At 38.2% G+C, this 144179-nt stretch overlaps 4 protein-coding genes and 1 long non-coding RNA gene across 6 annotated transcripts in view; 3 read left to right on the top strand and 2 right to left on the bottom strand.

Moving 5' to 3' along the window:
- The window catches only part of LOC149021935 (MIF4G domain-containing protein / MA3 domain-containing protein), a 15357-nt gene extending 14450 nt beyond the window's left edge, over nt 1–907 (bottom strand). Inside the window, exon 1 of the mRNA XM_089150138.1 lies at nt 1–907. This exon is cut by the window's left edge and continues 382 nt beyond it. Coding sequence (XP_089006264.1) covers nt 1–515 — 515 coding nt within the window. The 5' untranslated portion in view covers nt 516–907.
- Nucleotides 908–5372: 4465 nt separating this feature from the next.
- On the bottom strand, nt 5373–21534 carry LOC149021934 (TCP-1/cpn60 chaperonin family protein). Of its 2 annotated transcripts, none has more exons than XM_089150136.1 (15): nt 21394–21534; nt 21083–21141; nt 15311–15372; nt 11909–11981; nt 10828–10895; nt 10610–10679; nt 9899–9967; nt 9729–9800; nt 9431–9504; nt 9041–9318; nt 7182–7566; nt 6980–7105; nt 6405–6509; nt 6231–6305; nt 5373–6144 (listed from the first exon to the last, which is right to left on the bottom strand). In XM_089150136.1, exons 2-15 carry the CDS (start codon nt 21105–21107, stop codon nt 5953–5955), a joined length of 1674 nt encoding a protein of 557 aa, XP_089006262.1. In that variant the 5' UTR covers nt 21108–21141; nt 21394–21534; the 3' UTR covers nt 5373–5952. The 2 variants fall into 2 exon arrangements, with proteins under 2 accessions (XP_089006262.1, XP_089006263.1); XM_089150137.1 differs by having other exon boundaries at nt 21083–21134.
- Nucleotides 21535–32856: 11322 nt separating this feature from the next.
- LOC149021932 (ABC transporter G family member 28-like) lies at nt 32857–127305 on the top strand. The gene is made up of 14 exons (XM_089150135.1): nt 32857–33086; nt 33218–33294; nt 44835–45110; nt 64268–64331; nt 66929–67075; nt 67282–67316; nt 85983–86056; nt 93354–94279; nt 105496–105792; nt 106195–106689; nt 117896–118044; nt 118379–118668; nt 118769–118902; nt 126962–127305. The coding sequence occupies exons 1-14, from the start codon at nt 32857–32859 to the stop codon at nt 127116–127118; spliced, it is 3351 nt and encodes a 1116-aa protein (XP_089006261.1). The 3' UTR covers nt 127119–127305.
- LOC149021933 (uncharacterized) lies at nt 38469–44690 on the top strand. Its single transcript, XR_016172377.1, has 4 exons — nt 38469–38665; nt 42925–43119; nt 43291–43330; nt 44619–44690. It is a non-coding gene; the product is annotated as an uncharacterized LOC149021933 (long non-coding RNA).
- Nucleotides 127306–129675: 2370 nt separating the features above from the next.
- Nucleotides 129676–140455, top strand: LOC149021931 (Translin family protein). The gene is made up of 7 exons (XM_089150134.1): nt 129676–130227; nt 130518–130614; nt 130793–130908; nt 133170–133214; nt 135248–135273; nt 139635–139770; nt 139939–140455. The coding sequence occupies exons 1-7, from the start codon at nt 129843–129845 to the stop codon at nt 140043–140045; spliced, it is 912 nt and encodes a 303-aa protein (XP_089006260.1). The 5' UTR covers nt 129676–129842; the 3' UTR covers nt 140046–140455.
- The last annotated feature ends 3724 nt before the right edge of the window (nt 140456–144179 follow it).

Here is a 144179-nt window from a genome sequence, read left to right as displayed (position 1 = left end):
GTATCAACATTCGGATTCTTATCAGGCGGCATCGATTGCTCCTGAGATTTTGAATTCTCAGATCTCTTACCATCTCTTTCCTTCTCATCGATTACCTTTGAACCCTTCTCTCTTCTATGCATCTGATCATCTCCTCGTCCATTTTGGTCATTGTAATTACTTTCCCGCTCACTTCTAGACCTCCGGTCGTGGGTCCTATCATCCTTTCCACTTCTTCGTTCTATTTTCTTGCTGTCTCTACCATCATCATCGCCTGAATCCTCATGGTGCCGCCTGCCTCTGTTCCTGTCTCTGTTCCTGTCAGTTTCTCTATCTCTATCTCTGTCTCTGTTCCTGTCAGATTCTCTGCCTCTACCATCATCTTCCTCGCCTGAATCCTCATGGTAGCGCCTGCCCCTGTTCCTGTCTCTGTCTTTGTCCCTCCGACTCTCAGATTGACGGTGTCTACGGCCATCCTCATATCGCTCACCACCATTGGCATCTTCTTTGGACCTTCTGCTATCATCATGCCCCATCCTCTGATAGTATGTAAATTAGGGAAAGCAGAGGAGAGACACGATTCCTGTTGGAGCTTTCACTGTTAAAATTGTGAAGACTCCAACCAACTCTTTACTTACAAGAGAGTTTACAAGTAGAATCTAGCTAGAACTAGAAAAAAGGGAAAAAAAGAACGACAAACTGAATCAGATCCGAGAACTTCAACCTGATCTAACTCCGTTGAGAATTAATACCAGGCGCTAATCTTCGATGCCTTATATCTTGGACCATAATGCTCTTTAGTGATCGTCGACGCCCCAATCCGTTGAATCCTAATTTATCTTCGCTTCAAGCCCTAATGTTTACTCATTGATTCATAACAACAGGTCTGCGGAATGCCAAGGATATTCCGGCTAGTGTTTAATCGAGAGTCTTTACCAAAAAAAAATAAAATCGAGAGTCGGTTTACCAAAAAGGACAAATTAAAGTCGAAATTTGCAACCCTAATTAATATTGTTCGTGAGGACAGGAAATAATAATATGAAATTTTACGGGAGGGTTTTTTGGTCAAGTTTAAATTCTCGTCGAGTCTCAATTAAGAGTGTCAATTGCGTACCGAAACTGTTTAACCTTACCTAATCGCACCGTCTAAAACCACACCGTTTAAAATTCGAGATGATTTAGTTTCAGGTGCTCATACCGTCGGTATGTACTGAAATCGTACGGAATTGGTACAATACCAAATTAAGGATATAAATATAATTTTACTAAAACACTTTACCTTTACTCTATCTTTAATTTTTGTCCTTCACTCCTCTTCTTAGACTTAATTGTTTTGTCTTTTTTAATATCATATTCTATCGATTATTTGATCCCAATTTCATTAAGATCTTTATTAAGTAATAACAAAAGTGGCATAGATTCGTTCATAACAAAATTGTACCCCACTAGATATCGTTGTTAAATTATTTTTTCATACCGATTTAATACCGAAACGTACATTATCATATAAATTTGGTATGGTACTGTTCTAGTTTTCGATATTCAAAGTTGATACCGTACCAAATTATCGAAACTATACCGATTGACACCCTTAGTTTCAATAAGAAAAATTACTTTGACACCGTCGAGACGGTTAAGTGTAATTCAAATTTTAAATCATGAAAGACCAAAATACCCCCAAAGCATTTAATGGGATTAAAAAAAATAGCTTTCACCCATCTTCTTTCTTTGCCTAACGGAAATCACCCATCACCAGCCCCTACTGCTAGAAACCATTGATTCAACCCTATATCCCCTTTTTTCGTTTGTTTCATTTTGATTATTCATTAAAGTCCATCAAGGTGCTATTAACATAAAACCTATACCTTAGTTTTTCAACCATCTTAACTAGTATATTGACCCATAGTTTGAGGAGAAACGTGTTATGGTCGAACCAGTAAAACCAGGTTATATGGTCGAACATATGTTTTATTCAAATATATGGTCCGACCAAATAATTATGTTCGGAATCCTTGTCAATCTCAATCTCTTTCGAGTACTGTTCGAGTAGAGTTCAATCTATGAAAGAGAGACACACTTCAAATACAACTCTACAACAGAAACTCCTTTACAAGACCGACCAAATTATGTTCTATAAAGAGGTATGGTTGTCATCATAAGGTATGCACCCTTAAGTTATTGAATACACCGAAGATGAAACTTGACCACATTGGTCGAGCACGTTTTTGCAGGTTCGAACGTTCGGCCCGGGGAGACCGAATTATGCAACAACAAAACGCAACCCATAAATCTCATCAAACCCCTTCCTCCAAAACCAGCCGCTTGTTTTTTAGTGCTTGGAGTCTTAGGATTTTTTTTGTCTCTGATTTATTCCTTTCTTATTAACCAATCTCCTTTATAACTAGTGAATCAGAGAAGAAGACTCAAACAGAGGATTTTGCCATGCGTCAAAACCTTTACTTGCGTTTCTTTTCTTGTTTCCCCCAATCAAAATGGCCTATTTTCCTTTTGTTTATCCTTAATAGTTTCTAAGTTTTACAATGAAAATCCACCAACGGCTTTTAACAGCACTCCTTCATAATCCGAGGCTTAAAATTCCATGTAACTGAATGTGATTCATTAAATAGACTCAAACCAATCAGCATTAACCATGAACCTATCCAACTTTCCTTCAATTCTTCTTAGACTTCTATGTCTGTTATTACAGATCATCTTTGGTCCAAAAGAAGGCAATCAAACAAGTTTTGCATGGTTAATGGCTGACAAAGTCATTGAAATCTTTGGTTTGTTTCCATCTAAGGGCACACCCCCTACTTTGTCATCAAGGCAAAGATAGGAGTTCCAATCTCCTCCTATGGCCCATGGCTTATCCACAAAAGATGCAAGATGATTAAGAGTAGACCATAGTTGTTTTTGCATGAGAGGAAAGGCACTCAAACAAATAAAAGACATGTTCAATTGCATATGAGCTGAAGAAACCAAAACATAAATATAACATTCAAATTTCCATAGCAAATCTATCAAAACATAGCAATTCCTCCTGCTCTGCGAACTGCTGGAGATGGAATAACCCAACTTCCTAGAAAGAAAATATAGTTTTCCTTAGAGCTAGCAGTGTTTGGGTCAAAGAGTACAACCTGAGTTTGTTGGATTACCAGTGGAGGTATAGATGAGAAGCAAGAAGAAATCATCAAAGGAAAAAGAGGAGGAATTCACAAAACAAAGAAAAAGGAGGATTCATGGCTACAACAAGGTCTTCAACCACATAGTGTGAAAAAATGAAGAGAACAGCTTCAGCATGAAGAAGGGTTGAATTCCAAGAATTTTCTAGTGGATGATCCACCCACCCATGAACCCAGCAGAAAAATGACACAGAGCACAACCCCCAAAAGCTAAAACACTCTTTGAGCAACAACACCACCTCCAAAAAGAACCAAGGGCGGCTTTCAAAATCCTTAACAGTTACATGTCAATTCATGAGCATATTACTTGTTCATGGAAATTGTAATTGGACCTTTTGGCCAACCCAAAAAAAAATTTTGAATTGGACCAGACCAACCTGAGAGAAACCGATTACATATCAATAGAAAATATCCACGGGAAGCTTAGATTAAATCGATCAAATCTGAAAACTTCCATACACATTTGGTTGGAATTGAATACCCCTTAATTGAACTCTCTATTCTTTATGGAGAAAAAAAAATTACATCGTCTCCTTTACAGTATCCCTCACTTTCGACATTGTTAAACACTTGCAATTAGGGATAGAAGCTATTGCTCCGGGTGAACCCTAGATTAAACCTTTAGGATAGATACAAAACCTGTTCATTTTGACCCAAAAAAAAACCTGTTCATAGAAACAAATAGTGAGAGCAAGCCAATCGTGTTGGTCGGATATCTGCTTTCAATGATCATATCGGACAACGAATACATTAGTGCCCCCATAATGAGGTGCCAAAGGCCCAGAATTGAGGAGTTGTAAAGCTGAAAGAGAAGATAATGAGCATACACGAGTTGTCGTAACTTGATTTCAATTAAATTTTACTAGGGTGAGTGATAAAGAGTGACCTAACCATCATAAGCTATCAAATGGACCACTTGGCATGATTTTCCTCCTAGGTTTACACGTCAAGTTCTTCTTCCATATGTTTTAGTTCGGTCATAATGATAGGGAAGGAACAAACAACTCAACCACAATCTTGACGACAAGAGGGGTAACAAATCAATTATTTCTCTTTTTAAGTGAACCCAAGGAAACAAAAAAAAAAAAAAAAAAAAAAAAAAAAAAAAAAAAAAAAAAAAAAAAAAAAAAAAAAAAAAAAAAAAAAAAAAAAAAAAAAAAAAACAAAACCCCACTAAATATACATTCACCAAAATTGAGAACAAGATTTCTAGTTAAAACTAGAGGACATCAAAATATCAACACATCAGAACAATAGTTCTTGGCATATACCATTAAATATAGAAAAAAGAAATAAGAATAAAGATTAAAAAAAAAAAAAGAAATGATTTTTTGAGTTTAAATTCACAATCCTGCCGGTGTGTTTGAAGAACAAGGAATCACTAACCTCTAGTTCGAATTTCAGCCCGATCGAACGCTAGATGACCACCCGATAAAGGGTTTGATAGAAACTAAACAGGACACTCAAAAACAAGATTGGAGCTCTTTCTTCTGTATTTTGGGGATGGATTTCTTCTTCAACAAACATGCAATTAGTCCCTCTTTTACAAGGTATGAAATGCGAATTACTCAACAAGTGCAACATTTACAGCAGATATGGCGTCGGATATCTTGCTATGAGGGGATACGCCACTAGACTCTCAAGTCTCAGCTCCATTAGCGATCCTTGGTTTGGCTTTCAAATCTGATCAACACACATCTTTTTCTTTTCTTTTCTTTTTTTAGTACAAATATGCTTTATTAAGTCGAGGGATGGAGATATTAATATGCTCTCAACAAAAGTCAAACCCACGACCTCTTCACTGACAAGTGTTTGTTTCACCACTAGAAGAGCTCTGCATTGGCGGATTGTGCACATTCACATCCTTGGGAAAGACTTCCTGACCTCATACCACCTTGTCCATTATCATCTTTCCAAATTTATGAAGCTAATTATATTATTGGTGATACCTTTTTCCCCCAAAAAGAAATTATACTATTGGTACTAGAATATTAGAGCATCTGATTAATACTCCCTTCTCTTTTTAATAAATCTATTTTGATTCTCTCTTTTCCTTTTAGATCAGCTGATAAGTGAATCTTCCGTTGAGAGAAAAACTAAGCAACAAGAAACGCTCAGAACATTACAAAGGCCCTGAAGCAAATGGTGGGGAGATCGGCCAAATGTTACATTTAACCCTCCTTGTACGCCAAAATTGCCAATGCACTACAGAAAGTAACAATTCCTCGACCTTATCCCAACTAAATAAAATATACCTATTGTTCCAAATATATTTCATATGGCATCAACAACTGTTATCACCTTCCAAATCTGAAATTGAACTTGAGATTAAGGTAGAGGCATGGGAATTCCAGCCAACAATTCAGAATGATACCGCCCATACAAATCTGCTGAAGTTATGGAATTTGAAACCAGTAAACAATGCGGACTTTACTTACAACCATTATCCATGGGAAACCATAAATTTAACCCTAACACTTAATTTGCCAAAATTTAGTGCTACCACAATGAAATTGTGAAACTTCGTAACCCAGCACCACTAACACTCATCAATGTCCTAAACTGGTTGTTGCAGGCAATGAGAACCATAAGTTAAAAACACTCAACTAGGCAATGGAGAATTCAAAAATGCAAAAACCCTTCTAAATGTTTCACATTCCTCACCCCCAACCCCCAGCAGAAAGGGGGAACTGGCAATGTGATTAGTGAAGAAAATCCATGTCAAACCACGCTTCGATATTTCTCCATGTGATAGTAAGACTCTAACATACAAACCTTAGGCCGGAAGAATCTACTCTGGAATCATCTGTTCATTGTCTGCATCGCCTTCCCCTTCAATCGTAGGCTTAGATGGTCCTTGGCCAGCCCCAGGAGCTTGCTTCTTCTTGATACCACTGACAATGTCATCGATCCTCAACAGCATACAAGCAGCTTCGATGGCAGTCTTGAATGTCTGTGCCTTCACATTATATGAATCCCAAATCTGAATAGTCAAAAGAGAGAGTCAGATACAAGACCTTGGTTCAAAACAAAGTAATGGATTAAAAAATTCAGTAAAGCTACATATACCTTCTTCTCTTTCATATCCACAATAGCACCAGTGACCCCATCAATACCAATCCAGGGGTTTTCACCATTTGCATGCTGCAACAAAGAAAATCAACATAATAAATATAGAGATTACTGATTATCACAAGATATAAAATTTTAGGGTTCCTGAATATCTGCTAGCAGCTGCTTTACCTTTCCCTGCAGTGCAGTCATTGTCCGGATCACATTCACACCACAGTTCTGGGCCAAAGTTCTTGGAATTGCTTCAAAGGCTATGGCGGCAGCTTCGTAAGGCCACTGTTGACAATTGTATGCAGAGGATTAATCATCTCATCCAAAAGATTTCTATATAACCATATGCAAGCTACTTTTAATGCATACAACTAGAGTATCACAGCTCCTAGGAGCATAAAACATGTTGCCTTTAACGTAAAACAGTCATCAGTTGTTTATTCACTCAGTGAGTATCAAAGTCAGTATAGCCTTCCCAAAGAAATGGCACTCCCATAAGTAGACTTCACTCTTTTGTTTCCCCCCTTTTGTTGTCGTTTTTCTTTTCCCCAGGACTTGAACCCATGACAAGTGTTCAAGTGAACACTTGACCAATGTGCCATATGACTTTGAAATTTCTGAACATTATATCCACCATATAATACCTGCTAGGACGCTAGAATCAAAGTTCTATCTTTATTAAAAGCCTGGATAAGATAATTCCAATCCAAAAGTATCTACTTCCAAACTATACTGCTGTTAGATAATCAATTCACCTTTTCTATGCCTTCAACAGAAGAACTCTTCTGCTTCAATGTAGCAGATACCGTCAGCTCTGTAGCACCACCACCAGGAACAAGCTTTGGATTTTTAATTATATTCCGTGCCACGGACATGGCATCCTGTTCAAATACAAAGTCGCTTAGAACAGAAATCTCACAATACAAAGTCTCACAGAATAGAATTTCAGGAATATACCTGAAGGTTCCTTTCTACTTCATTTAAGAGGTCCTTACTAGCACCCCTTAGAAGAACTGTACAAGCCTTTGGGTCTTTGCATTCTTCGATGAATGCAAAGAACTCATCCCCAATTTTCCTGACCTCAAAAACCCCTGCTCCAGTACCAACATCAGATTCCTGGAGCTCATCTGGTCTGTTAACCACAACTGCTCCACATGCCTTAGCAATCCTGTTGTTATCGGTCTTCCTCAACCTTCTGATAGCACTGACCCCTGCCTTGCTCAAGAAATGGCAAGCTAGATCACTGAGACCCTTCTCTGTGATTACCAAGTCGGGCTTGAATTTCAGAATCTGCGCACACATGTTCTCGATATATTCTTCTTCCATTTTTAGAAGCACTCCCCTGCCAAAAAGTCAGCTGTCACTAAATCAAGCTACACTCAGCACGACATAACCAGCAGGTTTGCAATATATCATAATTAACAACGAACATTTTCACATATACACACTCTACCATAACATCTACTTTTCTATGCAAAGGGGTGTGGACAATCTAACCAATATTTAATTGGAAAGAACCAGATATTTCATTCTGGCCAACAAAAATGCACGTCTAAAATAAAAGACTCCAAACAACCACAACCATCAACCCCACCACCAGGTGGAGTGGATTGGCAGGAAGAAATGAAAAACCTAGAAACATTTTCACTATGAGGCTTTAAAAATGACTGGAGTTTACAAAGTTGGATCTTAATTGAACTCGCTGAAAGGATAGTAGATTTAGGTTAAAAGAAGATTTGTGCCATGCACACCTCATTTTATTGGATCATTAACGATCCTGCATGAGATGCAATAGAAGTGCATAAAAACTGCTCATCCTTGAACAACTGACAGTCTAACACACACTTGGTCTCAGGTCTTGAAGTTGAGTCAGCAGTTCCTTCCTTCAACTATATAGGTGACATTCCATGGGGTGCTGTAAGACACAGGTTACCTTGAACAACTGACAGTCTAACACACATTCGGTCTGAGGTCTTGAAGTTGAGTCTGAAGTTTCTTCAACTATGTAGGAGTCATTCTATGGGGTGCTGTAAGACGCAGGTGCTACCCCTAAACTAACTCACAACATACTCACTCTGTCAGAAGGCAATCCAAGTAAAAATTCCAGAATACATTTGGGAAGTCTTGCTCGCTATTTCCAGTACAGTCAATAGCCTAACCATGGTTCCTAAGCCAATGATTGTAACGGTGTTGCCTCGGCAACCTTATTTTATCACTTTCTCTGCTTCGTAGGCCGAAATGATCATCTTACTAGGTTTCTTCAAGTCATTAGTGAAGATTTATTCACCCCCATTTATAGGCCTAAAGATAATCTGCTTCCCTGCCATGACACATTTGCTCTTTGGTAGATAGTCAATCCATGCTTGGGATCACATCCATGTATTTAATTAATTATGAATAATATGGCAAGTAAATGTTCATTGCTTAGCAGGCATCAATAAGTTTATAGCCTAGTATCTAATGTAGACAAGGTTGTCCAAGATTCAAGCCAGGTTTCCTCAAGTTTCAATAGGCATAAGTACTGAAATTGGAGAAGTGGGATAAAGAGGATGACTAGTCAAAATGGGAGATTTCACCCAGAAGCACCTAGCTCAAGTGATCTATCTAGATTCTTTTTCTTTTTCTTTTTTGACACAGCCTTTAAAATGAGCACTAGGTGGAAAGGTGGAAATTGCAATACATTTGCACCCACCAATAGGGTCAAACAATCAACAACGATCTACGCAAACAGTAGACACAGTACCAAAACCTGATTACACTTAGATTGGCCATATGTTAAACAAAATGCAAAATATGCACCCTACACCAATTCTTACCAGTCCTCTTCCTTGAGCAGTTCAGCATTTGTCTGATTTTCTCCTTTCTTGTATTCAAGAGGACAATCAAGAAGCATGATGCGTGGGTTCAAAATCTTTCTTCTCATTTTTCCAGGGACAACAACATCTTTGTTAATCATAACCCCTTTCAGCACCCTAGAATCTTCTAATTGGCCACCAGGAACCTTCTCAACTTTAATATACTTTTTGATATCCACTTCACGTAATCCATGGCCAACATCCACACCCACAGTCATCGTAGCCTCAATAGCCAAGTCCTGAACAATACAATCATGTACATCAAATAGTCAGGTAACTAATTTTTCATTCACAAACCCACCCAAAAAATAATAATAATAATACAGAATGAGTAAGACAGAAATTACTTACAGAAATGAGATCTCCAAACTGACTGGTGAACTTTGTAGCAATGCAACTCCTAACAAGTCCCAGCATTGAAGAACCTGCCATATTCAACATAAGAGTTTTATGATCTGTCTAAGGAGAAACGTTTCAACACGAATGAAGACAACTGAAGTGAAGAACATATTCTACTGAGTACAAACATATGACAAAAAGTTGTCTACCAGAATGAAGGAAAGAAGCTAAGGCATTCCAGAAAATAACAGCTTAAATTTCTGAAACAACAGAGAACGCTATTAGCTACAGAAACCATCTGGGAACTTACGATCATTCACATCAACCGACACAGCAATTTTGTCAAGCACAGCAATGGCATCCTCAAGAGCTTGGTTGTATGCTGTGACAATGGATTAAAGATTATTGTTTTAAACAGGGGGAAAAATAAATTCCTCAACATAAATTAAAGGATCAGCATCTTCCAAGACATTCAATTACCTCGGCAAATTACTGTAGGGTGATAGTTCTTGTCAATAAAAGCTTCAGCCACATGAAGCATCTCCCCAGCTTAAACAATCAAAAATTGTTACATTCAAATAGATCAGTAATGTGCATATTACCTTCTAGAATGTTAAGAGAGAAATAAAAATAAAAACCCAAAATAATAATTAAAAACTACAACTAATAAGTGAAAGAAAAAAGATAAAATAAAATAAAATAAAAAAAGCCACCACTATAACAGGTCCTTTATTTGCAGACTAAGAAAATCACACCTAACACAATCAAACAGATAGAATCAAACATGAAAGTATCTATTACATCGGGGCCTATAGAGGAATATCCAGTAGTGAAGTTTATAGAGGTCAGTCAATTGTCTTGATGCTAAACAGGAAAAATCAAGACCTTCCAAAGGATGATGCTTTAACCCAGCAAGCCCACTTCAAATTGACCTGACTATTAAACAGGTGCGATGACACTATCTTGTTGATTCCTCATGTTAGGGAATGCCACACTTCACCTATGTGAGGAAAGATGCAAATCAATCTTCTCAACGATGGTACAACTTTGAGCAATGTTCTCTTCCTTAAAGTCTTATCTTCTGGTCTTGTGGTAAATGAACATTGCTATAATGTAATAACGTCAAGGGAGAGAAGTATAATTTCTGTTTCACAAAACACAACTAAGTAGCAGGCATGAATATTGGCTTACCAAGAATAATTACTGAAGTCGTTCCATCCCCCACTTCCTCATCTTGTGTGCGACTCAGTTCAATCATAGACTGTCATTTTAGGATAAACAAATTTGGAAGTGAGTTCTAATCATAGACCAGAGCATCGAATCCAGTGAATCGATCTGAATGACTTGAAAAAAGTTGAACATTTAAGAAAAAAGATATAATAACCAATCAGAAGATTGAATAGGTGTACCTTAGCAGCTGGATGGGCAACGTCCAACTCACGCAGTATAGCATTTCCATCATTGGTGACTACAATACCTGGGAAAATAAACTCATCCAATATTCAGAATAGCAGTAGCATTCAGAATGATGATTACAAATTAATTTGACAAAAACACAAAATATAAGAATATCCTTACGCATGGGGAAACTATCCCATCTAATTAAAAATTTAACAAAGGAAATCCAAATTATTACAAATTTATATGCATCAGTTTACTCAATTTCTGAAGGTAACAAATTATATGAGCTTGCTACCAAAGAGGGAAAAGCACAATCACTATAATAGGAAGCATCCACTGCATGTCCAACAGAATGAGGTATAGACCAGATGACAACATGAAGATGAAATGGTTAAAAGAAAGAGAACACAATGAAAAGTCATGGCCACTCAGACGGGACAGCATCAGAGAGATCACATCCAACCCCCCCCCCTAAAAAAAAAAGAAGAAATGGTCAAGCAAACAATGTGAGTTTCATGTCAAATCTCTATCCACCACCAGTGGATTGATTCTTGAACATTTTACTTCTTGTTCAGAAAATGAAAATGCATGGTCAGGGTTCAACATCTAGTTATACATGTAAACAAGAGTCACAGCCCACGTTACTCAAGCTTCGAGCAAGGATAAACAGGATTAATCTTTGCCACCTGGTCATATTAATGGTATTAACTGGTTATAAGCAGAACAGTTCTGCATTAAATCCAAGTCTGACATATGGGCACAAGAACCTACTCCCCATGGAAGGCATCCTTCCATGAATCTCTCCAAGTAGTCTCATATAAGTGTCAAAGTAGAAAGAGAAGACCACCACAAAATGTCAGCCCCTCAAAGTTATTAATTTCCATATCTACATGTCACCATGGGCATTGAGTATGATATGTGAAAATTAAACAAGGTCTAGCAACTAAGGCTCATAACTAAGACAACAAAAGATCACAGTCAGACTTAAAACAAAGAAAAAAGGAACTCAACATATAGAGTGGTAGGCTGTGGAGAGATTGACCAGCCAGAAGGTATCCAGTAAAATAAGTAAATCAAAATATAAAGTACCTCCTCCAGCATCTAGGAGCATCTTCAGCATCGAACGGGGGCCCAAAGTAGTACGGATGATGTCAGCAACGGCCTGCAAAACAAATTCAAGCAGCAAAAACTTAAAAACTATATAGAAGAGTGACTGTTTACTAACATTTGAAAAGAAAGAAAGATGCACCATCTCCAGGTCAAGTGACGTGTCTCTTAGAACTCCAGAATCTCCAATAGAAATTGGCAACTAACACTACTTCCCCATTGAATGCGGCTTTTGCAATTTTGTGGTCAGGCTGCTGTATTCGTTTAACTATTACATACCTAAGAAGTTGCTCTTGCTGAATGACTAGAGCCTGGCTCGTAAGTACAAATATATATCTGGTTGAGTACAAAAATAAGTCTCATACTCTCATTATCTTCCACACTGGCTATCTTAGTTGGGTCTCCTGGTGTCAAGCCTTTCCTCTGTCTTTTTTTTTCAGCAGGAGGTCATTGATATTGTTTACTCAAAAACCAAAACAGATTATAGGGAAGGAGCAAAGGTGGAGGAGAGGATGGCAGCTTCAGCAAAGACCATTAAGAACTCGTTGGTGTTTTTTTATTTTTATATTTCAGCATATCAGAAGATAACAACTTCAGCAAATTTACAACAAGAGCAAAGGTGGAGAAGAACATGCCAGCTTCGTCAAAAGGACCTTCAAGAGGCCACCAATTTTTAGTTTAGTAAATCCAACAATGACGCCTTTATTAAATTAACACAGTGAGCAAAGATCGAGAGAGGATCCTATCCCTGCTATCCCAACGCACCAACTTCCACAGTTCCACTCCACTCAATGAAAATAATAAGGGGGTAGAACACTACAGTGGTTTCCTTTGATTTACCATCTTTCCCTTTTCTCTTATTTAACCCCACTATACGTCAGACCCACGCTCTTAACTTTCTCAGCCAATTTTCTAGGTAAACAATCCGAACATAGGAGTGATTTCCAGGGTCAGTTGTGCAAAAGAATAGAGAAATATCGAGTAAGGACTAAGGAGGCAAATGCACTAGTAAGTGTTCGATCTCGAAGTTGTAAAAACTTGTTGATCTTCTGTCAAATCCTTGAACTACTAAAAACTGAATGAACAGACAACACTCTATTGGGAAGCTACATTTCGGGGTTTTTTTTTTATAAATAATCAACACACTTTTAATTAGCACCCTGATGAGGACATCAGTGGACAATTTCAAGTTTACCAGCAACGCCAGCGTAGAGATCATTCCACGACAGCATCTATGTGGATGGACAATGATTTCGGAGGCTATCATAATCAGATTGCTAGGGTCCTATGGTTCGATGAAGAGCACTGTTCATAGGCAGTTTGTCATATTATTTTCTTTAGTCTTGGTGGGTTGGGTATTAACTTGCTATTGTTTTTATTTTTATTTTAATGTTCTTTGTGGGCTGGGCCTGGAGTATATTTTGGCTCAATTTTGAATTTGTCTAGGTTTGGGTCATATTTGTTACTTAAGTTGGGGTTATTTTTGGGAATTTAAGCATGTAGGGTTAGGAGGGATTAATTTTATCATTTAAATCTTGTATGGGACTCATTTTGGCAGCAATGAATGAATGAAAACAGAAGACTTATCTCTCTCTCATGCGCAAATCTCTTTAGCATGGTTTTCTCTCTCTCTCAGGTAAGTCCTCTCCTTTCCTCCTTTCTCTCTTGCGTGATCAGACTTCTCTCTTCTTTTCTTCCTTGTCTAGGATAGCTGCTTTCTTCTTTCTTCTTTCTCTATTGATTCTCTCTATTCTTCTCAGTTTTGTTTTCTTTCTTTTTTTTCTTTCTTCCTCTTTCCCTGACATTCTGTCGGTGAGAATTTTCTTCTTTCTCTGCGTACCTTTTTTTTGTTTCTTCTTTTCTTTTCTCCTTCTCTTTTCTCACTTCTTGTACAGCAGCCTTGATGTATTTCTCCATCCTAACCCTGTCCCTTCTTGGATTTCATCATTGTTCAGAAATATTTTCTTTCTATCATTTCTGTTCCTAGATGTTTCAACCCCTGCTTTGGCAGCTTAAAACCAGCAGGTAACTTTATCTCTTCTTAAATATTTCTAGTTTTACATTTATTCTTTGGCAGCAGTTTTCTTTAAAACAAAACTTCCTAATATTCCCTTTACATTGTTAATTGCTGATTTCTTTGTTAGAAATCTGATATTGATTAGGACAGCTCTATCTTCTTTAAGTTTCTTAATACTCTTGCATTCCATTTAGTCGTATGGTGCGAAGATCCCCATCCCCTTGTTTCCCTATTGATTATTGTTTAGTTGTGCTTATCAGTTAGGACTTATTGTGTTTCTTTCTCTGTTTTAACTGCCTTATATACATGATTAATCAGAATTCAGGTGCTGCAATTCCTTTTTCTTTTACTACTTGTCAGGAATAGGTGTTTCACTCTAAGAGCCTAGTAGCCCACTTTGTAGGTCCCCTAGTTTCTACGGGTTTCCCTACATCACACCCTCTCCTTTCTGAGTAATCCACACCCAGATGCACTGCATATTCTCATAATCTGTTTCCTTAGAAGTCCCAAAGATCCCCCCAAGAAAACGCTGGTGCTGCTAATGCTAACCACATCCTCAAAACTCCTTGAGTTTTACTTAGGGTCCCAGCTGCCATGACCCATGATCAGCAACCCCCCTAAAGGCCATGAAACAATCCGGTTGTCTCCATGTTATAATGTTATTCGGCCAGGACCCAAGACCAATACAAAACCCAATGGTGGACCTTAAAAAAGTCTCACCATTAACAAAAGAAAATGAAGCAATGGACCCCGAGAAAAAGTTGCAAGACCAACAAATGTTTACTCCTTAAGAAAGAGGAAATACCAAAACTGTAATAACAACATAAAGGAAGTGCTTCAAAGCAAGAATTTTTTTTCCTTTTATGTTAGCAAATTCCCCGTATTAACCCATCTACTTTTTTCCCTTGCCTTTCTTGTGCATTCTAAATTTTGGGTTTCAGTTGACAAAGATACTAGTTTTTCTTTTTTGGGTGGGCAGGTAGGGGTGGTCTTTGGGGTAAGAAGGTAGGGAGAGGGTGTGCAAACTAGCAACTTTCATGTATAATTTTATCCAGCAACTTTGACAATACGAAAAAAAATAATAAGGATGGTGCCAAACAGTTAACGAGAACATGTTTACAAAACCAAATCCGAAAATATGGTCAAACTCATAAAGTACATATTATGCAACTACGACAACAGGACTTAATTATAATCACTGTGGCATCTTATTTCTTTACTTTGTACAGTAGTACCCACCTAGTTTTCATCTCATTACTCAACACTATCAGAAAACTATTGAAGAAAATAACCAGTAGATGTAAAGCCTTCAGAATTCAGGTGCAACATATTGAACCATAACCATTAACATGAAAACATAAATCCACCTTGGAAGCTTGAATATTTGCATGCTGCACTTTACTTCCAGATTCACGCTTCAGAGAATCCTCTGCTCAATCAAGTTCATAGAAAGTGAAAGATTAGCAGTGAAAGATTAGCAACAGGGTAGAAAGTCACTTGTAAAGATCCAGATTCTACATTCAGATGAATAGGAAGACAAATAATTTCTACAAAAAGAATGCAACACAACAATAAGAAACAAAGATGTACTGATAAGCATTGAAACTCATCAACATTTCAAGATGTTGGCTGCTGAATCTATAGGCACAGGCAAGTCTAAAATGCATTTTTCAGACAACATTGTTGTAAAATTAACAACGGCGGTCTTAAACAAAAACTAACATGCATACTCGCCAAGTATTGAACATGAGAAATGCATTCATGTGCACAAGCACGTGTAGAGGAGAAACAATGCAAGGCTGAAGACATATGCGAGGAAAAAAGAAGTGTAATGGGTCAGAAGGGTATGAACCAAATCAGCCCATGGCTTTCATGAGCTAGAACAGTTTTAGTGGGTTAAAACCTACTCATATGTTATGATCCTCATGGGCTAGACCTAAGCCCAAGTCTAGTCCTTGAGAAATTCATCAAAGTCAACAAAAGGGGTTGTACTTTGAAAATAAGGAAATCATTGTCAAAGAGTTTTCCTTTGTCAAAAGTTAGGTAGTAGTTGAGTCATTATCAGGTGGGCGTTAACTACTGGTTGGAAGGCGTATTTAATGTTTATGTCTTTCGATTGATTATATAAAGGGACTTATGTACGAAGGTGGATCCCTTACTCATCAATTGAAATTAAAGTTGCTTTGCAAGCCCATCTTCTCTCTAGAGAAACCTTGTGTTTGATCAAGTTAGGTTCGTATTCAAAACCAATCAATCCAGCTTGCAGTGTGAAGCTGGGCTCTTACTTTCTTGTTATTATTGCTTTGTAAACTCCTTCATATAGCTTCCTCACTTTCTTTGTCTATTAAAAACCTACTTATAGTGATCATTTCTGTTTCAGTTACCATTCAGATCTGCCATCTACCTGATATTAGATCTCAGGATATCCTTTTGATGTCATAAATGGTACTCAACACTTCAGCCTACCCCAATTTGGTTCATACTTTTGCCCCTACTTTGTAGAGCTATGTTGTCCTGGTTGCTATGTTATCTTCATTGTGATATCCAGGTTTCAGCTTTGCTTCACATCTGAATTTTGTCTCATGCTTAAGTCTGTCAAGTCTGTATGAAAAGATCTTGCTTGGCTACTATTTTGATTATTCAAATACAGTACTGTATTAAGAAATATGATGTAACCCAACTCTATGGTTAGGGTTTCTTGGAATAATTCCCTAAAGTTTAGGGGTTAGCCTAGCATCTTCCAGCAACTAATCACCAAAATTCTATGGGTTGATATAAGGTAGAAGGTAAACTTGTGGCAAGGATATGGGTTGCTAGGGAAAAATTGGGATTTTACTAATTCCCATGGGATGATTTTGAAGGACTAAAAATTATCCTAGGGTTGAATGAAAGGAAATTGAGATAATTTAGATAGGTAAGGAAACTCAGTTAACAAAACCTGAATGGGGTGGGATTCATTGGAAAAAAGGGAAAATTAGGGTTTTGCGAATGGATCTTGGGGGATTCTTTCTTGGATCTTTTCTCTTTCTTTTATTCTTTCTTTCCTTTCCTTTCTCTTCTAATCTTTTCTTCTCTTTTTTCTTTCTTTTCTGTTTTCAGTTTTTGCTGCAAAGTCAGAAAAGGGGGAGAGAGGGAGAGCCGAGAGAGAAAGAGAAGGGTTGGGGGGTTGCCACACAGTTTAGGGAAGGTGGGGGATGGTCTGGGTGTGTTGCAGGGGGTAGGAGAGGGGTTCTGGCGGGCTGGGGGGAGGGAATTAAGGGGTTGCGGTGGAAGGGGGTAGGGTTTCCTAGTGAGTGCAAGAGAGAGAAGGGGAGGGGAGGGCTGCAATGGGGGCAGGTGGTGTAAAACTTACTTGGTGTCTTGGTGAGCTGCTGTTGAAGGTGAAGGCTACTGGTTCTTGAAGTTGATTGCCACAATTGAAGGCAAGAAACTTTAAAGATCTGGCCATGACACTCCCAAGAAGGCCACGACCCAATTTCCCACAAGAGTTCTTCAACTCTTTACTCAATGCAAACTAGACTGTCTTTACAATGAAAATAATGGCTTATCTATAGCATTACATCAAGAAAGAAAGAATCTAACTCTAACTAGGAGACTTGACTTGGACTCGACTAGGACTTAGAAACTAACTTAACTATGGTTTCCTTCATAAGTTAGGGTACCATTTACAATTAAATGACAGCGACATGAAATAAAAGAAATTGACTTAAATAAAAGACCTAATTATCCATAAAGAGTCCTACTTAAAAGAGACTCCCTATGACACTAGAACTCAAACTAGGAATTCAAGACATGAGTGGAGGAAAAACCAAAATTCTGAAAATAGAATCAGCAGCTAATTAGGGCTAAACGTGACCAAATTGCCCCGTGCCCCTTTTTAGGGTTTGGCCAGCCCTAGATATGCCACCTGGGTTTGGGACTTGGGGCCCACACGGGCCACACCAGGGTTTGGGCCAAGGGGAGGAGGGCCCTTGTTCACATCAAAATGTTAATAAAATTTATGCTCCCCTCCAAAAATGTAGTACTATAAATGTGTCTCTGTGTGTGTAAATCCATGTTGGACATCTAAAAGCCATGTCCAATGTGTTAGGAGTATTCTTGCATATACCATGTTTGTATTTACCCGAGAACCATGTTTGTACGCATGTACTACCTTCCATCTGCATATATACGCACAGTACCTTTCTTGAGACATGCCCTATAACATGTTTTGAACATAAACACAAGGAACACAATATAAGCTCTTATAACAACACTACAAACCTATCATTCATATGGCTGATGGCTCTCATATTTCTATTAGCCCCATAGGTAATTTTCCACTGCTAAATGTCCCTTAACTTGCCTATTTTGCACTTAGACTTAACTTAAATCCTATCCCTATGTGGTAGTAGTGTGATCTTGGTTCAAATATTCTTTTTCCAACCATTGGCTGTTATGTGCAGGACCCTCAAGTGGGACAGACTCTTGGACTGATCATAGTAGAATGCATGTTTGAATACACATCCCTTTGCCTTCCCTCCATAGGACAGTCCATCACCTCCATGGCATTCAGTACACCTATGAGCATGGCAACAGATCTCTCAGTAGGTTAAGGCCTTTAATTTCCGGTGTTAGGATATGTCAGTTAAGGATAAAACCAATTGATTTCATGCCCGTCGAATTGCAAAATAAACTGCTCCGACAGTGACTCACTTTCATCTTCACCTCGACTTACTTCATTCTGATGCCTGAGGCCTGGTTCCAAACAGCAACATCTTTAGGAGGGATGACACTCCTCTCTACAGTTTGCAACTCTCTTATCACCAATTAACAGAGAATCTGATCAGACTCATATTTATTCTTATACTGCTTAGGCAATAAACTGCATCTCTCAATATATGTCTAGCACTAACTCAGCCCACTATCCCATCATGCTTCGCATCTTGCAGAATGTCAAAAGGACAGTCTTCTTTGGTTCACATTTTCTTGCACACTCATCTCTGCCGGTTTTTATGTTGACTGCACTGGAGAACCCACTAATCAATAATCATCACTAGCTTCTGAAACTTCTTTAGCAATACCCTCATCTATTGGGTGCACCAAGAAGCAAAGTGTTGCATCTCACAGCAGCATCGTGGCAGAAAATCGTGCCATTGCAGATGCAACCTCTGAACTTCTATGGTTATGTAGGTAAAGCATGGGGAGTAATAAATTCCAATGGTACTACTCTTCACATTGATATATGGTTATCGAAGTGTCTTTCACCCCAAAAAGAAAAGAAAAAAGTGCCCGCCAAGGCATCTGCAATGCTGAACTTCTATAGTTATGTTAGCTACTCAAAAGCATAGGAGTGACCTTCCAATTGTACTACTCTTCACTTTGACATATAGTTATCAAAGCGTCCGCCAAGGTGAAAAGGCGTTTTATGGGCACAACGGCAATGGTCTGCCTTTTGTACATGCAAAAAAAAAAATCCATACTTTTTTCTCTAGGCGACACCTTGTATACAATATTGACGCCTTATGGGCTGAGTTGTCGCCTTTTTGACATTTTGTACCTAGATTTCATTTTTATGGATTTTTATTATATGATTAAAACTTATTTCATAATGTCAGGTAGTATCGGTTGTATACCTTGTTACCATGTAACAAGAAGCATGAGATCATTGGTTGAAGGCTAAAAGAATAAAAATAAGAACCTAATCATAAAATAGATCAAATCGATTGGAATTTATTAGAAATCAGATTAGACTAAGAAAAAGAAACTCCATTCCATACACCATAAAATTCATTAATAGTTTGACATTACAGACGTATGTATAATTCTCACATTTATATAGCTCATAAGAATATGTTATTAAGCTAAGTCGCTCTTGCATTATGACAAAAATTTTTTACATTTTTTTATAATAATTTACTTTATTATAACTCTTTAGTATATGCTTAGCTTATAAGTAAATTATATAAGTTTTAGTATGCTATTTGTATCACATGGAATAGGTGCATGCTTTGTTCACCAAGACGATGCCTTGTGACTTCCTAATCACCATGGTGCTTAAGAAGGCTCCCAAATGCCTTGGTCTCCTTGACTCCTTGATAACTATGCTTTAATGACAACAGTGCTACTTCCAATGCACAAACAAACATCCAAAGCACATCACTTTGCACCTCAACATCTTGTTCATTGCTGTCTTTTTTATTTTCCAACGATCTAGTCTGATCAGGATACCGAGATCACCAAGAAAGCTCATCCCCGCAGACAGTTCAATACTCTTAGCTTCCAAACTCAAGTTGGCAACTATTCTCATACATTGATTTTGAGGGGTATGTTAAAGAATATTCATATATACTACATTTAGTTTCACCACATGTACTACCTTTTATCCTTGTATATAGTTATATATTGTAAATGTATAAGTTCCCTCTAGCATACAAGCAAAGAATACAATATGCAATCTTATTCTCATACTGCTATCTATCTCAGTGAAATCCTATTTCAGTCTGTTCAAACATTTAAGTTGATCATAAGATATGCAGTCATCTGTTTACCCAAAAAAGAAAAAAGAGATACGCATTCATCTCTAGGCAGCAGGCAAGGCCAAAGTGCACATTAAACCTAGGAATCATGTCATATTACGATCCAACAAAATTACATGTTTCAGTTAAATGTTAGCCTCCAGATAATGAAACCAGTCTGGCCTGATGAATATCCATGCTCAAGCACTATAAAGGGCCACTGTGAAATTCTTTCTTGCGGTTTCAAGTAGCGGACAGGCGTTAATAACTAAGACCACAGAAGGCGGTGAGAACTGAGAACCCATGATGGGACGGTGACAATCACTGAAAACAAATCAAACCTAGGTGATCAAGCAATGTTGCTGCTTCTCCTAATTATCTTTTGACGAGTGTAAAAACTAGGGAACCCTAAAATCAGAACAGAAACTTCTAGGTTAGGAAAATTAATGTAGCTAAACCCACCATCTTTGTATTACATCCATAAACAATCGGAGGCTATGCACCGCGGATAACTAGCAACTACTGGTTTTTCTTCGATTTAAAACTGAAATTTTCTACTTTTTCATTTACTTATTTATACGTAATGCGTAGTTAATGCATACGTAACAAGTAAAAGGCACATTAAATAAGATAGTAACTTACTTAGAACAAGGACAGGAGCGTGCATGGTTGCTTCTCTTCCTTCTTAAGTTCCCTTGTCACTGAGAGCGTATGCGGAGAAATCCAAACAGACACCAGAAATAGAACACCGGAATCAGTGATGTAAACTTAAAGGAAAAATAGAAGAACAACGGAAAGGAATGGTTGATGAGCTAGGAGAAGAGAGGAAATCTCACCACGGTTCACATCAAAAAGAAGAAAAAAAAGCAAAATGAGGGATCAGAGGAAGTAAAGATAGTCATACAAATTTGAGAACGAAAATCAAATCGTCGTTTGATAAAGGAGATATTTACCTGCAATAGTCGATGAAGCCTGCTCTTTGAAGTCTGTAGAGAATCTACAGATCCCGCCTTTGTTGTTCCTAGAGATAAGCACACTTTGCTGCTGGGGGAGACGGTTCGAGAAGAAACACGAAGAGGGCGTCTTTATGAGTTTTGTGCGCCAAAAGTGAGGGTTCCACCCTAATAGCTGGAAATAAAATATATGTAATTTTTCTAATATTTTTCGGTAAAATGTCAATATCAGGGTTTTGAACCAAAATATATACTGTAAATTACAGATTACACGCTTTAATGAGGCTTAAATTCTAGATTGCACACTTTAGTGCTCTAAATTATAGATTGTATACTCTCAAAATTACAAGTTGTACGCTCGTGATTTTCCATCCAAAATCCAGTTAAGTCAAGGGTGAAATATCCATATTACCCTCAATATAGTATAATGATCATTTTACCCTCAATTCATATATGAACGTATAATTATTGAAATACCCTCTTAACATTAAATTTTGAAAATACCTCCAACACCTCATTTAAATTTACAGCATCAACCTCAAATACTCAAATACCCCTTTGAGGTAAATTATTGGAATACCCCCACAGCTATTCACTACTCGTCTTCTTCATTCATTTACATACACACACACACTCTCCCCCCACTCTCTCCACCCACTGCAACTATCAAGTCCGACACTGCAACTCACCACCGTGAGCTAGGGTTTTAGCTCCTCACCTCCTCGTCTACTCCCACTACGACCATTGCAACTCCGTCAACACTTGCATCCCTTTGCAACTCCAGTGGCTTACATCTTCCCGCAAGTCACCACTGCAACTTCAAGGGCTTGCACATCCCTCTACAACTCGTCATCTTCCATCCCTTTGCAACTCGCGAGCATCGTTTCTGCAACTCATCAATAGTCGCCAACACCATATCAAACTATAAGGTATGATTAGGTTTATGATGCACACCAAATCAAACACACACACGCACATACATCTTCACATGCCTTCGGTGACATTACAGTTGCCCACACTAAGCCATTAGTAGGCCTCCTACGGCACCACACGTTGATGGAAGGCCAAAACGATACCATCTATCATAAGCCTCTATAATGATGGAGTTTCCAAGGCCTTCCACTTTTCGAATAAAAATCAAATTTTGTAGCTCAACAATGAGCTAGGATTGGCCCAGTACTCCTATAGAGTCATGATTCAATTCAGATCCACTAACTTGTGATTGATTTATCATTTGCATATTTGATTGGAACAATGGAGAAGTAGGAAGACTTTGGTGATTCATAATGTGATATCTAGAATATCTATGTCCCAAGACGATAAATATGAATAATGAAACATGAGGAGGCATTGTTAAGTGTAGTGACATAGCAGTCCTGCTAATCGGCTTAATCGGCTTAATCGGCTACAACTCATAATAATTGTGCACACAAGTTGTTTGACCACTTACCTCTGTGAGCACCACGGTGTGATCAAGCATGCCCAATGTCCCACATTGCGCACCCATGCTGGCCCATCGGCCCCACGTCCAATGCCCATGCTAGCTTGTCGCCCCCACGCTGGCCCATCGCCCCCTCATGTAGCAGCCACATTGGCCCATCGCCCCCACCAACACCCACCCAATGCACTCCTAGTACCCACGAGGCCCCTTAGCCCCCAAGACCCTGCCCCCGCCCCTCCCCCACCCTCTGCTCCACCCCCATGCCTAGCCAAACCCACCTTAGTGAACTATAATGTTGTATTCATGGTTGTATTATTTCATGTATGCATATTTTTCAAGCAATACATTTGTCAGCTGTTTTGTTAGCAGCACAAAAATCTTATCTAAAAAAGAGAGCATACGTGATTCATTCATTTTACAGAAGAACAATATATAGCAATTAAAAAACTCTAGAAACGAACTAAATGAAGAAGTGAATAAGGAATTAAGATTGATAAATTATCAAACAAAAGCTTAAAACCACAACAAAATAAAAAAAGAAAAGCAATGACAAGTATACATCCATTTAAAGCTCCATAAGATTAAAATCACCGAATCCAGAGGCCCTAATACCTTTTTACTAAGGGAAGTAACGGTGATTGATCAGGAAAATTCAAACAAAGCCGAAACCTCCGAACAAGTACTTAAAGATTCAAAACGTGTGAGCAAATCATGACAATAGATAAGAAGAGCAAACTTGAACGACTTATGTTGTTCCAAAATCTAACTGAGTGAAGTCTAGTTCACTGCTGGTTCAAGCTTGATTCCTGAGAATCAAAGAGAGTGAGAGTGGGCCACCTTTGACGATGGGAAGCCAACTCTAATGATTAAGTCATATTCAATAAAACACAATATTCATATGGAATAGTAAATGCTCCAAGAATGAATGTCTTATTTGAAATTTGCAGGAGAATAAATGCCATAGTTATTGTAACTAGGATTACCCTGATTTGTGCTAAGTATTGGGCTTATATACGAGATTCATACCTCTGAGGTGGCAAAGACGCATCACAACCATTTGATCTTTCAGCTCAAGGTGAAGGGTTGTGATTACCCATGATGGATAACTTAATAACCAAGTTAAGACCTTAATCTTCTTGGAGAAGCTTCAAGACAAGTGTACCTTATCCCAACTTAATTAGATGTTCATAGTGGGTGCCGATATGACATCAATCCCTTACTTTGGCAAACAAAACGTAAGGGCACGACACTCAAAAAGGCTTAAGCAAATGAGAAGCCTCATGATAAATGTTGGACATTTAAATGAGCCCCAAAGCATTAAATGCGGAATCATTTGGATAAACATACACCAAATCCCCTTATAGTGTTATTTTTGTCGAGATATAGTTTATTGGGCGCTAACAAGGGTTATCTAGAAAGCCTTTCCAGCCAAGTGGCATTTATAGAGAAGTATCCTCCAAAGCCAGCAATCATCCGAGAAACACTACTCCGAGAAGTGCTATCCCGAGAAGTGACAAATGAACTCCACAAACCGGATTTGAACCATGTGCTCTAACTTATGATTTGAACCGTAATGTATATAACAACTTCCAACAATGATTTATGAAATTGTAAAATTTTCTCGGTGGATTAATTGCAAAACTTGAGAAACCTCTAAAAGAAAGAGCCACCGAGTCGTGAGAATGAGGGAAAACAACTTGTTTTATGTAGATAGATGTTAGGGTTTGAGAGCGATAAATGGGAGAAAAAGAAGAGTTTTTAAAAAAAAAAAAAAAAAATTGTATTGACAACACCTTCACTTTACAATTGGAAATTTAAGTGGACCTGTGCACAATTCAAGAGAATAAATTTCTTTACCCATAACCCATAATAGACAAAAAGTTAATTACGGATTCCTAGATTTTTGTCTATTATTGTAATTTTTGTCTATTATTGTGAATTACAAAAAGATTTAAAATAGATGCCAAACTGCGAAACACACCCAAATAATGAAAATACTAGAATTTGAGAATGAAGAATTAATATAAAAAAATGTCCTGAATGCTTTTTTCGTTTATTATTATTATGTTTAGTCTAACTAACTAATTATTCTCTCCCCTCCTCTGTTACAGGAGATAGGATAAGTTACTCGGGTAGTACAATGGTAGACAAAAAGTAAATATCTAATTTTTTAAACCAAAATTAGATATCAAAAGCTCATTTTATCATCTTAACCTCAGAGGCTCACAACACAACAATTCCAATAAATCCACAATTATAAAATTATAACTATATTCAACTAATTCTAATAAAATAATACTTCAAACTTGTAGTTCATGATAGAAGAACATGTCAAAAACCACTTTATATGCATATCAAAATATATGAAATATTGTAATCGAATAATTTACATAATCATTCAACTCTTTAAAAGTAAATAATTTAATTAATTTCATATTGTTATGGAATTGTAAATAAAATTTTACGTGAATTTTCTCATAGGTCAATAGTATTTCAATTGCCTTCAGTACATCAAATTTATTACTTCAGGAAAAAAAAATTTGAAAATCAACTATAATTAAATACATAGAATAACTAGAGACAATAGTCACAAACATTCGGAGTTTTTGTTTTTCAAATACAAACATAATGATTATCCATATATATTTTCTATGCTTATTTGTTATCCTCAATCATGCATAATGTATTAACAAAGTAGTTATTACTCATTAGAAAAGAAAACAAAAATGAAGTATTCGATAAAATGCTCACGTGGTTAGCATTTTAAAAATATCATAATTTTAAATATTTCCTCGTGTTTGCTTTCTTTTATTTGTATTCACTATTTCACATTATAATTGAAAATATAATTTGCCTTTATTATACATCCAACAATCTTATAACTAACGGTCATCTACAAGTATGACTTGGAATGAGTTTATCTGGTTGAGAGCTAGCCCAACATAATTTTGACTACTTTTTTTTAAATGTTCAAACTCTATAGACAGAGTATTATGAGATATATTAGTAATTATGTAATCTGTAAATTAATTACCCCTTTTTTTTTTGTAGAATTAATTACTATGCCATATTTATGAGATGTTAATCCCCTCCTTTCTCTGCTATTTTTTCTACACCTTTGTATATGGCTTTATGTATATATGCATGTGAAAGTTTACTATTATAGATGAAATAAGATTTTTTTAATAAGTGTTTCTTTTTTCCTTTTAAGTTTTTTTAAAGAAGGTTGAAAAGGTTGTTGGAGCAAAACTGGTATTGGAAAGGTGTTTGTTTCAATTACTATTAGTTGTGATTGCTAATGTAGTAGCAAAGTTGTAAAAGTATACCTGATGTGTCTCAGTTAAACTTTTGGATCCGACTAAACCTCATCTCGTATCCGGGACGATGAGTCCTGCAAGAAAGGTTAGATGCGGGTCGGTTCGTGTGCCAGGTAGCCGCCTCCGATGGCAAAGTCAGATAATGAACAAAGTTAAGTCTGGTGCAAAAGCTACACAAGATTATACTCAGAGTGTGTTGGATGCTTACCGAAGAGGTATGTCCCCTATCTTATACTGTTAACCTTACCTTATATGCATTTGGTAAGTCTATCCGACGGGGGCTGTCATATCTCCTGAGATCACGCCTTCCGTTTTTAACCCCCGATCCCCGGATTTCTACCCCTTAACCCGTGGTTAAGCCGAGAACCGGCCGGGGGAAAGGGGGCCCATCCAACGGGCCCAGGGGGGGAAAAAAAAAAATGGGGAGCCCCCAAAAAAAACCACACCCCGAAAAGGGAAGAGGGGAGGATTGGGTGCAATCATCGATTGAGTTGACTTTCTTAATAGAGGAAGGTTGCTATATTAGTCGAGCATTCATCGTGCCTCGACCAAATCAGTGGGTTATGGTCCCGATTGCTAGGAAACCCGTACCATGAGAAGACCGACCGGATGTGGAGACCCGTCCGGGTCTAACCCGATTGGGTATGAAACTTCAGGATCATAAGCCCCCTATCCTGATCATTGTTCACAATGCGCGGGACAATAAGGAAGTTGAGCCGTCGGGTGTATTTAACTTCCCGGCTCTTGATCTTAAAAAATCCATCTTACGCCATATTCCTTCAAGAACTGTCAAGTTTATGAGAGAGTACTGGCTATACAGGATTGAAGTAACCATCGGGTATTGTCCCGAGTAACTAGTGTAATGTAGAGACAATGTGGTTAAGGGTAGGAGACATTTGTTCGTGCTTGTATGAGCTGAGGACAATTGTCAGGTCACGATCATTATTTTATCTCATTCGGGATAATGAGGGAGTCTTCCAAACTGACAAACTTGTCATTTGTCCCGACCAATGAGAGAGTGAGAATCCTCTTGTCCCGAGTGTTGCTCCACATTATTCGGGAGAATGAGGAGGTGTCGCCCTCGGGTGCATTAAATGCTTGCAATGAAGTGACTAGCCATTTTCGTAAAGGTTTTCCTCGAAGTCCTCTTCTAGTATGGACTTGCCACGTCAAATAGTTATGCGTAGAGTCATAATGACTGCCTCTGGGAGTTAAACCGTCTCCCTTCTTGAACCGTTGATCATTAATCGTCGTAACCGTTCGATCAAGAAGAGTAACGCTTCTTCCGGCAGTATAAATAGAACCCTCTCATCTTTGTTTTGATTTACGGTTTCCTTTGCTCTCCACTAAGAAAACTCCCGACTAAGCTCTCGAGATCTTTCCAGTATTCAAGTAGTAAGTTCTTTCTCCCTTTCCATGGCCTCGAGAAGATATAAAGTTAAGAGGCCAAAAGTGAGTTTGAAGGGTTTTAGGTTTAAGCCTAAAGTTCCCGTTCCCATTCATCGGGAAAAACGTCATCGGGTTGAGGGATATGCAAGTGAAGGCGATAGTGATCAGACGAAAAGGTATAACCTAACCGGGGACCGTCTGAAAGACCTTCACGAGCAATCTTCAGATGACGAGAGATCCCGTTCTCCTAATGACAGTTCCACTGAAGATGATGATCCTTGGGTCCTTGAGGAGATTAGGGAGATGAACCGCAAGGATAGGGAACTCCAAGCTTCCCGGGCCATGGCCGCTCAAGCTGCTCAGGATCAAGTAGAGGATATTCCTAGTGTTGAGTCTCGGGAAGGTCCTGAGCAGGCCTCGGTTCCGACCGCCTCGCCGCCTTCGATTCTCGCCATCCCGTTCTCGCCCAAAGTGTCCCGAGGCCCCCACCCGCCCTCTCCCCACCCTCTAGGGACCCTTCAGCTTCATCTCCCCAAGCTTTCCTGAGGACAGACGTTCCATCAACGTCCTGAGTCTCCAATAGAAAAGCCCCACCTCGTCCGCCTTTCCAGCGTCCTAGTGGTTTTCGGGGAGCTATCCCCGCAAGACGGATCGAAAAACTTTAGATCCTGCTACCTTGGCGTTGGCCCAGTCCCAGCCTTTAAGCCCTTGGCATATTGACTTTGTTCATAATTATTTGGGATCAGAGTTTTACCTTTGTTCCCTTTTTGCTGAGGACTTAGATAGGTTCAAATCCAGCTTTGGTATACCCGAGGGATACCAAGTTATACTCCCGACTGACGAACAAAGGGTAAACAGTCCCCCGAGAGGATTTTATCCCCTATATTATGATGCCTTCATTGGGGGATTGCGTCTCCCTTTACATGATCTCTTTGTTGATTTCTTAGGACATTACAAGCTTAGCCCGTCTAACTTGAGCCCGAACAGCTGGCGCATCATGATCGGGTTCGTTGGTTTCTGTTATGGCTTAGGAGTTTTCCCACTGATGGCGCCAAACTGATGCGTCTCAGTTAAACTTCTCGATCTGACTAAGCCTCCTCTCGTATCCGGGATGATGAGTCCTGCAAGAAAGGTTAGATGCGGGCCAGCTCGTGTGCCGGGTAGCCGCCTCCGATGGCAAAGTCAAATAATGAACAGAGTTAAGTCTTGTGCAAAAGCTACACAAGATTATACTCAGAGTGTATTGGATGCTTATCGGAGAGGTATGTCCCCTATCTTATACTATTAACGTTACTTTATATGCATTTGGTAAGTCTATCTGACGAGGGCTGTCATATCTCTTGAGATCACGCCTTCCTGTTATTAACCCTATGCAATCGTCGATTGAGATGACTTTCTTAATAGAGGAAGGTTGCTATATTAGTCGAGCATTCATCGTGCCTCGACCAATTCAGTCGGTTATGGTCCCGATTGAATGTGAAGCCCCAAGCGGGTATAACTCGATGGGCTAGGAAACCCGTACCATGAGAAGACCGACCGGATGTGGAGACCCGTCCGGGTCTGACCCAGTTGGGTATGAAACTTCCGTATCAATACCCTTTTTTCTTTGTCTTCTTCTTCTTCTTAAATTAAGTAAGGAATCAAAAGCAATTAGGAGCTTTTCTGACAATAAGGTGTGATGTTAGGATTTGAAACTACCTAATACAAGAAAGTCAGCTAAAATATTACAATTTGGCTTGATGAATCTAAACGAAATGCAAGAGAAAGAGAAAGATAACATCTAGATTTCCTAGACATTGTAGCAGTCTGAGAAGAAAACATAGTTCTTGAGAGCAACAACATGTACAAGCCGCAGACCATCTCTCAAAGCACAATTGTGGTCATATGATAGATCAATCCAACAAAACTTAATATAAACCCCTTGAGTTTTATCAAAAGATAGATTTGGCATCAAATTTTTACAAAATATCACACATGTACCCTTCCTTACTTTTAGTAGAAAAGCCCACAATGTCAACTTGGAAGTTGTTGAAAGCCCCTAATTGCCGAATCTTACTACGGTAGTGTTGTTGACATGGTGGTGCCTAGTGTTGGATGGTCGCCACACATTTGGCACTTTACATTGCATCGGTTAGAGTGAGAATGATCTATACTGTTTGTTTTAATTAACGGCCGATTAAAGCTATGCAAGTAGATCCATTGGAGTCCAAGAAGATCCAATGATTAGTTTTGCATTAATAATTTTGCTGTTATAAAGAGAGATTATTTTCTACACACAAGATCGATCTGAACCATGGGATCGTGTAGCCGAATGATCCAATGGTTAAGATCTGTTCGTGAATGGATGTACTTATATAATTAAATACCTATATGTATATTCATGATTATACTCAATAGGTACCTTTCTAACCAATGGTATCCCTTGATTTACAAAACGAGTTGATGTATCTTCGTAAGTGCTTTGTGTCCATATATGGTAGTGCAAAACAAAATATGATAACAACTTCCCGTTGGGCTTGCTTTTATATGGGGAGACTAGTGTTAGGGATAATGGATGCACAACCATGGACATAGAAGAACACAAGCAAAACATATAAGAGAAATTTAACATGGTTCGGCAAAACCCTGCCGATGTCCACTAAAAAGAAAAGAAGTTTCACTATTTCAGAAAACCTCACACCACTCTTACACCCACAAAGTGCTACCCTTTGCTTCCGCCTAATCCTTATCCAATCATGATTATACTCAATAGGTACCTTTCTAACCAATGGTATCCCTTGATTCACAAAACGAGTGGATGTATCTTTGTAAGTGCTTTGTGTCTAGATATGGTAGTGCAAAACAAAATATGTAACAACTTCCTGTTGGGCTTGCTTTTATCTGGGGAGACTAGTTGATGTAACCATTGCACACAGTGGTGGGAGCAAATATAGTATTAAGAAAAGTGATGTTGTAACTCTCCTGAAAGTGCTAACATTTGTTTCCATTTTGTTTTTTCGAGCATTCATTTTGAACATTTATAACCTTGTAAATCACATTTGTAGATCTTCATCAAGTGTTGCATATGCATTACATTTACAATCTCGTTTGCCTACTTAATCCTCAATGTTTTGCAGCCTGTCAACTCCATTATCTTTTGCTCATCAAGGATGTATACCCTCTCTTCAATGTGTTGAAGTGCTAGTACAAGCATTGTATCAGGGTGTTCAAATGGCTGCACCTCTTTATTTTGTTGTTACATGTGTAGTTTTTGATTATATAGAGTGGGAATACCAATTGTCTACCCCAACTAGACTATGGCCATATCATGTGGTTCACATTTTGTTGTGCAAAGTACCATCATCAACACAACATGTAACCTTGTATGATCCTAGAATAACTAGTTTATTGACCTCTACAAACGTCTTGATTGGACAACATGAATTGGGGTTGGGTTCTTGTTGCCCTACAAGTTCACTTTGTATGTTTATGTAATCCTTCCACTCCTAGTATATATGTATATATATTTTCCTTATATAAAAAAAAAAAAGATATAGTTGCTAGTATCATCACCTAACAAAGATTTATTAACAAATGGACTACTATGAAATTTGAATAGAAAATTTGAAGGGCTAGCTCATGTGCACCTTAACTATGTCCTTAGGGGTAACTATGTCCTTAGGGGTAACTTTCACATATAGTATGTCTCTATGTTAATGGAAGTATAAAAGTTGATCATTTTTTTTGTTGGTGGAACTTACCTTTTGATAATTATAGTTTACAATAAGTTAAATTAAAAGTATAAGTGTATAGCTGTTGATAGGGCCGGTTTATGTGCACCTTCACTATACTCTCAGGAGTAACTTTTACATATAATTTAAATATTAGACAGGAAGTTGCCCTGACTCCTAAAAGATTTGATATTTTCACTTTATACTATGAAGTGTTGATCTTTTACCAACTAAGCAACCCCTTAAAATTTAATTTATTATTAACATGATGAATCCATACTAAAATTTCCATATAAAAATTGGATACATAATTAAATGAAAACATTTGATAATTGGACTAAAGTTATTTATTTATTTATTATATATTTTTGGAAAGGTAACTTGTTACTATGGGGTGAGAATTAAATTACTAATATACGTCACCGAGTGGGTGCGAACCAAGTAATTTCTCCGTGGGAGGCGAGTCTTTAACCGCTTGACTAGCCCATCATTGGCATGGACTGAAGTTAATAAAACGTGTCATTGACATTGCATCCATAACATAATAACTATGGTCACATTGGAGTTGAGATCAGAGGATTATACTCCTCTCACATCCTTCCACCACATATTTAAGAAGGGAGCCCACCTTTTATATATTGATAAATTAAAATATAATTTGTAAAGGTGAATTCCCTTTAAATGTGTGATGGATGAATGTAAAGCAAACATACTTGCCGACGTGTGAGACTTTGACTAGAAACCCATAGCTGGTCTCTCCTTGGAGGCTAGGACTTCTAACTTGAAAAACGGAAAAAGGGTCTAGCTAACGGACGATAGGAGGCATAAGTCTCATAACTAATGAAATTGTTGCTATCATGCACATTAAATGCGCATGATGGTCAAATAAAATTTCGGACAGTTGGATCCAAAATTTTGGTCGAGATTATAAATTTCGATCTCGACCGTTGAATCTCAATGGTCAAGATTGGAATTTTGACAAGATCTTGATCCAACAGACCAAGATGTACATCTTAACCGTCCTGCGCTTAGTGAAGCATGGTCGCATAACTAATCGAACGAGACGCTACCGAAGCCAACAACGAATGGCTTACGTCACATACCCAATTTAGACAAGTAGCCGTTACTCCGACAGGAACTACCAAAATTCACACTATTTCGATTCGCTTACTAAATATCTCTGGCTCCCGCCCTCTATCTCTCTATCCTCCGTTCGTCCCGCCATATCTCACTCTCCGCCGTTTCTTACCCCGAAAACCAGCTGATCAAAGAATTGCAGATAGTTTTGAAGAAAGATTATCAGAGTTGTAAGCTCGAAAAGTGCTCGAATGGCCGTCATCATCAATTCAAACTAATTACTCGCAGAATATTTGACAAATTCGATAGCTTTTCGCTTAGCGCTCTTGATCGTTATCGTACTCATCATCTACCTAGATATTCAATGCATTCACTATTTTGGGAACTATACGAGCGATGAGATGGTTGATCTCAGTCGGAGTTATTTCATTTCCGTGTTCTTTCCCTTGGTTACTCTGGTCGCTTATTTCCCCCCTGCTTTCGAGCGTTCACCATAAAACGTGCATATCCCGGAGCTATCGGCGACGAAATGAGCAGAGAGAGGGTTAATACCTATTGGGTTTCCTCTATTTTCATCCTCGTTGTCATTTTTTCGGGGTTTTCACCCTGCGTGCGTTGCCAAGGCACAGATTTCAGCAAAGCTGACAATCCCGCGGTTCTTCCACTCCTCACAAACCTAATCTTCAAATCTTTCTCAAATCTCACAGCTATATTTAGCGGGGAGATCCGCAAACAATTGGGATTCTGTATAGAAGATCCGTGCGTTTTTCCATTCTCTCACTTATTTTTGAAAAAAAGAAAAAAACCTCAGTTCCTCATTCGTTGTTTGTTTCTATTCATTGTTAGCTCATTTTTGTTTCGGAATTTGAGTTTGTTTAGCTGTTGAACAGGGATGTGGATTGGAATGCGTCGTTCAACTTCTCATCAAATACAGAATTCTTGGCCGACTGCCTTAAAAAGACAAAAGGTAGGACCTCCCCTGTCATCAAGAGTTTTATTTGTTTTATATTTTTATCCTGCTTCAGTTTTTGCTGCTGTCGCATATGCGGAGTTTTTTGTTGATTAAGGCATTGCAAGACGCGTTATGGCATATTTTTTTCTTCTTCCAGTTTTGGTAGCAAGCAGGAAAGATGAATGTATTAGATCTACATTCTGGTTGTACAGTTGAAACCAATATTAGTGACTAAGTACATTTTGAATTACTCTTCAAGAATTACTTTCAAAACATAATCTTCTTATGAATTCCTGTGCTAATCAACTAGATAGCCTCATTTTCAAGTCTAAACCACTGTCTATCAGGTTCAGACCAATATATATCGCCAAAATCAAGCCCACTGCCAATTCCATTTAGTCACTAATTGAAATACCCTGTAAGTCTGGTGCAATATACTTCTTGTATACTCTTTTTAAAAGGTCAACAACAACGTTTCATTCAAATGGCCACCTTTCATGGGTTTGGAACTGGGCATCACTGAGGCCCGCATTCATGGTTAAAATTTGACATCTGTCTCTGTTTTCACGTGCAAGAATGATACTGGCATTTGAATGCTTCTCTTCCCCCTCTATTTCTGCTCCTTGCAGCCATTTAGAGTTTTCATTTTTACTTGTGTGCATGATGTATTTACATCCATTTTTTCTTTTTCAGAAAGGAATTTATAGCCACTTGTTTACTAACCGCATCTTTCTGATTCTGCTTCTACACTGTTTCCCTCGGACAAATCATCCGAACCTGTAGCGATCTTTCCCCCTTGATATTTGTCATTTAGCCGGAGAGGCTTCATTGACTACAATCTCATCTCTTCCCATCTGACTTTGTTGCTTTCCACTTTGTTTTCAAGTGCTTGTGATAAGCCCCTTGTGTCACGAGTCTACACTCGTAAGCGTGGCAAGGGGATCCACGCAATCAAGAAAAGATCTCCAGATTCAGATTGCATTCAGATTGGGAAGGAAATGGTTGTGAGATCTTGCGATTCAGATTGAGATCAGATTGCATTCAGATTGCCTTATAGGTTGCGATTTGGGATGATTCTATTAGATTTGGGGAGATTCTATGGAGGGATATTGTAGGCAAGTAATTACTATTAACAGGGGGAAGGTAGAGTAAGTTGGTATGCTTTTGAGTTATTAGGGAAATAAGGGAGAGGGCGATTGCTCTTGGGTAGCCGTAGGTATTCCTACTGCTGGTCGTAGGCTATGTTCTGTTTCAACATTTAATCCAAGTTCGTTATTATTATTACTTCTTTGTGTTGTTCTTCCATTGTTGAGTCACTCTATTTGGGTACTTAACAGCTTGCTCCTTGCTGTTTGTGTCGTTAGTTTTCTCTACAATCATTGATCCCAGTGTCTTACTGATCCAGTTATGCTGCATCTCTTATCTCCTCTTCTTGCATGTATTTCTGGAGCCAATTTAGCCTCATTTTTCTTTTTATGTACCTTTTCCTTACTTTGGTTAGAATCTGCAAGTTGTCTTTTGCTCCCAAATCCCACCCTACTTCTATCAGGACCCGAACCTGGATGAAGGTAGGGGTTCAACCCTCACAGGCGTGATCAAATGACCACTTAACCCAACAATGAATTAATACGAGAAAGAATCACAATGCTCAAATCACAAGCAAAATAATCAAAACATGACTTCATTTTCTCCAATCTAAAAACTTAAACATAACTCTAATCCCAAATAACATTAACTGCTTGCAAATTGAAATCTTGTCTCAGCTAAATAAGTATTCCAAAATGCAAATGATTATAAACCTTACATGTCACTGATGTTCTACTAACACCAAACCGACGAAATAAAACAATGAAACTTAATTGGGTCTTCAAATTGCCCTTGAATCCCTCCATCAGAATTTGAACTTCATCTCAATTTCCTCGATGTAAGAAAAATGGGTGGAGCTACACAGCCTACAGAATTACCTCAAAAATGGGAATTCAGAAATCACTTCTGATTACAGTACAATCTTGTTACTGTAGCCTGTATGAAGGAAAATAAACTGCCACTGTCCATAGCACAAATGAACATGGCTACATTGTTGTCGGCTTGTCGCCCACCATGTCTATGACTATGCATACATGATGTCATCCACTATGGGACTAATGTATATATCCCATTGGCACCCACTCCAACAGATGTTTCCGCAGCCCCACGGAAAACTACCTCTTTGGTGGCTATATCTCTCCTTTGGCACAGTGCAGTCTATGTACCCCCAGATTCTTTGGCTCACTCACATGTTGTTTGATGTGTTCATATTATTAAATTTTTTTTTTTGGTATGAATAAATAAATTCACTACCAAAGAGGAGAAGAGGGGAAGAGAAAATTACAAAGCTAGAGACAGGCTCAATAAAGCAAGTTCATGGCACAAAGCCATAAAATCAAACCAGAAAATACATTAGCAAAACCAAAATGGTCCAAAGGATAGTAGACCCAGTAGACCGACACAGTCTCCCAATCGGTCGATGACACGAGAAGCCTTCATTACAGCAATTTGTGGGGCATGCTGCAGGGACCGATGTAGCATCAAAGATGCTAGGCTCGACAATGCGCTAGACATGCAGCAGGGACGGATGCAGCACCACAGACACTAGGGTTGGTAGCATCACAAGATTGAGACAAAGAAAAGGTAGAAAGAGGAGAGGGATAGAGAAGGAGAAATGGAGGGAGGAGTAGAAACCAGATCAGAGTTTGAACTTGAATTAGAGAGATCAACAATGATGGCTCTCATGGCTTTCCCCTAATGCCAGAGAGGCGAGCAAGGGTTGGAACCCTCAATAATCTAAAGCTGAACCTTGAAACAAAAAGGGGGAGAGGAAGAGGGAAAGAGAGAGGAAAGAGAAGAACAAAAGAAAGGGGAAAGGGCGAGAGAAGGAGAAAGAGAGGAAGGAAATGAATCTAGAACTGAGATCGAACTGATCTGGAGACATGAGCAATGATGGCCCTCACGCCATTCCCCTGGTGCTTGAGAGGCCATCAAGCACAAGAACCCTCGACGATGAAACTAAACCCATAAACAGAAAGGAGAGAGGGAGGAGATGAGTCCAAATCTGGGAACCCTCAACAACCAGAACAAGAATCCTCAAATGGCCTCAAATTTTTTTTTTTTTTTGATAGACAGAGAGGAGATGAAGGGGCGAAGAGGAAGAGAGAAGATGAGAAAAAGAGGCGGAGAAGCAGAGAGAGAGAGAGAGAGAGAGAGAGAGAGAGAGAGAGAGAGAGAGAGAGAGAGAGAGAGAGGAGAAGAGGAGGAAGAGGCGGAGAGACACCACCTCCAAAATCACCGATCATTCTGGCAAACAACGCAAGGTTCGTGCTAGAGACCCAAGAGACGGGAGCCTAGATGCTCATCTCCTGTTATCCTAAACTCCAATCATCGCCAAAGCTTCAGAAGATAAGATCTGCAAAGCTTCAGAGGGTCGCTCTAGAAACAGAGAGAAGCTAGGAACAAGAGACGGAGGAGCAGAGAGAAAGGGAGAGGAGAGAAAGAAGAGGAGAATCAGAGAGAGAGACAGAGGCGGAGGGCTGCCAACGTCTCTTCCGCCTCCAAATCGCTGACTGCTTCTGGATTTAGGGTTCCAGAGTTTGACGAGATATGCTCCTCTGTTCTTTCAGAGCGGCGGGTAAGACCAAACTCTTTGGAGAAGTGTTAGTTAACCAAAAGTTAACTTAACTCAACAATAATCATACAAAACATTGATTATTGTACAAACAGCAGTGGCAACTCTATTGAACAGTGGTGATAATGATGTTAAACAACAAAATAATATTGCAAAACATTCATCCCCTCAAAAAAAAAAAAAAAAAAAAAAAAAAAGAATAGGGAAAAAACTGCAAAAATGGCAGTGACATTTACACAAACCAGTGGTGATTATTATAGAAAAGCATAATACAGTAATGTGTACTTATTATATCCCACTTACCTTGGTTTATAAGATTATACATCCTCTTCTCAAGTTTCAAACACTAATTTTATTCCCAACCTGCACAATATATTCTTTATTAAGTTACCTACTCACCACAGTTCAGTGTTCTTGTTTTCCCAACACGTGACCTTTTTAAAAGGAAAACCTAATGGTAAGATTTAGTCTCCTAAGACCATTACTAATAACCTATATCTGAGATAGGAATCCTCAAATGTGAGAATCAAGGGGTTTCCAACAAGTCCAGAATAATGATTGATCTAACTGAATGTTGAAAGTGATGTTAAGATAGGAAGCATAGCCAAAATATTGGAAACAGAAATTGAAAACGGAAATAACAAAAGTTGGTGATGCAGAGGTCCCATGGTCAGGCACCGTATGGGTGTTTTTTTTTTTGGATGAATAAATAATTAAATTACCAAAAGCCAAAAGAGCACATAGAAAGGGAACAAGGGGGGGGGGGGAGCCCCAATCAAGAAGGAGACATGAAAGAAGTTGAGAGACTCCAAGAACTAACAATCAACCTATTTCTTGGAGAGTCTACAACAGGGGGGGTGGGGGGAGAGATCGAAGTCTCGAAGAAACATCAAAGTAGATGGCATTCCAAATCATATCTCTTGAACGGGATTTGGAGGTCCATCTTCGCATGTTACGCTCCCACCAAAGATGGTGAATAGTGGCGGCAAAGACAAGCTTACCCACAAGGTCACAAATAGAGGTACCGACAAATTTTTTCAGGATCCAATTCCAATCTCGTGCAAAGCCAAAAGAACGTCGTGATTTGGGCCAAATGGATGCAAGGGCAAGGGACCAAACAGAGCGGGAAATAGGGCAACAGAAAAAAAGGTGGTCAATATCCTCTGAACTATTCCAACAGTTGGTACAGTCTGGGTGTTGGGCCTTTCTTCAGTGGGTTTATGTGGTCATGGCCTTTTTATGGGCCCACAAGTCTAGCATTTTGGCCAAGTACGAGAATAGGTATTTATTTTAGTTTAATTGGTCTAATTATGGAAAATTTGCCCAACTTATAAGGGCAGAATAGACTTTTTCTTATGTTTTATTCTAGTTTTGAGAGTTTAAGTCAGTCTAGGATATGATAAGGAGTCCTTTTAGCTTTACTTATAAGAGTCCTATTTGATTCGGATTAGTATGTTGAGTTCAAGGAGAGTCAGATTTAAGGCTACAAATAAAAGGCACAGCTTGTAACAAACTCAGATTACAAAATTCAGAATACAATTAATAAAGAGACTGTTGCTACCTGAGAGCAAGGTGTTAGTGGAGCTTCTCATCAGTGGTACGGGAGCTCCATGTGATCGAATAAGCAACCTAGGATTTTACTTGAAGAATTCTCCATCGGCAATGCTTACTGCTTGCCTCCATTATTCCATCACCATCTTAGCCGTCACTAGACTTGAGTTACAGGTAAGTAAGAGTCAACACTTATTTCATTCCCCTTCCACTCTTTTAATTTTGTGTTTTGTAAACCTTATCCCTTTCAGCTCTTCTTCTTTTCTCCATAAACCTTAGACTACCAAAATTCCCAATCCCTATCCTAAATCCTAATTCCTTGCTGCTCTAAATTCCCAAACCCTATCCTAAACCCTAGTTCCTTGCTGCCCTAGATTTCTAAACCCTAATTTTAAAATCCTTATCCTAAAACTGTGGAACCCTAACCCTAGATCCTTAGAACCATAACTCTAAAAATATAAAACCCTTGTCCTAGATCCCAACCCCTGATCCTAAAACCCTAATTCTGAACTATAAACCCTAACCCCTATATAGTTAGAAACCTAACTCCACAATTGCCAAGCTTCCCTTCCTGAACCTTGCAACTCTTTAAACCAGTTCCTCATATCCCCCTATCTGGGACTTCTAAAACCCCAAAACAGAGGACATAATTAGAGAATCTGTTCAGTTTTATAAAACAGAAACGAAGGCTTAATTTGAAAGTTCAATTTCGGAAGAATTCTGTTCCAGCCCTAACACTAGACAGCCCTTACCAGAGATTTCTAAGACCACAATCCTAGACCTATTCAAACCCTAATCTGAGACCCTTGATACCTAACCCTAATTCCAGCTTTCATAGGGGAACAAAACCAGCTTTTCAGGTACCTGAAATGTTTAGAAACGGGGTCCTTGTCTCATAAATCAGACCTGATTAATACTTCAGTTTGACCCTAAACTAAGACCTGAATTTGTTCTGGCAGAAAACCCTTGAAACCCTAATTTGAACCCAAGCTAATGTTGGTTTTGATATGATCCTGGAAGAACTGGCCCTCCTTCACTAGTCTACATTAGTTGGACTTGTACTAGGAAAGCAGGAGATCTGTTCAAGGTTTAAATTTAGAATTATCTATGTTTGATCATGGACAATGACAGCTATGTATGAAGATAAATTTGAAATCTAATGGTAGGATTTTGAAGTTTCAGAAAATTTCTTACTGAAGTAGGAGATCTGAAAAATGGAGAAAGGATGCAGCCTTTATGATCAATAGAAACTGAACTAAAAGAAGAGTTCAAGAAACAAATCAGCAAGTTCAGAATAGTTAAAAAAATAATTGAGTCAAGTAGTTGATCATGCACAAGAAAGAAAACAGACTCCAAAACAGATTTGGGATTTATTAGATCCATTTCTGTCAGTCTGAGCGCCAAGCACTAATACAATAAAAACTCGTAGAACTGATCAAGAACGGTAAACCTAGACTAAATTTGAACCAGAAGCTGAAACACAGAGTTGGTTCAAACTTTAAAGTAGGAAAACTACTTCCACATGGAAGAATTTAAGAAATCCATGGCAAGGGAAATTGTGTTTATTGGGTAAGATAGTGAAAAAAAAAAAAAAAAAGAATTTGATTAAAGGTAGTGAACTTTAACCTGAGAACAAAATTAATTGCCACTCTCTCTTCTCTTTTCTCCTTTCTTTCTATCTCACTTTGGTCTCCTGCTTTCTTTTTTCTCTTTTTGTGTGGATCTCTCTTTCCTTCTTTGTTAGAATCCTCACCTCCCCTACTTTCTCTTCCATTTCTTACTTTTATTTAGGGCTCTCTCTCAGCTCTACCTCCTTATTTGTTTCTAGTTATTTCTTTTTATCATTTCACTTTAGTCATGTCTATTCACAACTACTAAATTGCTACTTACTCTCCCCGACTTTACCTTCTTTTCATCATCTCTCTTTATACTCATGTTTATTCACAACTATTTAATTTCTATTTGTTTTCCCCTACTTTACCTCCTATTAACTTGGGATCCATGTCCGTTCCCTCTCTTTTCACTTTTCATATTTGATCAAATGTTAAAACAATTAAAAATATTAATCTCCATTTGATGCTCTTAGACTTGTACGTTGGACCTCTTAATAGATTAGTACAAGTCCCTCACTAAGCAAGATATTCACATGTTTATTAAGGAATAATATTCAAACAAAAGGAGTGAACTACAGTTTAAATTCATAAGATGTCTATTTATCAAAATAAAATAGCTTTTGGTACACCTAATAATTGATAGGAAACACTTATTTGTGAATTTAGATATCTGTCCCTAAGGTGTAAAATAATGAAAATGCCCTGAGAGGAAATTATTGATTTAAAAACTCATTAAAATTTTAAAATTTTGAGGTAGCACAACTTCCCTCGTTGGGCTCATGCCCTGCATCCTTCTTTAAACTCTGGTTATCCCTTCCAAACCCATGCTATCATTTCTTCTGAAGCTAATTAGTGTGAGATACTCTGAGAATCAAATCAATCAATCAAATCTCTGAAAGTCCGCACTCCTTGATTCTTATCAGAACATCCTACTTGTGTGTGATTGAAATAATATATCCAAACTTGTGTGTTGTTGTGTGTTGGGACTGATTGTCAGGTGACATCTGCTATTATGGCTACACACAACTGAATAAAAGCACTATTTTCTATGGCAGCTAATAAAGATTGGCATTGTATCATCTGGATGTGATAATTGTTCTCCTCCATGGTAAGACAACTAGGCTTAAAACCTACTTGACTTAATAGTTTGAGCTTAATTATTTGGGTCTCTTATAGTAATCACCAGCAATTGAACTGTCACGGTCTAAGAAGAGAATAAATACGTGTCAAAGATAGTTTATGCTAGACATGTTGAAAGAGACAGATGTTAGGTTGCAAACCAACAAACTCTCTTTGATCAGAATAATAAGCTAGGAGAAGACTATGAACTTTTTTTTGGGGCGGGGGTTGCAGATATCATCTATAAAGTTAGGGTGATGAGTAGGTTTATGCATGCCCCGAAGAGTGGGCACTCAGATGCTCCTCAGGTACTTGAAGTTCTCCCTAGGAAATGGTCTTTGTTAGGACCCTTGAATTTTGCCCTGGAATTGATGTGTAGAAAAACTCTGGTTATCAGCTCTTGGCAGCTCTGAACTTACCTGAATACCACGGCACACACACACTCACACTCCCAGCCTCACACATGCACACTGCAATAGAGAGTAAAGAAGGCTTGAAGAAGACTGCAAATGGCTTAATGATTTCAACACTGATATTGATAAACAACCAAGTAACCAACTCAATTACAAGACTTCTCCCAACTTGAATACTGAACTGATTGTCCTAACCAAGGGTCTTCCCCTCCTCACAAGCAAGCTTGCCCTACACAAAACACTAATTAAATCCCCCCTTCTATTCCTTGCCCCCTTCCCCTAATATAACCTAAAACCAGTGCCCCAAAACAAATCCTAACTAACTCCTCTCAACCTCAGCCATACCCTCTGAATATTCCCTACAGAAAGTAGATTGTCCCCAATGAGGCCTTGTCCTTTAATCTGTCCCTCACATGGTTGGGTGGAAGTAGAAATGATCCCCCTACAACTCGCCTGTCTTGGCTGTGCCCCTCCACATTACTGTCATAAAAGTCTTCAATAGGCCAAAACAAGAATTTGAGACATGAAGGAGAGTTTGCAACAGGAAGTCTGCATCTGGCTGTTTTGCATTTGTGTGTGGTAATATGGTAAAGTGGAGAAGCAAAAAGCAATCAGTTGCACCTTTGTAGTGTGCAGAGACAGAATTTAGAGCTATGTCTCATGGGGTGTGTGAACTCCTATGGTTGCGATGGCTGGTCAATGTTAGGATTTGATAGTAATGCACTAGCAAGATTCTGTTGTGATAATAAGGTTGCCATTAGTTTACCAAACAACTCTGTGCAACATGATAAGATGGAACACATTGAAGTGGATAAACATTTCTTTAAGGAAAATATTGGTTCTAGTTGTATTTGTATTCCTTTTGTTAAGACAGGCAATAATAAATTGGCTGACATCTTTTTTGATGGGTTAATCCCTCATCAGTTTAGTACCTTTTTATGCAAACTGGGAACCTATGAAATTTATTCTCTAGCTTGAGGAAGAGTATTAGAGTTATACGTAATAAGGTTAGTTGGTAACTAGGTTATATCTTGTTGTCCTATGTTGTATTTTTTTGTTTACCTTTTACCTCCCTAGGGAAGTAGCTTTAGTTCTCACTTCATATTAGTAATCAAAAAGGGGAGAGGAATCAACTCTCTCCAATCGGTTGCCATTTTCCGTCTTTCTCTTCTTTTCTCATCTCCTATCTTCTACTTTCCTCTCCTTTGTCAATCCTTACATGACCAACTAATTTCCAAGCCCCAGGCAATATTGGCTAGATGAAATGATATTTGATGAATAACTTCAGGAAACCATGTGGGATTATACCTCCTCCAGAAAATCCCCAGGCAAGTTCTGGTTGTCCACCTTAACAAATTGATTTATTGGCAACTTGGCATGCTAGATTATCCAAACACTTCAGAGCTCCAGACCTGCAGACTCAAACTAAAAGGTTCATCTGGAATCTGCGGTTCTCTACCCTCCACATCCAATGAAGTAAAAGGTATTCATCTCTCAAGCTTAATTTTGTGCCCTTGAATTGCATAGAAGTACTAGTTTAATAGTTTAGTCAGTGAATCATGACTGCTAAAGCCCCTGTTCTCAACTGGCTGACTTGCAGTTGGGCATTTCCCTCTCTCTTACTTAGCCATTGTTCTACCTGAGCATTTTGTAGGACTCACTATCTTTGAGCAATCTAAAAACCAAGCACTCAGGTATGCAAATCCTTCGTTCTTGCTAAACATTTATAGTCTGTAATTGTAGTATGGTACTTCAGTATCTTGTTCACTGGAATGTGTTGTAATGACATCCCCCCCCCTTTATCCTTTTACCTCCCTAGGGAACAATATATTCATCAAGTGTTTAATGAAACATTCCTGGGAACTGGGAAGAGGAATTGATTTCTCTTTTCCTACTGTTCTCTCATTCTCTTTTCTTCGGTCTCTTTTTCTCTTCTCTTACTCCTCCTTCAGCTCTTTTCTCTTCATTCTTGTTTAAATCGAACCTCACTTCTAACTTCTAACTATTCCTGGTGTCTATCATGAACTTGGACTAATTTGTATCTTTTACGATTCAAATTTTGTTTTGTAGGGCCTCTTCTCCATTAGTTATTAGTAATATTGGGGGATCAAGCTCCGTTCTACTCTTGGCTATAATGGTTATTTCTGTCTCCTTGTCTATCAATTGTCTCCGCCCCCTGCAATAGGCCCTGGCTCTCAGGTCATTTGTCATTCCCCCCCTCCCCCGCCGCCCCTGTGATTCTTATGAGTCCCTTGATTGCTGACACACCCTAGAATATGAAAGAGGAAGGAGAGAATGTGATGATCTCCTTTTCTGTTTCCTGTTAGCATGAGTATGATAGGACCCTCTTAAATGTAGTTCTTAGAGCCTCTGAATGACAAACAAGAAATAAATTCTGCTAACATCTACCATTACAGAATAGTGAAAACAGCAACATGGAAACATTCATTTCATTGGATAAATTCTGGTAAGGATCACCAATTGGTACAGCCCTGTTCCTACTTGATGATACTCAATTCTTGGAATGAGAAAAACAAACTAAAGTTCTGTAATGAATAACAATACAGACCCAAGACCATACTCGAGAGGTTGCCCTCTCCCAGCAAGCTCTGTTGCTCCCCTTTTTTCTTCCCCCCCCCTCTCATTTCCCCTTCCCTCCCCTTACATACCCCCAACCTTTGTAACAAACTCTTACTCTCCTATCCAGTCTTCTTCTGCCACCTGGACTGGCTTTTCTGCACCTCTGCCCACAGCAGAATAGTGGTTGCTGTCCAATAGGGAGTTGCCATCTGTCCTCTCCCCTGCCCCTGCTGCGAGTGATGTTGTGTTCTCCCCTGCACCTGCTGCGAGTGATGCTGTCTTCCTCTGCCTATCCTTGCATATGTACACCCGAGTAATAAGGGGCTTATCAGAGTATCTCATAATATTAGCTGGCTGTAATTACCACCTTTTTTGTTCTTTCTCTGGCACTGACTGCTACAGGAAAAGAAATCAGGAGCAGCAGTGTCCCCTGTTCCTTCCAAAAAAAGAGGAAAGAAGAAGAAAAAGTGATGGTAAAGGAATCGAGTACTTTCAGATGAATCAAGTGAATGAAAATCCTTTCTGAATTTTATTTTTTATACTAAATTTAGTCAATATCTAATTAAAGTTGTTCTAGCTTTGGTATCATTTTAACTATAGACTAAACTGGATCTTCAGGAGATCTCTCTCGTCGCTTGTGTACAGCAGCAGAAATCAAGTTTTATTTCAGCACTTTCTTTGAAAGAGGGTCGAAGAGTACTAATTACTTGAAACCAAACAAGAACTGTAATTTGACTTCATGGATTTCTGGATGTGAGCCTGGATGGGCTTGTAGTGTTGGCACTAGTCAGAAGGTCGATCTAAAGAATTCACGTGACATTCCTCGTAGGACTGGTAACTGCAAGCCCTGTTGTGCGGGGTTTTTCTGCCCTCATGGTATTACTTGCATGATACGTAAGTATTCATGCTGACTAGCATATTTTTTATTAGAGAAAAACTTCTAATGAATGAGTTACATATGGTTGTTTTGCATTTCTTTTATGTCATGGGTTTCTTTTAACTTCTTTTTAATTATAAAATTTCTTGTCTATGGAAAAATAATTGAAAACTTCTGAGATTTGGTTAATTTTTCATTTTTCTAGCTTTTGTGGTGCAATGTTAGTAGTCCAATATCATTGTCTTAGTTTGAGTTTCAAACAGTAGTTCCTGTATTTGATGTGCTGTTTATTGCATACAAAAGTTATGTCTACTTGAAACTGTCTTGCTTTGTTGTTTTTTTTCTTCTTCTTTTTTTTCTTTTTCCCTTCAAAAAGTGGTAATGTGAGTTCCTGAAGTATGTAGTATTGCAATTTATTGGTATCATGAATTTATTGACGCTGCTGCCTAAGTAAGAAGTATGAACTAAAGTAAATGCATAAGTTGTTCTGATCAATAAATGATATCGTATCTTTTTTCTATTTCTTTTTCATTAATTTTGTATCATATTTGTCATATGTCTTGGGATAAGGCTAAGTAATAGTAGCTGTTGTATTTGTTAAAAATGTTGTAAAAGATGCATAATATAATTACTATGGAAAAAAGCAGAAAATAGAGCCCATACCTAAAAGACACACCACTTGAAATGTAAATGGTTGACTTATCCTATGGGTACTTAACTTTCACTGTGTTGCTTGAGCAAACTAATTTTTAGTAAACAAGCTTTAATCAACCAAAACAATAGCTGAACTAGAGAGAGAATGAAGAAGAAAACAGAAGAGAAGAAGAAGATGAAGAATCTGCAACATTGAGCTGCGATTCTATCAAGAGCAGACTAGAATTGCTCCTTTTTTATTTATAATGCTGCTAGGATGAATTACAATTTGAGAAGCAAGCTAACCTGTCCTCCATAAAAGGAAACTAATAGTACATCTCACAAAAACAGAAAATAGAAAGTACTGAAAAATAGAAAGTTCCAAAAAAGGAAAGAACATGAAATTAGAAACGATATGAAAATAACAACTTCTATGCTGTCTAACTCTTCATGACTAAGGAACCTTGTCTCAAAAAGGAAAGTAGAGAACTTGAGCACCAAGAAAGACTGTCCAAGGCATGCGCACCAAGGCAGCAGCCTTGGATCATGCGTATTCTCAACACTTCCCCTCAAGCTGGAGCAGACAAATCTCCCTTGCCCAGCTTGCAACAGATATAATGAAAACTTGGCTTGAACAAAGCCTTAGTAAACAATCCGCCAGCTGATGAGCAGAACTCACAAAGGGGGTTTCAATGATTTTCTTCTTGATTGCATCGCGAACGAAGTGACAGTCATCTGCTATATGCTTCATTCTCTTATGAAAAACTGGATTACTGGCAATGTAACTAGCAGCTTGATTATCACAAAACATTTTCATAGGGCTGGAAATGGGAATCCTATTTCCTCCAATAAGGAACGAAGCCATATCAACTCGGCAGCTGTGTGGGCCATGGTTCTATTTCTGCCTTAGCACTAGAACGGGCAACAATAGCTTGTTTCTTACTCCTCCAAGTTACAAGATTTCCACCAAGAAAGGTACAATAACCCGTAATAGACCGGCAATCAGGTGTAGACCCTGCCCAATTTGCATCAGAGGAAACAACCAGATCCATACTCTTGTTTGGTCGATCAACCAGCCCCCTTATTAGGCGCACTCTTGAGATATCGAAGCACTCTTATAGCTCCATCCAAATGGGCCTTTCTAGGGCCCTACATACACTAGCTTAACACATCAACTGAATAGGAAATATTTGGATGAGTGACGGTGAGAGAAATTGGTTTTCCAATAAGACTTTTGTAACGATGGACATCATCTAACAAGTCACCATCATCCACTCCTAACTTCAACTGAGGATCTATGGGAATACCAGCAGGTTTAGAGGCAAGCATACCAGTTTCTTCCAAAAGATCCAACACATACTTTCTCTGGGACAAACTAACACCTTGTTTACTCTGAACTACCTCACTTCCCAAGAAATAATGTAGATCACCCAAGTCTTTGGTTTGAAAAGATTTCTGCAAGAATGCCTTGGCTATATTGATAGCCCCAATATATTGCTTGAAAGAATAATGTCATCGACATAGACAACCATAATGACAACACTACCACCTTGTCATCTAACAAAAATAGAGTGATCAGAATAACACTGGGTAAATTCAAAACATTCCACAGTTTTACTAAATTTATCAAATTAAGCCCATGGTTTAAGTCCATAGATAGCCTTATGTAAGCTAAAAACATGAGTACTATCTTCACCTTGAGCAACATACCTTGGAGGTTGCTCCGTATACACCTCTTCATTAAGATCACTATACAAGAAGGCATTTTTAATGTCAAGCTGAAAGAGAGGCCAATCATAATTAACAGCTAAAGAAATCAACACACGGATATAATTAAGTCTACCCACAGGAGGGAAAGTCTCAAAATAATCCACACTATACGTTTGTGTATAACCTTTAGCTACCAATCGAGCCTTGAGCTATTCAACAATACCATCAGAATGATACTTAGTAGTATGCACCCACCGACAACACGCCACATCTTTTCCACGAGGCAAGTCTACCAAAGACCATGTATGATGAGATTGTAAAGCATCCATTTCCAAGTCCATGGTAGCTTTCCAGCTGGGGTTTTTAAGAGCCTCACTATGATTGGTAGGAATACGAATGGCAAATAGAGAAAGATCAAGATAACGAAATTTGGGAGGTAGATGAGAAATAGATACATAATTAGAAACATGATAAATAATGTGAGAACATAAAGTGCAAGTACAAGTACCTTTTCTCAAGGCAATTGGTAAGTCATTTGAAGTAGGAGTGGGATCCATAGTGGTTAAAGCTTCCGCCTAGGTGCCTAGGCCCATCTTTGGATCAAGGCGACTTGGTGTCGCTTACTTGGTATCACCTTGGTTTTCGTTGCCTTCTATCGCCTTGCCTTACCTTATCGCCTTGACAACCATGGTGGGATCTCCATTAGAAGAAGCTGCTGGTGGAGAAGATGAAGAGGGAACTTTTGTTGACTTGCTTCAGCCTCCTCTAAAGGAGAGCTGCCAGTATCAACAAGATGATCTATATGATCCATAATATGCTCTGCCAACTTACGTCTCTGCTGATAAACCTGTAGAGGGACATTGTCGTTTGAAGGAACTAAAGAGGGAATGGGAGGAACATCTTTTAAAACATCAAGTAAAGATGGATTACTATAATATGGGGTATCCCCAAAACATGTCACATTCACGTTAACAAACTATTTCTGATGTACTAGGTCATAACATCGAAAACCTTTCTGAGTACGTGAGTACTCAAGAAAAATACATTTGACTGACCGAGGGGAAAGTTTATCCACAGTATGAGGTATGTGAACAAAACACACAGCCAAAACTTTTGGGTTGAACTAAATAATGTTCTCTATTTGGAAAAACAACAGAAAACGGAGATTTGTTCAAAAGTAAAGTCATATCAATTAATCAAATGACCAGCGGTTAAAATCACATCACACCAGTAATTTTTAGGGACATTCATCTGAATTAAAAGAGCATGTGCAACCTCCAAAAGTTGGTGATTCTTGCGTTCAGCCACTTCATTTTGTTTAGGGAGTGAATGAACAACTAGTTTGATGAATCATTTCGAGGGAGTCACACAAATTAGAGATATCAGTTTGTACATTTACGCATTATCTAATCTAAAAATTTCAATAGAAAGAGAAAACTGAGTTGTTACTTCATCAATAAAATTTTAAATATAGGCATAAACTTTGTTCGATCTTTCAGAAGATACAACCATGTAAGATGTGAAAATTCATCCACAAAAGTAACAAAATACTAAAACCCATGCCTATTATTAACTCTGCAAGGACCCCAAATATTTGAATGAACAAGAGAAAACAAAGACTCACTATAAGGAACACAGCATTGAGGATAGGTGGCACAGTGGTGCTTCCCCAACTCACACACTTCACAATTTAACTTAAACACTGACTTTGAAGAAGGGAACAAAATCTTTAATCTAGCTAAGGAAAGGTGGCCTAAACAACAATGCCATTGGAAGGCATCTACGCCATCATCAAAGAGAGCCGTAGTAGGGGTAGCATAGTCCATATAGTAGAGTTTGTGCCTTTCACACCCTCCAATTGTCTTCCTCATGTGAAGGTCCTAGAAAACACAAGAATGAGGAGTAAAGGTTACAAAGCAATTTAATGTTTTAGTTACCTAGCTTATAGATAATAAATTAAAGGGAAAATTAGCAACATGAAGAATGGAAGACAAAGTTAGAGAAGGTGTAGGAGAAACACTTCGGAGCCCCAGAATAAGTGTGGAAGTTCTATTGGCTATGATAACTGAATTACTAGTTGCAAAACTTAGAGAAAGAGCTAAATGGTGATGACTTACTGGTTATGTGGGAAGAAGCCCCTGATTCAATGATCCAAGGGGTGGATGTAGAAGTGAGAAGAGTTGCATTAGCTGCATGAGAAAGAGTGGCAGCAGAAGTACTAGTGGATGTGGAAGCGAGAGGTCCCAATATTTTGTAGACGGTGAAGGATTTGGCTTACATCATCTCGAAGAGTTTTAGACAAGTCACCCGAAGAAGATCCAGAACCACTGTCATTGCTTGTTACCGTGTCAGCAGCAGAAGTACCAGCGGATGTGGAAGCGGAGGTCTCAATATTTTGTAGACGGTGAAGGATTTGGCTTACATCATCTCGAAGAGTCTTAGACAAGTCCCCCGAAGAAGATCCAAAACCACTATCATTGTTTGTTACCTTGTCAGTACCACCATAAGATGCGGTATAATTGGCAAGTTGTTTACCCACTTTGACTTTCCATGTTTGGCCCAACAAGCTTCCACCAAATGTCCAGTTTTACCACAATGAGTTCAAAACCTAGATGCCTTATTAGACTGTTGAACACCACAACCTCTGGGAGGTCTACTAACTCCCCCCGAAGCATGACCACATCCTCTTCCACGAGATGTAGTAAAAGCTGAAATATCTCCCTTAGTGTTATTTCCAGAGGAACCCCCTTCAGGTAAGGTAATCCACTAAAGTCTAGAATAGGCATCATTAAGGTTATGAACATGTTCACCAGCTAGAAGGTGGCCTTTGACGGCCTTTAGTTCAATATTTAAACTAGCAAGAAATTTGGATGCAAAAATTCGTTCCTTTGAGTTTTAAGTTTCTCAATGTGTTGAAAGAAACGATTGTGGTGAATGGCTTATTGATCCATGATCTCAAGCCCTTTATTTATAATAAAGTGGAAAGTAGACTATTACAAGGAATAGAAGTTTACATGAATGCAAACTCTAATTTAACTCCTATACAAACTCTTATTAGATTCCTAATAGAATCCAACACTCCCCCTCAAGTTGAGGCATGGATATCACACATGTCCAACTTGACCAAATAAGTATAAAACATCCGTCGGTAAACATCTGCAATTTGATCTTCAAACTTATAGATTACGTGCCTTATAGACTTCCATTTGATTTGTCCTCATCTTTACCGCAACTTTATGTCTCCAGGAAGAACGCCCAAGTAAAAAAGTAGAATCTTCAAATGTTGAGAAGACTAAATTTCGCACAACCGAGGGAAAATATATTTTTGGGGTAACAATAGCTAGGGTAAAACAGCCAAAGTGAAAGTTCTGATTTGTAGCAATGTTAGATCTTTAAAGGGAAAGTTTGCCAAGGGACAATCTCCAAAGATAGGGGAAAATTTGTCAAGATAAATGACAATCTCCAAAGGTAATAGAGATCAAGTTCTGCAAAGGTCAAATGACAAGTCTTTTGCAAGGTTAGATCTCGAAGGGAAGATGTCAAGTTAAGGGGCAAATCTCCGGGGTTAACAGAGATCAAGTTCCGCAGATCAAAAAGATAGCTCTATAGCAATGTTAGATCTCCAAAGTGGAAGATTGCGAAGGTAAGGGACAAACTTTCAAAGGAGTAGAAGATTGCGAAGGTAAGGGACAAACTTTCAAAGGTAACAAAGATCAAATTCTACATGAGGAAGTCTACATGAAAGGCATTGAATTGTAATAGAGATTCAATCTCCCCCTCACGTGTAGCTTTACACGTGGGAAAACAAGAATAAAGGAAATCCCTAAATGATATGGTCCATGGTCCACCAAGGTAAGATAATGGCTTAAGACAAAATTCAAGCCAATGGGGAAACTTGGAAAGGAAGAAATTGTAATGTTAAGATGAAAGAATCATAAAAAACAAATCTAGAGAAAATGACAAAATTTGAAAGGGGGTTGACCGAGCCTATGGTGCCACTAATGAAGGTCTGATATTACCGAATGGACCGGATTAGAAGATGTAGTCAAAGCAAAAGTAGATCCTCCAATCGGCTCGAGCAAATAAAGTCCATTTACCACGACCAATCTCCTTCCCCAGATCCTGAAGTAGCTAGGTAGGAGTTGGTAGGGGTAGTAGAGGAAGCAGTGGTCGAGGCTGTTCCGGCAGTAGAAGACTGCAGAATACGTCATGAGTAGCGAACCTCCTCCGTGAAAAACCAACGTCCGCAGAGGGTGTGGTGGAAACTGTCTCGTAAAGATTAGTCTTTGATTTTCCTTGTCTTTGTGCTCGTTTTGCTCAAAATCAGCAGGCTTCCCATGCAGTTTCCAACAATTTTCCTTGGTATGATATGGTTTGTGACGGTGCTCACACTTGACAATCTCCTTAGCCGAATGAAGAGAAGAAGTGATCAAAAGAGAGGTGACATGAAACCCCAAAGAGCAAGCGAGGTAGGAAAGGAGAAGAAAGAGCACGAGAGACAGAAAGAGAAGCAACGAACAAAGTACCTAAGCACCACACACTGGAAGGGGGGAAACAAGAAACGAAAGAGAGAGAAAAGGAGAGTTAGTCCGGTAGCCAGAGCCGAGAAAAGGCACATATGCATAGGAGAGCCGATGGGGAGAAGGAAGGAATATGGATGCTGGAATTCAAAAGGAAGACATAAAAGAGAGGGAATCCAGTAAAAAGGAGGGGGAAGAGGGATGCCGTAATGACCAACAGCCAAAAAGGAGGAGAGAAGAAGGAAACAAAAGAGAAGAAAAGGGAAAAACGGAGGGGAGGGACACAAAGTGCGTGACAAAAAGCACCAGGGAGACGAAAACCCGCAAGAATAGAGAAAAAAAGGGGCGGCAAAGAAGAGAGACAAAAAGGAAAAAAGGGCAGGAAAGAGCAAGAAGAACCTAACAGCTAAAAACAAGGAGGTGAACCAAAAAACAACCAAAAAAAAACAAGATACTCCCACACACCACAGAAAAAAGAAGAACGTCGAGGAAGGTGGAGGGATGGAGAGACGAGAGAAACTAAGAAGAAGATAGAAGAAGAGGGTGGGAGTCGCCGCGGCCAAGAGGGGAGGGAAGAAGAAGAAAAAGGGAGGGTTGAAAAAAGGAGCAGGGGGGGATCAACAAAAGAGAAGAAGCAGAAAAGAGGAAGGGACGGCGTCCTTTTTTTTTCTTCGGCCTCCCAACGAACCAGAGGGCGGAACAAAGAACAAAGAGAGAAAAAGGAGGAACCAAAAGAAGAAAGAAAAGAAGGCGATGGGTTAGAAATATTTTCTGGGTCTCGCAACAGAAAAGATAGGTGGAAGAACGAGAAGAAAAAAAACAACGAAGCAGATCGAAGAACGAAAAAAATAGGCAGAGAAAAAAGGAAAGAGAAGAAAAAGACAACGAAAGGCCGAGCATGTGAAAGAAACGATGTGGTGAATGGCTATTGATCCAGATCTCAAGCCCTTTATTTATAATAAAGTGGAAAGTAGACTATTACAAGGAATAGAAGTTTACAGAATGCAAACTCTAATTTAACCCATACAAACCATAGACTCAAAGAACCAACACAATGTTAGTAGTAAGAGGCTGAAACTATTTAATCTCCATCATACCCAACAGAATGAACAACCGAAGTGATTAGCACCTGCAAAACTGAAGTATCTTGTCATAAAGGCGAAATAGAGTCAATTTTTGCTGGGAAATGCCTCTTGTAGATCATCCCATATTCCCGCAATTAATGAAACAACAAACAGGAGCAATAGGCCCAACGTTCCAAACTGAATTAATAATGCGTCATCTTGAGTCCAACCAGGGTAGGATTTGGCATACTCAGTAGGAGGTTCACTCTGAATAAACTTAAGCACCTGAAGAAGAAACAGAGCGAGACACAAAAATAATTAGAGCTACCTTTAATTTGATGGAGGTAACGACGTTCACGTACGCAAGAGCCCGGATTCAGCAGTGCTTTTCATTGAATCACCAATAATTGAATATATAATACATGAGTAGATAAAACTGCCCAGAAATTGAAGAAGGATAGCAGAAAAATGTAACACAGAATCAAATAGGTGTTTGCAGGAAGGAAAAAAGAGGATCTGCAGACTGGATGAAGAACTGCAGAAAATAAGGTAAAGACTGAGAAGCAGAAAAAAAAGACAAACAAGAAAGTGCGGGATAAGTAGGAGGTAAGAAAAAAATAGACATTATACACCACGACAACAAAACGACAGAAAGGGGCGGAAAGTAAGGAAAGAAAAAGAATTCAGAGAGAACACTGAGAACAACCCATGACAGAAAGCCTGATACCAGTTAGTAAACAACTAACAACCAAAACAGTAGCTGAACTTGAAAGAGAATGAAGAAGAAAACACAAGAGAAGAAGAAGAAGAAGATGAAGAACTGCAACAGAAGAGTTTTAGACAGAAGAACCTCTATATAAGCCAGGCTGAATTACAAATTAAGAATCAACTTAACTTGCCCTCCATAAAAGGAAACTAATAGTACAATTCATAGAAACTGAAAATAGAAAGTACTAAGAAATTATAAAGTTCCAAAAAGAAAAGAACAGAAAAAGAAACGCAGCGTCAACGTAGACCAGGAACCGCGAAAAAGGAAAGTAGACAAGAGCAAAGAAAGAGAAGGAGTTAATGGGAAGAATAGAGAAGAAAGAACAATAAAGAAGAAAGAGGAAGAAGGAGAAACTGAGAAGAACAAGCGAAGAAGAGAAGAAGAGAAGAACACTATAAGAAGAAGAAGAAAAGAGGAGAGAGAGAGATGAGAGAGGGGGGCGCTCAAAGGCACAAAGCTAAAGCCAATCAATACCAGCTCAAAAGCTGATACAAGTGTTAAATAACAAAACAAACATACAGACACAAAAAAACAAATAGGACTCTGGTAATTTAAATTAACAAAAAGCGATCTTACTAGGACTCTTAGGAATTTAAAACTAACTAAAACTTATCCAGATATCCTACCCAAATAAAAACTTGATACATGATTATCCCAAAAAAATAACAAATAAAAAGAACCAGAAAACGACCAATCTCCTTGAAGCTGGATTTTGGGTCCAAAATTTGAACATCCAGAGGCGGGCCCACCAAAATGAAAAATACACAGGTACTGTTCAGCTATGTAGGGAACAAAACTGGTGTGCTGTATCAATTTCTCCTCTCTAAAAAAAACTGTTCAAGTTTCATAGAAAAAATAGCCAGATGGCACCACAAAAAAAGGATGATAGGTGTTGTAGATGTCAGATTACAAGAAAAGAAATTAGGGCAATAAAGAAAGGATGAAGAGTAGAAAGATCTCAAGAGAGAAGAAAAAAGAAGAGAGAAAAGAAGGTTGAACAAACGATGAGGTAAAGAAGAGATCTATCCAGGTTTGGGCTCGAACCAAATAATGGGGGACAAAATAGAGAAGAAAGAGGAAGAAGGAGAAATGAGAAAATAAGCGAAGAAGGAGAAGGAGGAGAAGAACACTTATAAGAAGAAGAAGAAAAGAGGAGAGAGAGATAGAGAGGGGGGGGCTGCTGCAGACGCACAAAGCTAAAGCTTCAATTCATATTTTTCTATTCCATGCTCAATAAGCTGATTACAAGTGTTTAAATAACAAAACAAACATACTTGATACGAAAACAACTATAATAGGACTCTTGGTAATTTAAAACTAACAAAAGACTGATCTTACTAGGACTCTTAGGAATTTAAAACTAACTAAAACTTATCCTAGATATCCTACCCAAATAAAAACTTTGATTACATGATTATCCCAATAATAAATAACAAAATTCTAAATTATCTCTAGAACTCCCATGAAAACAGATCCTGTTTTATCTCCTTGTAAGCTGGAGTTTGGGTCCACCAAATTTGAATCTATTTCCATGCAAGCTGGACTTGGGGCCCACCAAATATGAAAAATATCATCTAGGTTACTGTTCATGCTACTGTAGCGTGAACAGTAACTTCTGGTTGTGCTGCATCACATGTGCACCAAGGCAGCAGCATTGGACCGTGCATATTCTCAACAGTAATCATTTGAAGTAGGAGTGTAGCACATTGGGTAGGATACATAGAATTATAGGTATGATTTGTACACTAAAACTGTAGGAGAAAGACTGCAGCTGGTAAGATGGAACCATTTCCCTTAGTGGAGGAAGAGGAAGAGAGGAGGAAGAGGAAGAGAGAAAAGAAGAAGATATGGCGGATGAGACTTTTGGTTAGTGATCAACACAGTATCAACATTCTTTTTTTCTGAAAACTATTACCAAACCTGGAGGAAGAAAAACAGGGGTGGGGGAAGAGAGCACTTAGGGAGTCAACAAGGCCAAACCAAAAGTAATAACAACATGCCTATTTTTTCACATGTCCTGACTGTGGGGTTGGGGTAACAACTGAATGCAAAAACTGGCATCAAAACATATGGCTTCCCAAATCAAGTCGAAAATTTTATAGTTGAAAGTTCGTCTCCTAAGATTCCGCTCCATCTAGATTTGGCAGAGTAAAGCCCAAAAACTAGTTTCTCAATTGTCACATACAAAGTTACTAGTGAAGGATCTAGAAATCCAAAACCATACCCAAATAAAGTACAAAATGTCTAGAATGAGACCAAATGGAACTATTGGAATGCATCTAAATGGAGCAAGCAATGAAGCAAGGGAATAGGTAAAGAAGAGGGGTTGACATCTTCAGTTCCATTACAACAAAGGATACAATTTGGGGGGGGGGACAGGGATGTGACGGTGGATGAGGAAGGTTTTATTGCAAGGGCAAAGTTTTGGGGCTCTCCACACGGTGAGGCATGATGAGGAATATGACCTCTACGCTAGAAAAGTTGCTATGGGATAGGGTTAGCAGGGTGGGTGCTTGGATTGTTCCAAGCGTAGGCAAGGTTGAAGGGGCCAGTAGGGGGAGCAAGCCAAACAGTCAAGTCAGAGGAGGGGAGAGGGAGGCTTGGTAAGAAGAGAGGGAATGGAGGCTTAGATCTAAGTAAGACCAGTTGGGGGGGGGGGATGGATTTGGAAGGGAGACTAATTGATGTAAACCAAAATTCTAGGGTTTATCTTGTAGTGATGTTGCCTTAGATTTAGGTTCACTCTAGGATCCTCTCTCAGGGAACCAGCAGTCTTATAGGAGATATCTTGGAGGAATTAGGATATAAAGAAACAAAACAGTACCCAAGAAGGGTTCATCCAGGCTTAGAACCGAAGGGAATGGGGTTTGAAGCTTGTATTCTTTCTGCAACTTAAGTTTCAGGCCTGACAGTAAGTATAGGTTCAAGTCTTAGGGGTTTAGGGCTTGGGAGGGGTGATACCAACTACCAAGGTTCAGCTGCTGCTGTGTTGAAGTTCTAGACTGGACAGCAAGTTTGTGGGTTTGAATCTGAAGTTCTAGGGTTTGAGTGGGGTTGGGGAGAGGGCTGTTGTTGAAGATTTATAATTTCAGGTTTATTCCAGTGTGTCTAGGTCAGTTCTAGTTGGTTTAGGATAGGTTTGAATATTCCTGCAGGGGTTGGGATTCTTGGAATGGGCTGGGGTTGGGATCGATTGTGGTTGAGGGGCTAGGGAAGCTAATCCTAAGAGAGTAAGAGGGTTAGGTGATTGGAGTTAGGGTTAGGAAGATATAGGAGTTGTAAATAATTGAAACTAGAGTTAAGTTTTCGGAGGTTGAAGATGAATCACAGAGAATTGGAAAGGATGAAGGCCGTTTGATGAAGTAGAAATTAGGGACGCGGAATGGTCTGATCCTATAGGGGAAGGGAGGGGGTGATAGGGTTAGGAAATCGAGGGTTATAGGGAAGGGAATTTGATGCTGCTGCAGGAAGAAGAAGGGTGGGAGGGGCCTGCAGGTAGTTTGGGAGAAGGGGGGGAAGGGCTGGGGTAGTGTTTACTTACTTGGAGAACAAGGAAAGCCTGCTGTTATGGTTGACTTGCTACTGGAATTGAAGAAGATGCACTCTTAATTCTGCCGGGGCCCTCCAAAGAATGCCACAACTTTGATTCTCCAAACTCAGGAATTTTATTCAATTCAACTTGTTAATTACTGAGTAAGGAGGCTTTATTATCCATCCCAAAAAAAGGATGCTTTATTTATAGCCTCAAGTAAAAATAAAATAGGACCCTGATTAGGAAGCCTAACAACTTCCAACATAAACGAAAACTCTATCATAACTCACTCTAAAGAGATTAAAATAGGATTCTAAATAAAAGTGGATTCAAATTAGGGGATCCCAACACAATTGGGAATGGCACCTAGACAAGGACTCTTCAATAACTTGTAAAATATGGACTCAAATAAGAAAACAAAAGTAGATCTGGGGTCCAGACAACAATCTGGACTCCATGAAATTTGGCAAAATCACCAAAATACCCCTGGTTCAAGAAAAGGGGTCCTAGGGTTTGGCGAAGCAACTGTAGGCTCTGTGGAACAATTTACATCACTAAGATCCATGGGAGATAAGGGAGGATAGGAAGGGTAGTTTTTGGGATCCTCGACTTGTATACCACATTACCATGTGAGCATAAAAGTGTATTATAGAGGATATTCATAGGGTGCCAATGTTCCAGCCAAGGAGATGGAGGACCCATCAGAGATGATTGAGGAGGTAAAGGAAAGGATGAGAGGGAGAAGTATTTTCCTCCCAACTGAGTATATATGTTAGTGTCACTATTTAAATATGGGAAAAAATTACAAGTATGCCAATACAGTGCTGCTGCTACAATTGAGGACTAAAAACACAGAGTTTAATGTAGGGATATAAGTTTGGCCCTATTAAAGTTACAGATCAGAAAGGAATCTGTTGAGAAACACTATGTTGGTAGAATGGCTTATTGATCAATGGTCTCAAGCCCTCTATTTATAATTAAGAGGAAAGTAGACTATTACAAGGAATAGAATTTTACATGAATACAAACTCTAATTTAACTCCTAATAGAATCCAACACTCCCCCTCAAGTTGAGGCATAGATATTAGTCATGCCCAACTTGCCTACAATAGGGAGGAAATCTCTTTCTTTCAAACCCTTAGTGAAAACATCTGCTACTTGGTCTCCAGATCTTACAAAAGGCATGCAGATAAGCCCTTGTTCCAACTTTCCTTTTACAAAAAACCTGTCAATTTCAATGTGCTTAGTTTGATCATGTTGCACCGGAGTATTAGTAATACTAATAGCAGCCTTGTTGTCACAATATAACATCATAGGGTTTGGAACTTGGACTCCAATGTCTTGCAAGAAGCCTTTCAACCATAGTAGCTCACATACTCCACGAACCATAGCTCTATATTCAGCTTCGGTACTAGATAAAACTACCACGTTCTGTTTCTTACTTCTCCAAGTAACTAGATTACCTCCAACAAAGGTACAGTAACCTGAAATTGACTTCCTGTCTGAAAATCTAGCCCAATCTGCATCAGTGTATGCTTCTACTTTTAGGTTATCAGCAGGTGACAAAAGTATTCCTTTTCCAGGAGTTCCCTTCAAATACTGTAGTATTCTGTTAACAGCCTTCATATGAGCTAATTATGGATCATGCATGAATTGGCTCACTATACCTACAACATAAGCGATGTTTGGCTTGGTGTGGGATAAGTAAATAAGCTTCCCTACCAGCCTCTGGTATCTTCCTTTTTCCATTGGTTCTCCCTCTTTTTCTTTAAATTTAGCTCCAGCTTCAATAGGGGTATCAACTGCTTTACACCCCAACATTCCCACTTCTGATAATAGATCTAGGACATACTTTCTTTGGGATAGGAATATACCTTTATTTGATCAAGCCACCTCAATCCCTACAAAATACTGTAACTTCCCTAGATCTTTAATTTCAAACTCTCTGCTCCTTCAACTTTTGAATTTCTTCACCATCATTCCCTGTGATGACAATATCGTCTACATAGACAATGAGAAGTGTGATGTTAGTACCTGACTTCTTGACAAATAGTGTATGATTAGCATTGCTTTGCTTGTACCCAATAGAAGTCATTGCCTTCAGGAGGCATCCAAACCAGCATCTAGGAGACTGTTTTAACCAATAAATTGACCTCTTCAACCGACAAACTTTCCCTGCAGTATTGTCATCGGAGAAACCATGTGGGATTTCCATAAGACCTCTTCTGCTAACTCCCCATGTAAGAAGGCATTTTTTACGTCTAGTTGGTGCAAGTTCCAGTCTTTGTTCACAGCTATAAACAACAGAACTCTCACAGTGTTTAGTTTCGCAACAGGGGCAAAGGTCTTCTGATAATCAATCTCATAGGTTTGGGTAAACCCCTTTGCAACTAGTCTAGCTTTCAATTTTTTGATTGATCCATCCATATTTTGTTTAACCACAAATACCCATTTGCAGCCCACTGGTTTTTTTCTTGGAGGAAGTGTAACCAGCTCCCAAGTGTCATTTTTTTTCATTGCCTGCATTTCCTCTACCATAGCTGCCTTCCATCTCTTATCAGCATAGGTTTCCTGCCAACTTTTAGGAATAGATACAGATGACAGAGAGGAAATAAAAGCACGGTAAGAGTCAGACAAAGAGTTATAAGAAACATATTTAGCTATAGGATGTTGAGTACAAGATCTGACCCCTTTTCTAACAGGAATAGGAAGATCAGAAGAAGATACCTTAAGGGGAACAGTAGAATCTGATTCTTGAGCAGGAGACTAAAGTGGTAACGTATCACCTTTCTCCACCTGCTTTAGCCGATTGTATTTCTTCCTCTGATAAGTCTGTACCTCCTTATTCTGGTCAATCTGGTTTTGAAAGACCTCAACAGTGTGTTTCACAGATGTGGTCTCCCCCTGGCTAGGTTCTTCACATGGTTCAGAAATCGAAGGTGGAGGATTAGAGTCCTCAGTTATACTGGTCGAAGTTTCCCCCGCTTAGGAAACTCTTCTGGGACTCTTAAGTTGTGTTGGTGTGTGATAGAAAGATTTAGAGTCGGATAGAACACCTCTCCTCTAGGACTCTCCCCCTGGAGAGGTGTATAGTAAGGGCAAAACTCATGAAAAATTACATCCATGGATACAATGGTTTTCATGGAAGGAGGATGATAACATCTGTACCCTTTCTGAGTAGCAGAATACCCCAAAAATATGCAGCGTAGGCCGCGGGGAACCAGCTTACTCTGGTGGGCTATGGTTCTGGCATAACACACGCATCCAAAAACCTTTGGGGGAATAACAAAAGAAGAGGCTCCTTGAAGAATCTCATTAGGACATTTAAAACCAAGTATTCTACTGGGCATCCTATTGATAAGGTAAGAAGTAGTGAGTATAGCATCACTCCTGTATTGGTCAGGTACATTCATAGCAATCATAATGGAACGGGCTATCTCTAAGAGATGCCGATTCTTCCTTTCGGCAACCCCATTTTGGGCAGTCGTATCAACGCAACTGGTTTGATGTATTATGCCAGAGTCAGAGAGATATCTTTGAAATTCACCATCAATATACTCTGTGCCATTGTCACTGCAAAGGATCTTCACAGTAGCATTGAACTGAGTTTTAATCATATTATGAAAATCACGAAATCATCGGAAAACCTCATTTTTTTTTGTTTTAAAAGATAAATCCATGTAGAAAGAGAGTGACAATCAATAAAAGTAACAAAGTACCTATGGCCAGTAATAGACACACGTCGGCAGGGACCCCACACATCAGTATGAATTAGCATAAAAAGAATAGGTTTTCTATTATGAAGAGAAGGTAAATAAGTAGAACGAGTCTGCTTCGCAAAAATGCAGGCTTCACAAAAAAATTATCCTCATTACAAGAAGAAACCAAATAAGGACATATTTTCTTAAGAGTTTCTAGAGGGGGGTGACCTAGCCTACAGTGCCACTGGTGAAGATTTGATGTTACCGAATGGACCGATTAGAAGATGTAGTCAAAGCAGACGTAGATTCTCCAATCGGCTCGAGCAAATAAAGTCCATTGTCTAGTTTACCACGTCCAATCTCCTTCCCTGTGACCAGATCCTGGAAGACACAGTAAGATGGGGAAAAAATCACTTTACAATTCAAGTCATGTTTGAGACTACTGATAGAGAGCAAGTTAGTAGAGAAAGAGGGAACATGTAAAACTTTAGACAAAGAAAGTGATGGAGAATGTTGAATGGTCCCTTTTCCAGCAATGGAAGAATAAGAGCCATTAGCAATTTGAACTTTATCCTTTCCAGAAGTTGGAGAATATTGTAAGAAAGAGGTGGATAAACCTGTCATATGATCTGTGGCTCCTGTATCAATGATCCAAGGAGTAGAAACTGAAGAAGCTTGAAAGCCTGTAAAAGTTTTACCTGAAGTAGCAAGGTCGGAGTTGGTATGGGTAGTAGAAGAAGCAATGGTCGAGGCTGTACCGGCAGTAGAAGACTGCAGAATACGTCGCTGAGTAGCAAACTCCTCCTGTGAAAAACCAATGTTTGCAGAGGGTGTGGTGGAAACTGTCTCAGAAAGATTAGCCTTTGGTTTTCCCTTTCTTTGTGCTCGTTTTTGCTCAAAATCAGCAGGCTTCCCATGTAGTTTCCAACAATTTTCCTTGGTATGATATGGTTTGTGACAGTGCTCACACTTGACAATCTCCTTAGCCGGATCAGATTTAGTGCGAACAGACTGTAAAGCTGATTTCTCTATAATAGGAGTACAAAGCATGGCTAATTGACGACTTTCCTCACACTGAAGAAGAGCATAAGATTGTTCTAGTGTAGGAAAGGGAGAACGACTTAAGACTTGCACTCCGATCTGATCGTACTCCACGTTCAAACTTGCCAAGAAGTCATATACTCGAATCTTATCAATGTACTTATTATAAGTTGCCACATCATCTGGATTAGTGGGGTGATAATCCCCATAATGATCCAACTCTTGCCAAAGAGATCGCAACTCAGTATAATAGTGGGCCACAGTCAGTTCCTTTTGGGTAGTCTTATGAAGCTTCTTTCGTAGCTCATAAACCCGTGCATCATTCCCTAACTGTCCATATGTTTCAGTAGTAGCCTTCCAGATTTGGGCAGCAGTATCAAGTAATAGATATCCATGGGCAATATTTGGAATCATGGAATTCAAGAGAAATGACATAATAAGAGAGTCATTCGAGATCCATTTATCCTGTGAAACGCCTGTGGTAGTAGGTTTGATAGTGGTGCCCCTAATGTATCCAACAAGTCCTCTTCCAGCAATAGTCAAGTAAGCAGATGGGGACCAAATCAAATAATTTGTCCCATCAAATTTAGCGAAAGAGGATGAAGAGTGGGGTAATGTTCAGGGCCGGTGGGAGCAGTAGTACCATCGATAGTTGCCATGTTGAAAGAATTGTCTGCAGTTCTTCATTTTTCACCTTTTGAAAAATAACTGTAGCGATGGCGATGGGTTGAAAGAGTTTGTTGCAGATTTCTGGAAAGCAAAGCAGTAGCGTTTGACTCTCTTCGAATCTCTTCTACTCCTCTTGAGCTCTCCGATTCTCGAAATCTCTGTCGGCCACGAACTCTCGAATCTGTTTGTGGTTGCTTTGATGGCGATGGTGAAGTACAGAAAAAATCAGAAGAAGATGGGTTTCGATGGAGCAGTTGCAGTGGCTGAGGTAGGTCTTCTTTCTGCGATGGTTTAAGAAGAAGAAGAAAGACAGAAAAAAATCAGAAGACGATGGGTTTTGATGGAGCAGTTGCTGCGGCTGAGGTAGGTCTTCTTTTTTTTCTTCTTTCTTTCTCTTCCCTAATCGAACTTAGGCTTTGATGCCATGTTGAGAAACACTATGTTGGTAGAATGGCTTATTGATCAATGATCTCAAGCCCTCTATTTATAATTAAGAGGAAAGTAGACTATTACAAGGAATAGAATTTTACATGAATACAAACTCTAATTTAACTCCTAACAGAATCCAACAGAATCGGTTCAAGCAATGGAATGAAGGTTGGCAGCTATGTGAAGAATAAGAAGAAGAGAAGAAGAGAGAAATAGAAAGAGGGATGGAGAGGATCTATTGTGAGAGAGTGGACACCTCTCACCTATTCCATTCATCAACAATATTCTTGATATTATGTAGGCTTCCCTAGGTAGGCAAGAGAAAAAAAACAGAAAATTACAACTTTGTGTTACCATAACTAGTCAGCAACAAAAGTAACCTTTAAATAAATTCTGAAACTCCACCTGACTTATTACTTACTAGTCCGTGGCAAAAGTAGCCTTTAAAGAAAACTCTAAGGCCTCCCCATGATGCTAGAGAATGAGTGTCATGCATTCCCAGCCTGCATAACAGGGTTACTAAATTGGTTTAGGAATAAGAACTTTGATGAAGATATCTGTCACTTGATCACTTGTATTTACAAAGGGAATACAAATGCAACCTGACTGCAATTTTTCTTTGATGAATTGCCTTATCAACCTCAATATGTTCAGTTTGGTAATGTTCCATGGCTAAGAAATGCTTAGTAGTAGGGAGGAAATTCTCTTATTCCAAACACTGGAGTAGCTCAAACATATTCAGGTGGCAGTTCTGAATTCATTTATTTATTTATCTAAGAACTTAACATAATTTCAGATTTGAAAGTGGTTACGAACATCAACTATGCACGTTTCTTTTCTTGTTCAAAAATCATTTTCCTCCTTTTCCAACTGAAATGGTAAGATTGCCTATTATTTTATGATTGATTTGATTCTGAGCTAAAAACTTTCTCCATTGCCTTGCAGAAATTTCAAGAAATATACTACTCACTGTATACTTGTATCCTTATCTCATTCGCAGTGGATAGTTATAATATCTCAAATTAGTTATCCTTAATTCTATACATGACATGGGATGTCCAGCTAATCATATACTTATTATTGCCTTTGTATGCCTGGTGATGAAGCTTGCCCGCTAGGTTCTTACTGCCCCCTCGCAAAACTCAATAAAACTACTGGAGTATGTGATCCGTAAGTTGAGATTCTAATCTTGAGACTTCATCATTTCTTTCTAATATTTGTTTTTCGTTGATGCAATTATTGCCCTGTCAATATGATGGAGATATTCTTTATTTGTCGTAAGTAAAACCCTAATAGGGGGGGTTACAAGAGACTAAATGTACAGAAATCCTGACAAGTATTCTAGTGACTAAATACCCTAGCCAAAATTACTACATCCTTCTTGAGGTAAAAAAGAAAAAGTAAAAAGGATAAAACAATTCAGATTTGAAGTTTAATTACCACTTGGAAGTAAATTAGTAGAGAAATTAGGAAAATGCAAAGTAGAGGAATGAGATTAGGTAAGAGAAAAGTGAATGGAATCCTCACCAAAGAGAGAAAAGGGAACCATCAGCCACCCTTAATTTTTTTTTTGGGGAATATTCCAAAGAGGAAGCAATCATATTGTCAGTAGCATTAAAGTCAATGATCCAAGGACAGGATATGGCTGATGCACAGTGCAAGTGTGCAACCAAATGAAATATGTGAGTGAGCAAAGGTTCAAGTCCAAAGCAACCATGGCAGAGGTAGAAGCAGTTGCAGGTGAAGTGGGCTCTGATTTAGACATCAACTGTGGTAACATTAGAAGCTCACCCTGAGAGAGAGTGGCACCCAGAGTGACTGGAACTTTTCAGTGTAATGAGCATGAGATGGGCCATGACCACGACCCACAAAGGTGGAATTGGTTGGTCAGCGTTGTAGTTTCCTGCAGATACCCTTAGTATGACGCTTCTTGCCACGATAGTCACACACTTCACTGGTTCCTTCTCAGATGGGGAACGATCACTGGCAATCATGTTATTCCCCCTGGGCTGCAACATGCCCAGACTAAGCTGGCCTCTCTTGCTATCGAGGATCAAGATCTCGGTTTCGACCAGCCAGAAACCGAGATGGCCGAGATGGGTTAAACCATGTTGAGAGCAGGGATTTTTGGGGGTAAAACTCAACATCTAATGGGCTGGTCGAAACCGTCAAAATGGGTTGTAACACCCGAAACTGTTGAAATTGGGTTGATTGAAATTGGTCATAACCTAGCATTTATTGGTTGAAACTATCAAGATTTTCGAATTATTGGTCGAAACTATCAAAATTTCTGAAATAGTGTTGAAACTTATTGAAACTTGGGACTCTTCATACTAATCCATGGCCCGTCTCGGTTTAACTAATATTTTGGCCTGTCTCGGTCAAAATTTGAACCATGCTTTTGGTATGGACTTTAACATAGCAGTACGACAGGTATTTTCCAACTAAATCAGGGAAGATGCTCACTCAAAGGTTTGAAAAGGCTCATGACTGAGAACATGGGCATTACTGATTATATTCCACATTCTGACCTACAAGGAATCATATTCCTGAAGTTTGTCTGCTCTTTCTTGCAGTTGGTAGCATCAGCTGGCACCCTGCAAGTCATGATAGAAGTCCAATTCCTACCACAGGCTATGTAGTTCGGACTTCAGAGTAACACTGGGAGAAAGTCAGCTCCTTCTGCATCATATCTATTGATCTTCTTGTGCAGTTGATGCACCTGAGAATCACTCCCAGCCTGCAAATACTAGTTTTGAGCAGGTTTTTAAATATTTGCAGCAGAATCCGGTAGTATATATCGATGTAAATATTAGGATGCACAGAGATTGATAATAAAAGACGTTACCGAAGAATTGTCTGAATCCTTTTTTTCTCTGATGTACCTACAGTGGTCGGTTTCCTTGTTTTGTAAGGAACTTTGCCTACCTGTGGGAATCAAGACAAGTACCAAGAAGGAGAGCACATCAAATAATTGCTCTTCCAATTTGATGGCGCTAATAGGGAAGGGACAAAAATTGCCATGAACTCCATGATTTTTGATTTTGGTTGCAATAGATGCGATCATATGATCTGACATGGTGGTAATGCAGGATTAAACATAAGAGAAAACACGAACATATAATTGGAGGTATTAGGGTACCAAAATCCCTCTGTGCCATTAGTAACTAGCGCCAAGTGGGAAAGGAGGAACCAATCCTCAATGGAGTTTTAAAAAGAGAGGTGGGTAGCACTAGTATGGGATTGTTAGCTTGTCAATATGATAGAGGGGCAACCTTTATTAATGATGAGTAAAACCTTAACACGGAGGATGCCAGCGAGTAGAAGTACAAAAATATATCCATAAACGTTCCTATTAGACAAAATTACCCTCATATTCAATTTTTTTGGGGTAAAAGTCATACTCAAATTACAACATTAACATTGTGATGCTAGTGACTGTTGTAACCATCTCTGATATCTCGGTGGCTCAAAATATGATCAAGTTACAAAATTTCAATAAAAAAGATTCTTTAAAAAAAAATAATAATGATAATTTTAGCCCTTGTTTTATGCAATTTTCTGTGACAGCTCCAGTTTTGGGTTGAGAATTGACTGTTGAGATTGATATGGAAATCCTTTATCACATGAACCAACTAATGTTTTCTGAGTGGCAGTTGCCGTGACAAATTCACGATCTTTTCTTTAACATAACAGTTTCTCTATATATCTAGAAGTGTAGATTATGTATCAGTGACTTTCTTACTATGGCTAAAAAAATTTCACAGGTACCGTTACCAACTGCCTCCTGGACAGCCAAATCATACCTGTGGTGCAGCTGATGTTTGGGCTGATGTTGGTAGTAGTGCTGAGATATTCTGTTCAGCAGGATCATACTGCCCATCAACCATCCAAAAGATTTCTTGCAGTAGTGGGTATTGTTTTATTTCCTACAACTCAAGCACTTCTCCGTTAGATGCCAATTGAACCTCTGGTTTCATTCTTGCATCATGCTTCAGTAATTCTTTGTTAATTTATAATTTATCTCGTATTCCAACTAAGTGCATGACTTTAATTTCATTTTAGTAGTTTCTAACTGTCATCATCTTTATTACTGATTTTTCTTTTAAATTAATTTCAGACATTACTGCAGGATGGGTTCTACATCTGAAGCAAGTAAGTTTCTTGTTTGACATGCTAGCTCACTTAAAAGTCTTTTATGATATTTATTTCTTTGTTGAGCTGGTTATTTTAACCTTAAAGGCTTTATATTTTGACAGAGCAGCACATATCCTGCATTGTAAGGTTCGAAAAAATATTTTTTTTGCAAAATGAGGAATGGGATGAATTATGGAAAAATGTGAGAAACCCATCATAATTATGCAATGGAACTTCTGGAAATGCTTATGATAGTAAACATTAGAAACCAGAGGAAAATAATCTAGAGTGATATTAGGGTTTTAAACTTTGTTGTGTCTTTTTACTAGTGCCATTTATCATATGCAAATGCAAGATATTTGCAATAATTAGTGTACATTTGAGAGGGATTTTCTTACTAGTAGCCCTCATGGTGTCAAATAATTTGTAGCCTTACTTTTTTGCGATTCTAGTATGCTACACAATGGAAACTTTTGATAACGACAAATGGTTACCTTCAAGTTATTTTTGGAAACCTTTTTATACCCCTAGCTTAAAGAGCTTTTAGGAATAAGACGAGGGACAATTAGAAGTTGCCAAATTCTAAGTGCACCTATCATTTTTCTGTTCAGACACTTCCTTTGGAATAATAGAATTGTCTTGTAAGATGATGTACTAACTTTTTATCATTTAAAGAGCAACCCAATGCATGAGGCTGTTACTACTGAGTGGGGAAAACGTGTGTAGCTTCACTCCCTACTTTGCAGGAGAGGTTGTTTCCAAATTTTGAACTTGCAAGTAAGATGTTGCAAACATATTCCCCCTGATCATTTAAGCATGTTTATTATCTATTCTTTGATAATCATGGGAATTTTCTAGTCGACAGTTGATACCTCTGACGTGTATGCAGTTTTATTTACCCCACCTATAAAAGAGTCTAGGGGTTTCTTACGTACATGGATGTACTTGAATGCATGTGAGGGATCTAGATGGAATCACTAGAGGTGGTCCCACGTGTCTGTCTAAATGTTTCATATCCATTAATGTACTTCTCATGTACCTGAAGATTCACTGGACTCCCAGATGGCATAGCTGTACCAAAGCCTACTGTGAGGCAGAACTGTAAATGACCAAGCCCAAGATGTCACATATTCCAAACTTGCACCAAACAAAGTGAAAAACTTTACTGGTAAGCCCTTTGGTGAAAGCATCATCCAACTGATCCCCAAACTGAACAAATAGAATATGGACAAGTAGACAAGTCCTTGGTCAAGTTTTTCCTTGATGAAATGATGATCTATTTTCACATGTGTTGTCCCGTACTCCCGTCAAGCTGAACTGGGTTGTGGGGAATGCTAATAGCATATTTATAATTGTTAGAAAACAAGCTTTAAATAATCAAAACAGCAGTTGAACTTGAACAGAGAAAAGAGAGATGAAGAACCAGTAGAAGAAGCCTGTGATTCTTGCTTTAAGAGTCTAGAATCAAACAGAGCCTTTTTATTTATAGCTTCTAATGAATCTAATACAACTTAAGAGACAAGTAATTGTCCTCTAGAAAAAAGAAACAAAAAATTACAACTTTAGTAACTTCCTAGCTCCTAAAATAGAAAATTCTGAAAATAGAAACTACCACCAAAATAGAAACTATGCTTTCTAAAAACTCCCAAAACCTATGTAGCAAGACTCCAACATTAGAAATAGAAAGTAGAGTAGCATCACTAGCATATACTGTTCACGTGAACAGTAACACAGATTTTACTATTCATGTGAACAGTACCATGAACAGTAAAAACATATTTTTTACTGTTCACGTGAATAGTGTCGTGAACAGTAAATAGCCCAAGTGTATATACTTAAACAATAATCATAGTACAACATCGTGAGAATTGGAGTCCAAACCAAGATCTTGTGGAAGATACTTGAGCCATGGCACAGAACTTTGCCTCGCTATTGGAATGAGCACTTAGAACTTGTTTCTGGCTATGCCAAGGCACAGGGTTTCCTCCATCATAGGAATCATAGGCAGATTTAGACTTCTAGTCATATGAAGAGCCTACTCAATCAGTGTCTGTTTGAATGCTTACCCAGAGGAAATAACCTATTTTTCTGGGACTAGCTTCAGGTATCTCTAAACACAACATCATCTAGATGAGTGGATTCTGGATCGTGGATATACTGACTCATCAGATTAACAACTTGAGCAATGTCTGGTCGAGCATGGGGAAGATACAAACATTTATTGATACATTATGAATCCCTCACCCCTTGGTTAACTTTATTGTTATTACTCCCAATGTTATTAGCACCTTAGACAACTGTATTCATTCTCTGAAATTTCTTGTAGTTCAATATTCAGGCAACTTAAACATGTGTCTCCCACATTCAATTATTAAACATTCTTTCAATGTATAGAAATATGAAATTAAATTTCTTATCAATTGGATACTTCACTAATCCATATTTTATCTACCTTAGAACTTGGTTCAATTCCAGACTCCGGACCTTTATTCTCATATTTTTCGCTGAGTCATGGACTGGTTACTCCTTACTTCAGGTTCAACAAAACTAAAAAGAATCTGTTTATGCCATTTTAGAATTGAGATCACAATCTATTCTTCTTTCTTCAATTCTTCTCATAAATTCTGTTTTATCTACCTTAGAACTTGGTTCAATTCCAGACTCCGGACCTTTATCCTCAAATTTTTTCTCTGAGTCATGGATTGGTTACTCCTTACTTCAGGTTCAACAAAACTAAAAAGAATCTGTATGCCATTTTAGAATTGAGATCACAATCTATTCTTCTTTCTTCAATTCTTTCTTGTTTTCTGTCAAATTATAACTTCAGATCCTCATTGCTCATCTCCAGATCTCATTCAATTCAGATAACCCCTTTAAACAGTAGAAAAGTCCTCTTCAGTCAGCGTCCTAAATTAATTTTTTGACAAAATAGCGACTAACAGAGTGGAGATAACACAAAGAAGAAGAGGAAGGGAGACGCTGCAGGAGGGGTAGTCGTATTAGCAGCTCTCCTCTTGTGACTCATATTTTTATAAAGTGAGGTCAAAAGGGGACTTACATATCAGCAATAAGACCTTCCTAAAGGGTAGGAACAAAAGATAGAAACTAAATAAATGATCTAAAATCTAATCTAAAGCTAGTCTGTTTACTAATTCTAAAACTGAAAGTAACTACTAGTAAATATGTGTACATGACATGTATGGTACCCCCTGTGGTACATATGGGTCAAATACTCCCTAGCAACATATAATGGTAGATATTTAACACTCCTCCTCAAGCTGGAGTATACATATTAAAGGACCTAGTTTGGAATAACAAGAACAAATATCGAAAAAACGTGTGAGTCTTGATCATAAGTAGGACTAAATGCTAGTAAACACTAAGAACTTCATCCAGGTGATAATCATCAGTAACAAGGAGTAGAGTGCAGTGAATAAGAACCGCATCTATCAAAGGCACTACCCAAATAGTTTCAGTAGTAGGAAGTAGTCATCTTCTCAAAGTGCAACATCTCCACCAGGTATATTGTAATTCATAACATGCAAGTAGTAGGCATTCTTTTGCTCAATAGAAGGCAAGAATGGAGTCTCAACTCTCAATAGAGGTCCAAGGTTTAAAAAAATAAAATTTAAATGATAGATAGGAAGTATAGGTTATTATGGAACCAATGGACAATGCGGTTACTGCAGACCAAATGGGTAAGTATGGGTTACTGCAGGCGAACAAGTACAAATTATTGCTTTAGACTAAATAGGCAGTATTGGTAACTTGGTCATCAAGAAACTAGAAAAAAATGCCACAAACAGCAACCATTGGCATAACTGCAGAAATCCAGACTTTTACAAACTTGAGACATTGATTAGCAGCGTAAGCTTTGAGTGAATGATAAGAGAGACTTCCAGAGCATTTTTGAGAGACTAATAACAGAAAGTATAGCAGCAGAAGACTGCTGCAGGTAGTTTTTTTATTTTTATTTTTTATTTTTTATGAGTAGACTCAAAACAACATAAAGAGGTTGGATTGTTCTCTGGTTTTTAGTGCTTTGATGCAATATGAAAGAATGACAACTAATAAACCAGAGATAGCATAGAGAAGAAAAGGGGAAGAAGAGAAGAAAGGGAGAGGCAGTCATGTTAGCAGCTCTCCCTCTGATTTATGATGTGAGGACCAAAGGGCGGTTACATATTCGGTGTAGCAAGGTTTAAGTACTGATGTTGGGTATTATTACGGTTAGGCAATCTGTTGGTTGAGTTCTACTAGGAGTTCAACTCTATTAGAGTTTTTGTTCATGTAAATTTCTATTTCTGGTTACCCAAGTAAGGGTTTTTATGTAATAGTGTTCTTTCCACTTTATTATAAATAGCGGGCTTGAGATCACACTGATCAATTAAGCCATTCTTCCACAATCGGCTTTCTTAACATGGTATTAGAGCCTTGAGACGATTAGGGAAGAACAAGAATAGACGGAAAAGAGAGAATAGCTTACCGAGAATAGCTCTCCCCTCTGTCACCGAACCATCTATTAAGTTTTTCTCATGTATAAAGAGTGATACTGATGATATTACTTCAAATCACAGTGAGTTATTTTTGAACCATCGATCGTAGTATCTTGTTCCTTCCTCTGTTTTTTTCTCTCCTTGTCTGAAATGAGAAGCTCCTTAAAAACTATTCGACCCTTGAATTAACAACCCAACTTTAATCAAACCATATTTAGGTTTTTTCCCACCTTACCTGCAGTTCTATTAGCCCAAAAATAGAAAGACAAAAATATTGATGTTTTAGGGGTTTCGTTGCATATTTTAGGGATTTAATTGTAAATTTGCATAGTTTCAGGGGCTTATGTGTAAATTTACATAGTTTTAGGGACCTCTTTGCAAATCCAGATTTTTCAGAGGCTTATTTGTAATTTCTCATAGTTAAAATGGTGTTCCTTATATGCACCTTTTGAATCTTTGTTTGGCTATTGCATTCTGCAACATTTCAGTTATTTTTTAAAGGGTGAAAACTGAAGAACTGCAGACAATTTTTTCAGCATGGCAACTACCTATGGTACTACTGCTCCCACTGGCTCCGAACATTACCCCACTCTTCATCCTCTTTCGGTAATATTTGATGAAACAAATTATTTGATTTGGTCTCGATCTGCTTACTTGACTATTGCCTGAAGAGGACTTGTTGGACACATTACGGGCACCACTATCAAACCAACTACCACAGGTGTTTCATAGGATAAATGGATCTCGAATGACTCTCTTATTATGTCATTCTTTTTGAATTCCATGAATCCAAATATTGCCCGTGGATACATATTACTTGATACTGCAGCCCAAATCTGGAAGGCTACTACTGAAACATATGGACAGTTGAGGAATGATTCACAGGTTTATGAGCTACAAAAGAACCTTCATGCGACTACCCAAAAGGAACTGATTGTGTCCCAATATTATGCTGAGTTGTGATCTCGTTGGAAGGAGTTGGATATTCTAAGGATTATCACCCCACTAATCCAAATGATGTGACTACTTATATGAAGCATGTTGATAAGATTTGGGTATATGACTTCTTGGCAAGTTTGAATGTGGAGTATGATTATATCAGAGTGCAAGTATTAAGTCGTTCTCGCTTTCCTACAATTGAACAGTCTTATGCCCTTGTTCAGTGTGAGGAAAGTCGTCGATTAGCCATGCTTTATGCTTTTATTGTGGAGTAATTAGCCTTACAGTCTATTAGCACTAAATTTGATTCGGTTAAGGAGATTGTCAAGTTTGAGCACTGTCACAAACCATATCATACCAAGGCCAATTGTTGGAAGTTCTATGGGAAGCCTGCTGATTTTAAATAAAAAATAGCACAAAGGGGAAAATTGAAAGCTAATGTTTTTGAGACAGTTTCCATAACACCCTCTGCAGACATTGGTTTTTCATAGGAGAAGTTAGCTACTCGCAACGTATTCTTGTAGTCTTCTATTGTCGGTACAACCTCTACTACTGCTTCCTTCATTACCCATACCAACTCCTACCTTGCTACTTTAGGTAAAAATTTTATTGGCTACCATGTTTCTTCAGTTTTTGCTCCCTAGATCATTGATACAGGAGCCACAGATCATATGATAGGTTCATCCTCTTTTTTCTTACATTATGCTCCAACTTCCGGAAAAGATAAAGTTTGAATTGCTGATGGATCCTATTCTTCCATTGCTGGAAAACGGACCATTCAACATTCTCCATCACTTTCTTTGTCTAAAGTTTTACACGTTCCCTCTTTCTTCTACTGACTTGTTCTCTATCAGTAGTCTTATACATGACTTGAATTGTAAAGTGATTTTTTCCCATCTTACTGTGTCTTCTAGGATCTGATAGCAGGGAAGGTGATTGGACGTGGTAAACTAGACAATGAACTTTATCTTTTGGAGTCAATTGGAGGATCTACTTCTGCTCTGACTGCATCTCCTATATATTTTTGCAAAGCAGACTCGTTCTACTTATTTACCTTCTCTTCATAATAGAAAATCTATTCGTTTTGGACTAATTCATACTGATGTGTGGGGCCTTTACCAACATGTGTTTATTACTAGCCATAGGTACTTTGTTACTTTTATTGATTATCACTCTCGTTCTACATGGATTTATCTTTTACAACAAAAAAATGAGGTTTTTCGATGTTTTCGTGATTTTTCATAATATGATTAAAACTCAATTCAATACCATTGTGAAGATCCTTTGTAGTGACAATGGCACAGAGTATATTGATTGTGAATTTCAGAGATATCTCTCTGACTCTCCCATAATACACCAGACCAATTGTGTTGATACAATTGCCCAAAATGGGGTTGCTGAAAGGAAGAATCAACATCTTTTAGAGATAGTATAATTGCTATGAATGTCTCTGAAAATTACTGGAGTGATGCTATACTCACTGCCTCTTACCTTATGAATAGGATGCCCAGTAGGATCCTTGGTTTTAAATGTCCTAATGAGCCTCTCCAGGGAACCTCTTCTTTTATTATTCCCCTAAAGGTTTTTGGATGGGTATGTTATGCTAGAATCACAACCCATCAAAGTAAGTTGGCTCCCCGTGGCCTATGCTGCATTTTTCTAGGGTATTTTGCTACTCAGAAAGGGTACAAATTTTATCGTCCTCGTTCTAGGAAAACCATTGTCTCCATGGATGTCATTTTTAATGAGTCTTGCCCTTACTATGCACCTCCTCTAGGGGGAGAGTCCTAGAGGAGAGGTGCTCTTTCCAACTCTAGACCTTTCTATCACACCACCACAAAACAACTTTGGAGTTCAAGAAGTGTTTGCTGACCTGGGGAGACTTCAGCCAGTATACCTGAGGACTCTAATTCTCCCCCTCAGTTTTCTGAACCATGTGAAGAACCTGGTCAGGGGGAGACCACTCATGTGAGGCACACTATTGAGGTCTTCAAGATTGACCAGAAAAGGAGGTGCAGACTTATTAAAGGAAGAATTACAACCGGCTAAAGCAGGTGGAGAAAGGTGACACGTTACCACTTCAGTCTCCTGCTCCAGAAGCAGTCTGCGCTGTTCCCCTTGAGGTATCTTCTTTTGATCTTCCTATTGCTGTTAGAAAAGGAGTCAGATCTTGTAATCAGAATCCAATAGCTAAATATGTCTTTTATGACTTTGTCTAACTCTTACCATGCTTTTATATCCTCTCTATCATCTATATCTGTTCATAAAAGTTGGTAGGAAGCTTATGCTAATAAGAGATGGAATGCAGCTATAGTAAAGGAAATGTAGGTTTTCAATGAAGAAAAATGACATTTGGGAGTTGGTTACACTTCCTCCAGGAAAAAAATCAGTGGGATGCAAATGGGTGTTTATGGCTTAATAAAATATGGATGGATTTGTCAACAAGTTGAAGGCTAGACTAGTTGCAAAGGGGTTTACCTAGACCGATGGGATTGATTATCAGGAGACTTTTGCCCCTGTTGCAAAACTGAACACTGTTAGAGTTCTATTGTCTGTAGCTGTGAACAAAGACTGGAACTTGCACCAACTAGAGGTAAAGAATGCCTTCTTATATGGGAAGTTAGAGGAAGAAGTCTATATGGAAATCCCACATGGTTTCTCCGATGACAATACTGCAGGGAAAGTTTATCGATTAAAGAGGTCAATTTATGGGTTAAAATAGTCTCCTAAATGCTGGTTTGGACACCTCCTGAAGGCAATGACTTCTATTGGGTACAAGCAAAGCAATGCTGATCATACATTATTTGTCAAGAAGTCAGGTACTAACATCACATTTTTCATTGTTTATGTGAATCATCACAGGGAATGATGGTGAAGAAATTCAAAGGTTGAAGGACTTTCTGGTAGAGAGTTTGAGATTAAAGATCTAGGGAAGTTACGGTACTTCTTAGGGATTGAGGTGGCTTGATCAAAGAATGGTATATTCCTATCCCAAAGAAAGTATGTCCTAAATTTATTATCAGAAGTGGGAATGTTGGGGTGTAAAGCAGTTGATACCCCTATTGAAGTTGGAGCTAAATTTAAAGAAAAAGAGGGAGAACTAGTGGACAAAGGAAGATACCAAAGGATGGTTGGGAAGCTTATTTACTTGTCCCACACCAAGCCAGGCATCGCTTATGCCGTGGGGATAGTGAGCCAATTCATGCATGATCCATATTTAGCTCATATGAAGGTTGTTACCAAAATGCTACAGTATTTGAAGGGAACTCCTGGAAAAGGAATACTTTTGTCACCCACTGATAATCTAAGAGTAGAAGCATACATTGATGCAGACTGGGCTGGATCTCCAGGTAGGAAGTCAATTTCAGGTTACTGTACCTTTGTTGTAGGTAATCTAGTTACTTGGAGAAGTAAGAAACATAATGTGGTAGCTTTATCCAATACCAAAGCTTAATATAGAGTTATGGTTCATGGAGTTTGTGAGCTACTATTGTTAAAAGGCATGCTATAAGATATTGGAGTCCAAGTTCCAAACCCTATGATGCTATATTGTGACAATAAGGTTGCTTTTAGTATTGCTAATAATCCTGTGCAACATGATCGAACTAAGCACATTGAAATTGACAGGTTTTTTTTCAAAGGAAAGCTAAAACAAAGGCTTATCTGCATGCCTTTTGTGAGGTCTGGAGACCAAGTGGCTGATGTTTTCACTAAGGGTTTGAAAATAGATTTCCTTCCTATTGTAGGTAAGGTGGGCATGACTAATATCTATGCCTCAACTTTAGGGGGAGTGTTGGTTGAGTTCTATTAGGAGTTCAACTCTATTAGAGTTTTTGTTCATGTAAATTTCTATTTCTTGTTACCCAAGTAAGGGTATTTATGTAATAGTGTTCTTTCCACTTTATTATAAATAAGGCTTGAGATCACATTGATCAATTAAGCCATTCTTCCAGAATCGGCTTGCTCAACACAATCTGAAGAGACATATTTAGTTGGGGATACACATCAATTGGTGTAGAATTGAATGGAAATGATCAAACTATAACAAAAACCAATACATAGTAACTTTATCATGCATAGATACTTGAATGAATAATAATATACATTAGAATTTCAGCACCTGTAATCAGCCTAGGATTTATAAAGAAGAAGAAGAATAGAAGAAGATTGAAGAAGAAGAGGGAAAGAACTTGTATGTGTATGTTGGATCAGCTTGTATGTGTATGTTGGCTCTCCCCTAGTACTTTATTTAAAGTTTCCTAAACTGAGTTGCAGCAAAATGAAAATTACATGTTGCATAGAATCTCCCAAATCTGGTAAAAGAAAAACTAGCCTAGAGAGCTTACTTGTCAACCAAGCAATAAGAAAAATAAAAAGTAAGAATAGAAAGCAACTAAAATAGAAAGTAACTAAAATAGAAACAAAAGGAAAATACAAAAGTATCCAAGAAGGAAACTCAGGGCTGCAGCTCCAAAACTTGTGCACCAAGGTAGCATCTCCATAATAGAAACTTCTTCAGAATAGAACTTGTGCAACTTGTGCACCAAGGCTGCTGCAATTCTTAACAATATATAACCAAGACAAGTGCGTTAAATATGAAATTTTATAAGTAATAAAAGATAAGGTTTCTTAATAGCTGTAACTCTTAAAATAAGTGGTTGTAACTTGTAATATGGTGATAGAACCAGCAGGTTGGTTTTCCAATCCTTGGTAAGTGAAGGACTTATGTTATGTGTTTTTGTGCCCCCTTGGTGCCGCATGATGGTGTCATGTGTAGAACGTTGTGTTTGTGGTCTTGCACTTGTTGGGAAAAATGAATATTGCATTTTGATATATAGCTTGAGATTTTATGGTAAGTAATTGTAACACGGTTTGTTTGAAATTTTATGCTTGAAGTGCCACAAACATTCCATCATGAAGTATGAGATTCTGGGTCCATACTTGCAAGAGATATTTTCCCCCGGCTTTATCTGTATGGAAATTTTGGCTAAAGAAAATTTTGAAACTCAATTTACTTGAGTTTTGTTGTAAGATTTGAGAAAATCCTAACTTGTGTTAGAGAGACACAACATGTCCTTTATTCGTATTAGAAACTTACTAAAAATAAAACAAACCTTCCCATTGTGGGAATGTTACAAAGAGAATAACAAAAGAACCTAACAAGACAATTCCACCTTGAGCACCTTTTCTTTTCTTGCCGCTTCTCCAGATCTATCTGGGGAAAAACCATAGCCTCCATTTGGCCCCGTTCAAGGTGATCCTATTAGACCTGTAAACGGACCGGATTTGTCTTGGATACACTAGTATCCCGAATCCGAATAGCAAATTCGTTATCCGAATCCGAATCCGGAAAAATTTAGAGAAGGCATCCGAATTCGAATCCGAAACTTTATTGGATATCCGATAATAATCCGGTCCGATATAATATCCGATTATTGATTGATAATTGTCACTTTTTTACATTTTTATAAATTTCTAATTTCCGATTACCGAATACCGCTATCCGAATCCGATTACCGGTATCCAAATCCGATTATCATCTATTTTTAAAGAAAAAATGTTAAATACTTTACTCTATCAAGATAAAAATTTATCGGATCGGATATTATCCGATCCGATAAGCAATTATCCGAATCTGAATCCGGTTGCTTAGCGGACGGATATGGATATTTTCCGGTAAAAAAAATTTTGGATACGAATACGAATGCGAATTCGGAGGCGGATTTCGGCTATCCATTTAAAGGTCTAGATCCTATGGATTCTTCCGAGATTGGTCTTGGATTTTGAGAAACTTTTCAGGCTCTTCCATCTGCGATCGGATTGGTAAGCTAGTGTTCTGTGCCTTGATCTATCACCTTTGGTGGGAGCGCAATCTTCGGAGATGGACCTCCAAATCCCGCTCTATAGATAGGATTTGGAATGCCATCTATTGTGATGTATCTTTTAGGTTGTTAGCTTTGCCCCACCCCCTTATTGATGATACCCCAAGGAACAGGCTTATTGTTGTCTCCTGGAGCCTAAGCTCTTCTTTTCGGTCTCCTAATTATAGACCTTGTTTTCCTTTTCCAGTTTTAATATATTTACTTATTCATCCAAAAAAAATAAGTATACTACTGCTGCCATTAATATTAGGGTAATTTTCATCTGGACCCCCTGAGGTTTGGTCCATGTCATTTTTAGTCCAAATAATTTGACACTTTGCATCTGCCTCCCCTGAAGTATACAATAAGATCAATTAAGGACAAATTATAATTTTTATAACTAAAATACCCTATACATATAATTTACATCATATCTTCACAATTAAAAAAAAAAAAAAATCAGATTTTGATAACTCCGTCTTCATCATTAATTCATACTGTGCAAATTCTTCCTCTTCAATGGTCACAATCTTCGGTTCTTCTCATCCTACGAAATAAGGCTGTCTTCTTTATTTTGTTTTGGCAAAAAAAAAAAAAATCGCTCTCTTCTTCTTCCTCCTCCTCGCTCTTAGCAAAAAAAAAAAAAAAAAACTGTTGCTCATCCTCTTCCTCCTCCTCCTCTTCTCCTCTGTCTCTTATTATTTTTCTTCCAAATCTTAAATGAATTCGAGTAGCAAAGTTTAGAAAGAGGAGGCAAAGAGTACCGTGAGTTCTTATTCGGAGTTGCGAGTGAAGTAAGAAATAACGCTGTTCTTTATTTTGTTTTGGCAAAAAAAAAAAAAAATAATAATAATAATAATATCGTCTCTTTTCTTCTTCCTCTTCTCCTCGTCTCTTAGCCAAAAAAAAAAAAAAAAAAACTACGCTCACTCCCCCCCCCTCGTCTCTTAGCCAAACAAAAAAAAAACTATCGCTCATCTCTTCTTCCTCCTCCTCTCTCCCGCTCATTATTTTCTTGTTATAATCCAACGATCCAGGGGATCGACGAGTGAAGTCCATAACTACGGAATTTTGCGAATCGGAAGAGCAAGAGTCGGCGGAGAGAAGAGGCGGCAGCGAGTGTGCGAAACAGAGGCGGAGATCGGAGCAACCGAGAAGCGAGGTTGGGTTTAATTTGTCTACGCAAGAAATGGTGTGGGAGAGGTAAAAGGGTGATGGAGATCTTTATGGATATCAAAGTTTAGTTGCAAAAGAAAGGTATTTTGGGAGGAAAGCCGAAAGAGCCATTACGAGTATTTTAATCTTCCCATCGAGTATTTGAAGCTTTGAATCGCGGAATGATGGAAGAATAGATCAACGAGCGTGGAGACTTGTATATAAAAATAAGAGATAGAGGAGAAGAGGAGGAAGAAAGAAGAAGAGACGACTTGAAGATCGATGATGAAAATGGACTTCTGGAAATCTAGCTTTATCATAACAGAAATTGAGTTCAATGCAAATACCACAATTCTTTTGATTTCCACCATTAGATTTAATTGTGAAGACATGATGTAAATCCTACAGTAGATAAAATATAAGGGTATTTTAGTCATAAAAATTACAACTTGTCCTTAATTGATGTTATTGGATACCTCAGGGGAGGCAGATGCAAAGTGTCAATTTATTTGGACTAAAAATGACATGGACCAAAATTCAGGGGGTCCAGATGAAAATTACCCTTAATATTATTGCAGCCTTACAATACTCCCCCTTAGGTTGGAACATAAATATCATGCCCAACTTGCCAATGATATTATTGAAACTTTTGGTGTTCAAGCTCTTTGTAAGAATACCAGCCCGTTGATTATTAGAGGCAAGAAAAATTATCTGAATTATTCCAGCCTCCATCTTTTCTTTGATGAATGCCTGTCGATCTTCACATGCTTAGTCTTATCATGCTGTGTTGGATTATGAGCTACGCTGATTGTTGATTTGCTATACAGTTGTATAGGTGTCTATAATTTTGTCCTATGCTTTGAAGCAGCCCCTTCAACCATAGTACTTCAGAGATACCTTGAGCCAATGCTCTTAACTCAGCTTCAGCAGTGGACCTTGTAACTACTGCTTTCTTTTTTCTCCTTTAAGCCACCACGTTGCCTCCTACATATGCACAGTAGCAAGAGGTAGACTTTCTATCATCTGGATACCATGCACAATCCGCATCTATGTATGCCTTAACTCTTTGGTGTCCATGAGTTGAAATCAAAGTACCTTCTCCTATAGTAGCCTTCAAGTATCACAAAATCTGGTACACTAAATCCAGATGTGAGGAGTAGGGATCATGTATATACTGGCTAACAAGACTAATTGCAAATATGATATCTGGTCTAGTGTGTGACAAATAGATCAACTTCATCTCCAACTTCTGATAGTTTGTCTTATCAACCGGTTCTCCTTCTTTTGCCTTTAAGTATAGATTGGGTTCAAAAGGAGTCTCTGCTGGCTTATACCCAAGCATCCCATTTTCCTTCAGTAGATCTAGATTATACTTCCTTTGAGAGAGAGAAACACCATTGTCCGAATACACTAACTCTAGTCCTAGAAAGTATCTAAGTTTTCCCATATCTTTAATGTCAAATTCAGTTCCCAAAAAGGTCTTCAAGGTTGAAATTTCCTCCTCATTGCTGCTTGTGGTCACAATATCATCAACATACACTAGAAGTACCGTCGTATGGGGACCGTCTCTTTTTATGAAAAAGGTATGGCTGCATTGCTTTGTTTGGGGCCATTAGAAACCATGGCTTTATGGAATCTTCCAAACCAAGCTCTTGGAGATTGCTTCAGCCCATATAATGCCCTCTTCAACTTGCACAGTTTTCCACGAGTCTCAATAGTAGCATAACCAGGTAGTATCTATGTACACCTCCTCTTGAATCTCTCCATAAAGGAAAGCATTTTTCATATCTAGCTGTTGTAGGCTCCACCCTTTATTCACTACACATGAAGGAACAACCCAAACTGTATTCATCTAGGCAATTGGGGCAAATGTCTCCTGATATCCAATAAGTCTGAGTGAAGCCCTTGGCTACTAATCATGGCTTGTATCGCTCCATTTGACCTATGTTTGATGACAAATACCCTTTGCACCTAACATTTCACTTTCCTATAGGCAGGGACACAAGTTCCCACTTCCTTTCTTTTTTTTTTTTCCTTCCCCAAAGCTCTCATTTCCTCATCCATTGCTTCCTTCCGGTTTGAGTGGGATAATGCTTCTTGCATGTGTTAGGAACAAAAGTAAAGGACAAAGAGGAAACAAAGCTTTGAAATTATGGGGATATGGATTGGAATGTACAAAATTGGAGATAAGATGTTTGGTGCAATTCTGTGGCTGCTTTTTCAATGTAATTGGCAAGTCAAAAGTGGGATCAAGAGATGGTTCGAAATTAAACTCACCTAGTGGAATTGGTACTTTAGGACTAGCAAAAGGGGTGTCTCACATGGACCACCTTTGATAAGTCATCGAGGTCTTTGCTCTCCCCTGCATATCGTCCACAAGCTTTTCCTATTCAGTCACTCCATCTTCTAAAGGAGGATCATTAGCAAAAATCTCAGGAAAATATCTAAAGGAACCAAGACGAACCTCTTCATTAAGATTCTTTCCCTACAGAGGTGTAGGGGAAAAGAAAAGAACTTGTTCCTGGGAGACAACATCCTTAGAGACAAATAAACAACAAGAAGCATGGTGATAACACTTATATCCCTTTTGGATCGTAGGATAACCTAAGAAAATACACCGTAACCCACATGGATTCAGCTTACCATGAAGACGATGGTTTCGGGCAAAGGCAACTCAACCAAATACCTTGGGTGGTACAAAAAAAGTTGTTGTCCCTAAAAGAACCTCAAGGAGACAACGCTATTGTAGAACACGGGACGACGTTTGGTTAATCGATAGGTTGCAGTAAGGACTGCATCTCCCCAAAATTGAGGAGGCACATTTATAGTGACCATCAGAGAATGTGCCACCTCACGAAGTTGTCCATTAATGTGTTTGACAACCCCATTTTGAGGAGAGGCATCAACATAACTGGTTTTGTGTATAATACCGTGGTCAGCAAAGTAAGAGGGAAATGCCCCACCCGAATACTTGGTTCCATTGTTTGTACGTAGAATTTTTACTATACCCTAAACTGTGTACTAACCACCTATGCCAGAAATAGACACAGTCCGAGAAGGATCCCACACACCAGAATGAATAAAACAAAAGAAACACTACTGCAATTATTAGAGATTGGTAAACATGTCTATATTGTTTGGCTAAAATGCAAGCATCACAATAAAAATCATTTAAATTACAACATTTAACTAAACCAAGAAATAACTTAGATAAAGTAGGTAAAGGAATGTGGCCTAAACGATGATGCCACTATAACGAGGTCAAAAGAGCAAGAGAAGTGGAACTAAAGGCCATAGGAAAGACTAATGGAAGAATAATGCCCTCTGTTGTCTACCATTGTCAATCATACGCCTAATTTCCAGGTGAGAAATATACAATGAGAAGGAAAAAAAGTTATTTTGTTTTTCATATCATGAGTAAGGCTACTAATGGATAAAAGATTAGCAGAAAACTTAGGAACATGCAAAACAGAAGATAAAGTAAGGGAAGGTGAATAGATAATAGATCCTTTTTTGAGACCCATTAATAGTTTGAACAACCTGAGTCAAGGGAACAAAAGAATAAGTATGAAACAAAGAGGATGAACTAGTCATATGGTCAATTGCCGCAGAGTCGGTTATCCAGAAGTGATAAGTCGAATTGACACTGTGATAACCTAAAATACATGTGGAAGACTGTGTATTTGAATATGGAACTAGGAGAGGTGACACTTGTACTAGAAGTTGGCTCAGAAGTGGTCACATCACACCTGGTCATCAACTGTCGTGGGTGCTGGAGCTCATTAGAGGAGAAAGGTGCCGAAGTACTAGGGTGTCAAAATTAGCTTGATGGGAAGAAGCTTGGTTTCCTCCCCTGTTAGCATTCCTTCCTCCACGGGAATTTGTTGGACAACTATGCAACTTCCAACACTTCTCCTTGGTGTGCCACTTGGGTCCACAATATTCGCACTTAACTGATGTGCGAGAATCACCGGTATTGGTCTTATTACTACCGATACTAGCCACCAAAGGAGACATGTTAGATGTTTGAGTATATACAATTGTTGTCTTATGACTGTCCTTAGTGTCAACCTTGGTGTCAACCATACCATAAGCTTGCTTTAGAGATGGAAAGGAATTGAGCATGTTCCTGATCATACTCAATATTTAGTGCTGCCATAAAATCATTCACTCTTTGTCCTCCAACTTCTGATATGCAGCAACATCAGTTGCACATGATGGAGTAAAATGCCCGTAGAAGTCAAGTTTGATAGTAACCTCAAAGAGTGTTGTAATCCTGAGATAGGGTAAGCTCTTTTTATTATAATTGATGAATTTTCCTTTTGATCTCAAAACATTGTGCATCATTACCAACCTTTGAGTAGGTCTCATTGGCAACTTTCTAGATCTTAGTAGCATCAGGAAGAAGAAGATAGTTCTCTGTAATACTTGGTTCAATGGAATTAAGAAGAAATCCTATAACCAAGCACTTATTAGTCTCCCACTTATCTTGTGTTGTACTAGGAGAAGACGGCTTAACGGAAGTCCCGTGAAGATGGCTAGTAAAACCACAAGCACCAACTGTAAGAGAAACAAAATGAGACTTGTAAAGATAATTGGTCCCATTAAGTTTAACAACGGTCATCTAAAAAGGAGAGAAATCTCAATCCTGAAAAAAGAGGAGACTGGAGTCTCTTCCATACTAGATGTACTAGAAGAGGCGAAGATGACTGAATCAGCCATTGCACGGGATAATAATTAGATTACTCAATCAATAGGAAAATAGGATCCTTTGGCAGGAGAAAAGTGCTCACCACTAAGGTATATTAAGCATAGATAAAATATTTTAGGACAAAAAAGGTTTAAAACATTTGGGACAAAGGGCCATTGGCTCTAGGAAACTCGCAAGAGGATGCGAGAGGCCTAAAGCCAATTGCAGGGTGGAGAAAGGGAAGGAGAAGGGGTCGTGACAACCCCAGAGCACTTGAAAGTTTTAGGCGATGGCTCTAGGGCTATCGTTGATGGTGGTGCGTGTTAGCCGGCAAGGCTTGGAGACCCTAGGAGCTTTGGAAGTAGGAGGCAATTTTTTTATGGCTCCTAGGGCTGTTGTTGGATTAAGGGGGGATAAAAAAGGAAGTATGACACTTCTAGGGGGATCGCAAGTGTAGGGAGATACTCCTATGGGGATTGCTAGTAGAGGTGTCGCTGGTGGTTTGGAGGGGTGGTAGTCATTGTGCTAGGCTGGAAAAGTGATGGAGGTGGTCTGCAATGGGAAGAGGAGGAGAGAGAAGGTGGTGGTGACTCTTAGATGGAGGCGGAAGTTGGTGGTGCTCATGCAATGGGAATGGTAGGGTTTCTCAGATCAGATTTGGCTCCGATACCTTGTTGTAAGATTTGAGAAAATCCCAACTTGTGTCAGAGAGACACAACGTGTCCTTTATTTATATTAGAAACTTGAAAATAGAACAGATCTTGCCATTGTGGTAATATTACAACGAGAATAACAAAAGAACCTAACATTACAATTCTACCCTTAATGAAATAATTAATACTGCTGCTGCCTTGCAACAAGTTCTGATTTTGAAATTGTAGTAGCTGTGGGATCATTGAGGTCAAACATGTTTTAAAGGATGCAGAGAGGAAAGAAACAAAGTGCAAAAATAGAGAAAGGGAAAATAGTAATTCATCCTCTTAAAGGAGGCTGTGTGAAAAAGAAATGGATGGAGACTTTGGTTTCCAACCTGAGCTCTAATGTTTAACAATGAAATAAAAATAGTTTTTTTTTTCTTCCCCCTGGTTATGATAGCTATCTTTTACATTAGAATGAATTGAGAGTTAAGAATAAGACAAATACACTTGTTTTGATTTCAAAAGACTAGTGCTCTCCTTTGTAGGATGCTTTCTTATGTAGAGAGCTACCATGAAGGTAAAGGACATTAATTATGATAAATTCAGAATAAATCAAAAGGGTATGAAAATTGCACAGTTAGCTTTTTCAAGTTTTCGTGAATAGGTAGAAATTGAGTGTGCTATTTCATTGAGATATTGCCCTTCTTTGTACTTGTATTTATTTCTATTTGGTGTCTATTCTTTGTACCTCAGTCTTCTCGCATTGGTCTTATGCTACTTAAATTTACTCAGTTTTTGTAGCTGACCTCAAGAATAATGGTTTTGTGTTTGAACTTGTATAACCAAACTAAAGTCAAAGAATGCTTGCTCTTGGATTTGATGTTTAATGATTGATCACCTTGCAGGATGCTTCAGATTGGCATCGTGTGATCCAAAATCTGCAAATCAAAACATTCATGCATATGGTATAATGCTTTTTGTAAGTATTTATCTTTTTACTTCTTATCATGCTTGTCATATTTTGAAATACCCTTGCATTGGCTCCACATTTCTGTTGTGGACGAAGTAATATTAAATTCTAACTCTGTCTTGAATGTTATTTGTTACTTGTGATAAGTGTAGATTAATTTTCTGTGAGAATATCCCTTACATGGATGCAGACTGAGAGCTTCTCTATAGGGTCCATGACCCACTTTATATTGACATATATTAAAAACAGTGCATCAGGCTTGTGTCTTGTTGTCGTTGTTGTTAACACAGTGCATGTGTGTTGGCTGCTGTCAAAACAATGCATCTTGATGGGGTACAGCTTGTAGGATCAGTGGTATATGGGGATTTCTTCTGGATTGCAGAGATCAAAGACAGTGCCAGTTATGAGAATTTGTATATTCTTTAACCTGTTCTGTATACTTTCTGGCATATGCCAGCCAGGTATCATTTACAACCGAAGACTAATTTATTGTATTGAATTGTCCCATTGCATCCAGAGTAGACAGCAGGGCTAACCTGTTGGTGCTGTAATGTTTTTTTTTTGGGGGGGGGGGGGGGGGGGTGGGGTGGGGTGTTATAACTTTTGGTTCTGTACAGATCAGTGGTTTAAGTAAACAAGGTGTCCTATGTCGTTGCGTTGGCAGAAGACCATTGGGGTAGATTGCCCTTGCTTCTATGTATTAGGAATTGAAGCTGGTATAGGACATTAGGACCTGAACTAATGGCAGTTGAAGACCAATATTAGCAGAAACACCATTGGGGTAGATTGAGAGGATACTTCCCTCTCACAACAAAAACCCTGGGGTATGTTTGAGTGTTTTTAGGGACTCTGATTTATCCCTCCTCTCAGTGTCAGCATGGGTACGACAGAATATTTCATCGCATTTTTCAATGGTTGACTTAATAGGCTTGAAGTTAAAGTTAATACCAATTTCTAGGCTTTAACTCCACAACTGGAAATCAGACTGGGTAAAAATGAAGAACTAGGTAATGATGAGTGGAGAGGAAATCCAAAAATTTGAACCATAGCAGAACTGCCATGTTGCAAATATTTGAGCTTTACAGAGAAAGCTAATCTGGACAGATTGTTCAGGAATACTACATCCTTATTTGAAAATTTCGAGCTAAAAAAAATCTGTGTTTGGTTTCATTAATATCAAACTCCCCTGAGGCCTGCTCAACCAATTTGACAATGGTGTAACTGGTTTGATGCTAGAATTCTCTGAAGTCAAAAGTATGACACTTGAACACTTTTGACCATCTATTTAGGCATAACACATGTATGGTCCACATGTAGCTGTTGTTGATAGCATCCAATTTGCTCAATCTTTTGGAAGTTCACGTTCTCTTCCCTTCTCATTATGCTTCCCTTTTACACTATCTTTTTCTCAAAACTTCCTTTTCTTATTATATGTTGAAGTATACACAAGTTTAAGCTATTTTAGTGTTCATGTCACTATTTACGTGAACAGTATTATGCTAGTGATTCTACTCTACTTTTTATTTATAATGTGGGAGTCTTGTTATATAAGTTTTGGGAGTTTCTAGAAAGCATAGTTTATAATTTGGTGGTAGTTTCTATTTTCAGAACTTTTTATTTTAGGAGCTAGAAAGTTACTAAAGCTGTAATTTTTTTTTTATTTTTTATTTTTCTAGAGGACAATTACTTGTCTCTCAAGTTGTATTAGATTCATTAGAAACTATAAATAAAAGGCCTTTGTGATTCTAGACTCTTTAGCTAGAACCACTGGCCTCTTCTGCTAGTTCTTCATCTCTCTTTTCTTCTTCTTCTTCTTTCTTTTCTCTGTTCAAGTTCAGCTGCTGTGTTGATTACTTAAAGCTTGTTTTCTAACATGGCATCAGAGCTTTTTTGAATCAAAATAGTGTGGTTCTCAATATTCTCTTCTGAAGTTCTCTTTTCTTTTTATGTTTTCCTTGGTGTGTAGGCACCTAGTGCTATATATTACGGACTGTTAGATCAGGTATTCATGTGAACTGATCTTCTCTACCTATTCCAGAACTTGGATTAAATACTGTTTTCTATCTACCTTCGTTACCTCTTTTTGTTGCACCTTGCGAACCTTTTTTTTTCTTCCTCCTATTCGGTCCTAAGGTTACAGATTTTTTTTTGGTGCTCGATTCTACTTCAAGTTCTAGAAAACTGATTTGAGTGATATCTACCTCGGTTTAATGTCTTCACTTACAAGTGACTCAACCATAAGTACTGCTGAGTCTAAAGGATCTCAAGGAGATTATGTAAACGTTCAAATATATTTGTTAAGCTCAAAGGTAGTTCTAATTGCTTGCTTGTTTTGTGAGAATGTTGATTTTTTCCCCCTTCTATAAATCTGTCTCTTTTTTGAGTTGGTAGTTAACTTGATATGCAATGAAATACCTATGGATTGGATAAATATTTACGTAATTTAAACAAACTTGGTACATTCAATTGGGCATTCATGCTTAATCCTTTTAATTGTCCTTTACAAGTAGTAGAAGACTATTTGATCTTTGAATTCATGCTCAATTTTTCGATAGTCTGTACCAACTACCTAGTGGTAATATGATGATTGAAACAATATTTAATGTAAAACTATAAAACGGGTTGTAAAACGGTTTATAACAGATTGTAGTTTGGGTTTGGGTTTGGGTTGGTGCGGGCTCTGCCACCCTCAGCCCAAACACAACCCATTAATGTTCAGTCCTGGCCGGTTCGGGCTACAACGGGCCAGTGCGGTTTGGTTTTAACGGTTCAGACTGCAAATTGACACCCCTATTGGGATGACTTGCAAGAGAACTATTCCCAAGCTAAAATATGACTTGGATTTTTAGTATTTATGAAAAACTATTTCATTTTCAGCAAGCTAACAAGTCCCTGCAGAATTGTTACAACTCCTTTAAAGGCATGATGGAGGAGTTGAATGTATTTCAACCTCTCACCATAGATATAGAGAAGCTTAACACCCAATGGAATGGATTTTTTGTATCCAAGTTTCTTGCACAATTGAACCTTGAACTGAAATCTGTCAAAGGACATCTTCTTGCTGTTGAGCGTGTCCCTAAACTTAGTGAAGCATATTCTAGAGTTCAACGTATTGTCTTGCCTGAAGGGAGTTCTCCAGAAAAAAGTTCTAAAGGAGAAAATTCAGCCTTCACTACCTCTTGTGGAAGGGGACGTGGTTGTGGTTTAGGGGGAGTTAGCAGGTCTTTTGGAGGTCGTGGTGTTCAACTATCTGATAAGATATCTTGACTTTGTACTCATTGCAATAAAACAGGGCACTAAGTGGAAGCTTGTTGGGCCAAACATGGAAAGCCAGAGTGGACCAAACAGCTTGCCAATTATATCGTTTCTAATAATGGTACTGATAATGTAACAAACATAGATAGTGGCTCTGGATCTTCTTTAGGAGACTTGTCTAAGACTCTAAAAGATGATGTAAGCCAAATCCTTTGTTGATTGTAAAATATTGAGGTTGGCGCTTCCATATCCACTGGTACTTCTGCTGCCACACTTTCTCATGTAGGTAACACAACACTTCTCACTTCTACTCCCACCCCTTGGATCATCAATTTAGGGGCCTCTTCCCACATGATTGGTAAGTCATCACTTTTCAGCTCTTTTTTTAAATCTACCACTGAAAATTCTGTTGTTATAGCTAATGGGACTTCCACACCTATTATAGGCTCTGGAAGTGTTTCTCCTACACTATCTATTACTTTGTCATCTGTGCTTTATGTTGCTAACTTTCTTTTTAACTTATTATCTGTTAGTCAGTTAACTAAAGCACTAAACTGCTCTGTGACTTTACTCCCATTTATTGTGTTTTCTAGGACCTTCACACGAGGAAGACGATTGGTGGAGGGTGTGAAAGGAACGGACTCTATTATCTGGACTATGCTGCCCCTATTGTGGCTCTCTCTGATGATGGTGTAAATGCTCTCCAGTGGCATTGTCATTTAGGCCATTTGTCTTTACCTAGATTAAAAATTTTATTTCCTTCTTTTAAATCAGTGTCTAGATTAGATTGTGAAGCGTGTGAGTTAGGGAAGCATCATTATGCCACCTATCCTCCACGCTTTATCCCTCGTAGTGAGTCCTTGTTTTCTCTTGTTCATTCCGATATTTTAGGTCCTTGTAGAATTAGTAATAGGCATGGTTTTCGATATTTTTTCACTTTTGTGGACGATTTCTCCCATCTTACATGGTTGTATCTTTTATAGGATCGGATAGAGTTCTTAACTACATTTAAAAGTTTTATTCATGAAATTCGGACTTAATTTTCTCTTCCTATTAAAATTTTTCGGTCTAATAATGCTTTGGAATATGTGCAACATGATATATCTAACCTTTGTGATTCTCTTGGAATGATTCATCAAACCAATTGTTCATTCACTCCCCAACAAAATGGAGTGGTTGAACACAAAAATCGTCACCTCTTAGAGGTTGCACGCGCTAATTTAATTCAGATGAATGTTCCCAAAAGTTACTGGTGTGATGCGGTTTTGACTGCTAGTCATTTAATTAACCGAATGCCTATAACTTTGCTTTTTGAAAAATCTCCTTTTTCAATTGTTTTTCCCAATAGAGAACCGTTTTAGTTCCACCCAAAAATTTTGGTTTTGTGCGTTTTGTGCGTTTTGTTCATATACCACATCCTTTGGATAAACTTTCCCCCCGTTCTGTTAAGTGTATTTTTCTTGGGTACTCACGTACTCAAAAAGGTTTTTGCTGTTATGATTCGGTTCTTCACAAACAATTTATAAGTGCGGAAGTGATTTTTGTGAAGACACTCCTTATTATCCTAGTCAATCTGTGTTTGTCCAAAACTGTGTTTTGGATGGTACTCCTTCTATTCCCTCTTTAGTTTCTTCCACTAGCAATATTCCTCTACAGGTTTATTAGTGAAGACATAAGTTTGCAGAACATACTGTGGATAATAGAGTTCCTCTTAACAATATTAGCGGCTCTCCTTTAGTGGAGCCTGAAACTGGCCCTATAGATGTTCCTTTTTCATCCTCTCCACCGGCGGATTCTTCTAGTGAAGATCCCACTCCGCCTTCAGATGACTTATCAATTGCTTTGAGGAAAGGTACTCGTACTTGTACTTTACGCTCTAACATTGTTTATCTTGTTTCCTATTTTGTCTCTATCTCTCATCTCCCTCCTAACTTTCGTTGCCTTACTTTGTCTATGTCTACCATTCATATTCCAACCCATCATACCGAGGCGTTTAAAATTCCTAGCTAGAAAGCCGCTATGGATGTGGAAATGGATGCTTTATAATCTTGTCATACATGGTCTTTAGTTTGTCAGTGGTGTATACTATTAAGTTCCATTCTGATGGTACGGTTAAATAGCTTAAGGCCCGCTTGGTGGCTAAGTGCTATACACAAACATATGGTGTGGATTATTTTGAGATTTTTTCTCCTGTGGCAAGACTTAATTATGTCTGTGTTTTGATCTCTTTGGCAGTGAATTATGATTGGCCTCTTTTTCAGCTTGACAAAAAAATGCATTCTTATATGGTGATCTTTATGAAGAAGTTTACATGGAGCAACCTCCAGGGTATATTGCTCAGGGGGAGGACAATGTTTGTGTTTGTAGGCTTCATAAAGCGATTTATGGACTCAAACAGTCTCCACGGGCTTGGTTTAAGAAATTTAGAAAGCTGTGGAGTCTTTTGGATTTGTACAGTGTTATTATGATCACTCTATCTTTTTTAGACGGCAAGGTGATTGTGTTGTCATTATGGCAGTTTTTGTTGATGATATTGTTCTTTCAGGTAGTGATGTTAATGCAATCCATACAGTCAAGGCACACTTACAGAAATCTTTCCAAACCAAAGACTTAGGTGATCTACAATATTTCTTGGGGATTGAAGTGATCTGCAATAAACAGGGAGTAAGTTTGTCACAATGGAAGTATGTGTTAGATCTTTTGACTGAGACTAGCATGCTTGCTTCTAGACCTAGTGACATTCCTATGGATCCTCAGTTAAAGTTAGGACGTGATGATGGTGACTTGGTGGATGATGTCCATCATTACAGGAATCTTATTGGGAAGCTTATTTATCTTACTGTTACTCGTCCTGATATTTCTTATTTAGTTGGTGTGTTGAGTCAGTTTATGCAGTCTCCTAGGAAGGCCCATTGGGACGCAACGATGAGAGTACTTCGGTACCTCAAGAGTGCGCTCGGAAAAGGGCTCATCTATCGACCAAATCAGAGTATGGACTTGGTTGCCTTTTCTAATGCAGATTGGGTTGGATCTGTCATTGATCACCGGTCAACTACATGTTATTGTACTTTTCTTGGTGGAAATCTTGTGACTTGGAAGAGTAAGAAATAGTCTACCATTGCTCGATCTAGTGCTGAAGCTGAGTATAGGGTTATGGCCCACACCGCTGTTGAATTGAGGTGGCTTTGTTTCTTGTTAGAGAAAATGGGATTTCCAGTTTCTATCCTTATGAAAATGTTTTGTGATAATCAAGCAGCCAGTTACATTGCTAGTAATCCAGTGTTCCATGAGAGGAGGAAGCATATAGAGGTGGACTGCCACTTTGTGTGTGATACAGTTAAGAAGAAGCTTATAGTGACTCCTTTTGTGAGCTTTATTGACCAGCTAGCTGATTTATTCACCAAAGCTCTGATCATACCAAGTTTTCAATCTATTTGTTGCAAGCTGGGCATGGGAGATTTGTATACTCCAGCTTGAGGGGGAGTGTTGAAGTATACACAAGTTTAAGCTACTTTACTGTTCACGTCACTGTTCGCGTGAATAGTTACTGTTCACGTTACTGTTCGCGTGAATAGTTATTGTTCACATAAACAATATTATGCTAGTGATGCTACTCTACTTTCTATTTGTAGGAGTCTTGCTACATAAGTTTTGGGAGTTTCTAGAAAGCATAGTTCCCATTTTGGTGGTCGTTTATATTTTCAGAACTTTCTATTTTAGGGGCTAGCAAGTTACTAAAGCTGTAATTTTTTGTTTCTTTTTTCTAGAAGACAATTACTTGTCTCTCAAATTTTATTAGATTCATTAGAAGCTATAAATATTATATTCATTAGAAGTTATAAATAAAAGGGCACTATGATTCTAGACTCTTTAGCTAGAATCATAGCCCTCTTCTGCTGGTTCTTTATCTCTCTTTTCTCTGTTCAAGTTCAACTGCTGTTTTGATTATTTAAAGCTTGTTTTCTAACATTATATAATGCCAAAACTATGTTCGCTAATTCCAAATACAGATGCCAACAGTCACAGAATTTAACTTTGAATTCTAATGCAGGCTGCATTGAGTACTTTGCTACTCATTATCTATAACTGTTCTGACCAAGTAATCACTACCCGGGAAAGAAGACAAGCCAGATCTAGGGAAGCTGCAGCAAGGAGTGCCAGAGAAACTGCACAAGCACGTGAAAGGTGGAAATCTGCAAAGCAGGTTGCCAAGAAGTCTGCAATCGGACTGCAGACCCAGTTATCACGTACCTTTTCTCGTAAAAAATCTTCGGCTGTGAAACAACCAGAGCCACTGAAGGGTCTTGGTCAAGCTAAGCCTGGAACAGATAATGCCTTATTACCACCAATGGGCCCAGGGTCATTTCAGCAACCGTCTGCAGCATCAAAGGGGAAGAAGAAGGAACCAAGTAATCTCACAAAGATGATGCGTGAACTTGAGGAAAACCCTGATAGTAATGAAGGTTTTAATTTGGAAATCGGAGATAAAAATTTAAAAAAGCATGCACCAAAAACAAAGAATATACATACCCATAGTCAAATTTTTAAATATGCATATGGGCAAATTGAGAAGGAGAAAGCTCTGCAGCAGGAGAACAAGAATTTGACCTTTTCAGGAGTTATTTCAATGGCTACTGACAATGAGATCAGGACCAGACCTATTATTGAGGTTGCCTTCAAAGATCTGACCCTCACTTTAAAAGGTAAGAACAAGCACCTAATGAGATGTGTTACTGGGAAAATTGTGCCTGGACATGTTTCTGCTGTCATGGGCCCCTCAGGAGCTGGAAAAACAACTTTTCTTTCTGCACTTGCTGGAAAAATAACTGGATGCACAATCAGTGGTTTAATCCTTATAAATGGAAAGGTTGAATCTATCCTTTCATACAAGAGAATTATTGGGTTTGTCCCACAAGATGATATTGTGCATGGCAACTTGACAGTGGAAGAGAATCTATGGTTCAGTGCAAGGTGCAGGTAAGCTACATTTACTTCCTAATTCCAATAAATGGTACTTATTCTTCCTTCGCAATTTATTCCTTTGCAATTTCACCTTGTTTATGCCTTTGATGTGCAATGCATTACTTCTTTTATGGGCGGATTTGATAGCTTTACTGTGAAGTTAATCATAATAGGCAAGAATTTTACTAACTAGAAAAACTATAAATATTGCGGTTTTATCATGTGGGAAATGCATAGTAGTGAATTTAGTGGGGGTGTGCACCTTTCTTTTGCTTCTCATGTTTTGGCATACTTTATACGAGTGTAATAATGAGTAACTGCTGCAATATTTTCAGCACATAAGTCTGGTTGAAAGCAACTAGGTCTGAAACATACCTGGACCTAATTCTCCTCAATCAAAACTCTTACAGGATCCAACAGAAACTTCAAGAGATCTGGTTCCTTTGCATTTAGTCTCATGTCCAGTCTCCATTAAACAGCATAGTGCGCTGTCCCTAATCACCAGAAACTATGTAGAAGATTTCAAAATCCAATTGCAGAAGACACCAGCCACTTTTCTTGTGAAAATAAAGAAGGTACAGCCTGCAGCACAAAGGTTTAAGGATCACTCAGTACCTCACCTCTACTAAAATGTTATGGATCAGAAAATCAGCGGGAAAGAGAGCACGGGAATGAGAGGAAGAAGAAGAAGAATTGAGAAGAGAATGAAAGACACCACACTATTGATGTGATAATGTTGAGAAAATTGATTGTGGTAGAATGACTTAATCTATCAGTGTGATCTCAAGCCCTCTATTTATAATAAGGTGGCAAGAGGACTATTACATAAATACCCTTACTTAGGTAACAAGAAATAGAAAATTACACGAACTAAAACTATAAAAAAAGTGAACTCCTAGTAGAACTCAACCAACACTCCCCCTCAAGTTGAGGCATAGATATTAGTCATGTTTAACTTGCCTACAATAGGAAGGAAATCTCCTTCCTTCAAACCCTTAAGCTGCGTTTGTTTGCTGGAATAAAGGTGGGGTGGGAAAATTCTTGAAAAAAGTGTAGATTTCTTACTTTTCCTTTAAATCCCAAAATGGTAGATTGTTTGGTTGCTTGGGGTGGGAAAGTGAGAGACAAGTTTCCTTGAATCAAGGAAACTTGTCTGCTGATGTGGTAACTCAACTTTCCCACCCCAAGCCATTTTAAAACCCCACATATTTGGTGGGACTTTGTGGGAAAGTTGGGAAAAGTAAAAAGTGGGACCCACCACTATCACTTTTCTACAAAACCCTTTCCTTTCCTTTCCTTTCCTTCTCCCTCACCCCTCTACACATGGGACCCACATATTTTTTTTTCCCACCCCACCTTTGCAAACAAACACAACCTTAGTGAAACTATCTACCACTTGGTCTGTGGACCTCACAAAGGCATGCAAATGAGCCATTGTTCCAGCTTTCCTTTTACAAAAAAACCTATCAATTCATGCAAATGAACCCTTGTTCCAGCTTTCCTTTGACAAAAAACCTATCAATTTCAATGTGCTTAGTTCAATAATGTTGTATAGGATTATTGGCAATGCTAATGGCAGCCTTATTGTCACAATATAGCATTATTGGGTTTGGAACTTGGACTCCAATGTATTCTGTTAGAAAACAAGCATTAAATAATCAAAACAGCAGTTGAACTTGAACAAAGAAAAGAGAGAAGAAGAAGAAGAGAAGAGAGATGAAGAACTAGTAGAAGAGGCTTGTGATTCTTGCTTAAAGAGTCTAGAATCATAGAGCCCTTTTATTTATAGCTTCTAATGAATCTAATACAACTTGAAGAGACAAGTAATTGTCCTCTAGAAAAAAGGAAACAAAAAATTACAGCTTTAGTAACTTCCTAGCTCCTAAAATAGAAAGTTATGAAAATAGAAACTACCACCCAAATAGAAACTATGCTTTTTAGAAACTATCAAAACTTATGTAGAAAGACTCCTACATTAGAAATAGAAACTATGCAGTTTTTACTGTTCACTTGAATAGTAACATAAACAGTAAAATAGTCCAGATTTGCATATACTTCAACACTCCCTCTCAAGCTGGAGTGTACATAAAGAAAACTTCAGCTTGCACAATAAGAATAAACTTGAAAGGTAGCACCAATCTTGAATCATGTAGCAATGGCAGACGTTTATAAACACTGAGAAAATTTCACTCAGGAGATAATCAACACCAACTTAAAAAAAACTTTAATTCTTCATGTCGAAAGAACCATCCAATAATGAAAACAATCGACAATGTTGAAGACGAACAAAGTCCATAAGTATAGCAAGATCAAAGACACTATCCATATAATGCCGGTAGTAGGGAGAAATATCCACACTAAATCTTCAAAATTGTAACTCCAAAGTCCATATAAATGCTTCACAAAAACGCAAGTAGTAAGTAGGCAAAATGCATTATCCACGTAATGCCGGTAGTAGGGAGAAATGTCCATATAAATGCTTCACAAGAAGGCAAGTAACAAGTAAAGTATGGGTAGGTAAAAGATAATATGGATTACTGTGGACCAAGTTGGTAAGGTAGTATGGGATACTACGGACCAAGTAGGTAGGTAAAGGACAGTATGAGATTACGTGAACCAAGTAGGTAAGGTAAAAAACAGTATGGGTTACTGCGAACCAAGTAGGTAAGGTAAAAGATAATATGGGTTACTGCGAACCAAGTAGGTAAGGTAAAAGACAATATGGGTTCTGCCGGACCAAGTAGGTAAGGTAGTATGGGTTACTACGGACCAAGTAGGTAAGTAAAATACAGTATGGGTTACTGCGGATCAAGTAGGTAATGTAAAAGACAATATGGGTTATTGCGGATTAAGTAGGTAAGGTAAAAGACAATATGGGTTACTACGGACCAAGTAGGTAGGTAAAATACAGTATGGGTTACTGTGGATCAAATAGATAAGGTAAAAGACAATATGGGTTATTGAGGACCAAGTAGGCAAGGTAAAAGACAGTATAGGTTACTGCAGACCAAGTAGGTAAGGTAGTATGGGTTACTACAAATCAAATAGGTAGGTAAAAGGGCAATATAGGTAAAGATAGGTAATGATATTGTTGTAGAATGCCATAAATTGAGGGCAAAGATCTTCACAAATAATATCCATCAGCACATCTTGAGTAGATATAGAATAAGGTACCATTCTCCCCCTCACGTGTAGCATTACACGTGGACAATTAATGATGACCAGTGACAAGCATCTTAAAGTATGAGCACAAAAGAAACCCAAGAAGGAAAAGTAGCAGCCACAGAGCAATGTATTATTCACCAATAAAGCTGATCAAGCAGTAGAAAATCGTCTCACAGGACAAAGTCTTGTGCACCAAGGGGGAAAAAAAATTCTGGACCACCGCTAACCCTTAGGCAGGAGCAAATTAGATCAGGAAAAAAAAATATATTGAACCATCTTGGAATCTCAAAATTGCAGTAGTCACTGCAGCAATCCACTCAGAAGAAATGCAATAATAGTAGTTGCAGTAGCAAATAATATCATATCTCGGACCATAGCAACAAACTTCTGCTAGATTTGAAACTTTAACAGATATTGATATGAAGGAAAAGTAGTCCTCTAGGTCTTTGTAGAAGTGTTAGATAATAAGAAGGCTAAACTTGATTCTGAAATAAACAACGGAAGCAGTAGTAAAGCAAAACGATAGCAGCAGAATTTTTTAGAACAGAGAAATCCATTGAAACAGGGTACTAGTATACGACTTGCAGCAGAACTTATACCACAAACAATGGAAGACAATACTTAGATCTTGCAATCCGAATTATGGGCATATCTTCGCAAGAATCAAGAGGAATCCCAAGACATCAGTATAGTGCAGATTGAACTTCAGATTTGCACACAAAAAAAGGGTAGTTGCAGCCTTAGTTGAATCAAATAGGTAAACATATCCCCAAAAAGCTTAGGGCCTTTATTTAGTATTAATACATAGATACTTGGTGCTTCAAAAGTTAAAGAAGAAAGACAGCTATGCACAATTACTGCAGCGAAGGTTGGGGCTGCCCTAGATAAGAAAAAGGGGGAAAAAAAAATAAGAAGAAAAAAAAACTGGGCAGCCAAGAGAGAGAAAACGGTCCCTACGTTGATTAAACTTGCTCTGATGCCATGTTAGAAAACAAGCATTAAATAATCAAAACAGCAGCTGAACTTGAACAAAGAAAAAAGAGAAGAAGAAGAAGAGAAGAGAGATGAAGAACTAGTAGAAGAGGCTTGTGATTCTTGCTTAAAGAGTCTAGAATCATAGAGCCCTTTTATTTATAGCTTCTAATGAATCTAATACAACTTGAAAGACAAGTAATTGTCCTCTAGAAAAAAGGAAACAAAAAATTACAGCTTTAGTAACTTCCTAGCTCCTAAAATAGAAAGTTATGAAAATAGAAACTACCACCCAAATAGAAACTATGCTTTTTAGAAACTATCAAAACTTATGTAGAAAGACTCCTACATTAGAAATAGAAACTATTCAGTTTTTACTGTTCACGTGAACAGTAACATAAACAGTAAAATAGTCCAGATTTGCATATACTTCAACATATTCTAACAGGCCTTTCAAAAATAGTAACTCACAAACTCCACGAACCATGGCTCTATATTCAGCTTCACTGGATAAAACTACCACATTATGTTTCTTACTCCTCCAAGTAACAAGATTACCTCCGACAAAGGTACAGTAACCTGAAATTGACTTCTTGTCAGGAGATCCAGCCCAGTCTGCATCAGTGTATGCTTCTACTCTGAGATTATCAGCGGGTGACAAAAGTATTCCTTTTCCAGGAGTTCCCTTCAGATACTACAATATTCTGGTAATAACCTTCATATGAGCTAAATATGGATTATTCATGAACTGCTCACTCCCCACGGCATAAGCAATGTCTGGCCTGGTGTGAGACAAATAAATAAGCTTTCCTACCAACCTTTGATATCATCCTTTGTCCACTAGTTCTCCCTTTTTTTCCTCAAGTTTAGCTCCAGCCTCAATGGGGGTATCAACTGTTTTACACCCCGACATTCCCATTTCTGATAATAAATATAGGACATACTTCTTCTGTGATAGGTATATACCCTTCTCTGGTCAAGCTACCTCAATCCCTAGGATGTATTGTAACGTCCTCTTTAATCTCAAACTCTTTGCCAAGAAAGTCCTTCAAACTTTGAATTTCCTTACCATCACTCCGTGTGATGAGAATATTGTCCATATAAACAATGAGAAGTGTGATATTGGTACCTGACTTCTTGACAAATAGTGTATAATCACATTGCTTTGTTCGTACCCAATAGAGGTCTCTGCCTTTTGGAGGCGTCCAAACCAACATTTAGGAGACTGTTTTAACCCATAAATTGACCTCTTCGATTGACATTCTTTCCTTGCAATATTGTCATTAGAGAAACCATGTGGGATTTCCATATAAACTTCTTCCTCCAACTCCCCATGCAAGAAGGCACTCTTATGTTTAGTTGGTGTAAGTTCTAGTCTTTGTTCACAGCTTCAGACAACAGAACTCTGACAGTGTTCATTTTGCAACAAGGGCAACAGTCTTATGATAATCAATCCCATAGGTCTAGGTAAACCCCTTTTTAACTAGTCTAGCCTTCAACCTGTTGACAGATCCATCCATATTTGTTTAACCACAAACACCCATTTACAGTCCACGGGTTTTTTCCTTGAGGAAGTGTAACCAGCTCCCAAGTATCATTTTTCTTCATTGCTTGTATTTCCTCTACTATAGCTGCCTTCCATCTCGCATCAATATAGGCTTTTTGCCAAGAACTGAAACAGATGATATAGAGGAGATAAAAGCACAGTAAAAGTCAGATAAAGAGTTATAATAAACATATTTAGCTATAGGATGTTGAGTACAAGATCGAACTCCTTTTCTAACAATAATAGGAAGATAAAAAAAAAAGATACCTTAGGGGGAACAATATAATCTGATTCTGGAGCAAGGGATTGAAGTGGTACCATGTCACTTTTCTCCTCTTGTTTTGGCCGATTGTAATTCTTCCTCTGATAAGTTTGCACCTCCTTATTCTGGTCAATCTTGCTTTGAAAGACCTCAATAGTGTGCCTCACGGAAGTGGTCTCCCCCTGACCAAGTTCTTCACATGGTTCAAAAACGGTGGGGAAGAATTAGAGTCTTCATGTATACTGGCCGAAGTCTCTCCTTGGTCTGGAAACTCTTCTTGAACTCCTATGTTGTGTTATGGTAGTGTGTGGGCGTCTATGTGTGGCATAGGAAAGTCTAGAGGTGGAAAGAACACCTCTCCTCTAGGACTCTCCCCCTGGAGAATTGTATAGTAAGGGCAAGACTCATTCAAAATTGCATCTATAGACACAATAATCTTTCTGGAAGGAGGAGATAACATTTGTACCCTTTTTGAGTAGCAGAATACCTCAGAAATATGTGGCATCGGCCAGAAGGAGCCAGCTTGCTCTGGCGGGCTGTGATTCTGGCATAACACACACATCCAAAGCCCTTTGAGGGAATAACAAATTAAGAGGCTCCCTGGAGAATCTCATTAGGACATTTAAAACCAAGTATCCTACTAAGCATCCTATTCATAAGGTAAGAGGTAGTGAGTATAGCATCACTCCAGTATTGTTTAGGGACATTTATAGCAATCATAATTGTACGAGCTACCTCTAAAAGATGCCAATTCTTCCTTTCGGCAAACCCCATTTTGGGCAGCCGTATCAACACAACTAGTCTAGCGCATAGTTGTTAAAGGTGTGCCTAAGCGGTCGCCTAGGCGGCAAAACGGTTTCTCAACCGCTTTGTTTTGAATCGCTTAATAGATGCTCAATTTGCAAAGGAACTCCAAGGCCCAAAGTGACATAAAACCTATTTTTTGCTCCGGGGGCATTGCCCCCACACCCCCACCGGGACCCCCATACCCATCAACAACAAAATGTGAAGCATAAGCCATACTCAACATCAAGATTCAATGGATCAGTAAATGCCTAAGCAAACGCTTTGACAACCATGGTTTGATGAGTTGAACTTATGTTTGTGTTCTTTTTTTGAATAATTTTTCATAATTATGATTCTTGAATGCTCTTTTTTTTGGATGAATGTGACTACTGAATATTTGTTTAGCTTATTAAAGAAAGTAGTTGTATTGAAAAGTAGTTTAAAAGTAATTGTATTGAAAAATTTTAACCCAACTGCTTTGTTCGCCTTATTGCCGCCTAGGCGCCACTTTGTCGCCTAATCACCTAGGTGGAGCCCCCAACCGCTTTGGTCACCTTGCCGCCTTGACAACCATGGTCTGGTGTATTATGCCTGAGTCAGAAAGATATCTCTAAAATTCACCATCAATATACTTTATGCCATTGTTACTGCAAAGGATCTTCACAGTAGCATTGAACTGAATTTTAATCATATTATGAAAATCATGAAAATATCGAAAAACCTCATTTTTTTTGTTTTAAAAGATAAATCTATATAGAACAAGAGTGACAATCAATAAAAGTTACAAAGTACTTATGGCCAGTAATAGACACACATTGGCAGAGGCCCCACACATCAGTATGAATTAGCATAAAAGAAATCGATTTTTTATTATGAAGAGAAGGCAAATAAGTAGAACGAGTCTGCTTCGTAAAAATGCAGGCTTCACAAAAAAATTCATCCTTGTTACAAAAGAAACTAAATCAAGAAATACTTTCTTAAGAATTCCTAAAGAGGGGTGACCTAGCCTACGGTGCCACTGATGAAGGTCTAATTTTACCGAATAGAACTATTTAAAAGATGCAGTCAGAGCAAAAGTAAATCCTCCAATCAACTCCAATAGATTAAGTCCATTGTCTAGTTTACCATGTTCAATCTCCTTCCCCGTTACTAAATCTTGGGTGGCACAGTAAAATGGGAAAAAATGTCACTTTACAATTCAAGTCATGTGTAAGACTCCTGATAGATAGCAAGTTAGTAGAGAAAGAGGGAACATGTAAAACTTTAGATAAAGAAAGTGATGGAGAATGTTGAATGGTCCCTTTTCCAGCAATAGAAGAATATGAGCCATCAGCAATTCGAACTTTATCTTTTTCGCAAGTTGGAGAATAATGTAAGAAAAAGGATGATGAACCTGTCATATAGTTGCTCCTGTATCAATGATCCAAAGAGTAGAATTTGAAGAAACATGGAAGCCTGTAAAAGTTTTACCTAAAGTAGCAAGGTAGGGGTTGATATGGGTAGCAGAGGAAGAAGTAGTTGAGGCTGTACTAGCAGTAGAAGACTGCAGAACATGTTGCAGAGTAGCTAACTCCTCCTGTGAAAAACCAACGTCTGCAGAGGGTGTTGTGGAAACCGTCTCAGAAAGATTTGCCTTCGTTTTCCCCTTCTTTGTGCCTTTTTCTGCTCAAAATCAATATGCTTCCCATGGAGCTTCCAACAATTGGCCTTGGTATGATATGGTTTGTGACAGTGCTCACAATTGACAATCTCCTTAGCCAAATCAGATTTAGTGCTAACAGACTGTAAGACTGATTTCTCCACTATAAAAGCATGAAGCATAGCTAATCGACGAGTTTCCTCACATTGACCAAGGGCATAGGACTGTTCTAGTGTACGAAAGGGAGAATAACTCAGTACTTGCACTTTGATTTGATCATACTCCACATTCAAACCCGTCAAGAAGTCATATACCCGAATCTTATTATGCTTCATACAAGTGGCCACATCATCTAGATTAGTGGGGTGATAATCCCTATAATGATCCAACTTTTGCCAAAGAGAGCGCAACTTAACATAATATTGGGCCACAGTTAGTTCCTTTTGGGTAGTCTCATGAAGCTTCTTCCGTAGCTCCTAAACCTATGCATCATTCTCCAACTGCCCATATGTTTCAGACTTTCAGTTGTAGCCTTCCAAATTTGGGCTGCAATATCAAGTAATAGGTATCCACAGGCAATATTTGGATTTATGGAATTCAAAAGGAATGACATAATAAAAGAGTCATTCGAGATCCATTTATCCTGTGAAACACCTATGGTGGGAGGTTTTATAGTGGCGCCCGTAAGGTGTCCAACAAGTCCTCTTCCGACAATAGTCAGGTTGGTAGATTAAGACCAAATCAAATAATTTGTTCGATTAAATCTTACTAAAAGAGGATGAAGAGTGGGGTTATGTTCGGAGCCAATGGAGGCAGTAGTACCATCAATGGTTGCCATGCCAAAAAGACTGTTTGCAGTTCTTCAGTCTTCACCCTTTCAAAACAACTGAGATGTCATAGAATGGAATAGCCAAACCACCCTGACAAATCTAAGGAGTTATAAGACTCAAAAGGTGTATAGGGTAAGTAACACCATTTTTTTTAACCAAAAGAGGATGAAGAGTGGGGTAAAGTTCGGAGCCAATGGAGGCAGTAGTACCATCGGTGGTTGCCATGCCAAAAAAACTAGGGAGTTATTGGACTCAAAAGGTGCATAGGGTAAGTAACACCATTTTTTGTTTTTACGAAAGAGGCCCTAAAGTTATGGAAAATCACAAACAGACCCTTGAATATATGTGAAATCACAAACAGATCCCTAGAGATATGTAAAATTACAAATAAGCCCCCGAATATATGATAGATTACAAATAGTCCTTAAGAATATGCGAATCACAAATAGATCCTTGAAAATATGCAAATTCACAAGAATAGGCCCCTGAAAATATTCGAATTCACAAAAGAGACCCCCGGAACATCAATATATATATTTTTTTCTTTTTCTTTCTTTCTTTTTGGGCTAATGGAACCGTAGGTTAGAAAGGAAAAAAACAAGACATGGTTCAGTTAGGGTTGGGGTGGTTTGTCCCATGTATATTCTGCTGCTGGAAGTAGAAGAAGTGTTTGGTTTTTAGGTCGCAAGAGCCTTGGGATTCCAAAAGAAAAAAGAAAAAGGTTTGATGGTTGCTGGTATGGCGAAGAGGTGCAGTGAAGGCCTAATAGGTACGATGGCAAGTTTGATGGTTAGAAGATGAATTTCAGTGATGGTAATGGTGAAGTGCAGGCCTAACAGGTACAATGGCGGGTTCTATGGTTAGAAGATGAATTGCAGCATGGTATTGGTGAGTGCAGGTCAAGGTAATGGCGGAAATATTGGGTTTGAAGGTCTAGCAATGGGCTTTTTCAGGTCAGTGATGGGAATGGGAAGGCAGGTGATGGGTGTGAAGGTCAGAGGTAATGTAGCTGTAGCGGTAGCAAGTCTAGTAGCAGAATCGAGAGAGAGAGAGAGAGATACGATCTTTCCTTTTTTTCTCTAATCGATTTTTGGCTCTGATACCATGTTGAGAAAATCGATTGTGGTAGAATGACTTATTGATCAGTGTGATCTCAAGCCCTCTATTTATAATAAGGTGGAAAGATGACTATTACATAAATACCCTTACTTGGGTAACAAGAAATAGAAAATTACACAAACTAAAACTCTAACAGAATTGAACTCATAGTAGAACTCAACCAAAAGATTAACCTCATAAAACAACACTATATTTATAGAACAAGAAAAAACTCAAAAATAGAAAGTTTCTAATTTACGTATAGGACTCTCAATTCTGCCAGGCGCTACATGATACCCCCTTTTTTTCCCTATTTTACCCCTTTATGTCTTCTAACAGAAACAAGCTGTTTAATTTTGGTTCTGTGGAATGTGGACAAACAGGTTGGTGATAGATTGTCATCACTGAATAATAACAAAAAAATAATAATAAAATAGAAATGTCTTCGCTTCTTTGAAATTCCAGATTGAGTTTAATTAAAAATAAGCTTATTGACACCTTTGCAAAAGGCTGTTGCTTGGAGCAACAGTTAGAGATTTGAGCTGTAAGCAAATTTCTTGGTTTGAGTTGCAAGGAAATTCGATAGGCTACCTGGCTAGGAGTCTAGGACCAACGGTTCACCCCGCACAGGATCCCACATAGGCCAGCATTGGGTAATGGCCCTTCTTTAATGTCTGCCTTTACATAAAAATATTTGAATTCTTGTTTATATGCTTCAAAAAGCAAGATAACATTAACGACAGCTACTTGTCTATTTGAGTTTGTTTAATATGCTGCTGCTGTTCGTTGAAGACATCAGTCCAACTTCAATTATTTTTAGCTTTTTCTGCTGATGCATTGTCTTAAGTTTCTATTTCCATATGATGTACTTCAGAGTTTACTTGTCTGCTTCTCTTGCATTGACATAGTTTTCTTTTCCTTCTGATCATGGAGATTATCTGCTGACATGCCAAAACCAGATAAGGTTCTAGTAGTTGAAAGAGTTATTGAATCCTTGGGACTACAGGCAGTACGGGATTCCTTGGTTGGAACAGTAGAGAAGCGTGGGATCTCTGGAGGCCAAAGGAAACGAGTAAATGTTGGACTGGAAATGGTCATGGAGCCTTCATTGTTGATATTAGATGAACCCACATCTGGTTTGGACAGTTCTTCTTCTCAGTTGCTACTTAGGGCACTTCGTCGTGAGGCAATTGAAGGGGTAAACATCTGCATGGTAGTTCACCAACCAAGGTATGCCCTAATAATTAGAGTTGCTTTCTGTTTGAAAAGCAAGGTCAAACATACTTGGAAGCCTTTATATTATATTTGAAGGAATTGCCTAGATGTGCTTAGTTTTATTCCATATGCTTCAGGAATATCTATTTTCAGTAATCTTCTCTTTATTTATTTCATAAGAATAGTCTAACTTCATTTGTAGTATCTACATGAACTGGGAACAAATTTATTTGAGGATTCTCTGTTTCTACTTGTGATCATAACACAATTTTAATCTCCAATGATGAATCTGTCTAACATGATTAATGATGGAGTACAAAAGCATATCACAGTTGGAAAATTAGAAAATCAACAATAAGGAGGATGAATGCATACATCTATGTATTTTGATAGGTGCTTTGGAAATTCTCCTTGCAGCTATACATTGTTCAAAATGTTTGATGATTTGATACTTCTAGCCAAAGGCGGCCTCACTGTGTATCATGGACCAGTGAAAAAAGTGGAAGAATACTTTGCAGGCATTGGAATCAATGTTCCTGACCGTGTAAATCCACCAGATCACTATATTGACATTTTGGAAGGCATAGTTAAACCAAGCACAAGTTCAGGTATAAGTTATAAACAGCTTCCTATCAGATGGATGCTTCACAATGGATACCCAATACCCCCAGACATGCAGCAGATTTTAGCTGGGATTGAAATATCATCAGCGTCTGCAAGTCCAAGCAATGAAATGAGTCCTGCTGTTTCAGTAGTTGAGGAGCAATCTTTTGCTGGAGATTTATGGCAAGATATGAAGCGTAGTGTCGCGCTTAAGAAGGATTTCATCCGGTACAATTTCTTGAAGTCCAAGGACTTATCCAACCGAATAACTCCTGGCGTATTTCGGCAGTACCGGTACTTTCTTGGGAGGTAACTAGTCTTATTTTCTTGGTATACTTAAGGATCTTCACTATTAGAAATTTCTGCATAGGATTGAAATTTCAAATTGGCATATGTTTCATAAATTTTCTTGCATAACATTCCTAATTCCTGCAACGGATTCTAATGGTGAGAACTGATGAGACAGAAATCCTAGTGTCATCAGATACTTCCATTAAGGAATTTTTTTAAAACTATTAAATTTCTTTTTTTTGTTCGAATGACTTAAATAAAAGATTATCCAGGACAAGTATCGCGACAACCCCAAACCCAATCAGAGTAAAAAGAACAGGAGTTGTAATGACCATCCATCATACCCCTACAATCAACTCCTGTCATAGAACATAAATATGCAGTGGAAGTTTCGGTTAAAGAGTAAGCTCAAGAGAGTTTCATTGAACGTATAATGTAAAAAAGTAAGACCAGAGTCCAGACATCTATATTTTGTATTCAAACATTATTATCTTGTTGTTCTTTCTTAACATTCTAAACATTTGTATCTATAGTTCTATACAAGAAGTAATAGTGAACAACCCTCTTGAGGCCTCTCAAGCCCTATCTTAAGTTTTGGGCATCCTAGGAACTTAGATGTTAACCTTTAACATTCGGAGCTATGAAATATACTATCCCCTGTCATCGGAAAAATCAACATAATTGAGTATATATTTTTAACACAGTCATAAACAACATAAAAGGAAACAAAAGTAGGTCTGTTTATTGTAGTGTTTTTTGCCTCTCTCATTTGCAATCCCTTCCCTTAACCCTAAGCTTACCAAGGAAGAGAAATCCTTCTCTTTTGTCATCTCTTCTCTTTCCTACCAGGATAAGAGTTTCCTCCATCAGAAGTCCAGAATTAAGTGGCTCGAGCTTGGTGACTCAAGCATTGCATATTTCCATCACTCCATTAAAACTCACCATAATTACGAGCCTATTCCCTTGCTTCTTTTGAGCAATGGGGTTTGGATCTTTGATGCATCTATCCTACAAGACTAATAGCCCTTCTTGATGGCTTCAGTATGGGATTCTTTATAGCCACTTGGGGCTTCATCCATGATGACCTTATCAAAGCTATCCATAGCTTCTTTCTCAACCCCTCCCAACTTTCCTCCATCAACCATACCTTCCTTTGCCTCATTCCCAAGAAACCCCACACCACTTCACTCTCAAACTTTCATTTGGTCTACCTCCATGATCTCCTTTACGAGTTCATTGTAAGATTATTGCCAACTGCCTCAAGCTGGTCATTCTTTCTCTAGTCAGCCAAAACCAGTTTGCTTTCGTATCTGTTAGGAGTATTGTTGACAACATACTTCTTTGTGTAAAAATTATTCAGGAGTTTGATTCTAGATCACAGTCACACACTATGCTCATGAAAATCAACCTCCACAAAGCTTTTCACTCTTTTTTAGTGCAACTTCTTACCTAGACGGGCTTTCCTCCCACTTTTGTCCACTAGATTGATGTGTCCATCTCCTCCCATGCCTTCTTTATGATCACTTATGGATCCCCTATTGCTTTTACTCTTCCAAAGTTGGCATTCGTCAAGGTTGGCCCGTCATCCCTTTTCTCTTCTCCTTTGTTGTGGAGGTCCTCTCAAGAAGCCCCCAATCCAAAACTGACCAGCATCTCATCTTTCAATCTCTTAACAATGATCTTATGCTTCTTCAAGGCCTCCACCTATTCTTTCACCTTGATTCTCTCCCTCTCCCTCTCCCCCCCCCCCTCTCTCTCAAACTCTTTGGTCTTTGGGTCAATCTTGTAAAGTACCAATCATCTATGGGAGACTCACTAATCAATATTTCATCTTAATGGTTGACCTCATCTTTAAGAGATTACAACTTTGGAAAGGTGAGCTTCTCAACTTTGCTGGCAGGGCTATCCTCATCAAATCAGTGTCCTAGTTCTCCTACCTCTATTGGTGTGGCATGTTCTCTATTCCCAAGACCAATATTTGTTCTATGAAAGCTATTTCCGACACACTCCTTTAGAAAGGGCAAGAGGCCTCTTGCTTCCTTCACCTCATCAGGTGGACAACAATCTGCCTCCCAAAACCTGAAGGTCGCCTTAGCTTTTGTAGGGTTAGTGTTGGTTGAGTTCTACTAGGAGTTCAACTCTATTAGAGTTTGTGTTCATGTAAATTTCTATTTCTTGTAACCCAAGTGAGGGCATTTATGTAATAGTTGTTATTTCCACTTTATTATAATAGAGGGCTTGAGATCACACTGATCAAGAGAGCCATTCTACCAACATTGTGTTTCTTAACATGGCATCATAGCCTAAGTTCAATTAAGGAAGAGAAGAAAATGAAAATCTCGCTGAGGAAGACCTACCTCCATTGCCGTGACATCTCTTCACCTGCAACAATTCCAGAAGCCATCGACCTTGCTTTGGCCATCAACCCAAGTTCCACACCTATCGTAGAAACATTTGCTGAGGAAGATCTACCACCTCTGCCGCTGGAATTGCACTATTACCGTTGCTACGCAACACCTTCTTCTTCATCTAGTCTAACCCAGATCCTGGGTTATATTAGGTTCCCAGATGACAATAAGAGACGATGAGGTTTTCTTCCTATTGTAGGCAAGTTGGGCACGACTAATAATCTATGCCTCAACTTGAGGGGGAGTGTTGGTTGAGTGCTACTAGGAGTTCAACTCTATTAAAGTTTTTGTTTATGTAAATTTGATTTCTTGTTACCCAAGTGAGGGTATTTATGTAATAGTGTTATTTCCACTTTATTATAAATACAAGGCTTGAGATACACTGATTAAGAGAGCCATTTTACCAACATCGTGTTTCTCAACAACTAAAGACTACAATAATGTCAATCCAATGAAACTAATTTGGAAACTCTCTAGTTAGCACAACTCTTTTTAGGTTAACTAGGTCCATTCCTACCTCATTAAGTCTGACTCGGTCCAGACCGCCTCTTTACATCTAACCCTCTTAAGTTTGAAGAAAACTCCTTTAGATCCTTGCCCTCTCTGAAATCTCCACTAAGATCTTGGATGGTACCTCTAACTCTTTTTGGCTTTGACCTATGGCATCCTTTGGGCATCCTCTATATTTACTTGGTGTATGATTCCTACATCCCCAAGTCCACCATGCTCTCATACTTTGTTTGCAATGGCTCCTAGTCCTCCCGTTGCCTCCCTTTAGGTCTCATATAGGTCTGAAACTCCCTCCCCCCCTTCCTCAAACCTCATTCCCTATAACTGCACCATTTGGCTCCCCACCTCCCTGGTGTGTTCTCTTCCTCTTTGGCCTGGAATATTTATTATACCTTTGGTCTGGTCAACCCTTAGGCCACCTTGGTTTGGTTAGAACATTTCGTTCCCTATTATGCCTTCACCAATGCCTCCAAGCTAGTCTTTCCATATTTATCGCCTAACATCACCTAAGTGAATCTTTTTGTTGGAATGGTATCAAAGACGTGGATTACCTGTTTTTCACTTGCCCTTTCTCTTGCTCCATCTAGGAGTAAGTTATTACCTCCAGTTGGTCCCACTTTAGGTGCTCCTTGGGTTTTGCTTGGCATTGGTTCTGGTTCTTGAGACTCTTCTTAGGCTCTTCCATTTGTGACTTTGTTGGTAAGTTGGTGTTTTAAGGAGTTGTCTCTCACTTATGGTGGGAGTGTAATTTTAGGAGGGGGACCTCCAACTCTAGCCTCTAGGTCGCTGGACTTGATTTGGAAAACCATTTGCTTTAATGTCTCCTCTAGACTATAGTTACTCCTCCTGTCCTCCATCCCCCAGTTTTGGATACCCCAAGGAATAGGCTTATTATTTTTACAAGTGGTTTAGGCTCTTGCTTGCAGCCCCCTAGTCATTTGTAGGCTGCTTGCTTCCCCTCACCTTTGTTCCCCCTCTTCTTGTATATTCTCTTCCATGCTTTCTGTCGGCTACCCACAATCATTTATTCTAATTTGTAATTCAGTTACAAGTACTAGAGGAATGACAGTGATCGATGATTCCCTCTGACCGTCTCTTCCTTTGCATGGTTAGAGAACTTTGGAGATCTCACCAATATCTTATGAGATATCTGTCTTTATCCATTTAGCAGGATGAGATGATGTACAAGACAAGAAAATTGCTTAGCACATAGGGTCTCAAGTCTCAACTCTAATCTATCACGTTGTAACTGTGATGATTGGATTATTGTTAGTAATCAGAGAAACAAAGAGAAGGAAGAAGAAAATGAGGGAGACCTCACATTCATTCTAAGGAACTCAAAGCCAAACTATTGTATCTATGGTAGTAATACCAGAGTAACAGTGAGAAACATAAACTAATAGGAACAGAGTCCAGAAGGGACTCAAAGAACAATCCAAAAGATTATCACCAGATAGTAATCCCAAGAGACCCTTTTTCCCTTTTTGCCCATTCTATAATATATTCAGACGCTTCCCCTCAAGCTGGAGCAAGCATTAACATTTACAGCTTGTTACAAATATAGACCACTCTTTCAGTCCCTAAATATTTTGAAACAAGTCAACCGGCTGTTCTCGGGTCCAAACATGACATGTGGAGATCAGCATTTGTTGCAGCTTCTCACTAACGGAGTGGCAGTCTACTTGATATGCTTTGTACGCTTGTGAAAAGTAGGATTTGATGCTATGTGAATAACAACCTGATTATGCTCCAAAAGATATAGGTAATTTATGATCAAAGCCAAGCTCTCTCAGAAACAGTTTAATCTACATCAACCGACAAGGAACGAGTGCCACAATTGGGTACTCTAGCTCTGCAATAGATCGAGCACCACTACCTCTCCTGATCATCAAGAGCAACTCCATCATTAGGCATATGTTTTAAACTAGGATCCATCGGTGTCCAAAGGTTGGGAACCAAGCATCCCTGTTTTAGACAATAAATCAATCACATTCTTGTAATAAAAAGATCTCTTTCTTGGACTGAGCAACTTCTACACCCAAGAGGTACTTGAAGGTACTTGAGTCTTCGACTTTTTCCTTGATAAAATGCATGTCAATCTCTACATATTTGGTCCTATCATGTTGAACGGGGTTATGTTCCATATTTATAGCTGATTTGCTGTCAGAAAACAACTCCATAAGTCCTTTTAGATCTGCCTCAAGTTCCTGGAGAAGGCTCTTCGACCATAATGCTTCACAAATGCCTTGAGCTAGAGATTTAAACTTGCCTTCAGCACTGGATCGAGCAACTACTGCTTGTTTGTTGCTCCTCCATGACACTAAGTTACCCCTAAGATAAGCGCAATAACCAGATCTAGATCCTCTATCATCAGGACATCTTGCCCAGTCTGCGTCTGTATGTGCTTCCACTTCAAGATGTCTATGAGAAGAAATCAAGGTGCATTTACTAGTCGAGGCCTCTAAGTGCCTCAAGATACAGTACACTACATCTAGATGTGAAGAGTAAGGGTATTGACTGACAAGGTTAACTGCGAAGGTGATAGCAAGTCTGGTATATGATAGATAAATCAGCTTCCAACTAGTTTTTGATAGCTGGTCTTATCAATTGGTTCTCCTTCCTTTGCCTTCAGCAAGTATACACCGTAGCATCCCGATCTCTTCTAGAAGTTCAAATGTGTATTTTTTTTAGATAGAGAAACATCATTAGCTGAATATGCCAGTTCCAGCCCGAGAAAGTACCTAAGTTTGCCATGTCTTTTATCTCAAACTCTGTCCCCAAGAAGGCCTTCAAGGCTGAGATCTCTTCCTCACAACTTCCTGTGATGACTATGTCATCTACATACACTACAAGAATTGTAATATAAGAACCAACATGTTTAACGAATAGGTATGGTATGTATTCCTTTGCTTGTAGCCATAGGACACCATAGCCTCATAAAACCTCCTAAACCAAGCTTTAGGGCCTGAAACACATAGGAAAGTGCAAATTGAGGAGAGCATTATATGGACTAAAGCAGTAGAATATCCAGGGGGTATATCCATATATACTTCTTCTAGAAGCTCTCCATGTAGGAAAGCATTCTTGACATCCAACTCCTAAAGATTCCACCCTTGGTTCATAACACATAAGAGTATGGTCCGGACTGTAGTCATCTTGGCCACTAGAGCAAATGTCTCTCAGTAGTCAAGGCCATAAGTCTGAATGATCCCTTTGGCTACTAGTCTCACCTTGTACCTCTTAATGCTTCCATAAGCTTTATGCTTTCTTACAAGGACTCACTTGCACCCAACAATCTACTTCCTTGCAGGCAAAGACTCATTAACTCCCACTTTTTTTTTTCAAAACTTGCATTTCCTCATCCATAGCCTTCTTCCAGTTTAAGTGAGACACTGTCTCTTGCTAGGAGTTAGGAATAGAGGTAGAGGACAAAGATAAATAAAGCTCTAAAATTATGGGGATAGGGACTAATATGAAACATGATTGGAAATAGGGTGTTTAGTGCATGTACGTGGCTGTTTTCTTAAAGCAATAGGTAGATCTAGGTCAGAGAAAGACTCACCATATTAAACTGCTTCTTTAGGACTAGGAGTCGGTGCTTCCAACTGGCTCGGTTCAAAAGGGAGTTTCTTCTTCCTTTGGTAGGTCTTTAGAGGCTTATGCTCCCCTTGCACATCACCCACTAGTTGTTCCTGCTCGATAACTCCATCTTCCAAAGGAAAATTAGTAAAAGAGGGACTTAACATTAAGAGCCTTAAGAGGAATCTCAAGAAATACTGGAGCTTCTTCATGAATACTCTCCCCCTGAAGAAGAGGAGGGGAATAGAAAGGGACTTGCTCCTGAAAAACCACATCCATAGAGACAAAAAAACCTACGAGATTCAGGGTGATAACATTTCTAACCCTTTTGGGTAGGTGGATAACCTAGGAAGATACACCGTAACCCAGGGGATAGACTTACCATGGCTATAATGGTTACTGACTGAAGCAACACACCCAAAGACCTTAGGTGGGATGGTAAAGTTAATTGTGCCTAAAAGAACCTCAACTGGACAGTGTTGGTCCAAGACTCGAGAGGGCATTTTGTTAATCAGGTGGGTTGCAATCTTAATGGCATCACCCTAAAAGCAAGGGGGCACATTCATGGTGAACATAAGGGACCTGCCTCTAGCAGATGTCTATTTTTGTGCTTAGCCACCCCATTTCGGGGGGTAGTATCCACACAACTAGTTTGATGGATAATCCTATGAGTAGAAAATTAGGAGGGAAAAGGCTCACCCGAGTATTCATTCCATTATCAAACTTGAATTTTCAAAATAGCATCAAAATGGGTCCTAACCATATTATGGAAATTTTGAAAATAAGAAAAAACATCACTTTTCTGATGAAGAAGATACACTAAGTAGTCCTAGTTCAACGATCAATAAAAGACAAACCAATGATGACTAGAAAAGATACAGTCCAAGTAGGACCTCACACATTAGAATGAATAATAGAAAAATGCATTTTACTATGATTATAAAAAATAGGGTAAATATGTCTAGTTTGCTTGGCTAAAATGCAAGCATCACAACGAAAGTCATCCAAATTACATCTTTTAACTAAGTCTGGAAATAATCTAGTAAAAATAGATAAAGGTAGGTGGCTAAGCCTATTATGTTACTGTAACAGAGATGAAAGTGCATAAGAGGATGATGTAGAGCTCAAAGAAAAAGCTGATGGTGATCCTTCCAACGAGTAAAGTCCCTCCTTTGTCTGTCACTGCCAATTGTACCCCCCCGTTTCCATGTCCTAAAAAATACATTGTGTAGGAAAATTTTACACTAACCTTTTGTATTTCCGATAACTAAACTTATAGAGTTCCGATTGTTGATTACCTTGACAACCATAGGCATAAATGTCATGGGATGTCTATGTTCATTGGTTGGAGGAGAGGATGTTACATGCATAATACTACTCAACTCACAGGATGGATCCACTGAGGCACTCCTCTTGGCATATAGTTGTACTTTCCTTTTATTGTCACTTGTCAGTTACTTTATATTTGATGTTTTGAAGTTAGAAATTATATATTGAATGTTATGTACTTAAATAATTAAGTTTATAGTGTACTTCTTGGACAACTCTACATTGATGTTATGTACATTGAATGACATATCTACATTGATTTTTTTACTGAAATGCATGTGCCAATGTGTTCTTTATACTCTAATTAGCTTGAATGCAGAGTCCCACCCTAAAATACACCCTAAAACCTATCGAAACTTGCACGAAAAAGTCCTAAGTTTCCTAGTTTCCCACCTAAGTTTCCCATTTTCACTTGGTTGAAACTTGAGTTTCCCTCGAATTTTTTTTCTATGTGTACTATAGGTATCAATGTACTGTCCTCTATATCCACTATGGCATATGCTGGAAAAGGTTCACAGAAAAGGATTTATGCATGAATCTGATCATACTTTATAAGTTTATATTCAATCTTGCCAGAAAGTTATAAAGCCGAAGTTTGTCCTCCCATTTTTGATAAGCAACGGCATCTCCAGCATTCTTGAGTTTAAAAATTTCCCATATAAATCTAAGGTATGGTAGTATCCTCGAAGTGTATTATAATGCTAAGAGAGAGTAAGATCTTTCTGTTGCAACTGATGTAGCTTTCTTCTAATTTTAAAGCATTGTGCATCATTACCTACTTTGGAGTATGTATCTTGAGTAACCTTCCAAACAATAGCAACATCTGGGAGGAGGAGATAGCTCTCTACTATGCTTGGTTCAATTAAGAAGAAATTCCATGACCAAACGTTCATTTGTATACCACTTGGTAAATTGTGGACCAAAAGAGGAAGGCTTGGTAGAAGTCCCATCAAGATGGCCAATAAGACCACAAGCACTAACAGCAAGAGAAACATAACGAGACCATCGAACGTAATTGGTCCCATCAAGTTTCACAGTAGTCATCTAAAGCAGAGAAAACTCATGATCCTGAGGAATAGATGTATTGGGAAACTCTTCAGATGTACCAAACAAAGGAAACGTGGTGGAATCAGCCATTACAGGAACAAGATATCACTCAAATTTACTAACAGCTCCTGGAAATATTTAAATTCACAAAACAGTCCTGAAAATATCCAAATTCACAAACAACCCCTGAAAATATTTGAATTCGCAAAACAACCCCTTGGTAATATTCGAATTCGCAAAACATTAGGTGTTACTTGCAATGTACCTAGAACCTCTCTTAAGCTTCATTGAAAGCTCTAGAGACATCTGGAGGGTTTGAATGTGGTAGTCAATAGGTTTATTTGGGTGAAAAAAGGGGCTAAACACTATTGCAAGCTGAAGGACAAATAAAGGATGATTTATTTTTTTACTTTTTGTTTTTTTATATATTTTTTGTAGTTAGATCATCTTAGGAGAGTTTCAAGAAGCAGAAGACAGTTTTAGGAGTGATTGTGGGTAGATTGGGAACTGAAAAGGGGCTCACAATGGCCCTAGAAGAGTAAAAAAGACGCAACGATTATTCTAGGAGCAATTGTTGGGCTTCTAGGAAGTTTCTAGAGGTTCGATTGTGGCTGGAAGGATAGAAGAGAGGTGGGCGATGGTGTTAGAGGTTATTTTGAGTATGTGGAAAGTGTGGAAGATGATGGAATGGAGGTTTAGGCTTTGCAGATGAAGGTGGAAGCCATTCTGCAGGCATCGCAATGGTGAGTCCTCTTCCTATCTGTGATCTGCAATAGATGATTGGTGTTTTAGGAACCACATGGTTTTGATACCATGTTGGAATGTTGACTGAAATCCTTGCATGTAACCATGTATCATTGTGACACTGCAGGCCTTTAATTTATAATAATATAATGAAGTGAAGAATACAAAAATGCCCAATATGGGACTAAAATTAATAAAACTCCTAACAAGACAAAACTACCCTTCTTTGACTTACCACAATATGATATTATATGTTAGAAAACAAGCATTAAATAATCAAAACAGCAGCTGAACTTGAACAAAGAAAAGAGAGAAGAAGAAGAAGAAGAAGAGAAGAGAGATGAAGAACTAGTAGAAGAGGCTTGTGATTCTTGCTTAAGAGTCTAGAATCACAGAGCCCTTTTATTTATAGCTTCTAATGAATCTAATACAACTTGAGAGACAAGTAATTGTCCTCTAGAAAAAAGGAAACAAAAAATTACAGCTTTAGTAACTTCCTAGCTCCTAAAATAGAAAGTTATGAAAATAGAAACCACCACCAAAATAGAAACTATGCTTTTAGAAACTACCAAAACTTATGTAGAAAGACTCCTACATTAGAAATAGAAAGTAGAGTAGCATCACTAACATCATACAAACAGATTTTACTGTTCAAATGAACAGTAAAAATCATACTTTACTGTTCACGTGAACAGTAAATATTTCAAAGTGCATATACTTCAACATTATATGTAGGCAAAAATGGAAGAGAGAGGAGAGTGAAAGTGAAATGAAGAAAGGTGAAGAAGTTGAGGAACAAATGTGGAGCTCATTTGTAGAGGGCTAGAGGTGGCGAATGGGAAGGAATCAATGCCTTCCATAGGATTTGAGCTGAAAACTATCGAGGTGATGCTGAATCGAAAAAATCGATAATTGATACATTCGGAGTGATCCTCCACAAGCTCTGAGCTTGATCCGAAGGTGAATAACTAAACTTAGTAGATCAATTACTTTCTTTATGATTAAATCATGCTATAAGAGTAAGGTTCAGTTTATGATTGCAATAAGACATGCTAAATGTATGCTAAATCCAGTCATTTAGAAAGAAATCCGAGGAATCAGTGATTGCATGATTTACTCAAATTGGGTGTTTTAGTCTCCCTGAGATCTCAAGCCACCTCTCTTTTCTAAGTTGGCTACATGGTCCTCAAGGTCAAGATCTGGAACCATGCTCCCTTGTTCCAGTCACTATAGCATCGGCAAGGACTATGCATTAGTAAATCTCCTGTATAAACATTAGACTCAATTTAATGGTCTACCTCCTTCCAATCAGTGGAGCAGTGGAACACTGGGGGGATTATACCCCATCATATCATGTGGTCTGTTTTACATCTTCTCTCATCCAGTACCAAGCCCCTACTGGAAAGGGATGGAAGTCACAGAGGTTTTACATTCATTTAATACAAATATATCAATAATTGTGTCACATTCTTGTCATTTTACTTGTTCATATTCATCCTTTGGACTCATAATTTTCTTTACGTTCATATTCACTGTGCATTTCCATTTGAACAATCTTTAAATTAATGACCTTGTAATATTTTTCTGACAACCTGAAATATTTTCAGGGTTGGTAAACAACGTTTACGGGATGCTAGAATACAAGCAGTTGATTATATTATCTTATTACTTGCTGGAGCCTGTTTAGGAACACTTGCTAAAGTGAGCGATGAAACATTTGGCGCTCTTGGTTATACATACACTGTGATTGCAGTTTGTAAGTGGAAACTACTTCGAAGTTGCTCACAGTATCATCTTCCTGTTGAATAGTACTTGCTCTCTTGAGGCCATGGCCTTACAAGATTAATAAGTTACAAGGGACAGCTTTATGAATTTCATTTCTTCCACCAATCTGAATTTTTCCTCTACCTATTTTAATAACATAAAAATCATAATGTTTTCAAACATAAATTACCTACAAAGGAAGATAAGAAGTTCCTAAGCCATGTATAGCACAGTTAGCACCTAACAAAACATTGTTTGGAGTACTTTTATGAGGTTCTTTCATTTTTCGTTATTGATTTCTTCCAGTCTTGATTTTTGGGCTACAGCTCTCCTATGCAAGATTGCAGCTTTGAGATCATTTAGTCTGGACAAGTTACACTACTGGAGAGAGAGAGGGTCTGGAATTAGCAGCCTGGCTTATTTTCTATCGAAAAATACAGTTGACCATTTCAATACGGTCATTAAGCCGCTGGTTTATCTCTCTATGTTCTACTTCTTCAACAACCCTAGATCTTCCTTCACAGATAATTACATTGTTTTGGTTTGCCTTGTCTACTGTGTGACTGGAATAGCCTATGTGCTTGCTATCTTCCTGGAGCAGAGTCCAGCCCAACTGGTGTGTATTGAATTCTTGGTTTATTTTGCCCTTTAGGGAGGAGAATATTACTTGTTTACTGTCTCTACATGTGACTCACTTGAGTTTTGGTTTCTTGCAGTGGTCAGTGCTTCTGCCTGTTGTTTTGACACTTATTGCATCTCAGCATACAAATGGTCCATTTGTGCAAAATATTGCCAAACTATGCTACACAAAGTGGGCTTTGGAAGCATTCGTTATTGCGAATGCTGAAAGGTTTGGCCTGAATAACCTTTTTCCTCATTGAATGATACATGTGCTTTGTGATCACAAGAATTGTTGCAAAGAATCCCAGTTGCTTTAGGGGATTGAAAATCCTTCTCACACGGCCTAAGTCTCTTTGGAATATCATGTTTTAGCAATCCCGTAAATGATAAATCCTTGAGAAAGCTTCCTGATCTACCTAGGACTAGGTTTACAGAATCCTAGCCCTCTAGGATCATGAATTCCTAATACAAATAGGACTCAAAATGATGAATTGAATTGAACTCTTAGTAGGAAGAAAAGTAGGGAAGCAAAACATGTAAAATTCATAACTTAGGTAGTTAGGTATACGCTTGAATTTTTAATAACTTCCAGAAATCAACATCATACTTTTATCTTGTAACAATAATCTGAAGGTAGGAAATCAGAAGTTGGATATTTCAAGGAATACAAGATATTTCAGAAAACCAGAGTCAGGAATTTGACTGTGAGCTGTTTAATGGCTACCATAAAACCCCTTTGGCTACTGTTCAAATCTTTGGACTAGTAGGTTGGAACAGAACTGCACAAGCAGTAAGAGTAGTAAATGAGGATAGAGTTGAAATATTGTCAGCCTTTATATCTCCTTATTACTTTGTTGTATGTTTTTAAACTTCCCCTCTCTCACCCACCCACCGACATTGCCCCCGCGGTAGAAAAAATACCTATGAATCAAAATGAAGAATGGATGTGTAACCCAATTCAAGACGTAAATCAAAATAAGCCTCCATAAAAAAGCCTCCCTTTTGCATTATGCTTATATCACTTTGATAACGCATGCGATTCATACACTCTTGTCAAAGAGGTTCAGCAGCTTGGATAGGCCAGGAACTCCTGCAATACAAACAGAAATAGATTCTGGTTGTGTGAGTTCATAAATCCATGAGATGAAAAAAAATTAGGCACATATGTAGTGACACAAGAAAATATATATGTAGCTTGAGGACTAGAAGTATAAGATGGAAAGAGAAATGAAAGTTGAAGTTGAGGCTGGAATTTTCCATTTGTTGGAGGACCGCTCTCATTATCCACAATTTCTGGTGGTTGGCAAACTTGTTATCATCATCTCTTATTGTCATCTCTGTCATGAGGGAACCTAATATAACCCAGGGTCTGGGTTAGATCTTCAGGATCTTCTTAGGTAAGAACCAGCACAAACTAGGGTTTTTGGGTAGTCCGGCTAGGGTAGAAAAGTGTTGAGAAACACGACTATGGTAGAATGGCTTGAATTAATCATTGTGATCTTAAGCCCTCTATTTATAATAAAGTGGAAATAATATTATTACAAAAATACCCTCACTTGGGTAACAAGAAAATAGAAAATTACATAAATAAAAACTCTAATAGAGTTGAACTCCTAATAGAACTCAACCAACACTCCCCCTCAAGTTGAGGCATAGATGTTAGTCATGCCCAACTTGCCTACATTCCTTCCTTCAAACGCTTAGTGAAAATATTTGCCACTTGGTCTCCAGACCTCACAAAAGGCATGCAAATGAGCCCTTGTTCCAACTTTCCTTTGAAGAAAAACCTATAAATTTCGAGTTCAATCATATTGCACAGGATTATTGGCAATACTAATGGCAGCCTTGGTCTCACAATGTAGCATCATAGTGTTTGGAAATTGGACTCCAATATCTTCTAGCAAAGCTTTCAACCATAGTAGCTCACAAACTCCATGAATCATAGCTCTATATTTAGCTTCAGTACTAGATAAAGCTACCACATTCTGTTTCTTGCTTCTCCAAATAACTAGATTACCTCCAACAAAGGTGCAATAACTTGAAATTGACTTCCTGTCAAGAGATCCAACCCAGTTGCATCAGCGTATGCTTCTACTCTTAGATTATCAATGGGTGACAAAAGTATTCCTTTTCTAGGAGTTCCCTTCAAATACTGCAGTATTCTGGTCACAACCTTTATATGAGCTAAATATGAATCATGCATGAACTGGCTTATTATCCCCACGGCATAAGCAATGTCTAGCCTAGTGTGGGACAAGCAAATAAAAGCTTCCCTGCCAGCCTTTGGTATCTTCCTTTGTCCATTGGTTCTCCCTCTTTTTCCTTAAGTTTAGCTTCGGCTTCAGTAGGGGTATCAACTACTTTACACCCCAGCATTCCCACTTCTGATAATAAAATTGTGACATACTTTCTTTCGGATAGGTATATACCCTTCTTTGATCGAGCCACCTCAATCCCTAAGAAGTACTATAACTTTACTAGATCTTTAATCTTAAACTCTCTACCAAGAAAGTCTTTCAACCTTTGAATTTCCTAACCATCATTCCTTGTGATGACAATACATAAACAATGAGAAGTGTGATATTAGTACCTGACTTTTTGACAAACAGTGTATAATCAGCATTACTTTGTTTGTACCCAATAGAAGTCATTGCCTTCAGGAGGCATCCAAACTAGTATCTAGGAGATTTTTAACCCATAAATTTACCTCTTCAACCGACAAACTTTCCTTGCAGTATTATCATCAAAAAAACCATATAGGATTTCCATATAGACTTCTTCCTCTAACTCCCCATATAAGAAGGCATTGTTTACGTCTAGTTGGTGCAAGTTCCAATCTTTGTTCACAACTACAGACAACAGAGCTTTAAAAGTGTTCAGTTTCACAACAAGGGAAAAAGTCTCCTAATAACCAATCCATATGTCTGGGTAGACCCCTTTGCAACTAATTTAGCCTTCAACTTGTTGACTGATCCATCCATATTTTGTTTAACCACAAACACCCATTTGCAGCCCACGGTGGTTTTTCCTGGATGAAGTGTAATCAGCTCCCAAGTACCATTTTTCTTCATTGCCTGCATTTCCTCTACCATAGTTGCCTTCCATCTCTTATCAGCATAGGCCTTCTGCTAACTTTTAGGAATAGATATAGATGATAGAGAGGATATAAAAAAACAAGGTAAGAGTCAAATAAAGAGTTATAAGAAACATATCTAGCTATGGAATGTTAAGTACAAGATCTGATTCCTTTTCTAACAGCAATAGGAAGATCAAAAGAAGATACCTCAGGGGGAACAGTAGAATCTGATTTTGGAGTAGGAGACTAAAGTGGTAACGTGTCACCTTTCTCCACCTACTTTGGCCAGTTGTAATTCTTCCTCTGATAAGTCTGCACTTCCTTATTCTAGTCAATCTTGTTTTGAAAGACTTCAATAGTGTGCCACCCATGAATGGTCTCCTCTTGACCAAGATCTTCATATGGTTCAGAAAACGAAGGGGGAGAATTACAGTCCTCAGGATATTGGCCGAAGTCTCCCCCTGGTCAGGAAACATTGAGTATAGCATCACTTAAGTATTGGTCAGGGACATTCATTGCAATCATAATTGAATGGGGTATCTCTAAAATATGTCAATTTTTCCTTTCTGCAACCCCATTTTGGGTAGTCGTATCAATACAACTGGTCTAGTGTATTATGCCATAGTCAGAAAGATATCTTTGAAATTTACCATTAATATACTCTGTGCCATTGTCACTGCGAAGGATCTTCACAATGTCATTGAACTGAGTTTTAATCCTATTATGAAAATCATAAAAACATCGAAAAACCTCATTTTTTTTGTTTTAAAAGATAAATCCATGTAGAACGAGAATGATAATCAATAAAAGTAACAAAGTACCTATGGTCAGGGAATAGAAACGTTGGCGGGGCCCCACACATCAATATGAATTAGCACAAAAGGAATCGATTTTCAATTATGAAGAGAAGGTAAATAAGTAGAACGAGTCTGTTTCGTAAAAATGCAAGCTTAACAAAAAAAATTCATCCTTGTTACAAGAAGAAACAAAATCAAAAAATATTTTCTTAAGGGTTCCTAGAGGGGGGTGACCTAGCCTATGGTGCCACTGATGAAGGTCTAATATTACCGAATGCACCTGATTAGAAGATGCAATCAGAGAATAAGTAGATACTCCAATCAGCTTAAGCATATAGAGTCCATTGTCTAGTTTACCACGTCCAATCGCCTTCCGTGTTACCAAATCCTAGAAAACACGGTAAGATGGGGAAAAAGTCACTTTATAATTCAAGTCATGTGTATGACTATTGATAAAGAACAAGTTAGTTGAGAAAGAGGGAACTTATAAAACTTTAGACAAAGAAAGTGATGAAGAATGCTGAATTATCCCTTTTCCAGCAATGGAAGAATAAGAGTCATCAACAATTCAAACTTTATCTTTTCCGGAAGTTGGAGAATAATATAGGAAAAAGGAGGATAAACCTGTCATATGGTCTGTGGCTCTTATATCAATGATCCAAGGAGCAAAAACTGAAGAAACATGGAAGCCTAAAAAAGTTTTACTTGAAGTAGCAAGGTAGGAGTTGGTATGGGTAGTGGAGGAGGCAGTGGTAAAGGTTATATCGGCAGTAGAAGACTGCAGAATACGTCACAAAGTAGCTAACTCCTGCTGTGAAAAACCAATGTTTGCAGAGGGTGTTGTGGAAACCATCTTAGAAAGATTAGCCTTTGGTTTACCCTTCTTTGTGCCCTTTTCTGCCTCAAAATCAGCAGGTTTCCCATGGAGCTTCCAATAGTTGGCATTGTTATAATATGGTTTGTGATAGTGCTCACACTTGATAATCTTCTTAGCCAAATCAAATTTAGTGCTAACAGACTGTAAGGCTGATTTCTCCACAATAGGAGCATGTAGCATGGCTAAACAAGGGCATAAGACTGTTTTAGTGTAGGAAAGGGAAAACAACTCAATACTTGCACTCTGATCTCATCATATTCCATATTCAAACTTGCCAAGAAGTTATAGACCTGAATCTTATCACCATGCTTCCTATAAGTAGCCACATCACCCGGATTAGTGGGGTGCCCATAATGATCCAATTCCTGTTAAAGGGATCGTAACTCAGCATAATATTGGGCCACTGTCAATTCCTTTTGGGTAGTCTTATGAAGCTTCTTCCATAGCTCATAAAACTGTGTATCATTCCCCAATTGTCCATGTGTTTTAGTAGTAGCCTTCCGATTTTGGGCTGCAGTATCAAGTAATAGGTATTTACAGGCAATATTTGGTGTCATGAAAATCAAAAGGAATGACATAACAAAAGAGTCATTCGAGATCCATTTATCATGTGAAACATGTGGTGGTAGGTTTGATAGTGGCGCTCGTAATGTGTCCAACAAGTCATCTTTCAGCAATAGTTAAGTAGGCAGATCAAGACCAGATCAAATATTTTGTTCCATCAAACATTACCGAAAGAGGATGAAGAGTGGGGTAATGTTTAGAGCCAGTGGAGGCAGTAGCACCATCGGTGGTTGCCATTCCAAAAAAAATGTTTACTGTTCTTCAGTCTTCACCCTTTCAAAACAACTGAGACGTCACAAAATGGAATAGATGGACCACCCAAACAAATCTAGGGAGTTATAGGGTCTATAATATAAGTAAAACCATTAATTTTTTTTTCAAAAGAGACCCTTGAATATATGAGAAAGCACAAATAGACCCCTGTATATATGCAAAATAGCAATTAGACCCCTAAAAACATGGATAATTACATATAGACCCCTGAAAATGTGGATAATTACAGATAGACCATTGAAAATATGAATAAGTGCATATAGACCCCTAAACATATAGATAATTACAGATAGACCCTTGAAAATATTGATATTTCATAGTCCCCTTGAAATCTTTGAATTCTCAAAAAAGACCCTTGCATATATACGAAATTACAATTAGACCCTTGGTCTGGTTTGGTCCATGATTTTGGTTCAATGGTTCATCTTATTCAAGGGTTTTAAAGAGGCTGTTTATGTAGTCGATTTAAAAAACAAAGGGACTATGGCTGAAAAAATTCTCTAGTTTTCGACAACAGTGGTGGAACCAAGAGAAAGATGGTGGTGTTGTTCTGGTGGGCAAAACTATGAGTTGCAAGGGGTCGCATGAGGGTTGCAGGTGTGTTGTAGGTGGTCTGGGAGGCAAAACGACTGGTTTCAGGTCTGCGGTGGTGTTCGGTTGCAGGTGGTGTAGCAGCAGCAGTAATGGAAGACAATGAATTGATGCAATAGTGGTTTCAGCCGTTGTTGTTTTCTTTCTTGTTTTTCTTCCCTAATCGAACTTAGGCTATGATGCCATGTTGAGAAACACGACTATGGTAGAATGACTTGAATTGAGTGTGATCTCAAGCCCTCTATTTATAATAAAGTGGAAAGAACACTATTACATAAATACCCTTACTTAGTTAACAAGAAAATAGAGACTTACATGAACAAAAATTCTAATAGAGTTGAACTCCTAGTAGGACTCGACCAACAAAAAGGGATTAAGCTTGCTGCATTTAAAGATGCGAACCTAATTCTTAATGGCTCTGATCAATGGAAGGTTCAGAACACCAATAGAGTAGGGTCCAGATCTCAGAAGGGTTGTACTAATTGCAGAAATTTTTCTGTTGTCTATTTTCTGTTTGAACAGGGAACCGAATGAGAAAGGGGAGGTTTACTAGGACCAATAGGGGCTGGGATTGAAGGGGGAATGGATTAGGAGGATTGCAGAAAGGTGGGGAGGTGCCTTTTGGCCTGAATCAGCAAGGGGAAGGGGATTCTAGGGCTTGCGGGAGGTAGAGGGGCTGCTGGTTTGGTGCGGCAGCAGGGATGGGGGCTGGGAACGGTTGCGCAAGAGAGGGAAGGGGTGGGGGAAGCCTGTATTTACTTGTATGGTGAGAAGGTTTGCTGGAATTGTTGCTTGAGTGCTTGGAAGAAGAAGAAAACTTTAAAATTGCAGAAACAATTGCTCAAAACCAGCTGCAGTCTCCCCTAGGGCTCCCATGACCCTCACAGTTAATTTTCATTTAATTTTTATTCATAAACTCAAGCTGAAAATTACAATGCAAGAAGAGGCTATTTATAGCCTAAAAATAAAAGACTTCGAATGGGGTAGGGAATCTTTAATAGATGAGGATCCTAACACTAGACTACCTCACTCAAAAAGGAATCAAATTACTATAGGACCACAAGTCTTAGATTGGAATCTTGTTAGGACACTAGACACTTAACAACTTCCAAATAAAGACTAACTCTAAAATATAAGATCCTCTCTAGATACAGAATTTTATCCACAATTCACTTACTTAACACCACTTAAAAAAGACTATAACTCTCAAACTACTGACTCAGATAGAAAACTAAAGGAAGATCCCTAACCCTTGGATTGAGGGGATTCTATCAAGACCTGTATTCAGCCTCCAAGGAGGCTTGAAAAATGACCAAAATACCCTTGAGATATGCGGCCAGCTTTAATTGCCTTTTGGGTCTGGTTTTTGGGCCCAATTTTAGGGGGGCCAACCCTGGTTACATCAGAACCTTCCCAGCTGACCATTTAGGTAGCTGTTGCTCTAAAACTCAAAGCCTCTGTTTGGTTCCCTGACCCTCTCCACCCCTTATTTTTTATTCTGCCTTTGTTTGTTGATACTACTAGTTGTAAGTTTCCGCATTTTTACCTTCAATGAAGAGATGTCTTATCACAAAAAACAAAGAAAGTTGAAGTTAAAATTGGGTTGTAACAGCAGCATTAGAAACAGACTTAGAAGCAATACCATTAATTTTTTAAGTTGGGGTATTGTGTCTGCTAAATTGTTAATCTGTCTCGTAAATATATTCTGCTCTCTTTACACTTGAAAAATCAGAATTTTCAAGACCCTTCATTTTCTTCTTCTTTTCTTTTCTTTTTCCCATTTGGGGGGGGGGTGGAGCTGGGGGAGTTGGAGAACTAGACGAAGGGGTGAAGACGAGGTTGGTGGCCATAACAGTTAAAGATCCTTACCACCATGGCTAGCAGCACTCTCTAAGACCCTTCACTGTCACTTGCGTTTTTCTGTTGCATCAATCTGCTGTATATTGTTTCACCAAAACAACGAAAATCTGCTTCCTGGCTTAAAATTGCTTTTGCTTGGGACAAGAAAGTAGTCTGACATACACTTTTTTTTTTCTTGATGACTGCATTAAGAAATTAGATTTTGTGTGAATTAGTTCAGTACTTACTCTTTTTTTTTTTTTTTTGGCAGGTACTCTGGAGTGTGGTTGATCACTCGTTGTGGTTCACTTATGACCAATGATTACGACCTTAATGACTGGACTCTTTGTCTTGTCATCCTTATCATCACTGGCATGATTAGTCGAGTATTAGCTTTCTTTTGTCTGGTTACTTTCAGTAGGAAGTAAATCTAGGTAACCATTCTTTTGTTTTATCATTTTTATGCACAAGAGTTGAGTACAGCTTTGAGAGTTGTAATATATGAACTTTCTCAACTTGTACGAGTCTTCTTGGCAATGATAAATGATTTCCCCAGTTAAACAGTACTACTATTGTTAAAATGACAGATAATTATGTAAAGTATGCATTGAAGCAAAGCTGCATTATAGTCAAGAATTTCATGGTTATGATTATTCTTAAAATAACCATTCCAATTGAGTTGTTCCAGTTATTTCTTCTGCTCTCCATGCATGAGATGTCTGCTTTGTACTCTGGTTTGGGGGCAGGAGTAAACAGTCACTCTACTAGCTTCCCTACAAAAAATATAGAGAAAAAGTGAAGGATAACCATTGCAGATTATATTTCAGGAGTTGTTCTTTGGACTGCCAAAATGAGTAAATTGCTGAAATCAGATTCCAGACTTCAATGGTGTGGAAAACCAATTCATGGAATTTCGACAACCAACTGATCTACCACTTACTAGTTATTTGGTGTACGAAGGTGCTTATTATGCTAAAATAATCTTTTATATATATATATATGTGTGTGTGTGTGTGTGGTTTATGGGAGCATGGTTTGTGATCTCATTTCCTAGGATCAGGAAAATTGCAGTAACAGCAATAGTAATAGTGGTCCGATACTGGAATACAACTCTCTCAATAGCAAAATAGTAAATATAAACTAATTTGTTATGAAAAAACAAGGTAGGTACTAAGCACATCTTATTTGGCTGATCTGGTACCAGAGATAATAGACTGGGGACAGGGTTTTTTATAGCACCAACAGGGGCATTTTCCCCAAGGTGCAAAAATCGTCGAATTTCAGCGATAAATCGCGGAGATTCGTTGATTTCAATTTATGGTGAATCGAAACCAGGGTCAATATGCGAACTGGCGAAATATGACCGATTTCTTGGTGATATCTCGCTATTTATCACAATTTTTTTTTTGTGACTGAATTATGTTTGGCATTTGTTAAAACCACAAAATTGTTATAACAAAAATTAAAAAACAAAAGGTAAATATGAGTACATGATTTGACGAGTTGAATTGTTTTATTATTTTTTAAAATTTTATATTAACGTTTTGCAAGTACATGAATTGACTAGTTGTTTTGTTATTTTTTTAAATTTTATACTAATGTTTTGCTGTGAAATGTCAGATTAAGATTATTTTATATTTTTAAAACTTTATACACTGATTGACGTGTTGCATATAAGTAATAATATATAACGTTTTCAACTGACATTTTGTATGTATGTGTCGGCGAAATCTCGCCCGGTTCGCCTGGTTTGCCAAGTACCGAACCGACAAAATCAGACAAGATTTCGTACCTTGATTCTCCCACAACACCAGTTGTGGCATGCTGAAGATATTCTCAATGCAATTTTTTCGGGATCAACTGCACTCAAGGGTAATGTTACATTTGGTGTACAACGAAACATGTTTAAAATGGTAAAAACTAAGATAAAAGCTGGAAGTTATTCAATATCAACTACAAAGGGCGCAGTTTTGAGAAATTCATATGGGGATCCAATATTTGTTTTATCTGAACCAGCCCATTTTAAGGACCCTTTTTTGGGTGAGGCTTTAGCTATGAGAATGGGCCTTCTTCATACCTTGGGAGATGGTAGAGATCACATTATGGTGAGTCGGACCGTCTAAAATTGATCAAGTGCATTAATCACCTAGATTCAACAAGACCACCTCCAACCGCAGCAGCCATTGTGGATGATATTAAAGTACTATGTAGTACCTTTATGTCTTGTAATGTGGCCCAAATATCTAGGAAATCTAATGTTGCTACGGATTTCCTAGCCCGGAAAGCTCAGTCTCTTTCGGACGCGACTGCTTGGCTTATTTCCTCTCCTTGGTTGCGAGAGTTATGCTCTCTCGCTCCCCTGGCTAGTCCATCTCTTTAAATAAAGAGTTTGATAAAAAAAAATAAAATAATAAAAAAAAAAAATAAAAAAAAAAAAAAAAAACGAGGGAGGCTGACCTCGACGTGAGGGAACATTATGCACTATTTTTATTTTTTTGATAAACACATTATGCGCTATCTTGGAGGATAGACTAGTTTAGATCTCCTACCTACAAGGGTAGAGGCTTCATAGGTATAAGATTGTGCTTCTCTTACATTTTTCCACCATGCATTTAGGAGAAATGCAAATCATTTCCACCCAACTGCCCGCCCTTTCATCCCCCACCTTCACACCCACGCAGAGGCTTGTGTTAGTCCAATTTTGAGGGTGAGAGGATGAGGGAATAGCCTGTATGGTTGAAGAGGATTTAGACTAATTTAGGAGAAAGTTCATCTCTGATCTATTTTGTCAATGATCAAGCCGATGTCTCTCTTAAATGTGTGTTTTTTTTTTGTTTTTTTTCCTCTAATACTTAAATGTGTGGTGAAAGTATATGAAAGAATCACAACCCAAGGGAGAGATGGTGGGATGCACTCCACTCGATTTGGAGTGCTTGTGGATGTTCTTTTAGGATGTTCCCCATGGGTTGGAGGAGATTCTTCAGGCGGATTGTGATGCTGCTTCCTTTTAGTTTATCGTTTGAGTCCTTACTCGGGTGTTTTATTATCGAAAAAAAAAAAATGCACAGCACAGGCACGTTTCAAAACACGAAAGTAATTGGTGTTTACGTCAAAGTCATTTCACACTTCTTAAACCCAGAGCTCAAATTAAAATGAAATCAAGCGTTCGAAACGTTCTTGTAGTCTTTTCGCACTCCTTAAACCCTAAAAGTAACAGAAAATCTTCCATTTCTCTTTTCCAATTTAGACGTATATCTTCCACTGGAGCTTCAGCTTCACCATTACCTCCTCCTCGTTTTAGAAACGCGTGTGTTCGTTTGATGTGTTCAAATTCTTCATCCACTACGATGACACACAATGAGGCTAATTCATCTTACTCTTCTTCGATGGAGAAACAATTTGAGAATTTTCGTCTTCAGCTTGAAGAATCTGGAAGCTTACGGGAACGCATTCGAGCTGTTTCAATGGAGATGGAGTCCGCAATCCGGCTCATGCAATCGAGCATCCTTCTTGTTCATCAATCTCGGCCTCTCCCAGGTGCTGAAATCGATGACATAGTTCTTATTGCCAAAGTACATTTATCTTGTTTTTCACCTTTCAACACTCATATTTTGGTTAGTTTTTAAAATTTTGTTCTTCTGCTTTCCTCTCTCTTATGGTATTTTGTAGTGGGAGAAATTTTATTGGTTACCCTTCTTTGCTTACTCTCTGGACTTAACTGATATATTCCCCTATTTTTCTTCCTACATTTATTTTCTTGCTTTCTGACTCTGATCTCTCCTCTTTTCTTTTCTTTTCGTGTTTATTTTTTTATTTTGATGCTTCAGAGGTCTTAGAGAAGGCAAAAGTTCAGATTGATGTTTTGAAAGAACTCTTTCGCCGGCTTACTGAAATCTTCCAGGAATGTCCTGGGCAGTATTATAGGTTTGCCACATTTCTTTGGAAGTTGTCTATGTCTCCCTTCCTCACTTTGAAATGACACTCTTACCTTCCTTTATGATGCCCCATATTGCACCCCGTTGGTGCGAATCACGGGTGGTTTGCATATCCCTCTCCCTTTTATATTCCACTTTTAGTTATACTTATTTGTGGTTATCGTCAGATATCATGGTGATTGGAGGAGCGAGACACAGACGGTGATCTCACAGCTTGCATTTATGCACTGGCTAGAAACAGGAAATCTTCTTATGCATCAAGAAGCTCAAGAGAAACTTGGATGTAGGTCAAAAACCCTGTATCATCGTGTTTTTTTTTAAGATTTGTTGATGATGTGGTGATCTGCTTGACTGTTCATCTTCTGTTCTTAGTGTGTTACTATTCAGGTTTTGCATTTAAGTATGAAATAATTATGTTTTTTTCCTGAAATGTTGTATTCTTTTGCAAGCCTGGGAGCATCTTCGGTAAATCCTTTTAGTTAAGGATGATGCATGAAATTTTATAACCTTCAAAAACGCTTAGGCATCCATGAATGTTAATATGTTATTATAATGCTAAAAACCATGAGTGCAATAAAATTCATTTAGTTTAATATCTCAAAAAAAATATTTTTATTTATGTTGATATTGATAGTATTCATGTACACCAATCAGTGTTTGACCAGGATATAGCTTCTTCAATATATTTATTGAAAAGCTGGTTCTGTGCACTACATATTACAACAATATTTCATGGAAAAATAAAATTATTTCAACAGCCAAATTTCTTAGAGATGAACATGCTTATAAGCTATATTGCTATGATAGTATAATAGCATGGCTTTTATTTTTCAATGAATATCTTGCGTTGGTATGTTTTGGTAATATTTGTTTAGCATATAAGCTGAATTATATAATTTTTATATGTTCTTTGTGCCAAATAAAATGTCTATATTTAAATAGGACACCAAAACATTAGTTCGCTATGGTGATGCCTTATGGTGGCCTTATTGCCAGGGTGCATCCCTGAATGCCATGGTCGCCCATGAGGCCTTGATAACTAAGTAGACTTGGCGAGATCACGGCACATATGGAGATCAATGAACTGCCACATGAAGCTGGGATTGTTTTTATAGGTTTTTGGTCTGGGAATAGAACTAATGGCAGAGTCTTAGTAGAACTAGTAAAGACTGTCATAAAGCATGTGCAAGAATAAATAATGTGGGTTAAAATTGCAGGAGGAGGACTGGAAAGCCAAGAGGAAACATTGTTTATGAGAGGGTAGAGCAGGAGTTGAGGTGGTGACTGGTGACTTACAAACCTATTATTTTCTTGTAGCCTAAATGTCATCCAATTAAAGCATGTGAAAATTCATTGGTTTTGTATTATATTTTCATTCTATAAGTAAGAGATTGATCGTGGGAGGCTTTCAAGTTAATGAAAGCCTCCAGAGCTTTTCTGTGGCACATCTTCTTCCTCTTCTGCCTTCTCTCTTGTTCTCCTTTCTTTCTTCTCTTTTACCTCTGTTCCTACTACCAATTTACAGTTAAAACTCAAAATAAAACTGTAATATGTTTTGTGTTACTCATGTACATCATCAATGCTCAAATTACACAGTTCACATGACACAAGGGCATAAAAATATGATAAAATTTTGAGATTTTCCTGAGATCTCGCTGAGATATTTGAGAAGTTGGCAATATCTCGCTTACGTATCTGAGATGTTGGCGAGATCTGGCTGTGATTTGACTAAGAGTTATCCAAGATATGACCAAGGTAGTCGAGGTTTATGAGATATGATCAAGATATATGGGATACAAGCGAGATTTCAGTGAGTTATGTAAACTTTTTGTCTCGCCACTCATCTTTGTCTCATTTGGCTGACAAAGTGAGATATCTCATGAGATCTCGCTGTGATGTCACAAGTTCTCGAACCATGGGCAAGGGATAACAGAGAAAGGGGCTTACCATAGGACAGACTAAATCAGGGGATGACTTACAAAAGGGTACTGAAGCTAACCAAGAACAAGAAACAAATACCAGAGAGCCCCAGCTTTATCTTTAGGAACTATGTAGTATTTTTTTGGGGTGAAATATGTAGTATTGCCCTAGGGATTTATTGTGTTTGTACTCGTTCATTCTATTGTCATAAAAAAAAAAGTAAAGGTGGACTGGTGTCTTATTGACACGTCACTACTCCCAAATTATCAATGTGTCATTATAAAGAAAAATCACATTTTGAGGGTTAATGTGTCAAAGATTTGAACCTGATCATCCATCCATGTCTGCACATGGTAAGCTTCTCTAACCTCATCACATTTTTTGGCATTTTAAAATCTTGGTTCACTTCTCAAAGAAATGGTTGCTTTACAAAGGTGTCAGAAGAGGATGTTTAGCTGTGACTTTTATCTCTTGTTTCTTTTACTTTGCTCTTTTAGCCTGTCACCCAAAAAAGAAGAAGCATTTTCTGGTAATATTGTCTTTCAGTGTATCTTATGTTTAATTTATAAACCAACCAGGAATATTTTTCTTTTGTGATGCTAAAAGTGTTGCTTGGCTATGCAGTGGATTCTACCGAGTTTGGCCTTGATGTTGAGGATTATCTCATTGGTGAGTCATAAACAAGTCTAGTGTAGGTTAATTTATAATTTATAGTTCTTGATGTTTAAGGCTGACTTTACAAACAATACTCATGATCATGAGAATTTAAAGGTGGCTGCATATGCTATAAATAGGATACTTTTCTTGTTTCTTTTCCCCAGCATGTCCCCCTCCCCCTCTTTTTTGTAGGCAGCCGTGTTTAAATTCTGACACCAAGGATGTTTAAACCCCTAGCCTTCACTGGCTTGTTCTATCCCATTGTCCGTGACATGGTTGTCAATAATTGCCTATTCTGTATGTTTATGCTTAATCAGTTGAGTCTAGCATTTCATGTCTCTTGCTTCTAACAAATATTGAGAGGAAATTCTGTTAGAAGAATATTGTGAAAAAACCAATGCACCTGTCAAGTTTCATAGGCCACACTCCTGTTTGTTTTCTGTTAGCCATGAAGAGATGACATCTAGGAAGTTAAAGGGAACCAGTTTAGGCACCATAAATATGCTAATAAGTGGTCTTAGTTATCGTAAATATTCTGACGGCAGAAAATAGAATTCAGACTTACCTATCTCCTTTGTGATGATTTTGTTTCTACAAACATTTGTCTATATTAGGGTCATCAATTGACATGATAATTGGATTAATATTAAATCCACACCTGTTACCTGATTGGACTCTACCTCCAATCAATGTTCTTACTGGATCTTGTCTGAAGTGTTCTTGTCTAATGCTACTAGCCTATTACCATATTGGATTGTCTATGCATTGTCTGAAGAAAGCAGTCAAATGTTACTTCTGTTAATCCTTAGTATGTCTTTTCTTGTGATGTTTTCTTCTCCATTGATTGATTTTATTGGTGACAACACAGGTGATAAGTCATGTCTGGGTACCCACGGAAATCAGGTCCCTTATGTTTCAAGGTGCCATACCTAGATGATAGAAAATATGTGTGAGATGAAAAGCATGTCTGTTAAAACTTATACAGGGAAACAAAAATTGGTAAATGTCTTGGCTTGCTCGCCTTGGGCGTCTTGGTGTTGAATTTGGCTGCATTGGTCCTAACCTTTAGCTTTCCTCTTTTAAAATCACTCAGATCTCTAACTATACTTGATAAAGGCTGGGTAAACTGGCTGATATACCACAAGCTAGCAGCATTCTCTCTCTCTCTCTCTCCCCCTCCTCCTTTGAAACGACATACCTAACTTCATGTCCTGTACCCCTATTAATTCCACCTACTAGCTTACTGCACACGAGTGGTGTGCCTTTCCATTTCCCGTTATTTCTCTGTCAAAAAAGCTGGTTATCCTGTACAGTCCCGTACAGAACCATAGCCCCTCATTGGTTACCCACTCTTGCCCAATTTCCTGGACAATTTGCCATTGTTTTATTGATGATCTGTTCTCAGCCATATATGTCCAAAGAAGAGCTCTTCGGAATTGCCTAATCATCTTCCATTGTCGTCCTGCATCGACATGCCATTTTGACATTATACTCATTGTTTATGAACATGCAATGGAATCATTGTTGCAATTATATATAGGATAGGAGGCTAGGAGCAACCATTTATTCACCCAGATGCTGTGTCTTTGACCATGCTGATAGCCGTCTGGTAGCTTCTTAGAATTATGAAGTCAAGGCTCTTCGTGAGTCTTATTTTGAGGTCAATAGAGATCTCCAGATTCTGAGTGAGGAATGTACAAATTCTCTCTCAGAATCTCGATCATTAAATGGAATGAAGAGATATGGTATACATCTGTTTGAACTATGCCTACACAGAGAGTATGCACTTGTCTCAAACCTAACTTTGATGAATAATCCAATCTTATGTAAATGGTAACTCATGGCTGCTCTGTTTCTATTTGTTAATGATACTTTATTTAAAGACACAACAAGTTGATCCCACCTTTTATGTTCTTTGTTTTAGCTCTGATTGGTAGCTGCTTGTTGATGTCTATTATTATTCTCATCTGAATAATATATGCGTTATTTGGATAGCTTTGTATGTATACTAAATTACTAATGTGGAAAAATTTCCTTTCATGCAGGAGTTTGTTTCATGTCAAATGAATTGGTATGCTTCGACTATTCTGTGATCCTGTTTTCCATCTCTTGTATAGCCTGAATATCCACAAAAAATTGCCTTTATCCTTTTGCACGCATATTCTTTCTCTTTATATGAACCTGCATTTGGTCAACCTTTTTAACTTCCTGCTTGTCATGTCCTGTTTGATTGGTTTCTTCATTTTCAATGAACCGTACATGTTTATGTAGGATAGATGAAATAATTCAACCCTACATTTATGACATCAAATGTTTTATGAGTGCTAGAGTAATTCAAGTATAGTATTCAGTTTGATGTGATGTGCTTGAAACCACAGAAATAAATGAGAAAGACTTAGGTTTATGATGTCTACTTTGGATTTCAGGATTGCAGACTTTGTAAAGGATGAGAGTGCCCAATAACATCAAGAATCTAAAATCATATAAATTCAAAGAAGATTTTAGAGAGTGCCCAGGTGTGACTTTTTCTATGATTTTTACTTTAGTGTGTCAAAAGTCCTGCTGAACCAGTCCAAGAATTTAGCTGTTCAGCCGATCCAAATGCTTTGTTGTTCAGGTTATATTTGGAACTTTCCATCAAAACCTTGCTTTGTTGTGGGTTGTTTCGGAAAATGGAAACCAAAGTGACTGAACCCTGAAACTGGATGAAAGCAAGGACCAAACTGAGAATAAAAACAGATAGGAAACTGAACAACTGGGTGGCACCCTTTTTTAGTGTATACCCTACACTTAAAATAAAACCAGATTAATAAATTAATCTCATTATCTGAATGATATGGTCTGCAAGCAAAAATTGAATGATTGGATCAAATGAGGCCTAAAATTGATTGTTGCCTTGTTTGGTTTGGCTCAATTCCGGATCAAAACCTGAATGAACTGGCTGATTTCCAACAACCCCCCTGATGTAAACCTAGTTTTTGGACTAGGGGTAGTAGTGCAATTTTCCTAGAACTAAGGGCTGCCTGGAAATTCCAGCAAACAGTAAGGTTACTCCAGAGCTTATAGGGTGTTCTGTTCTCAAAAAACCCTGCTGTAATGCTTAACTCAGATCTGAATTTTTGCAAAATCTGAAAACAAAGGTTTGGGGGGTGTTTCAGGTAGGGCGGGAGAGGGGCTGTGCTTGCTGCCTTGACTGTTCAGACCTTATTTTAATGATTCTGGAACATAGGGGAGGGTCTGAATTTACAGGAGATTTAGGTTTCAGAAGTCTGAAAAATAAGTTGCAGAAATTTAGAGGAAGATGATGAAGTGGTAATGACCTAGAAAAGCAGATGATAGAGTCCCTAGAGCGTTAATTTGGCAAGTACTAGAGAAAAGAAGTGTTGCAAGTGAATATATAGATATAGTTAAGGATATGTATGATGGTTCGGTGACTAGTGTTAGAATAGTGGGGGGACAAAGTAATGAATTCCCGATAATAGTTGGGCTACATCAAGGGTAAACTTTAAGCCCATATCTATTTGCACTGGTAATGGATGAATTAACCAAAGACATTCAAGATGAGGTCCCCTGGTGTATGCTTTTTGTGGATGATATTGTGTTGACCGATGAGACCAAAGTGGGGATTAATACCAAATTAAAATCCTGGAGAGTAGCTTTGGAATCAAAAGGCTTTAAACTTAGTAGATCGAAGACAGACATTTAGTTTGTAACTAGCATGATCGGGCAGATGATGAGGTGGTGATACTTGACGATAAAGAGATCCTCGAGTGATTGTTTAGGTACCTAGGTTCAACAAAATAAAAGAGGTGATTTAGAAGATGAGGTTCCCAAAGAATAAAATGGGGTGGATGAAGTGGAGAGGTGCGCCGGGGCTTATGTGATCGGCGATTCCATTAAAGCAAAGGAAAAATAGGACCGGTCGACCAGCTATGATGACGGAGGGGGCGAAAAGAATCAAAGATAAACCGGAGCAGAAAGAGGATGCTAAGATGGATGAGTGGCAAAACTAGGATGGATAAGATAAGAAACGACATATAGAGTGGCCGGGAGTTGCCCCAAAGTGAAAGCAAGAAAGTCGTGAGGCACGGCCACGCAATGGAGACCTATAAATGCTCGATGGAGAAGTGAATAATCCATATTGAAGGAACAGAAGAGCTAGGGGTAGACCAGATAACCTAGGAGAAGTGGTGAGAAAGGATATGTATAGCTTAGGCCTTGTATCTGCTGGCCTCAAGACGTTGGAGGGCAGATCCATGTGCCGACCCCATTTAGTTGGGCAAGGCTTATTGTTGTTGTATGATGAAGTGGAAGTGCAGAAATTCTAAAGAGTTGGGGTTTAGATGAAATTGAGAGTGGGTATGGAGTTAAAGAGTGTTCTGTGATCCAAGTAAGAGGGAAAGGGGAGGCAAAGGGGTGGGGACTAGGGTTTAATAAGGGAGGGGTACTGATGTTGCTGCAGGGAAGGCGAGGCTAAGAGGGGGGAGAATGGGAGCCGTAGGGTAGGGGAAAGGTGGGGGAGGGGCGGGAGGTGTCACAGGGGTTAGGGGAGTCATAGGGGTGGGGAAGCTGCTATTGAGGTGCAGCAGCAAGGGGAAAGGTCTGCTGGGGTTGTGCAGAACAGAGGAGAGGCAGGGGAGGGGCTGGGAATGAAGGGGCAGGGGAAGGGAAGGCTTGTGTGGGTAGGGAAGGAGGAAGACAATGGGGCTGGGGGTTTACTTGTTAAGGAGCTTCTGTAGAGGGCTAATGGCTGCTGTGAATGGAAATTAGCTGCTGATTGTACCTGAAACTCTTCAAAATCCACCATGACCCTCCCGAAGAGAACCACGACCCTGTGTTCCACAAAGACACTTTATTTTATTCAATCAGAACTTGAAAACTTACAAAGAAAAGGTAGGCTTATTTATAGCCTACTAAAAGACTTTAAAACCAAGTGAGATTCCTTAACAAACTAGGATCCCACCGCCTAATTTGAACTCTTGACTTAGAATCCAAAGATCTAAAGATGCATGCTTAAAATAAGCCTTATAAGTTAACTTCAATAAGCACATGCCCGAATTATTTTTCACTTAAAACTCTAAAGACACATGTTAAAGTGTAAGATAACCAAGAAATAACTGACTCCAAACAAACTCAAGTTAAGAAATAAAACTCAAATTGGACTCTAGGACTGAAGCTGGAATTAATTCCAGCAAGGAAAGATGGGTAGAAATGCCCTAACCTAATTACCCTACTTGGGGGTTCAGCCTGGTTATGGGGGCTTCCTGGAGCCATCCAGGGGGCCCCACTTAGGGTTTTAGCTGGGGGTCTTTGTGGTCACGTCACTCCCCCTTCCCCCAAAAAAAGTACTGTGGGGATTTAGAAAGTTAAGGTTTCTTCTAATTGGTGCTCCGCTTAACCAAACTCAGCTTGAAAAATGGAGGGTATCCAATGTCTAATCAACTAGTCGATAATTGCATTTCTTTCTAGTCATTTGAGTCATTCTTAAAAAAAATATATTCTATTGGATTCAAGTAATTGAATACTCACTGTAAGTATGTTATGCTTGGAGTATATCCAAATCACTCCAATAGTTTCATGTTAAGACTGACACCATTCAATGCAAATGATACCCTGGTTCATATTTGAAGGGGTATGCTCATTCATCCCAAAAAAGGGGAGTTAACCCCTAGGTTTAATCTGGGAATTTTCACGAATATCAATCCATCAGTTTTTTTCTATGATATGTACAGATTCTCTAGTATTGGCTTCACCATAATTAGAAAGAGATCTATTGCATAGCTGTGTTAAAATCCCTGCTGAGATCCAATTGGCTGCTTGTAATTGTGGTGCTGTTGTCAACCTTCTAAAGTGATATAGAAAAGGCAATTCCCAAGCTTCTACATAGGAAGATGCGTTTAACTGAACTGAGTTCCTGTTGGGTTGCTTGTTTTACTGCTAGGTGCTGCATTCCACAACGATTCTGTAAAGGTAGAGTTGGTGCAGGATGGCAGGCTTGGTTGGTCTATGTTTTCAAAGTACTATGCTTGTTAAGCACTGTAAAGTTGGAAACAGAAATGCTTCTATGATAGTTCTACCAAAAGTAAAAGACTGGGTTATCCATGATCTCTGTTTTCCGTGCCTTGTCAGATTTAGTTTTATTGGCCATATGAATGGACAATATAGCCTTTAATTTATTAATGTGGCAGCCTCAGTAGTCCAGTTAAAGTCATAGACACTAATGCAGCAGCTTCTAGTCACACTATCATATGTTCCTTCCAATGTTGGAAAGTGTTCTTGCAATTTGGAATATGAAATATGATGCAACGTTGAGAATTTTTACAGCCTTGCTCTGCAACTATTGTTCCTAATCTGAGTGGACATTTTGGATCTTGCTGTAGCTGATCCCATCCAGTGGATTGATACTAATTTGAAAATGGTGGTATGTTGCAGCCCCGATATGTGGTGAATCGAGTGACAGCGGGAGACTATGACTGCCCAAGAAAGGTGTTGAAGTTCTTAGCTGAACTCAATGCTTCTTTCCGGATGCTTAATCTCCGAAATGATTTCCTACGCAAGAAGTTTGATGGTAAGCTATTGTTTATGCTGCTTCTTTCTACAATATTAAATCTTTAACATTAGATTTGCTAAGATAAGTAGAATTGTATTTGCACTAGTCTGCTATAAGTTTGGCCAGATTCTTGTGGATAAGAGGTACTGGCTATGCATGAGACTCTATTTTTTTAATCTTTGGCAGGTTTAAAGTATGACCTAAGAAGAGTTGAAGAAGTTTATTATGATGTTAAGATCCGAGGCTTGATACCTGGTGAGGACTCTTCGGGAGAGCAAAGAATGCAGACATAGGTTCAAAGCCAGAATTGAGAATTCAGTCTTACACTTGATTTTCTCCATGTGCTGCTATCTGCCTTGATGCACAAAACGGATATTTCTTTGCACAATCCCTTGAAATTTATTTAGTTATTTTTCTTTTTGGCTAAAGAAACAAGAATGAAGAAGCTAGACAGCCTTGAGAAGTTGACTCAGGACAGGGGTCTTGATGAGGGTAAGTTAAAAAACACTCCCAACGACCAATTTATGTTCCAACAGAAAATCATAAATGTAAAACTAGACTTTCAAGATTACAGCTATGACATGTAATTACAAGGGAAATTTTTTGAGATGGTCAGATTTGACCAAAAATAAAAAAAAAAAAATTATTCAATGAAATATTTTTAAATTTTTTTTACTTAAAATGGATTATATTTTTAAAATAATTACTAAATTTTAAATTTCATGATAATTTTTTCTGCACAATTAATATTCTATCACGATTCCGACTCAAGTTGCCTTCATATAAAAACTTTGTTAGAAGTGGTTATCAATTTCTTCAATTTTCTGGCAATTTTAGGTATAACATCTTGTTTATTGTAGTTTTCAGTTCTCATTATCATTTGTATGATAATGGTTTTATCATTTGCAATGAAGGACTTGAGGATAATTTAAGTAGTTTATGGTAAAATATTAGTGAGGCGGGAAAATTATCATAAAATTTGGGATTGGGGGATTTTAGTTTTTTTTTTAATAAAACTCGAGGAAAAAAATATAAAAATATTTTATTGAGGAAATGTTTTTTTAAATATGACCAAGAAATTTTCCCTAATTATAATTCTTGTCCAAACTTTACACTGGAATCGGTGGATACAGGTGCTAAAGCGTTGAACCACTAATCTTAGAGAGTAGTATTTGGTTGATTTTCTATGTATCTGCATCTTCCAGTGTCCATCCATGGAGTCTGGATCCTCACCCCGTCTGGGGAGCACAGACTGCTCCCCGACGGCTTCCCAACCACACAAACATGTGGGGTCCAAAGGTGAAAATTTGAAGTTCTTTTTAAATTTTTTTTTAAAAAGTATTTTTCACCTGTGGGTTCCACGTATTTGTGTGGTTGGGAAGCCGTCGGGGAGCAGCCTGTGTTCCCCCCGACGGCCCTGTGCCCTACCAAAAAACCAGAATAGGGCCACAGGGTTCGTTCTAATTTCCGTACTAGCAAATCTCTATTGATCTGGATTGATTGAGAGTGATTTTGGAAAGCATGTCGTGTAAGCTTCAAGATCGTAGGTAGCAATTCGGGTTCTATCATGTCATTGCTTGCCACGTTACTTCTATTTGTCTAGATGCAATCCAAGCAAGTTCAAGTGCTTGAAAGTATATCTGCCGAAGAAAATACAATTGCCTCCATAAGATATTTCCTTCATTCTTCCTTTATGTTGTTCATCGAATCTAGTTCTTTTTGGGTTATAATTGATGGCAATTTGTATATTCCATCTTTAAAGCAAACCCATAAATGGGAGTTTCGCTCCTTGCAAATGAAACATTTCAATAATATTGCGAGTATACATTTATTTTATAAGAATTGTTTGGAAAGAGAATTATTATAAGAATTTGTCTTGAATTCGGAATCCATAATTATTCTTTTATCAAGAAGTTTGATTTAATAGATCGGACATGATTTTTATTTTTTACTGTTAAATATTCTTTTAAAACACTAGACTATTCTTACCTTCAATTAGGGGGTGTAGGGGATAGGATTTGGATCGGATTGTGGCAATATCATATATGCATCATATTATACTAGGACGGCTTCAGCTAATATCTTATTAAGTTTTCAGATGAATTCAATAGAATGTCTGGATAGTTATTATTTTATACAGATTCTTCTAAATGAGTATAAACACATAATGGATACAAGTTTTCGGTTATCGTTGACATTCTTCATTCTTACCATTTTACTTAGAAGGTTTAGGCTTGAAATTAATAATTTGGCATCTTCCCCTTCCTATTTTTTATTTATTTTATTTCAACTCTTTTTAGTCTTTTATTTTCTTACGTTTTTTTCACTATTGATATTCATTTGCACTTATTTTTGTCATAAATCATTCGAATTAGGGTTGAGAGAGAGAATTTTAGTGACTGTTTTATATGGTTCAAATGAATTGAGCAACATACGTCCACAAAGGCAATGATATGATTGTCCGTAATCATTTTGAGTGTGATACATTTGACATCTCATGTAAATCACCGCAAGTCTAGGACTCTTGCATTCAAGTGGAATTTTAGTATTCAAAAGAACATTTACGTGAAATCAACTGAGGTTTTACATGATTAATTGTATTCTCTAGTGCTGGAAGCATGGAAATAAGATTGTAATTAGGATTTCAAATTGTTGATGATGGTGTTTAAGATAATGTTGAACTCTAAAGATCCTATAGTGTTGGAGATAAGATGGTGGCTAAGGCAACCTTGGAGTTGGCCGTGCATCTTTGTGTGTTGCCATAAATACTCAGAAATATCCTTAATAAATTTAAGAGAAAATCTAAAAAAAAATACACATATCTTAAGTTAAAATAAAAAATAAAAAATAAGAAGACTAATCTAACAAAGTAACTTAATTAGATAATCTAATCACTCAAATAATAATAATTGCTTGTAAAGGATATTACCATGTACGAACACACATCTTATTAGTAATCAGACTCGAATTTGGATATCCAAAAATAAATATAGCTGTAAATTTGAAATTTCAATTATCCATTTACAACCCTAAAACCGATTATCCTAATAGTTAAAATTCTAGTTTATCCTCAGCAATATATTTCGAGACTGAAAGACTTAATGCCTCGTTTTCTCTTTTCTTATGCCAAGTGGTGTTGGTGGTGCTCAATCTTTCAATCTCTCTAGGACGACCAAATTGCAAAGAAATTACCCAAACTATGCTTGGGATTACAGTGTCACCCGAGAAAATTAACTTGCACACAGTCTTGAATATAGTGGATCATGTTGTTTCTATCAAGATGGGTATTACAATTTTTTTTTTTTTGGTTGTGTTGTGGCTGAGGTTCATCCAAGGCAACTTACACGTATCTCGATTACATTCTCAGAGGGAACTTTGTCCTCCATAAGTGACGAACTCATGACCTCTCCATTGAGAAATATAAATCTTACCACTCTACCAACCCTACATTGACGAGTAGTACAATCTTACTATTATATTTGGCAACATCATTGCATTTGACTGTTCATTTTTGTTATCTTTGATTTCCCATTTTAAAACCAGATACTCTTAATACCATTTAGGCTATGGCCGCTGCATTCGATGCCTCTGCTGTTGAGAGTCTGAGACCTTGTGTCTTCTGTCACTTCTTTATCATCTTTAAGTTGTTGTAACTTGTTGGGTCAATCTACTTTTAATGGCAGTATAACACAAGGATGTAACCCAAGAGTTTTAGAAAATTAAAGCTATGTATGATGGAAGATTCCAATGTGTTCAGCTTTCACAGAAAAAAAAAATCTAAACAATGTTTAAAATTAATTACTATTTTTTAATATATTTTACAAAAATCTAATTTTTTGGTAAACGAAAATTTGTTATTGTTATTTTTTTGGGTTAGAAAAAATTTGTTTTTTGGGTAAACAACAAAAAATTATTCTTGTGAGTAGTTGTTTGTTTGGGGAGGGGAATTTTTGGTCCAGGTTTCTCCAATCGGCAATTTTGCATAAATCACTATGTGGAAGCCTTGGTCTTGATATGAGCCACCCCTTGGGGGTAAGAATTTTCATAAATCATAAGCCTCTTGTCTGATATGAAAGCGGGTTGTGTTTCTTGTGTAAGGTCTCCACTTATTCTTCCTAAATTCGATTTAAATTTTTTTTTAAAATAATAAATAAATAAATAAATAAATAAATAAATTTGGGTTTTTTTTTGTAATAGAAATAGGGGATGCAATAGTGGCTATCTTGTTTCTCCCGTTATACTTGGATTTTGGAGTTCCACCTACGTAAGCTGGACTACTAGTACAAACATTGGTTCTATTAGTGTGGTTACACTAGAGGCCTAATATAGTTTACAAAGCCCGTAAAAATCTAATATTCAACTAAAAAAGGACACAGTTACTCATTACAAAAATAAAAAAATAGAAAATAATCAGACATGAGTATTAA

The sequence above is a fragment of the Hakea prostrata genome, chromosome 3, assembly GCF_041222555.1.
Source record: "Hakea prostrata isolate BN-2017 chromosome 3, UWA_Hpros_2, whole genome shotgun sequence".
Taxonomy (NCBI): domain Eukaryota; kingdom Viridiplantae; phylum Streptophyta; class Magnoliopsida; order Proteales; family Proteaceae; genus Hakea; species Hakea prostrata.
The sequence above is the reverse complement of the archived record's forward strand: the minus strand, read 5'-3'. Positions and strand labels throughout refer to the sequence as shown.

Coding starts and splice junctions, on each gene's coding strand:
- LOC149021934 (XM_089150136.1), bottom strand. CDS start 21,107: ATGCACGCTCCTGTCCTTGTTCTAA. Junction 11,982..15,310: donor CAAATATTCAAGCTTCCAAG/GTGGATTTATGT, acceptor TTTGTTTTGCAG/GCCGTTGCTGACATCATCCG. Junction 9,968..10,609: donor GACTTCAGTAATTATTCTTG/GTAAGCCAATAT, acceptor TGATTGTTTAAG/CTGGGGAGATGCTTCATGTG.
- LOC149021932 (XM_089150135.1), top strand. CDS start 32,857: ATGAGCAGAGAGAGGGTTAATACCTATTGGGTTTCCTCTATTTTCATC. Junction 45,111..64,267: donor TGGTATTACTTGCATGATAC/GTAAGTATTCAT, acceptor CTGGTGATGAAG/CTTGCCCGCTAGGTTCTTAC. Junction 118,669..118,768: donor AGCAGAGTCCAGCCCAACTG/GTGTGTATTGAA, acceptor GGTTTCTTGCAG/TGGTCAGTGCTTCTGCCTGT.
- LOC149021931 (XM_089150134.1), top strand. CDS start 129,843: ATGAAATCAAGCGTTCGAAACGTTCTTGTAGTCTTTTCGCACTCCTTA. Junction 130,228..130,517: donor TCAATCTCGGCCTCTCCCAG/GTGCTGAAATCG, acceptor TTGATGCTTCAG/AGGTCTTAGAGAAGGCAAAA. Junction 130,615..130,792: donor TGTCCTGGGCAGTATTATAG/GTTTGCCACATT, acceptor GGTTATCGTCAG/ATATCATGGTGATTGGAGGA.